Source organism: Enoplosus armatus, chromosome 12, assembly GCF_043641665.1.
Source record: "Enoplosus armatus isolate fEnoArm2 chromosome 12, fEnoArm2.hap1, whole genome shotgun sequence".
Lineage (NCBI taxonomy): Eukaryota > Metazoa > Chordata > Actinopteri > Centrarchiformes > Enoplosidae > Enoplosus > Enoplosus armatus.
Genome location: NC_092191.1, coordinates 5,520,746 through 5,664,924, shown reverse-complemented (window position 1 = coordinate 5,664,924; position 144,179 = coordinate 5,520,746). Strand labels below are relative to the sequence as shown.

The 144,179-nt window shown below is 40.9% G+C and overlaps 1 protein-coding gene across 16 annotated transcripts; it reads left to right on the top strand.

The window, feature by feature from the left end:
• Positions 1–25,938: 25,938 nt before the first annotated feature.
• On the top strand, positions 25,939–137,983 carry slc8a1b (solute carrier family 8 member 1b). 16 transcript variants are annotated; one of them, XM_070915484.1, is made up of 12 exons: positions 26,200–26,814; positions 28,260–28,412; positions 30,085–30,875; positions 105,418–105,509; positions 106,743–106,747; positions 107,187–107,219; positions 117,739–117,858; positions 120,637–120,736; positions 131,287–131,472; positions 131,805–131,894; positions 137,267–137,370; positions 137,639–137,983. In XM_070915484.1, exons 1-12 carry the CDS (start codon positions 26,215–26,217, stop codon positions 137,909–137,911), a joined length of 2,547 nt encoding a protein of 848 aa, XP_070771585.1. In that variant the 5' UTR covers positions 26,200–26,214; the 3' UTR covers positions 137,912–137,983. The 16 variants fall into 16 exon arrangements, with proteins under 16 accessions (XP_070771571.1, XP_070771572.1, XP_070771585.1 ...); XM_070915476.1 differs by lacking the exon at positions 107,187–107,219 and adding an exon at positions 106,332–106,350 and having other exon boundaries at positions 28,248–28,412; positions 105,418–105,524; positions 106,741–106,756; positions 117,724–117,858; XM_070915486.1 differs by lacking the exons at positions 105,418–105,509; positions 106,743–106,747; positions 107,187–107,219 and adding an exon at positions 105,862–105,971 and having other exon boundaries at positions 30,085–30,558; positions 30,589–30,875; positions 117,743–117,858.
• The last annotated feature ends 6,196 nt before the right edge of the window (positions 137,984–144,179 follow it).

Here is a 144,179-nt window from a genome sequence, read left to right as displayed (position 1 = left end):
CTATGGGGAGGCGTCTTGTCAGTCACAATACATTCAGTGAAATCTTATGAAGCTGTGGACATTAGCAGACATGCACAGCACTGCAGCCTGCAGCAGTGAACAGTTTGGTGGTGCCCTGGTGGCTCAGCAGGATGCTGTGTACGCATGATAAACAGTTGATATACAAACCCTATTATATGCAATGGACTGCATTTATATATCGCTTTTAGCGCTTTACAATTGGCTTCTCATTCACACACCGATGGCAGCAAGTTACATGCAAGGTGCTTGACCAATCAGGAGCAATTTGGGGTTCAGTATCTTACTCTGATACTTACTCTGACATGTAGACAGGAGGAGCCAGGGATCAAACCTCCCTGCGATACCAGTTCCACCTGCTGAGCCACAGCCGCCCTATTAAGATGGAAATTATGCCTTCAGCTTCGAGTTAGGATGCAGGGCTAATCCTTTTCCCATAGAAAAGCTCAGGGAAGCAGCTGTGAGCTGCTCTTTAACAGAGGTGGGGTGGGGTTAACCAGACATACATTTGCCAAACCAATCAGTTAGTCGTCATTCAAGTAAAAGTAAGAAAAATGTTTGAAAACACTTCTAATCTTTGTTGGGCTTGTCCGAGTCTGTTTTTGAGTGTTTGAAACTAGCTAAGTTGAAATTTATACTATACAGAAGTGTTTGCAAACAGTATTTTTCATTTTTACAAGACAAAAGTCATTAAGGATGAAGCCTAACTGGTTGGTTTGGCAAATATACTCTACGTCTGGTTTACTGTCTCCCACGCAAATGACGAGGCTGAACGATCCTGAACTCTGAACAGAGTGGTCTCCTTTCAGAGGATAATGTTAAAGCTGCACCTTTTGCACATTAAAAGAATACATAAATAAAAAAAGATATGTGATACATAATCGTCTATTTTTGTCTGTTCATGCAAATCCCCCAATTTTGCTGGTAATCAGCTTTTTAATTCATAATTTACTGTCTTTGACCACTAGTGGCTCTATGGAACAATGTTTTGATGAGCGAGTAGAAAGACGTCAGTAGGAGGTACAGATTGTGTTATCATTTATCTGAAATGCATAATCTTTAGCTTCCACTTAGCGTCAGTAAAGCACATAACAAAATTTTAAACTTTGTTTTATACCAAAAGGCACCTTTAGAGTAATTTCTCTACTTACGTATTTATGTGCACGGGCTTGTAACTTTTGCCTTTTTGTTTTTCAAAAAGATATTTTCTAAAGCAGATGCTCATGTTTTGTGCTGATGTTTCAACCAGCAGATACCCATCTAAGCATTTCAAGTGCTCCAACTGCACTTACCTGACATTGTCTATGCACAAAATGAAGTGACTTTGAGGACCGTGAACGACTCAAATGAACTCCTCCGACTTTTAACTTATTGAGCAGTGCATGCAAGCCTTCCTCTTCCACTGATTGACAGTTGGTGGCAGTAATACTCTGAGAATTGTTGCGATGCACCAGCCAAAGGCAGGGATATGGATTAAAAAAGGCAGGATTATATTCAAAAACTCGTCAATTTGTTTGAAAAGCTTCCTTATGATATGAGTGTGTGGCCAAGAAATGAGCTGACTTTCATGAGAAAATCTTTGTGCAGTGTTCAAGGTTACTTTGACAGCTATGACTCCATTCCCGTATGAGCAGCAGTAAGTTGTGCGCTGGACTGTGTGTGGGAAGAAGTCTTTGTCATGCATCCAAGTCAGACTTACAATGGGAGCAGAACATTTACAATATCTTCATTTCAAACATGTCCACAGTCACTCTGTAAATGGCACTTACTTAAAGTGCCATTTACAGAGAACATTGGATAAGTTGAGGACTTGGTTCTTCAATAAAGCTCAGTTCATGGTAGCCACTCCTTAAAAGGAAAAATTCAGTAATAAAGTATTTCTCATGTGCAGGTTTATCACACAGTGCTTACTGGGTAGAAAAACATAAATATAATGTAGACTGTGACTAATCCAGCTGCTCAGTGCGTGTGCAGGCCACCTTGTATGATCTGGCCCTTGTGTGACATTTTCAAGCAGTTTATTCTATAATTTAGAGCACTTTGCAATTCTGCTGTTGTGCTCAAACAAAAAAGTTGAAAGACCAGTTGAAACGGGGACAGCAGGGCAGACAAATAGCCTTCTGTGAGTTTTTCTGTTTTTTTCTGCTCCATCTAGAGTCTAATTCTCAGGTCCAAAAGAAGTGTGTCAGCTCAGTGCCAGAGAGGCGTTAAGGACAGCAGTGCCTCACAACTTATGGTGATGCTGGTGGGGATTATAAAACAGCCACTTCTGGTCCTTAGTTCTGATTGGCAGAGTCACATTTAAGACCATGTAGAAACCCAGTAAACACTTGAATGTGCATAATAACCTTTCACACTGTGCCCAACAACACCTCTGAGTGCTTCTATCGCTGTAAATGACAGCGTGTTATGGTTCATTGCTTCATGTTTAGATGGACATAATGTGTGGATGCAGATATTGTAAAAGGCCAGTGAAATGAACAGAGCCATATTAAAAAGAAATAAAGAATAAAGTGGGTATTCAAAGATAAACCTGTGCAGGATGATTCTTCGTTATAATTAGATGCAAATTTTATGCCTTTCTACATGCCAGTCCCCTCCTCTTCACATTACACCTCAGTGTCTCTTCCAAGATAAAAGGTTTATAAATGTATTTCTTATCAATACGGATGTCATTTAGGTAAAAAGACGTACTGAAATGATCAACTTCAAAATACAGGAAGCACTGCAGCTGTTACACAAGATGTGCAATTCATCATATCTCATTATTCTTCCTTTCACCTGGACTCTTGTTCCTTCTCTAATATGTAGCATTAGATGTATATGAGGGCATGAGGGCTTCTCTGCCACTCGCCTGGAAATAAATCCATTTGGAGAAACATGCAAGTACGTACTTGAGAGGCAAGGACCCATACAGGGGGCACCTCTTATTACGTAATGGTGCTCATCAGCAGCAAAATGCTGGTTATGACTCTTACTGTTGCTATGAGACTTTGTAGATCAGCACCTTCTTGCTAGAGATGAAATGTTTCCAAATGCTTTTTCCACTGTTCAGCAGTTTTCAGATTTTCATCACCCACTTAGTCGCTACCTGGAGATGATGAAAGTAGTCCACCATTTGTTTCAATACATTCCCAATTGTTCTAATGGGCCTGCTCAGTGGCCCGCAGTAGGAGGTTGTCCTCACCAGTGAGCAGGTGTGAATGAGCAGAACTGGGTGAACGTGATTCATTGGGGGTAAAGGCCTCTTGGTGTGCTCAGTTAAACCATCCATGGATACATTTTAATTTGTCTTTTTGTCCAGAGACAAAAAGTGGAACATGTGATATTTTGAACTGTGATGAACAAAACTAAACGAGTTGAAAATACCATTGGATTGCCGACTCCTCAAGCAAAACTAATCTTAAATTATTTCATCTGCTCTGAGACACTTAAATACCAAGTGTGGGCCCTGCCTCCCAGACCATTTTATGCTGTTTATCAAATTATTTCCATTGTGAGCAGTAATGGATTGAACAAAGAGGCCTCTGGATATAACAAAGGTGGAACAGGTGGAGAGAATTTGGAAGGGAGAGAAGAACTGAGATGAGTTAATATAAAAACTAATATTGAATGTCCGTTTGTAGACACTACATAAATTAATTTAGGAATTTAGACAAAAAACAATAGAGCAACTTCAACTGTGAACAAACATAACATGTTTTTTACCTGCTACTGGGTGAAGGTCTGCCAGTAGACCTTGGGTAAGGCAAACGCTTATGTTAAGATCCAGGTTCTGCATGTTAAAACTTTTGAGTGCAACGTTATTAAAGATAATTTCCCTTCCCTTCCTGGTGGAACAAAAGGTGTGGACGAGCTCTGCACCATATGTGATATTGAGTGTCGTATACTGCAGGTCTCCATAGTAACACCCCCCCCTACCTCAGCTTTTTAAATGTCAAGCTACTTCAGATTTCCATCTTATCCGGTCATAATGGCAAAATGTAGTTCTCACACTTTTCATGTCTTGAGTAGAGATTTCCATTTCATGATAAAGTGCACCCTTCATGACATTCTTAAACAACGGACTTTTCACAATTTCTCCTGCCAAATTGCTGAACAGAAATGATATGATGATCAATTAGCTGCCAGGAGATGGATGTGCGCTGCTATTTTCTAGACCAAATAATGTTTAAATGAGAGCATTAAGAGTTACGATCACTGGCAGGTTTAGCCTCACTGCACTTACACCATCGGGGAGACACTACTCTTTACTATTTCATGCACACATAGGAAATTTCTCTTCTAAAAAAAAAATATGCCAAGTCAGACTACTTAGGAGGTCTGTAATCAATGAATGTACATCACAGTGAGAGATGTGGGTCCTTTTTAATCGGACAACAGAGCGGTTGCTAAAGCGTAAGTGCCTGGCATGATCAATACCTGGAAAGACAAAAGATCAAAAGTAGAGATTATTCACTGAGCGAGAATGATTTTGAAGAGAATGTAAGCTTTACGCCTCCTCAGTCCTCAGTGTTATTATTCATTCATGACACTTAAATTCAACTTTTAAGAACAACAAATTCTAATACAAGACAATAATCCATGATGTGCCGCACAGTTCGGTCCGGCAGGTCTCAAGATGTAATTAACAACAAGGACACAATTACACAAGAACAGTTGAAAATGCAGGCTGTTGTGAACATTTTTTCAGTACCAATGAGAGCGCATGTTCTTATAGATCAGCTTACCTGAACATTTCCTATTTGATTATTGAATGGTCCTGTAAGGGCAGCATCCAAACACAGTGATCACAGCGCAGAGGCTCTAAATGATAACTAAATGTCAGTATTACTGGAGCAATGTCTACATCAGCAGCAGTGCAGGCTTATCTTTTGTGATAAGACAGAACATTTTAGCAGCCATATACAGTATATTCAGCACTGAAAAACTCTACTTTGTCTCTCACACAGAGACAGACACAACCAAAATAGGCCTAATATTAATTATTAATAGTAATATTCTTTACTCATCTACTCAGTCGACAGACGATGGTTCCATTAACTCCACACAACAAATCCACAGGATTTTGGGAATGTCTTGGTTCAATATAGATATTCAGATAGTTTACCTTTGTATTCCTTATATGAGGCTGTATGGCAGAAGTAATTGTAAAGAAATTTATGCTGTTAAAAGTCTTAGCTTCACTTTTCTTTGCACTTGTGTACACCAGGTGTTGTATTTTATATATATGTACAGTATATATATATATTTTCTTCAGCAGTACAGCTACTTTTCAAGACCCGGAAGACAGATTAAGGATGGGATTTCACTGCTACAATTACAGCTGTAAATAGCACACATACAATGACACATGTTTTTGTGTCAGAGCTTGATTGTACAGATCTAAATTACAGTACAGGGAGAGCTACAGGTATTATAAGGAACACTCTCTCTTAGCCATTGACCTCAGTGTGTGTGTGTTTTCAGATTGACCGGAAACATCACAGAGACATGTCCACTGTGATTAGTACTTGTGTAAATGTCAACCTTGTTTGCAGTGCAGGTAATGAACAAAGCTCTGGATCTTGAGAGAGAAAGACAGGAAATGGAGAGATGAAGCATGAAGCCAGGAGAGAAAATATAAAGTGGAGGAGGGAGAGGAGAGCGGAGAGGGGGGAAAGAATGAATGTTTGGTGAGATAAGAGAAGAGGAAAATATAGGAGAGGAGGAGGGGGGTGAGGAGAGGAAGCAAAAGGAAAGAAGGAAGGAGAAGAGAGGTTAAAATAATACGATGATGAAAGAGAGGAAAAGGTGGAGGCAGAAAGGAGGGGTGGGAGATAGGTGAGGCAATGAGATGAAAACAGATAATAGAGGAGGAGAGGAAAGGAGAAAATATAAAGGTGGAGAAGATGCAACGGTTCGATAAAGAGAAGAGAGAAAGAAGAGAGTGATGAATGAAAAGGAGGATGAAAAATGCAGGACCGGAGATTGATGCTCTTAAAATATGCTGCAACAGCGAACGTTGCCCAAATCTTATTTTGTATTTCTAAACTCATTCTGGGAAACATCTGTCATCGATGGAGACATGTTTGGTGTTTGTTCCAGGTGTCAGACAATTAAAACAGTCTTTGTTTTTACGTTTCAAATGTAGGGATTATAGATGTTGGTGTCAAACATCTATTCTTTGTCCCATTATTCGGCTTCCATCCTTCATTTCTGTCTTCCTTACTTCATACTTCCTTTCCTTGTTCCTTTGATCCTGTTTGTTTTTATTAATTTGTCATTTCGTCCTTCTTCCGTCCTACATCTCTTCCATCTCTTCTCCTACACCTGCCTCTTTTTTTCTCATCATTCATGTTCATACACCTTCATTACTTTCTGCCTCTCGTACAGTTCTTTTCTTTCTTCCTTTCTTTGTCTTTCTTTCTTTCTTTCTTTCAATGCACAATTCCCTCTATTTATCAACAGTAAATAAACCCAGTAAATCTGATCTCTCACCAGCTTTTCTTGTAGCTGAAGCTCGTTTCATTTCTTCCTGCCTGCCTGTATCGGCTCTATTGTTAACTGGGCTGCACTGCACCTGCACTGCATCAATCTTTTCCCTCCTTTCTACTCCGCTCTCCTCTCTTTCCTTCTGATCTTTTCTTTTCTGCTCTGCTCTGTTCATTTCGCATCATCACTCTGTGTGTGTTTTTTTTCCCACTGCATCTTTTTTGTGATTGTTTTTATTGGAATACACAGAAACGATCGGTTGGTTCTGATCTATAAGTTTGTTTTTCATTCGCACTGATTTGATTTTGGGAACACTGCAGGTGTCATTTGTCTGTGCTTGCAGTCTTGGCTTTAGGGCAAAATACAACTATTGCAACATTAAATTGTTTATGTCATGCACTGTGAGCCTTGTTTTTTCAAGCTATATGCACCAGCTTTTACAGTTCTTTTACATTTACACATGAACATTTGGATATATCAAAGTTTTCAGCAGTTTGACTTGTTGGTGCATAAAAGGGAAATTTAAAAATCCTTGACACAGGAAACTGTGCAGTCACCTTTTTTACTGACGAAACTGGATCAGATGCTTAGATTTTATTCCCATCATTGATTAACGCCATCATAAGTGATGTTCCTTTGGACATACTTTCACCTGCTCTGTGATTGCCTTTGTGATGCTGTCCTGCTTTAGCTGCTGAGTAGCAGCCTATTTGTTTTTGTCAATCGAGTAAAGTACTTCTTCACTTTCCGAATGGCTGCTCTTTTTCTTTAGTGTCACTTCAGAGAGGAGATTATGAAGGGTGCTTTTTGTGAAGTGACACCTTGATGGGAATTTGTAACACAGCACGAAGGAAGTTACACATATTTGCAAAATGTATCTATAAGATTTTTATTAGCCAAAGGGGAAACTACAACTATCTTAATAATATATATTGAATATTGTGTGGAGCTGTTTTGCACATCATCTTGATGGCCCATATTATCTTATTTACTGTTGCTTTGCTCTCTTATGCTCTTTTTGTGCTCATCTATTCATCTATACTATCATCTGTTGTATTGTAATGTCATTTATATTAGTACTAAAAACTGCTGAGCTTTATGTTGGTTTATTGTAATGCACTATATGTAATGCTCTGCTCTGTGTCATCCTACGCCACTGAGTACTATTTTATTTTGCACTGCTCTGTTTTTACTGAAGCCCAGGGCTACTGGAAAGGAGAAGAGAGGAGAAAGGAGGGAGGAGGAGAGGAAAAAGAGAGGAGCCCAGGGCTATTTTTTTTAGCTCAACCCCCCCAAAATAGTTCCCTTATTTTTGGCTGTCCCCAATAACAGAGGAGTGGCTGCAGGTGAGACAGAGACAGAAGGAGAGAGAGAGGGAGAGAGAGAGAGAGAGAGAGAGAGAGCTAGAGAAATTAATGATTGTTCTTCCCTGGCATCAGCACAGTCCAAATTCATGCGATACAAACATAAAAAACAAAGCTATAGAATGTATTTTATCCTGTGAATGCGCATACGTTTGTGGGAGTTCCCTATATAAAAATTATCACTATAATTACATTTGTTATGACACCTGTGTATGATTGCATGAACAAATATATGCACATTGGTAGCCGCTATCTCACGATGGAGGTCGATGGATGGTTAGTGCTAGTGTTTCTATAATTCAAGACCACATTTCCCATAAAACCGAGCGATATCTGATGCACAGTGGATACGTTTTTCTTCCTGTCACTATTAACAATGATAACCATGTTGAAAGTGATGAATTCATTGGCCTTACACACCCGTCACCATCTTCCTAACACCAAAACCAGTGAAAGCTTTAGCTCCGTTTGCTCTGTGAGGACGGACAATTTGTCCGGCTGATTTCCGATCCTCGTGTTATAATGCATTTTATTGGCCGACCACATTATTGGGTCGCATGTAACACACCCTCATCATTTGATGCACACACACAGACATGCATACACCTGAGTGGGGTAGTGACCTCTGTGTTGCTTCATCGATAATAAACCTCGACACTTCGTTGGTCGAACCTGTAATGGCAGCTCTAATAGACATCAAGGAAAGAGAAGGAGAATTAGCGTGTTTTTTGTTTGTATTGTGTAACAGTTGTCTTCTCCCTGCGGTCTACTATACCCATTAAAAGTTTAATCACCAAAAGGTCAAGGTTCATGTTGTCTGAAACAACACACACTGTGTTTAGATGCACTTAAATGACCTGGTTACTGCACCATCATCTTGGAGTCACATATCACTGATAAACTTTTATAGATGCAAGTCAAGTCTAAAATATATGGTTGAGTGTCTGCTGACTAATTGCATGTCTTGCAGGTTTTCTCAGTGTGTGTGTGTGAGTGTGTGTGTGAGTGTACATGCGTGGTCTCTGTCAGTATTTAAGGACACAGCAGACTGCAGGCTGGTCTCTGATACTCTCCCCTCTTTCATTTCACCTCTGTTACAGTTTTCCTCTCCTGACATTTCAAACTAATCCAGTTCGGCAGGCTGATCATCGGTGCCCTGCAGAAACCTCACCACTCAACAAGGACAACCTCTCAGCCAACCTGCTCATTTTTCTCATGAATTCCCATGGATTTCTTTTATTTTTCCAGTTTCCCTTTACTTCTTGTTATGTAACTGGATCTTGTCAAACTGGTACCATATTATAACATGTCAATCAATTGTGTGTAAAATAAATAAATAAAATAAAAACATGTGGCATCATCCTTCATCTAAACACATACATAGATATTTGACAGGCAATAGTCACAGATAAATGGTGAAACATCTTCAATCAAAACTCAGGTGAGGTATCTTTCTTTTCTTTTCTTTTTATTAAGGCTAAGCTTAGACAACATGACACCAGTGCCACAGTGTCAGTGACTGGGCATGTTTTGCACCTGTCCTGAACCAATCAACTCTCCTCAGAACAGGTGCACCAACCAGCACAGCCGGAGGGAACCACAATCATGCCTGCTCGTGTCACATAAGAAGAATGCATGGACCTCAGAGGAACACTGGTTATATTTTCAGCGACCTACCCAGCTGTCAACACTGATACCAGTCCTCCAAACTAAACGACAAGATATGAGATTTGTTGTTGTCTTCCAAAATTATGCATATGAGTGTTTTGTGATCTGACGCCTGATCTGATCGGCTGGAGGACATTGTTTGTCACTGCCTTTCAAAGTGTTACCAATGATTGACCGTTCTCTGCTCTGCTACAACTGTGGATAAGGTTTGGTTGCGTTAAGGCACTGAAGTTACTTGGTTAAGATGAGGGAAATATTGCAGGTATTGCATTAAAGGTTTCACCAAAAACAATGTTACACTGTGTTCTTCCACCTTTGTTCATGACAAGGGTAACCCCCTGTTCACATGTCCTTGGGCAAGACACTGAACCGTAAGTTGGAGCCTGCACCTTGTATGTCAGCTTGGTCACCATCCGAGTGTGAATGTGTGAGTAAATGAGAAAACTGTAAAGCACTTTAGGAACGGTTAAGGTAGCAAAACGCTATATAAGTGAAGTCCATTTACAGACATGTTCATATTTTGATCATAATTTGCATGTGTTCCTTGTCAAGTAAAAGGAAATATCTGTCATTTTATGAATTTGAACAAACAACAAATGCAGTTGTTTTTCTTGGACAGTCTCGTGGCTGGTGTTTGTCATAAAATTGGATAAACTGTGGGAACCCAGCAGCATACTGTTTGTAAAATGAAGCTTAGTAGGTCAAACTGTAAACTAGCTTGAAGGTGATGCTTAAATTGAACTCCTTTTGTGTGTTTTCCTCTTTTGTGTCCATTGTCACCTGACATGAGGTTCTGTGTATTTTGGGCATGAGAAGCACTCACAGACTGGTCAGCATTAGGCTCCATTAGGGCTGTGTTCACCTAAAAGGTACTGTGAGCAAAATCATTCAGAGTGAAGCTTTCTTCCAGTTTTGCACCAGTTTTATTGTTGTTAAAGTGAAAGTTGATTATGCAACCTAAGTCTGTCACAATACCTGAGGCGCAACCAAACTTCCTCAGTCACGACACATAGACATCATCATTAACAGGGTAAAATACTGGTGTCCTGCTAGTTGTTGACCCCATTTTCACCTGCACACTGCTTCTGTTAAGGGTTCGTATCATCACTTTTTACCGGGGCCATGCACAGACATTTTGGGAGGCAGTGGCTCAATTCAAAAATAGTGCTATGTCACTAAATGTTATTATTAAACTTTAACATTGATGCCACAAACTCGTCCGAGAGAAAAGAGGTGTAGAGAGGGTCAAAGCAGAGAGAGAGAGGGAGAGGGAGAGAGTATGTGAGAGAGATTTAAATGCTGCGTTGCGTTTGTAGATGTCTCCTTAGACGATATTACTCACCTCCACTCTGCTCCAGCCAACCTGTGTATATTTGTGTGTGTGTGTGTGTGTGTGTGTGTGTGTGTGTGTGTAAATGCGATTGCCAAGACAACATAAAGAACAACTCAGCAGCATGTAAAGAATCCCAAGGATGTGCATACAGTGCTTGGTTTGCTGGTATGGCCTTAGGATGTGTGAGTGTGTGAAACACTTGAGAATATATTGTCAATATTATGTCAATACAATCATTAAAGTTTGTCTATTTATTGGATATCGTAAAGACAAGGCACACAGGCAAACTCAATACAGTCAATAAAACAACCAGAAGAGAGCAATAGATGAGACAGACCAGGGTCTGAATGACTTTTGAATGATTTTTGAAGGCCAGTAACAATATTGATATTTTATGCAGAAGTTCACAACTCTGAAACAGCATTTATTACATAAATGGACAGTAAATGGCCAATATGTTGGGAAGTTCTGGTCCGACAGGTGAAATGGTGAAACTCCTTTTATGTGGTTGGTTGGAGTAGAGAGGGATCACTGCCCTCAATTTTTGTAACTTTACAAAGTCATGCTGACTTTCTACAGTAATTGGCCAGGTTGCTTAGGTGTTGAAATGGCTAGAGATCAAAGTACTTGGTCAATTTCCCTCTCTTTCTTCTATTTCTCACCTTCCCCCACTGTCGCTGTGTTCATCGCGGAACTGCAGCACCAATTATGAATTGGAACAAAATTTGTTACAAGCAATGGTCCCGGACAGATCAGCCGATCTGTGCAGCCTTGCTTGTGTGTATCACTCTTAAGTGAGCAACACATTAGTACATTAGCGTACGGTAGATTAGTAAGAATGAAATAAAGATGATGCAATCAATTAGTTTAGTTTGTTTAATTGTCACCCTTTGCACATGATTTAATAAAGCTCATTACTTTTGCTGTGGTGGCAATTCAACTGCAACTGTCCACTTATAAACACTTTATGTAACCTGTTATGTTGAAGTTGTCTGCTTTGAGAGTGCAGTTTGAGAAACAAGTCCATTAGTGGCTTTTTACCTCAGCTGTGGGTGTCCAGGAGAATCACAGAACTGAGGTTTAATCTGAACTGTAAGCTCCTCCTGGAGGACAATGTCTTAACACGGCAGAATATTTCCCTTCTGGCTTTTTATGCATCATTGTGCACCATTGTGATGTTAAAATGTTGTGTGTTCTTGTATGCACACAGGTGTGAGTGGGTGTGTGTTGTTACTGAGAGAACAAGACTTTATATAAGAATGTGGGCTTCCTCTATATTGTGCATGTGACTTTCCTACTCTTATTAATTTTCTTTGAGTGTATTTTCTTTGTGTGTGTGTGTGTAAGTGTGTGTAAGTGTATGTGTGTATATGCTCTCTTTGTAACTGCATGATAAATTGCCGTCTTTAGCAGAAGGTCTTTCCCATATTTTACACTACCGCACCCAAATTATACTAAAATGTAAATTATCCTATTTCAAAACAGCAGTCCACCATTATCATAATCATGGTGACAGTCTAATGAGATGCATCCCACAGAGATGCAGCATGCTTCTCAGCCTGTATTCATAAAGGAGTGAACGCTGATATCATCCAGTAATGGGGATATTCAGCCAGAAACACAGCGAAACTTGAAATGATATGTCTTATTCCAACCCACGATATCAACTATTACGAAAGTGTTCCTCTTAAAAAATGGCTTTGACTTTATGGTGTTTCTCTGCAAAACAGCTGCATAAACAGGACTTTTACTATAGAAGCAGTTGTTTTAATTAGTGTAATCAGTGAAATTATTTTACGTCTTTGAACATGACGCAACAAAATAGATTCAATAAATCAGTATTTACAATGTTTTAGAGTGGATTCTTCCTTTAATTTAAAGTCGTCTTACGTGGTGTTTGGCTTTCTGTATTCCAGTTGCATCACTCCCCTCAATTTCAATCACATACACATATATTTCTCTCCTGCCACCTGCATAGCTCTGTCTGAGCTTCTATAGTGTTAGCGGGATTGTTTGATTGACAGGTGTGAGAATGGCTGTGCTCTAAGAAGGCACCCCGGGGTGCAACTCCTCTGAATTATGAATGAATGGGCTGACGCTCTTACCTCCCTGTGTCAACTTCACATATGCATAGGGCTCTCTCTCTATTTCAATACAGTTTCATTGAAATATGCTTTATTATCAAGACACAACTGAAGCCAGTTCAATTAACGTATGAAAGCATAGTATTAACTAGGATAAAAATACCAGCTATAATGGATTCATTTTTTTAAATATATACAGAGCAAATCATTCCTGTGTCACCAGTCCAGCATGTTTCCATTGGTCCAAATTGTGTTTCTTATGAGCGGTACCTACAGTATGATTGTCTTGTGTGAACGCACGGTAACGCATGCGGGTGATGCAATATGCATTCCTGCCAATGGTTTCCCACCATTCTACTGATAGACAGGTGGCAGTAATGTGCCAATAAACGCTGCGATGGCCAGTAAAGGCCGTGAAGAAGACTGCAAGCGAGTACACATGGATGTAAACAATACAGGATTATTTTAAATACCAAAAACTAGGCTTTGTAAAAGGTTTATGAGGAAGGAAATGCATTCAACATGTCTTTTTAGACCTCAAGGATTCGCACACTGCATTTTGGTGAGTAACTGAATGTAGACATATTACCTTTTGGTTCACAAGACCTCCACAGTGCTGTGTCAGTTTAAATAACGTGGAGTTCATCAGTCAAACAATGTTTGTCTTTTATAATGACTCTTATATCAGTTGTTGCACTATCCAGAACTACATCCCATGTGTTTTAATGTCCCCTCAGGGGGAAGAGAGGATTGCAATCATTTAAAAGAAGTAATGCTGATGAATGTTGCAACAGTGTGTATGTAGATATAGTAATGGGTGAGTTGGAGATTGTTTCTTCTACCAAACTTATTATTTTTATGTAACTGTTTAGCCCCAGCAGCATTGTTGTACTTATACCATGGCTGCTTACTAAAATAAAAGAAGTAGACTGCGTAGTTAAACTTTGTTGTGGTGAGTTCAGTCTCATACAAGTCAAACTTCTTCCACTTTCCACCATTTTGAATAGCCAGTTGCTCTTCAAAGGAGTGCAAATCTTCCCTAAAGGTCAATGAGTCAATGGGCTCTTCAGTTATTAGTTAGTTTTATTCTGAAGCTTCATGCTGCTCTCTTTTTGTTCAAAGTGTTATTTAATATATTTTTTTTATTTCCAAATATTAGAGGCGGAGCTCAGAGTTGTCAGGTTGTTTAGTTGAACACCGATCAAACACTTATAGATAACCTGCTTTTTACAAGGTCTAACCTCATGATTCAGACTGGTGGTTTAGTCTGGAGGTATCCCAACTTAAGAGTTGAATGGACACTTGTCAGCCAATCAGAAACCAGCCCATAGAATAGGCTAAATAAACAAAATGCAATAAATAACAGTGAAGCGAGTATGTGAGTGGGGGGGGGGGGGGGGGGGGGGGGGCTGAGCGGGCGAGATAATGTGTGTGTGTGACAGTGTGAGAGTGACAAGCAAGATATATGTGTATAGACACACACAACGACAGAGAAGTGAGAGAGACGCACACACACACACACACACACACACACGCCGCACAGAGAGCGAGAGAAGGAGGAGGGCGAGCTGATCCTCAGTCAGTGTGTGAGGGAACTGACGAAGTAGAGACCTGCTCACACACACACACACACACACGCTCTCTCTCTCTCTCTCGCTCTCTCTCTCTCTCTCTCTCTCTCTCTCTCTCTCGCTCTCTCTCTCGCTCTCTCTCTCTCTTCTCTTGCGCTTGCACGGAGCGAGAGGGGGACTGGAAGGGAAGAATGAGGAAGAAGTCCACTGAGCTGCGCGCCTCGTCCCAACAAATGCGGGTTTGCTGATGAAGCGCCGCTCCGGTCACCCGATCATACAGGTCGTACACGTCGCGCTGCATGGAAACGAGGAGTAGGCAACAACAGAAAACAACAGCAACAAATAAAAAACTGCCAGTGCATGGGAATCCGGACTCCTCTCCCCTTGTTTTGTGCGTCTCTGTCGGTGGATACGCCGCCTCGGCTGGCGTATAAGAGCTCCCTGCGTCTCCATTACCATTCCCCACTACTGGCTTACCTCTACCACTCCTCCTCCTCCTCCTCCTCTTACTCCTTGCACTGCCACTATTATTAGTAGAGCTATAGTGCTGCTTTTACTACTGACTGTCTTCTCCGGATTGTGGACACTCTCTGGATAAAAAGGTAGGACATTCTGCAGTTTTCTGGGTGCGTTTTCAGCGGGGATAATGATGTTAATGATGATGAATGCTGGGGGTCTTTGCCTCTATTTCGCCGCATTGTCTGGGGAAAGCAAGTTTTTTTTGGAGGGAGGGAGGTGGAGTGAATGGGATGCAAAGGGGCACAGTGTCGTCTCATGGAGCCCCGATTGGAGACCTGAAGGCACCATGCGTCGGGAGGGTTTGGATGCGATGTGGAGACGATGTTTCCTCACCTCATCCTCCCGCACCACGCTTTCCACACTGCGCTTTTCCTCCTCTGTGATTCGGAGATTTATAGAGACAGGACCGCTGGTTTAGACATCACCGGGTGCGGTGGAAGGTGTTTGTAAATTGTTTTTTCATTAAAACGAGAAGCCGGTTTGGAATCCGGAGGCTCCTGCCTTTCGCCTCAGGGCTGTAGTTTTTTTTTCTTTTTTGCCCTCCACTCCAACCCTCCTTCCCTGCTCTCCTCTCCCTTTCTCCCATGTTTAAGTCCGACCGCCTGCCTCGCTTATTTCTAGAGGAATAATAATTACGGATGCAGAGCACGTTCAGATAACCACGCTCGCACCTTTTATAGGCTTTCAGTGTGGAAGTTGGGTGGCAAACAAGCGCAGTCCGGGCTACATTTCCCCTTAGAAATGGTAATCCTGGCAGAGGATGAATGATCCAGTCGCTTAAAAGCGCCACATTTGCGCAATTCTGCACGTCCCCCATCCTTTGCGCCAAACAGGCCAGTGCTGTTAGGGCTGATGGAGTGCCTTTGCACATCAGCCCAGAGCAGGTTGGGGCAGAAATCTGAGTCCGGACCTCCGGGCTTGAGTGTGAATGGGGTTATTTCTGAAATAGAACTGGATCAGTTGGATTTCTTTTTTGTCTTAAACGTGAAATCCGAGGAAAAGGCTTATTTTACTTTGCCTGCTGTGTTTGGAAAATGTTATAAAAGGGAAATGAAACAATAGCAGAGCTTCACACATCAGTTAACTGTTCCTGTAAACCTGGCACATATAATATCACAGGAGGCAGCAGACAGCGGCTTTTCATTCTCCTAATGTGACACTACAAACGCTTCTCTTGTGAGGAGTGCTTGGCACATCAGGCAGGTACCATCAAGGCTTTCCAGGCAATCTTTTCCAGCTGACTTCAGTCGGGGCTTTATGGGCATGACAGAGGAACTGAAGCTCATCCACTGTGGATGATATGAAATATTAATTTATGACAATGAAAAACTGAAAAGCACCCAGAGGTCTTTACTGCTTTATTTACCTTCCAGCAGTGGTGCAGTTGGTAATTGATGAAATATAAGATCTCGTGGTGATGCAGTGGTGGGGCTTCATGTCAGGTATCACAACAAACAGGTTCAGATTAGAACTAGTGATGCATTTTTTTTTCCAATAAAAACTGACCTTTTTAAATATCTGACGCCAGATTCAGGGCGTCTCTCAGTGGATCTGCATCATTCAGTGATTAGGCCTGTTCTTAACCTGGTTTAGGAGAGCATATACCACACACACACACACACACACACACACACACACACACACACACAGGCACACAACTTTCTCCAGACGTGTAGCTGCTACTGTAGCAACTGCTGGGTCACTATGCAGTAAATAAGTCAGTGGTAAATGGCTGAGAGGAGGCTGAGCTTCATCCTAGCTGGAGGAAGTAGGTTGAGCATACCTCACTGTGGTACATGTGGTATGTGATCGAGTGAGGTGTTATTTTATTGTAACATTACTGAAAATTTCTATTTCGATCATAACATCGAGATTGCTGCCAGGCCTTTTTATTTAAATCTTGGCTTCTTTTTTTCTTGCCCGGGTTGTTATGGGGCTGTAGGGTTATGTTAAAAATGTTTTAGGTTTAAATTGGGGTTAGGGTTTTACTGTTTGATATAAAAGTCTGACCTGGTTGAATCCATATCACTCACTAATTATTCATACATAGTGCTGAAAAAATGGCATTTATTTCTGCATACATAAGAGTAAGACCGAACAACACTACAATATTGCCAATATAAAGCAAAAACTTTACAAATATCCCCCAAAAACGTGTTTTGAATTTTACCTGGCTGTTGTTTTCAAGAACAAGATCAGTTTAAAAAGATTTTTCTCACAGATTTTATGTTCCCACACATCTATAAGTTGTTCTGCTTCTTTCTGCAAAAGGGACCCTGTCCACTATAGTTTACAGTAAACAGGGTCCTTTCATGGCAAGGAAAGGTCAGATAACGCTCCCGCTGATGTAAAGTGAAGTGAAAAATCGGGAGATAATGCACAAGAGCTGCAGATCAGCCAGTCCCTTGAAGTAAATGCCAATCCAGTTTTAACCGTGATTTTTGAATGATTGATTTTTTTTGTCCAAATAATTTTTTACCTGTTTCTTTTTAATCAAAAAGAATAAATACAAATACATTCCTCTAATTTCTAAAAGTAAAAACTAAAATTATTGTAATGAGCCCTAAGTTTATCGCACTGTACTGTGTGGGTAGTCAAGTCAGATATTGCTATGACCTCCATCATATAATTCAATAGCTAATAAGCTAATAGGTAGCCACCAGTGTCAAATGCTGAGGAAGAGTTCATCTATTAGAAATCAATATGCAAATTGATGGTTTCTCTGAAAACTTGCCATTCATCATAGGTCCATTGTAGTTACGCGTGTTGGTCGATATGTGCAACCCCACTGTCAATTGTAAGTCCTTTGGCTAATATGTGGGTGTACTGCTACGTCACAAGGCATGTCAACTGTCGCCAGGTTCAGTACAGATGGATTACAGATTATATGATAACATATACAAGATTCCCACAAACTGTATTGACTCGCCTGTAATGTTGCTGAAGAAACAACATGTGGAGCTGCTCTCAGGCACAGAATTGCAATATAAAATGTGCATATTGTACATCGTTAGCATGCACGTGTACAGTCAGATTGACACAGATGTCAGATGTGTTAAAGGTACGACTTATATCACAGTAACACAAATAAATCCGGTCATGTTAATCTTAGTAAAAGCATTGTAAACAACTGTGTCACTGTGAAGATTGGCAGCCTTTATTGGCCGGTACAGTGCATTTAATGCTGTGTCCTACTGAGTGGCAGAAATGTTAGACCCTTATAACACAAAAACACGGGGGTGCTTTTCAGCAAAGCAAAAACTTCAATCTGTAAATGTCATGTGTTTATCCCTGATTACCAGAGCCAGAGGTAACTTTACCTCCATGATAGAAAGGAACAGTGTTTACAGGAAATACGGGTCGATTCTGGAAAACAGCAGCAGTAGAGTAATTCTTCTGGGATGACACAAAGGCTACCAGCGGTCTCCACTATGTCTTGAAAACAATTATACATGTACCACCTTTAACAGGCAAATGAATAACTGGATATAAAGTGTTGCTGTCGTGATCTTGCAGTCAGTGGTTGATCATGTTGTACAGAATAGGCACAACCCCCCACAACTAATAAGCTCAGTGATAAAATATGTATGAATCCGAACAAGGTTGCATGTGTAGCAAAGAGTGATGTAGCATAGCATAACATAGTATGATGAAAAGCATGTATACAGAGTGTTCAAGTCAAATCACTTTATTTTATAGCATATATGTGTTTGTCTCAGAGCACTTTGCAGTCTGTACAACCTATAAAACTCCCCGTCTCTTTAAACTCTTGGTTTGGATAAGGAAACACTTGTTGTTTGCTGATAGATAAAAAGATTCAAGCTGTAAAGACAACATTGTTATAGTTGATATGGCAGATATGTTAGATCACCCGACAAATGTAAGTCCAGTATTCAGTCCTCTTACTCTGTTTTGGTCTCCACCAACTCCTGATGGAAATATCTGACTCTTAAGCTGCTAAATGCTTCACTTTGTTTACCGGCTAGTTGCTAACTTTGTGTGTCAACGCTAAAACGCTCCGTAGAGCCGAAGGAACCTGCCGGGTCGTCATCATCTGTGGGGTTGTCACAAAGAGGGACCCCCTTTCACATTACATTTTCTCATTTGACCCTTTGATAATAAAGAAGTATTGATTAGTGCAGCTCTCTTGGTCTCTCTTGGTTAAAATGACTAGGTGTTCAAATTATACTGTCCAGTGCAGTGGAGAGAAAACATGTTTCAGGCTTTCAGAAAGGTGACAGTGGAACAGGGACTTTGTCCAAAACCATCATCTCTCCCCATGTGCCATTAATGCTTTAACCCACCCCTAGAAGGAGGGTTTAAATGTGGTTAGCCTGAGGATGACCGCTTTTTAGTTCTTCTCCCATGAAGGAATGGAGCACTGGAGATAATGGGAGGGATTTATTAGACTTTCAGGTTTTTAAATTATTTTCATTTTGTCTATCTGCTCAATTCCTGTTCATTTCCCACAGCTCATCATCACATCTCCCAGCATGTTCATGTCCCTCGTCACATCCCTCACAGACAGACAGGCATATAATGTTGATGGATAGACAGATAAAGTGACAATTAGTTGGAGATAGTCCTGTATATCACAGTGCCAGTCTGATCATTTCCACCACTCGGAGTGTAATAGTATGACAAGCCATCTTGGCTGGAGGATCGGCCGCAAGGCAGATCCAGGCTAAAAGAGCTCAACATCACCCTAATGACGGTAAACGCAGACCATTAATCTTCAATTGTTTGCAGGGGCTAGTGTGTGTGTGTGTGTGTGTGTGTGTGTGTGCACAGTGGAATATCCCTTTGGTTTTACTTCACTAGGAGAGGTAAGAGTAAGTTAGGCGACCTCTCTCTTTCCTGTCTTGTACTCCCTTGTTCTTTCCGTCTGTCTCTGTCTTTATCATTCATTCTCTTTTCCTCTAGACGTTTTACTCTGTCTTATGTTACATCCCTCGCTCTCCCCTTTCTATTTACTTTTCCATATTACTTTGTCTCTCTTTCACTCCCTGTTTTAAATTTTTTTATCATCGCCTCTCTCGCTCCATAGCGAGGAAAACGCATCTCGGACAGGCTGCTCCTCGGAGAAGCAGGCGGAGGCATTTCTTTGCGTTCTCCTGCAACACACAGGTTTGTTTTAGTTGCCATGCTAATGATCAGCATCTGCTCGTCTTTAGATTATTTTACCACTACGTCACTTCTTATAATTCCCCTGCATGATTCAGTCTCTGATGAACATTCAGGGTTTTATGCAAAGTGGGGTCACGTCTTATGCCCTGCCCTGTCTTCCTCTGTCTCTTTTCTCTATTGGTCTAATCAGCTGCCTTCTTGGCACCTTTGGGCGCTGCCTTCAGAGACTCCCGAGGAATGACAGTATTGGGGCAGAGAGGGAACATCTTGCCTCAGTGCAGCACATGGTTTTGGTTTTCTTCACATTATGTATTGTGCTTTTGCTTTCGCCTCTGGGAAGGAGGATTCAGTGGTCCAGTTTATGTGTGTGTGTGTCTGAAGCTGGATTGGCTTGTCTTATGTTGTGTTCCTCTTGAAATGGATCCAAGTTTTTGAGGTCATAACACTTGGGAATATCATGGCGGGATATTCTGAAACCTGATATTTCAATTACAAAATCCAAAATAGCAGCCACTGTTCAGCAACTAAGCCTCTCTTGTGTTAACAGCAGACACATAAACACACACCCTTGAGTATAGTGCTGATACCAGCCAGGGCATCAATTTTTCCTTTATCAAATAGCAGGTAATGACTCTCATGCAGAGAGAGAACAACTGCAGTCAGTCATTCCCACAGGATGCATTTTGCAGTCATACAACAAAACGGAACTGTAAACCAAGCAGGTAATTACCTTAAGTCATCAGTGTGTAATCTCCCAATAAACTGTAAAGCAATCAGGACTGTGTAAGCAAGGTTTGTCAAGGATTTGTGTTCGTGAGGATACATTTTAAGCAAGTTGGTGAGAAGAAACAGAGCAAAGAACAGAAACTAGAGCACGGACTCTGAGTTAATAAATACATTGTGTTTTATATCAGGTACTGTGGTGATATATACAACACAGTGCTGTATTGTGGTGAGAACTCGGAGACGCAAATGTCTACAGGTAGGAAAGAACAAAGTCTTATAAGTGGTGGATTGCAGCCGGAAACTGCTGCTCAGGTGCCCTTTTGCAAGGCACTGCAATCTCCATTTGTTTTTGTGAGGACTGTGGCAGCTCCCATCACATTGTCATCTCAAATCATCCATTTGCCCATTCATTTTCTTTTCCCATTTATCCCGTTCAGGATCACAGGCCCATCAAAACGGCACCAATAAAATGAATCAACCTTTATTATCGTGATTAGATAATTAAAGAGGAAAAGATGGGGATAATGAGCAATGAAGGCTGTGAGCTGTGATCAAAATGCTTCTCCATGATGTGGTCTAAAACATGGTCTGATAAGCATCATTGCACCTCGTGAGAGGGAGTTTTATACCTGCACAGTACCCAGAGTTCAATGTCTTACACATTAAATATGAATCTACAATTTGTACTTTTTTTTGTACGACATATTTTAGTAGTCATGCAGCAATCATTCACTGTATGAAATACAGAAAAGAGGAAAAGAAGGTTTGTGGTGAAAAAAGTAATATTCCATTCAAACACCATGAATGGCTTTGAGAATGGCAAGAGCTGAAACCAATAACCAATGCAAAAATCAATGTCGGCCTTCATGTACTTTTTCATATTAGCTGCTGTTTGAAAGAGCTGACACACCAAAATAACTTGCATGAGGTATAATTGCCCATTTTTCCCACCTGTGGTGTATCTATTAAACTCAAACTGGTGCCATATCTCTCTTTAATGGCTGTCTCCTTTTAATGTGTTTGATATAAAGACATCCAGGTGTTGACATCATGAGCAGGGTGGGGTCCCAGCTGGGATGACAGTTAGTCATCTTTACATTTTATTACCTCTGACAGGATGAAGGACGCTATATTTTCACTCTCATTACTCTTTTAATGATACAATTCAAACAATGTTGGTACATTTTCATTCCTACACTTCTTGTTTAACTTGTTCTATACTTAAAATATTATATTTACTGCAGTTTCTATTTTCCAAGATTTGAAGAGAAGCAATAGAAAAGACCGACAGCTGGCATAGAGAGCAACCTCTTTAGCCATCAGCCTGTTAGAAAAATGACATCCTTAAGTGAAAACAACCAAATCCCAAGGCACACTGAATTATTGATCACTTGGAAATGCCACACAAAGCCTTGTGTGACATCACTAGAACGCCGTAGAAGAGCTGCTGGATCACATTAGCCAGGAGGAAAATGTTTGGTTATGAGTCCACTGAATTTTGTTTGGAATTGATTTTCTTAACATCTGAGCCAAACTCTCACACCACAGCTGAGCCCACTCAGTACACACCAACACAGTAGTCAAACTGAACACTTGTCACACTTATTTAACCCAAATATTTAAATGCACCATGGGTGCACTGACTATGCATTACACAGTAACTGATTTATGCACCAAGTAGCTGGCAACAGCATTAGGCAAGGCACACACACGTACTTTCTACAGTATGTGTAATATCTTGAATGAACATCCACACATTGATTACATCCCCTGTGGAAATGGATTCTGTGTTGTTCATTTAGTGTCGGGGCCCTACGGCTTCCGAGCCTCGCTGCATGTAATGTGAGAGAAAATGTGATTCATATTGTTCGGGGATTTACAGCTTCATCTATAATGAGTATTGTGGTAGGAAGAAAAGCAGCAAAGTACTGATGTAACTATTGATGTCAGGTATATTGTGCTGTGTCTGCATGTAAGAGTGAGAACAGTTAATTATCAGGAAATGGATGTTGTCGTGCATGAAGGTGGAAGAAGCTTGTTTGAGGAGAGTTCTTAGCTGATCTTTGTTTCGGGTCTTGGTTCTTGTTATCGATCCCTGATTAAAAGGATTACTACTTGTGTGTATGCAGCAGTGCTTTCCCTAAAGGTTCTACGCAGTGGTAAAGGTTTGCTCCTGGGTAACTGTCTATACAGATGTGAGGGTGAGTAAAGACATCATGTGGTTTGGCCAGACAGATACGGATGAAGTCACCCTGTATTGTTTGTCCAACTGGAATGTGAAACGTGGGTTTTTTTGTCGAGAAACAGGTAGGAAGACGTTTACAAGCATAAGCTGATTGCTGTTACTGTACTGTTCTCATATTGCTGTGCTTGCAACTTAGAAGTCTTCAGTCTTGTTAATTCACAAACTGCTGTCAACGAGTTTCTAAAGTCTCTGGTTTTTAAAATAAAGCATAAATCTGAGCTCCACTTTCATTGTCATTGACTGGCTGATATACAGTAGTTAAAATCAATATTGCAATATTAAAACAATATATTTTTGATAATGGCATGGCTCTAGGGATGGCAATGTCGGTCTGTCAGTCGATCGGTCCACCACTTTTGTCCAGATTGAAATATCTCAACAAATTCTCTACAGATATTCATGGTCCCCAGTGAAAAAATTGCATTGACTTTGGCGATACCCTGATTTGTCCTTGATTCCACTTAAAGTTGATAAATAATAGCATTGCCTACATTAGCCAGACAGATCTCAGATTTTCGGGTCAAATACTGAATCTAATAAAATCCATGAATGCACACATTTTTAGCAAAGGTTCCTTAAATTCCTTCAAACTACCAATATGTGCACAGACAGATGATATTGGCCCGCTTATATTCTTCATTAATGGATCATGTCAGCATTAATTAATGTGGTCCAAAAAGATTCACAGAACCATATATACTGTATACATAGTGTAGAAAACCTCAGTCAAACCTCCATTTTCATTGCTTGTAGGCATATCAGCTCCGTAGAAAATACATGGGGACACACATTCAAAGTCTGTCTGGGCGCTCTGTTGTTCTGTAAGTGTTGCAGCACTCAAAGGAGTTTTTGTATTTTTCTTTTTATCCCCTAAAACCTCAGGGGAGGATGTGTGCGCGCGAAAGTTGTACTTAAACATGGAATCACGCACATCCCTTTATTTATCCCCTATTTAATACCACCTATGGACATTTGCTCCCTGTGCATTTTGGAATTGATTTTAAATTCCTGCTGATAACTCTAAAGGCACAGTATTGCAGGGTCAGGCTCCCAACAATGTCGATCCCCTATGAACCACAACGCAGCCACTGGTTCTCAGAAAGTGGTCTCCAGGCTAGTACACAGTAAATCACCAGGCAACCCTGTATATCCTAGAAATTCAGTTTATATATTACTAACTTGTCCGGTTAACGTCCAGGTTTTCTGTCAACACGCTGAGGAAATAGACATGTCAGCTTTTTCTCCCTTTCCTGTGCTTAGAAAAGAGGTATTTAAAGTTTATCATTATGATTATTACTCTGCCTGAATACATGCTCTTCATACACGGAGGAAATAGTTTTAATTGCACAAAAATGTGAGTATTCTGCGCACGGTCTAGTCTTATAACCATATTACGTAGGGATGGATTTTTCTCTCCATGGAAATGACCCAACAATGTGCAATTAGCTTGTTATAAGCGGTAACTGCACTGTGTTGGGCTACAGGGACATGTTTACTTCACTGAAATTGATTCTTAACTAATCATGTTTTTCTAGATTTGCCTCTTTTTATGTTTGAAGCCATCGCATGGAAACTAATTTGAGGTCTCAGTGTTGGGATTTTGTGGTCTCTCAGATAGTGGCCTATTTAAGGCAAAATCCTCCTCACTGCACTTATTACTAGAAAATGTTGAGATGACACGAGTTGAAGCTGAATATACTCTACATCAGTGTGTGGACACAATAATAGCAACACTGATTCAACGTGATACAGCAGACCTGAAATGAAAACTCGTCAGGCTAATACTGTAACATTTTTCTCAAGACTCAAAACTGCGAGAGATTGATAAAAGTTTGTGGTAATTTTAAAGACCACTGTATCTGTATTCACTACTTTTGCACTCCTAAATTTTCCAGCAGCTTTCCTTATCTTACCAGCCAGTTTTAGAAATCCAATGCAATAGAAAATTACCTTCAAATGATGTCCAACTGGCTACACAGCCATCTGATTACAGTAAACTAATTTACAAGCCAGTGTTGTTGACAGAAACCAACTGGAGTGTTATCAGAGAAAGCCACTCCTGGCCACGTTACATGAGGAACAGCAGGGTGTTATTGCTGCAGGAATCTGGCCGGGAGATTTCCGAAGCTGCTCCTTGGAACTTTAAAGTGCTGATATTAGGAGCTGAAGTTTACCTTTGGTGTGGTTATTTGAATGTGCTGCCCCTACACAGCTTAGCAAAACGTCTTATCTGAAACATTTTTATCTATGTTTTAATTATGTTTAAGGTTCGTAAAGTAAAGTTCCAAGTGAACTGGGCTGTTCATTCTTTTTATTTTTGTAAAACATCGAGTGTTGTTTAGGGAGCAACCACGCTGATCAAAGATTTTAATATCATTTATTTTTGCTACAACAGAGATTCGTGTCGTCTGTTACATCTACATGTTTGAGATAAACGACAGATGAGATGAGAGTTGGCTACTTTCTGTAGAAGTGAGATCCTCACCATGGTGGATTTACCTTCCACCATGATGAGGTATTAAAATGACACTGCAAAACCCTTTATAGTCATATCTGCCATTAGACCTGCAGCAAGATAAAGCCAAATGCCTACAGTATAATCTGGCTAATTATGTATATCATCCTAAATCTTGAAATAATATATTGCAGTGGAACATCGCCTTTCATCCAATCATGTCACTATTTTGGACAAGATTCATTAGGTCTATGACGGTCTGAATTCTGAATTCTTTCCTCTTCTCCTCTCTTCTCTCTAAAGGTTCAGCATCCTCATTAATCGCCACTCCACAGTACTGGTCTGGGCGTCAACATGGGCTGCTGGGATCACTCCTTCCTCCTGTCCCCTGCTCTGAGGCTAGGAGTCGTCACAGTGATTCTCCTCCTCGAGCTCCATCCCTCATTGGCCGGCGCTCCCCCCGAGCAGAGCTTGGGTGGCTCTGTCTCGGCGGTGTCCACAAATAAAACTGAATGCAGCAAGGCCAAGCCGTGCGCAAAGGGGGTGCTCTTACCTATTTGGGAGCCCCAAAACCCGTCTTTTGGTGACAAGGTGGCCCGGGCAACAGTTTACTTTGTGGCTCTGGTCTACATGTTCCTGGGTGTGTCAATCATCGCAGACCGTTTCATGGCATCGATAGAGGTCATCACGTCACAGGAAAAGGAGATCACCATCAAGAAACCCAATGGGGAAACCACCACCACCACTGTTCGGATCTGGAATGAGACCGTCTCCAATCTCACCCTCATGGCTCTGGGCTCTTCGGCTCCCGAGATCCTGCTATCCGTCATAGAAGTCATAGGCCATGAGTTCAGTGCTGGCGCACTGGGCCCCTCCACCATCGTGGGCTCTGCGGCGTTCAACATGTTTGTCATCATCGGGCTTTGTGTGTACGTCGTGCCCGATGGCGAGACGAGGAAGGTCAAGCACCTCCGCGTCTTCTTCGTCACGGCCACCTGGAGTATCTTCGCCTACATTTGGCTCTACCTGATCCTGTCCGTGATCTCGCCTGGTGTTGTGCAGGTGTGGGAGGGACTGCTCACGTTCCTCTTCTTCCCCATCTGTGTGGTGTTCGCCTGGGTGGCCGACCGGCGCCTGCTGTTCTACAAGTATGTGTACAAGCGCTACCGCACTGGCAAGCAGCGTGGCATGATCATCGAGACCGAGGGAGACCGCCCACTTCCTTCCAAGGTATTCTCAGAGGAATTAACACTGCAACAATTAACACTTTGTATTAGTATTACCCCCACTGCTGCTGCAGCACAGCTTCACTCAGCTGCTGGATTAATTATCTAGACAATAATGAAAGCTTCCTACAGCACTGATAAACTTCAGGGACTGTTTTTACCTTTAAAGCTTTCTGGTTTATTATAACTTGGGTATTATGTTTGTGGTTTTGGCTATCAGTAATAACAACATTGTATTCACCAAGTCATTTGCTGAGATCTGGGACTGCAGTAACATCACTAAAAAGAAGTAAGACTTTACCAAGTAATTACCAAGCTGTTCAACAAGACGCACATGTTGATGGACAATCAGACCAGGTTAGCCAAGCTTATTTGAAAGAGAAAACAAAGTCATGATAAAACTGTTTCAAACTTCCATCACAGTTTACAGAACGTCTCCCTGATCCAACTTCGACTCATAGATAATCTAAAATTCTGCACTACTAAGCTTTTCAGAAGTTAAAATTCATTCCTTCATTAGTTCCTTCGCGTCATGCTGGGAGTTCAGTTAGAGAACAGCCAACCAATTGAAACAAATTAAGCTGTCCTCATCCAAACATGCGGTGGAAAAATAACAAAGGAGCTGATAAGGCGCTGCATGTAGGCGGAAGAGAGTTCATGAGTAATGTGTACCCAAAACAATTATCTCTGTTACTGAATGGAAGTCTGCCAAGGTAAACTCATGCCATTTAGCATATTACTGCAAACACATGCAAATACTTTTTAAGTATTGCCACCTTTTAATTTCCTGTTTTGACTACTATCTGATGCTTTGTGTGACGTCCTATGCAGTGCTTTGTCATATCTAATTACATTTTAAGTATTGTGGTGTGCGGTACATTTACTCACCACTCACTTAATTTAGAGTCTCTCAGTGTCTCTAACTTGTATTATTATTTCTCTCATTTCTTTGATGAGATTATTAAGAGTCAGTACTCCATTAGCACACGAAGAGCACTTTCATTTCAACTTCTGGCTAAAAGAAATCACTGAATCAAACCCAACAGTGTCCCTGAGGGGAAAGCCTAATAATTTAGATGTTTTAAATTGCCATTTTGCTTAAAGAGCTAGAAGACATTTTACCAATAATCTGTACTCAAAGGAAAACAGGTTTTTTAATGAACAACAGAACAGCCTCTTTACTCTGGATTGAGGGGTGCTAATGGGTGCTTTAACAAAACAAGGGAATGCACCTGTAACTTAGGATAAGATTTAAACCAACACCACAAAAACTCACATTTCTACCTTCGCTTGCATGGTTGCCATTCTTGGTACTCATCCAGTTCTCAGTGAACCTCCATGATACCAACAGAAATGGTTGCCTTGAGATTTGAGATACTGCTCCAAAGCCTCAAATCAATTGTACTGATTAAATTGCTATATTTGTTCTGTTTTCAGGTGGACATTGAGATGGATGGAAAGATGCTGAACTCTCATGGTGTTGACTTCCTGGATGGTCCTCTGGGTTTGGATATAGATGAGAAGGATCTGGATGAGGAGGAGACCAGGAGAGACATGGCAAAGATCCTGAAGGAGCTCAAACAGAAACACCCTGACAAGGAGGTGAGTAACGAAGCCCTCACACAGAGTGCAAGAAAACATACTGTCAGAAAAACATACTGTCACTGCTGCTCCTGTCTGTGTTGTTTTTCTCAGTGTTGTTTTCTTGTGTACGAAATGAAATGACAAAATAAGCAGCAGCAGATGACGCACTTTCTATTTGCTTTCATTATTACAGTGATTATGGTGATGAATGTAGCTAAGGTCTCATCACAACCTCTCAAATTAATTTGATAATGGTACATCTAAAAAAAGAAAATTGCAAAGGAAACTGAGCACCCATTAAATCAATATGTAAATAAAAAAATAAACACAGAGACTGTAATTCTGACATTGGCACTTCATATTCTATCTGTCTGGCTGGCTGGCTGCCTGTCCTGGCAAGATAAACATATAGGAATTCGTCTTTGTCATTGCTGCAGAGTCTTATTGTAAACACAGAGTGCCTACTTGTGTCTACATACAGTATACAGTACTGTGTAGTTATGAGATATATTACGTCAGTGTGCTCTGGTATTCTGTATATAATAAATACCACCGTGTCTATATTTGCAGACCTCTGTATGTGAAAAAAACAACACTATATTGTTGCCGTCAAATATGGCGTGACGAGGTTTGTTCTGCTCTGTGCTCCTCTTATGGTTTATTGTTTGGACAAGGTTTAAAACTAAAAAGCACAAAAGACGCCACAAGCATCAAGACAAGCTACTGAAATGGCTTCTTCTCCCATGTTATACTGTATGTTGGGCTACTCCAATATTGGTTGTTGTAAACCTGACCAGCAGCACATCTGAAGCTGATAGAAGTTGGTTCCCAAATCCCCAAAATTGCCCCACTACATCCTCATTTTTTGTGATCTAGAAATTGAAACTGGTGCCACCATTTTGCTGGCTGACCTAATCGTGAAGGAGATGAGAGAAACTGCTCCTGATGACTATGATAGTGATAGTGAAATATGCATAGTGTTACCCCTCAAGGAAGACTTATGTTGCGTTACTATATGTTACTTTCAATAAAACTTTGTCGCTCTAATAATTTGCTGATAGGAGAGGAATATTAGTGGTGTGGTGAATGGATAGAGAGGAGGAAAAGTGACAAAACCTTGGGATCGACCCAGGAATTCAGTTCATTTATCAGGGATCTCTGAGCAGGATGGATGCTTGCTGTCATGTGTGCTTGGACCTGGATCCTCTCGTTGAAGGACTTATCTACTTATGAAATGACGAAGCTGTTCATGTTTCATTTGGCACATCAAGTATAGCTGTGTAAGACCTCACAAAGACACTGTTTATAAAAATGTCACCGTTCTTTCTCTGTTGACATATTATAACAGCGTGACTCATTGTAAGATCACTGTTCTTTAACTGTTTCTAATGTTGGATTCATCCACATGACACACTATTAAATCTTATTCATCCAGACAAGCTAGATGCAACTCTGTAATTCAGCCTGACAAACTCAGTGTTCAACAATGTTCTCTTAATTAACCAGACAAGTTGACAGAGAAGACATTCTTTCCCACAATAGTAGATACTACACCAGCAGTCCGGGGACTCCACATTTCTGGTGGATTTTAGGCTGAGCAACATTTGAAAACTACTGCCATATTCACTGATCTTGCTGGAGAAAACATTTTTAAACTGTGTTTGTGTGCCTTCATGTTTTCTCTTACTAGGTAGAACAACTCATTGAGCTTGCCAACTACCAAGTCCTGAGCCAGCAGCAGAAGAGCCGTGCTTTCTATCGATGCCAGGCCACCCGGCTGATGACAGGTGCTGGCAACATCCTGAAGAAACATGCAGCCGATCAGGCACGAAAGGCCGTCAGCATGCACGAGGTTCGCTCTGATGCTGGTGATAATGACCCCATCTCTAAGATCTTTTTTGAGCCTGGGTCTTACCAGTGCCTTGAGAACTGTGGCACAGTGGCGGTGAACGTGATGCGACGTGGTGGCGATGTGGGCAAAACCATTTCTGTGGAGTACCGGACAGAAGACGGCACGGCCAACGCTGGCTCGGACTACGAGTTCACAGAGGGTGTGGTGGTCTTCAAGCCCGGCGAGACAATGAAGGAGATCCGTGTGGGTATCATTGACGACGACATCTTTGAAGAGGATGAAAACTTCCTGATTCACCTTTCCAATGTCAAGGTGTTGATGTCAGAAGGCGAGGAGCCAGAGGAAGGCGAGTCAGCTAATCACGTGGACTCAGTGGCGTGTCTCGGCTTGCCCTCCACAGCGACCGTTACCATCTTCGATGACGACCATGCCGGTATCTTTACGTTTGAGGAGCCTGTATGCCATGTGAGCGAGAGCGTTGGCACCATGGAGGTGAAGGTGCTGAGAACGTCCGGGGCTCGCGGCGTGGTCGTCCTGCCATACAAGACGGTGGAGGGAACAGCGCGAGGCAGCGGAGAGGACTTCGAAGACATTCACGGCATCCTGGAATTTCAGAACGACGAGATCTTGTGAGTAACTTTGATCAATCTACCTTTTAAATTTTAATCCTAATGGTTAACTGTTAGATATTTATGCAGATATGTATCAGCTTCACTGTCATTTTCTGCATGTTTTTCTAAATTATTTTTCACGCTTTGTGTCAGTGTGATGTTGCAAATGTTTTTCCGATGATGTGAGAAAGTGAGGGTGTGAGTGTGATGTGGTGGTCACGACGAGCGGCGAGGCGGACTGCTCATTGGCGACTTGACAAAATCAACAGTTCCCCACCGCTTGATACTTTTTTACCTTGACTCTGTTTTCTACTTTGACTCAATCATTCTCTTATCTTCATCAGTCTGTTCATTCCTCTTTGCTTCGGATTCTGTTGTGCTGCTGTTTTAGTCTTCTGTGGGTTTTATTGATTTCTACACTCTGTATTTCTGTACAGTCAGCACGATAGGTTAAGCTTGTGAGTGGCGTGAGCCAAAAAGTTGGGAAACTGGGTTATTTGTTGGATGGTTAATGGTTTGAATTTTAAGTAGACAGGATGTCAGGACATGGAAATTAAATGAGAAGTGTTGCAGTTCCCTTTAGCAAGGCATTTAATGGAAAACCAGGAGGAGCTGATTGCTGGAAACAGTACATGAATTCAATAAGCAGCAGGGAATCAGGGCAACGCTAAGAGGGAGCATCTATCTAGTGAACTTAATTTGGATACACAAAGGCCTTTTTAAAAAAAATGCCAGTTGCCCTTTTAGGTGGCTTTATACTGTGTGAGAACATCCCGGAGCAACTACTCACGCAGCCAGAGGCTTTTTTTTTGCTGTCTTTCCTGTGAAGAACTTGATACTCCATTTAAGGGTCCCTGTTGTGAAATGCCACAGTCACTGTTCAAAGCTCTTCTTAGCCAAACGCTGAGGCCGTATTATCAGATGGTGACTCATGGTGAGGTCCGTGATTGCTATTTGACCACGTTTCAGGAGGCCTTTTACCACAGCGGTGATTTTGCTCACAGCCAGCTGCTGTACTCTTCATCCCGACCCACTCGCAGTGTGGGGAATTAGCTCCAGCTATCAGCTAAATGTTTGTACATTGCTGACCACTTGAAACCAATCTAATTTCAAAGTCCTCTTTTTTTATTTAGATATTTTATTGTGGAAACTATTGCTGTAAATACATGTGTTTTTCATTACTGAACAGTAGCTGGTAATAGTAATGTTGACTCATATGTTGACAGTATTGTATAATTGATAGTAATTGGTTCTAAATAACAGTATCAGGTAAACGCTGATATTGTAATTAGTGTCTTAATTGTGTTAATGGTAAATTTAAGCTTTTAGACATCAAGCTCGGTATCATTATGTTATAATTGCATTTCTAAATGGATTAATTGTTGCAAATGTACTTTTCTTCAAGGTTCATGTTGTCAATGTCAATATATTATTGTGGTTCATAGCCATTTTGAGTATCAGTAGTTATACATAGTCTTTGATTTTGTTTGGGATGAAAGTTTCATATGGATTTGTTGTCCTCGTGGCTGCTCTTGATTTGAATCCTTCCAGTGGATGCCTGTGTTGAAGTGTTTGGTTGTGTGTTGTTACCATGAAACTCTTTTTGCATGAAGCTGAAACGTTTTTAACCTGTTTTGACATCGACACATGCACACACACATATGCACACATGTAAAACTGAATACACACACACACTCTCTGTATGGCGATGGTCTCATACTGAGAGGTGAAATTGTTGTTTTTCAACTGGTTTGTGTGCAAAATTATTGTTTTCTGAAAAACGCTCAATAAGGTGGGCTACTGGTCTCTTTCTGCAGCTCTTTTTCTCACACATGGCTAGGTGGGTGTGTTCATTCTGTCACCACAAATTACTGTTTGCAGTAAAGCCTTCTCATGGTGGCCTGTGGGCCTGTTGGGCTTGTAGCTTTAGTGAGAATACAATAAACTTCACAGCTTTCAGCAGTTGGCCTTTTTATTGTTTGGGCCATGTGCTAGTTTTTGGGAGTTGTCAGCAGGCTTGACTTGGTTTAGATGTGCAGTGGGAACGAGATGTAGAGCTCTGTCTGAGTTTTGCTGGCAGACATTAGTTGTTAGTTGTAGGAGATTCCCTTGGAAACCAAAAGTTTGCTTACAGTGCTTGTTTGAAAATGTTCAAATTGTTCGTGAGGAAGACGGGTTGTAATGACATGAAACAAAGTGTGCAATCGTGATGAATGAATGGGAGAGATGCTGTCGTAGTAACAGCAGTCTAAAGCCCTCTCCCTTTCTTCTGTTTTTGGTCAGATTTGAAGCAGATGTCTGCAGGGCTGGCTTTTTCAGCCTGTGGCAGATGACATAGTTTCCATAGCTTATAGCTCTTACAGCCAGGACTAAGTGGGTTTTAATAACACTTTGTCCAAATCAAATGATGGACTGTCCTTCCGGTTATCATGGTTACTGTGTGTGTATGTGTTCTTGTGTGTACATGTGTGTATTTCCTTGGGAAAAGACCCAGAGGTCGAGCAGAATGACTGTAAACTATGGTACTTGTGCAAGAAGTGAAAAGCATTTAGACTACATCTACATGTCGGGAGAGGCCATTTTGTAACCAGAAAATTGTACGTTTGAATCCCACACAATGTCCTTCAGCCACTTAATGTCTAATCTCTTTTATATGATCTATATATATGATCTATATTATATAATAAATAATAGCCTGATACCTGAAATGTAAGGACCATGGCAGTATTTTTACGTGTTTTAGCCTACAAATCACAGATACTGTAACATGACTGACGACAAATTTCTAAAGCTACTTAAAATTTTAAAGCTAGTCATTTTATTTTATATCTTTTACATTTTCTTTAAAACTCAGAAGACAACAAGCTAACACAATGATGAAGGTGATCAGACTGCTGATCAGATTCCCAAGTATCAGATGTTGAACTGTCCATGAAAGCATGAAGGGGAGATTTGTGGCTGTTTCCCTCATATTGACTTTTTATTTGTTTAATTTTTACTCTTTCAACATGTAAAATGATACACATTGGTTTCCAAGTGTTAGAGGCATACAGTAAGTACAAATAAGTAGGAAAAAGCTGGGCTGTGTTTTGTCTTCTGGGTGAAGTTTCACACCTTTAATGTGATGTGAGTTGAAAATAGCTACTGTGGACATACAGCCATTGTGTTGTTGACAGAAACTGCAGGCTCAGTAAACAAACATGTAACATTTAGGACAGATACACGGTCAAGAATATTCACCAAATAAAATATCACATGACGCATTTGTAGGTTTAATCAAATGTGCAGCGCTTCTCCCAAGATAGGCTTTTTTAGAAAATATGCATTCCCATAGAAATACACAGCGTATGTAATGAGCTGCTGGGGCCTTGAGCATGTCCCTACGGGGAAAAGCAGAGGACGTTTTTGCCACAGAAATAAGGAATCACAAAATAGCCGATCTAAATAGGACTGCCTCGAGGCCAATTCTACCCTCATTCTGTTTCTCTGATAGAGAGAGGGAGGGAGGGAGAGATGTAGGGAGGGTACAGTTATATAGATAAACGAGTGTGAATGGAGGCAGTGGTGGGAGGAGGGATGGCAGAGAGTGATGGAGTGGACAGAGGGAGGAGGGAGAAAGAGAAAAGTTTTAGACCTCTTGAAGTTTTTGGACTTTCTATTTTACTTCCTCTTACATCCCCTTACATTTCTCCTTGTGTCTGACCGTAAGAGGCCCTGTGCAATTTGTCTGGGGAATAGTTTGTGAGGGCTTGTCTGGTGTGTTCTTTGAAAGATGGGAGAGTGTGGGAGAGGGAGAGGGACATGGAGAGAGTGAGAGCGATAGGGAGAGAGAACTCTACAGCACTCAGCGGTGTCAAATTATCTGTGTTTCTGTCTTCAACGCAGTATTTCACAGAAAATACCAGCTCAGTCCTGCATGTTTGCGTGTGTGTGTGTGTGCATGCATTCTGCTGTCCACCTTGTGGGGTAATGCACCATCACAGATGGCAGATTTTGAAAGGCCCATCAAATTGTTTTTCTGTCTCATTTCAAGTATTTCTTAGTATCATTGCTACTACATGCCCAGAGAACAATGAGTCAAGTGAAAATTGTAGGCTGGTTTTGTGAGGTTAGAATCAATCATCTGCCTTTTTTTTTTTTATCTCTAGAAACAACTGAAACAAGGGAAACTGCATTGGAAACTAAATATAAATCATTTTACCCCACTGGCACTGAACTTTGTGTTCCTTTTGGAAAACATCAGTTTTTAAGGCTCAATATATACTCAATAAGGATGACATTTTTTGCACTACTAATGCTCATACGTATCTACTACTACAAACTAGCATCATCATACCTGTGACATGATGAGCAGTTTTATCCAGAGCACCTTCCAGCACCCTAAGTGGCTCTATTTTTATTATAGATGGTCCTGATGGAATTACCAGACCACTTAATATAAAATAGGTCAGCAATTCAACTTTTTTTTCCCATAACTTTTGCATTGAAACTGTATTTTTAGACAGATAAGAGGACAGCCAGGTTGAATGTGTTCAGTGTCATGTTGGTTTGTAAAATGTACAATGAGGCCACGATGTATGGCTCATTGGCTATCAATGAAGCAGTGTTTCCGGGGCAACAAGCCCTTGTTTGACACAAAGAGACACATTAAGGTCAAACAAGTTAAGACAACATAGCTTGCAGGTAGATGCACACAAATAGACACACATTTATACATACTGACACAGGTACTTGTACACTACATATACACACTGGTTGTGCACACACTCATGCAGAAACACAGCGCACTTGTCTTGTTAAAGCTTGGTTTTGACTTGTACTCAGTCATTTTTTGACCCCGTGAGGTAGTAAAAGCATGGATCACACACACACACACACACACACACACACACACAAACAAACACACACACAAATACATAACCAATTATGCAATTTCCATAAACAGACAGTCAGTGGAGAAACATGGTACAGTTGAGAATCAAATTAGGCTTCCTCCTACACACACACACACACACACACACACACAGAGCAGACTGGGACTTCACACTCCAATAACCAGCACAGATTGGCCTTTTGAGATGCATGCTTAGAAGCTATAGGAATGTGGGTTGTGTGTACGAGGTGAACATACTTTTGCATATGAGCGCGCATGTGTGTGCTTTTTCAAAATAAAGTAATTGTTCAGATAGAAGTGGATTTTGATTAGTTTGAACTCCCAGTGGAACAATAAGTAGAGGTCATGGTTACCTTTGTTGAGTTGTTGGGGAAATTATTCAAACTCCAATGGGTCCCTCTCAATGGGTCAGCTTGACCAATTTATAACAATGGGGAATGCGTCTAGTGAGCTTCAGCCCAAGGAAACTATCAAACTATGACTACATACATAACATCCCTGTACGTGTTGTTTGTCAGAGACAGACTTAACATCACGGATCATCTACTAACGTAGTAGTTACAGAATTGCCCCGGGTAGACTTCCTGTAGGTGTTTCACTTTTCTTTATGGCTGTCACTACTCATGTTAGCTGTCCACCTTTGCTCATTTTAAGCTGCTACAGCACAAAACTGAATTTGAGTGTTAAGAGCAGCCAGTATTTACATTATTCTGTGTTGACTGTCTTTATAAGATATTGTACAACATTGGCTTTGGTTTACTGACTGACCAGCTGTGACTTAAAGCCTCAAAACCAACTATTTTTTTGTAGGATGTGTCATCCAACCTTGGAAGGCAAAAGCGTTGATGGCTGTTTTGAATGCTCACACTCAAGAGTGGAGTGAAAAGTCGGCCATCTAGCGCACAGGAACTGCGAACATTTAAGACGAATGGAAGAAGAATGAAAAAAGGGAGCTTGATAGAGGAGTTCAAACCCGCACAGCTGACTAATCACGACGTGAAGTGGCTGTTATTGTCGGATTGAAAAATTGTCACACAATTCTGACAATTTTCAAGTCCGACATCATGAAGGTGTGGACAGAGTGGGTTTCAGACGCTGACCATCCGACAAGCACTTCAGTTGGGGTATACTTGTGCCTTAACTGAGACATTCAGTCAGTGAAGAGTGAGGCAAAGACCCACACAATGTTAAAACATCGTACAACTAACATCTGCAGACTGCAGTCGAAGTGTTTTTCAGACTCCAGTTTTAATAATCCACTATATTTGATATAATTATGTGGACTTCTAATATGAACAGGCCTATAAACAAACACACAGGAACAGAAAAATCACTTCAGCCAACACACTTGTGTACACACACACACATATACACTCGAATACTCCTTCACACACTCATATCAGTGAGGCATTAGATGGTAATGAGGCTTGATGAGGTTGTAGGTCACACGAGCGCACACACACACACACACACACACACACTCCATCCTTCTGTGACAGCAGTATCATTAGTAAAAAAACACTGAATTAATTAGCAGAGGAAGATAACAAGTGTTGTGGGAGAACCACATTTATAAAGGACAGATGATTAAAACTGTGTGAGTGGGTATGTGTTTTGCATTGATTTGCATTTTTTTTAATAAACTCTTCTGTGGCGCTGAACAACGAAGCAAACTGTAAAATAATATCTGCTTGAAGCTTTTCCCTCCTACATTTACACACACACACACACGGATGAGGTGTGAAGGTTGTGTTCTCATGTTACAGAGTACATGGTAATAACACCTCTCTTGGCAGGAGACCCACACCTGTTACCGTGTACTGCATGTCTGTGTGTGATCAAATAATATTTTTAGAGCAGTAATATTTGCTGCTAACAGCTTGACAAATGCTTAGATGTTCTTGCTGTGGTCAGAATTAACAAACGTATTGTTTTGGATGACATACATATTAATGAACTGATTAAACAGATCAAATGGATAATTAAAATAAGAGCTGTAGTCACGTGTAGGAGCAAGAGCTGAAGAGAAAGTGGAGTAAAAACTGGAGTTGCATGTGAGACTGACATCATGTCTTGGCATTTTCTCACCCAGCTTTTTCCTCTGACAGGCTGCCACAATTCTTCTCATGAAGGAAAGTGCAATCAGTGTTTTAAAATCCCTTATCAAGATCATTAAGTAGTTGTTTGTGTTTGGTTTTTTTGTTTTCACTATATAATACACTAAATTGGTGCTGGCCTATTGTTTGAATAGAACAGAAAATGTATTCAACCATTATATGAAATGGGCACTGAAAATGTGCCGTTTTTTTCAGTTGAGCCGCATGATTGTTCAGGACGCATAAGTGTGAAAATTAGCCTATTCAGTCTTTTTTACTTCGTTGAATAACAGAAAAATGAGGGAAAGAGAGAGAGAGGGAAAGAAGAGAAGAGAAGGGAGGGCAGGTCAGCAGCTTGACAAATGAGCCCTAACCAGCTGCCTCCACAAAACACCATCGCCTTGACAACTGCTGGGATGGAGAGAGAATGGGGGGGGGGACTCAGGAAGAAACAGATGGAGAAGGGACGCAGCGCAGAGAGAAGAGGAGAGGAGGAGAGAAACGTATAGACTGAGAGACCAGATGGAAAACTACATTTTCTCGTTATTTGCTCTTATTGCTGCCAGATGTGTCCTCTGATTATGTTTATTGTTCGTACTCACTGATTTTGATCTATGAGTGCGAACAACAGAGCGTGAGTCATTTTGCAATAATGAAAAACAACTACTTGATGCACTGTTAAAGAAATACTGCATGACATTTTTCTGTCAGTAAAGGTCTTTGGTAGTTATTATGAGTAAAATTCAAAGGAAAAGATGTCACCACCCACACTCTTTGATTTACAGGTGATTTCTGGGAAATGCAGAGCGACTTCCTTCTAACTTGTTCATCATACCTCTGGCCAAGACAACGCTCACTGATTTCACTGACCGTGTCACAGCGCCTGTTCTCGTCTGCGCCACCCACCCCATTCAGCTGCTTGAAGAAAGGGTTATCCCATTATACAGCCACACCCATTTTTCAGTGACAGCTCAGTTTACAATTCCTCTGCTCTGCCCCAGGAATTCAGCCCCTGAAACAAGTAAGGGCGGTTGAACCAGCCGAAGGGTGATTTTCTTTTTATTTCCGACATCTGACTTTGTAGCTGGGAGCTGTGGATCTTGCTCACTAAGGCTTACAGAGAGGAGGGTGGGACTGCCGAAAACAAAGCAGTGGGTATAAATCTCTGGCAGGTTTTCAAAGGGAGGACAAAAGGCTGATAGGTCTGCGTGTCGGTGCTGTTTTTTCAGTCAAGGCTTTTATTGTGAAAAGCCAAGAGATGAGGTTTTCTCTCATGTCAAAAGATGTTCGTCTTAAAGGATTATTCCCCAAAACAATGCAGCAAGTGGACTCTTGCTGTGAGGAGCAAACTTAAAGGATTGACTCTGCTTTGCTTCATGTTACGGGACCAGAATCAGTGATTTCTTGCCGTGGCGCAGTATTCAGTCCCGCATGGACTTTTTTTATTTACTTGTTAATTGTTGGGCTTTAATCACAACCTTCTAAATCTGATCATTAGACCAAACAACATCCACATTTAGGAATCTTTTATTGCTAAGTACTAAATCTTCTTACTAGGTCTTATGTTAGAAAGGAACCTTTCTTTTTTTTGTGTACTGTAACTCTCTTCTAATGTATCCATACAATTAACATAGTGAAACTCCTCCTTCACTTTCTGTACATTGTTGGTTAAGGGGGCAATTTGATAATGATGGTGATGATGATGAGGGAGACATGAGTCACATCCAAACCTGTGGCATCTCCCCATGTGTGGCGCAGCTCTTTGCTCTGTGCTTATCTACAAGGTAAACGCTTTAATATGAGCGCTGGTGTATTCCCCCGGTCTGTCTGCCTGTCTGCCCTAAGTAGTTTTAATGGATGACTATGAGCAGGCTAATACTATTATGCTGATGTTAATTTTTTGGCGAGCCAGGCCTGTTATATTGGAACTGAATCTCACCGGGTTATTTATCCTCCATGTTAGTCACAGAGACACTGCAGAGGCAGGAAGACAGCCAAATGTGTGTGTGTGTGTGTGTGTGTGTGTGTGTGTGTGTGTGTGTGTGAATATGAAATTGGCAGGTCAAATGAAACAGATGTATCATTGTTTATGCCCTGGATTATTTCAATTGAATGTGTTACATTTCTCATGTTAGAGCTCTGCTACCTGAAACCTGATACGTTCGCTCGGGGCTCAGGTCGTGTTCCGGTTTGGTTATTTTTGGGTTTTGATGTCGTTTATATCTATGTGTTTCAAGTAAGGAACAGAAGGAGTGTAGCTTATATGTTAGCTTGGCAAGCTAATGGTCAGTAATGGATATAAGGAAACAAAAACTTGCTAAAGGGGAGCTTCCCAAAAAGGCTTGACCTGTAAGACCATTTATAACTGGCCAATATTGGGAAAAAATAAAGTCGAGTTATTTTGTAAAGCAAAGGTATTATAAGATGTCGCAATGTCATGAGAAAAACTTTCTGTGTGCCCAGAGCTAGCACACATTGGGTCAGGTCGGGTCTCGGTTTTGGCAGTATGATGAAGTGGTCGGGTGGGGTGCTAAAGATGTTGATAAAGGCAGAGTTCGCGTCTCAGTTTTATGACTGCAGACTGTTAGTGTGTTTGTGTGTGTGTGTGTGTTTGGGGTTTAAGAGAATGAGGTAAACCACATTTTAGGAACATTTAGGAATATACATGAAAGTCAGGAAGACTGCTCGATCGTGTGTCTGTGTGTGTGTTTGTGCATGTTTTCAGTTTGCCCATTAACACCTGCTCCGCATGCAGAACATACCAGCTTTGCTTGTTCTTGTTTCTTCCTCTTTTTTTTCTCAGCATGCCGTTCTATTTGTGCAGTGTTGCTGCGGGTAACCGCGGCAATGGCTGGTGCAGTATGCGGTCAAACGCTGCCAGTTGTAGTAAAAGCTCAGACCATTTCATGCTCTGCTGGGCCTCTCTTTCTTTTTCTCTGCCGCTTATTGTACTGCACTGACAGATAGAGTGTAGAGGAGAGAGGGAAGGAGAGAGAAAGACAAATCAATGAACGTAAAGAAAAAGTGGGCTGATAAAGGAAATGCCGTGGAGCAATGACTGGTGGAGAGAGAGATGGAAACAAATGGAAGGAGAGCAGAGAGACTAACAAGGGACAGAGAGACAAAGATAAACCACAGAGGCCGAGAGAGAAACAGGCAGAAACAAATACACGCCAACTAAACCACAGAGCCAAAACATATTGTTCTGTATTTTATAAGCTCAAACCCCAGTCTCTTAACATAGTTCTCCTCATCCTCATTCTCTCCTCGCTATATCTCTCCATCTAAACTCCCCATTCATCTCTACATCTATTAAATCCATTCATCTTAAGCATCTGTAGCCACTATAACGTCTGCTTCAATATAATCCCACACAATAGATGGATTGGGTGTCTAAACTGGAATTCTGCTCAGTCTTTGTACACTTTCCTTCACTGTTTCTATGAAGATCATCAAGTCAGAAGGTATCTCGAAGTACTTCTCATCTGTCTCTGTGACAGTTTCTCTTTTTCTTTTCCTCCACCTCCCCCTTCATGCACCCTGTGTGAACATTTCATGTTTACAACATGTTAACATAGCCAACATAGTTTTGGTCAGTTAGCAACAAGGGAAACTTTTCCAAAAAAGGATGAGACTATGTTTGGCCGCATTTGACTAATGCTGGTACAGATGGTAGATGATGTAAGAACTCCAGTGTTTGGCTGCAGACCTGATACACAACTGTAGAGGGGGAAAGTAAAAGTACTGCACTGGCCACATGAAGGTCTACATGAATTCAAAATCCTTGTAAGGTGAGTGGAAAGAAAATTGCATCAACACATTTAAGAAAATTAATAAACATACAAAATTATCTCAACAACAGGCACTGTGGGAATGTGGGCATAAACAAGCTGTTTCCTGCGGATATTCTCCAAAATTCAATTCAAGACGTACAATTAGACACTTTCAGTTTTAATTAGTGTTCGAGTCAATTCTTTGTTGATTTTGTATTTTAACACTTTGAAGTGGCCACTCTTACTTTGAAAGTACGCCAATTCCTGCTACTCCCCTGTGGCCTGTGAGTAATACATTTTGCATGAGTTTGCATGCCTTATTTGTTTGTCCTGTTGGTTTGCTCTGGTAGATTTTCGTTTTTTTCTTCAATTTTCTCTGGTGTACATTGGACTCTGTGGCTTATTGGAGAATTGACTGTACGTTCCCACCCCTAAAGGCCTGTTCATCGTATGGTTGTTGGTTTGATTCCTGGGTTGAGTGAGAAAAAACCTGGGTGGGAAGGTAAATGATAACACTGTGCTGCCAGTGGCCTCAAGGTTTGAAGGAGTGGCTTTGCATTTGGAAGATTGCCAGGTCAAATCCTCAAATGAGCTGGGACAATATGGGCGGGTGAGTTGTCAACAACTATTGGTGAGGTGCCCTTTTAGTAATTAATCTCCCATGTGTCGAGCAGCAGAGGCCGGCAGTTGTCCTGGGCAGCTCCACATATTAATTTGCAAAAATGTAAATTAAGTAGTTGTTGGGGAAAAAAGCAGCCGCGTCCCTGAATACACAAAGATGAAGAAATATGTGAAGAGAATCATCTTGTACATTTACTTTATGTATATACATTTTTTTTTCCCTGTCTCAAACATGCATAATGAGTTCAGTACTGTACATTTCAGGGTTTCTCTCATTGCTCTCATTGAATCAAACCTCTTTGTCTCTGATTTCACTCAGGCTGCTGAGGGAATATTCTGTTAATGAGAGCAGCAGAGAAATACACAGCAGTGCTAATGAGCTACAGGCGTGTGGAAAGTGAGGAAAAAAAGTCTGCGAAACTAATAGACAACATCGTGTATGGACACATTAGTCATGCTAACAGTTTCAAACACTGTGACCTGGAACTTTCTTTTTCTAATGAATAATTCAGTTGAACCTCATTCTTTAGCTAAAGGAGATGACCTCTTGCTATTCTGCCCTACCTGAGAATCTGTATGTTGATTTTATTTCCAGTTTAGCTTTAATTTATGCTTCTGAATAATGAAGTGGTCATGTGGAGGAGGAATGCAGTAATCTGGCGTGTGACTATTTTCTGGATCAAACCTTTCGAAGATTTGGTTCATGAAAGTATAAGATACGAAGTGAGTTGTGTGGAGCTGTAAAGGTGAAGTTAGTTGGATTTTCTGCTGGATGAGGTATGTTGTATGCAAATTTCCATGCATGGGTTTCAGTGATAAATCTTGGTGTAGAGTTGCTGACATTTCACATGGTGATCCAGCATTACACCCAGTCAACATTACAATGATAAAAAAACAGAAACCTTTGTCACATATTTCTGTGGATACATGACTTGGAGGGTTTTAAATCCAGAAATATAAAGCGATTCGGGTGAACAAAGCAAAGGTAGCAGAGTGAAGTGGGATGTCTGTGAGGTGAGCTGAGAGCTGTGATAACCAAGCGGAAGTTAAACTGATTTGTGGTGCTTAGTGGCCCAAATCACTGCAATGGATTTGATGCAAGAGAGCGAGTCTTGCCTGGAGCTTTGCTGGGATATATACTGCATGTGATAGCAGTCACACTGGGGATAGTGACACACACACACACACACACACACAGTCACAGCTCTTCTGATTGCTGCATTGCTTGCTGCATGGAGAGAAAGGACACACAATAAGTGCCATGCTCCCTGGTTAACACACAGTGAGGAACACACACACACACACACACTCTTGCTGCAGCAGCTGCAGTGTAAGCTAATCTGTATGAGCTCCAATGTGCAGAATCCCTGGCTTACATAGATCTGATACCAATTCATCTGTCTCTTTTTCATCTCTTTCTCTCTCTGTAGCGTTCAAAGCCTGCAAATATATTACATCCACATGGTCTCTCAATGAAACAGGCTGATCAGGAGAATCCAGGCTCTGATCTTTGATTGATTTCACCTATTAAATCCACTTCAGTCGTGAGCGTGGATTTAGATGAAGGGGAGGGGGGCAGCTTAGAGATTTTTAAAGCTGCAGGGAACCAAAATTGGTGATTTCTTCCCAATTGTGTTGTTGTGTTACCTCTTCAGATTTAAATTGATGGACAGCACTATTTCCACCCCCTGTAGCAGGGTCTGCATGGCCCACATTTGAGTAAAAACCACCAGCACTTTTACAGTTTGACATGAAGGGTGCTGCACATCAATCGTAGGTTGCGGCTTTAAGAAGCAGGATGGTGGAAAAGCCTTGTCATGCCACTAGATAAATTTTCCATGTAATCTATGATGACTTGATGTCCCAGTTTGCTTAGTCACCGGCTCGGACGGTCCGTAGAGATATACAGATCAGTCACAGTGTCCTTCACATCTCTCCTGTGTCCTTTTTCAAAACTTTTACTGTCACCCATAAACATCTTCGCCTGTGTAGCTACAATAAGTTGATTTCGCGTTGATAAAGCAATAAAATTTCAACTTTTGATTAATTCAAATAAAAACTGTATTAGAGTATGTGGGCAGTCTTGTTCTTTAAACCTGTGGTTTATTTTCTTCTTCTACACATGTTTCAAAGGCATGTAGGTGTGCACAAGCTTTTTTTTTTCCAAATTACCAGCAGCCATGCGTGACTCAGATTCTGGTCTCTCTCCTTTCTCTCTCTCCCACTGCACACAACAACACAATCTGGCTGCTGCAGGCGCCAGGCTACATATGGCTTTATCCAAAAACATTAAAATGTCATGACGAACTGAAGAAATGCGTTTTTGATTATAATGCAGTTTCCAATCTAATAAACTTCTCCCATGAAAAGATCATAAAGTGTTCATTGTGTGATAAGAGGTGAGTGATGATGTATGTGTGTGTGTGTGTGTGTGTTTGAGGGTCGAAGCAGCCAAAGAAATCATTGCATTTGTGAGAAAATGTCTGGTGACCTCACTTACACTCTGACTTAACAGATGTGCTGTGATAAGCCCACCACTGGACGACTGCTTCCTTCCACTGCTGCTGCCTTCCAGTTTCTCTTGAAGCTTTTCATGACTTTGACAAAAACTTGAATTGCACATAGCCTGTAATTAACCATCACCCACATGCAAACATTTTGTCTCTTCCATAACCAGGTGAATTAAATCCCAAAATTGCTCATGGCAGTGAGATGAAACCTCACTAAAACCCCCATCTGAGGTTCTCAACCAGATAAAATATCTGGTTTCAACCATAAAGCCAGCTATTTGCTGTCTTGCTGAGAGGTGGATGAAAAGATTGAAACCAATCTCATGTCTGCGCGATAACTATGAAGCTACAGCCAACAGCGGGTTAGCTTAGCTTAGCTTAGCAGAAAGACTGGAAACAGTGGGGAAACATAAGCCTGGCTCTGTCCATGGTAACAAAATCCACCTATCAGAACCTTTAAAGCTCATCTAAAGGTCATTTCTCGTTTATTTAATATGTACAATAATCAAAGTGAAAAAACAACATCTTGTGGTTTTACTGGGGGTTATTTGCGGCACTATTTCTTGGCCAGGAGTGGTAACATGACGCTTTCATGTCTGTATTTATCAAACAGACAAGCGAACGGTATCGATTTTCTCATCTAACTCTCAGCAAGAAAGCGAAGTAGCGTATTTTACGAATTGTTGAACTGTTCCTTTAAGTTCATACTCCATCTCTCAAGAATAAAGAGAGCATACTAACACAGGGACATAAAAATGATTATACCCATTGTGGCACTTTAAGACCTCTTGGCCACAGCGTTGTGTGTCACATCTGTGTGTTATGATGTGGCACTGACAGCGTTTTTCTGTCATTGCTGTCACCCTCAAGCTGGTCTTCAAACCGCAAAGTGCACAAATTTTTTGTGCGTATATGAGTGTGTGTGTGTGTGTGTACAAAAAAAAGAGAGATACTGGCTGTAGCTATGTTTAGCTTTCTGTAACTAACCAGCTTCTATCTAAAGTTCACTGGAAGTAAACATCTCCACATATTTATCGTGCATCTTGCACAGAGAGTAAAAGTGGGAAACAGTTAAATCAAATTAACTTTACACTACCAGCTTTAACACAGACCTGACATGAAAGAGAAAGAGACTTAGCGTGATTGTGGATGTATGGTCTACAAACATGTAAGTATGTGTGTGTGTTTTTATGTGTGCGTACAGTGTGTGTATGTATGTATTGCAAGGTAATTTTACTTTACTGCATGTGTGCGTGCACTAATATTATGCGACAGATAAATTATACATAATTCTTAATGTCAGTTTGGGTCCTGTGGGATCCGACCCCACTGAGTTCTCCCGCGATCCCGGGAATAAGAGTATAATTCGAGAATTCCAGCTGGGAATTCCCTTACAGCTCTTCCGACCTGGAATGGGATGGTAGACATTCAGCAGAGGGATTTGGTGTGAGCTCAACCTCCATGTCCTCATATATCACTGAGCTGTCATAAGCTACCGTTGTGTGGTTGCCATAGGAATTGAACCCAGGTTTAAGGCTGACGGTTGATCATTTGTCCTCTGTGTTAGGCGTGTGGTCCTACATCTGGGTGTTCAACCCATGCACTGAGGCTGGGCGTTACAGTAGAGGAGTTTGATTCTGAATGTGGGGGCAGCATGGTAGCACACACTGATCCATGTTAACATTATATTATTATCTTAATAAGATAAGTATTTTAATTGAGTTCTTATTTTCTTACAACAAACAAAATGATCTGGCAGTGGGGAGAGGTAGCAATCCACCTAATTTCATATCATGATTTTTTTGTGAGCATATTGGAAAAACTAAATAAATCAAGCTTAATAAGAGACTTTTTCTACAAACAAGAGACTTTATCTCTTTTCCCTACATTTCAAGGAACATTTCATGCATCAGAAAACATGGATGTGGATGACCACTCTGAAGGCTGTATTTCCTTGATTGAACACTAAAGATGGCGACCATCGAGGAGAAAACCTGAGCTTTTCTGTCTAGAGTAAAAAAGAACTTTCTCTTGAGAGACAAGACACTGAGATGACTGAGACACTAGACTGATTCTCTAAAGCCTGTAATCCAACATTGTTTCTTTTACGAGTTAAGACTGTGAACCGTTAAAATGTTTCCTGACAAATGAATCACTCAAAACTTCTACTTGTGACACAATTGTCTACTAATTTTCTGCCCACAAGGTTTTCGCTCCAGACTAAAATGGAATAAACTGTTACATGACAATTTCTGCAGGAAATGTATAATTCTTTTTTTTAAATGGTGGAAATCGACCGTACTGTTTTCACATTGTTGATCCATTTGTGTATGTGTATTCATCATGTTTCCTTTCATCTCTTGTTTTCCTCCCCCTAAGCTTCCTGTATGGAGAGGAAAGTGGGGGTGTCTGTAAGTTTGTTAAGGCTAATTGCAGGTCTTTAATTAGATGAATGGTCGCTGATGCAGACCGGATGCTTAAAGGTTAAAGCTGGGGGCAGCTAACCTGATTAAGAGAAATTAGCTTCTTCTTTAAGGTTATAGTGAGGTTACTGATAATAAATAGATGAGAAGAGAAATGGAAGAGAAGCTGCTGACAATTGGTGTTTTGTTCCTCTATTCAAAATCATTTTAAAGGTCATCTTTTTCATCCGAAAACAAAAACTCTCTTTTCTTCTCGTCAGGGTGGAAAAACCCCGAAATGGCACTAAGATCATAACCAAAACTCTCCATGGAAATGCAGGCTAATGAAATTCTTTTAGCGTTAGCAGCTCTTAAGGCAGAAAAATCCACCACACCTATTATATAATCAAAGGAAACTCTGGGATAATTGGCTGCCTTTGGAGCAAAATTGGACATTAAAGATGAATAAACAAAATGTGACAACTATAACCTCTTTACACGCTTAACATGCCAGCCATGCAGAGTAATTAAAACAAGGCTAATATCAGTAATTTGATATGTCACCGTGATATAAAAAATTATACTAATATCAACCCCAATACAGAGACAAAAACAACCAGGCTGTCAGAAAAAGAGCAACAGACAAGCGAGGCAGCCGGCAAAACATGCTGAATGAGATGGAAAGAGCGAGTCCAGTGTAGAGAGAGAGAGAGAGAGAGTATTATAAATCCACTCTCCCATCTATCAGCAATGGCAAGTTGTCTATATGTTGGAGGACTGAGCTATCCCACAATGCCCTGGTGGCCCTGCTGCCTGTCTCCGTGGTGACAGGCATTTCCCTGGCGAGCCATGATTGGATGAACGGACTGTCAGGGAGGAAAGGCCCCCAGTTTGTGTGTAAATATCTATCACTTCCCATACTGACAGTAAAGAACGGCCTCACGCCTGCTTCATACTTTATGTGCTCACACACACACACACACACACACAGACAGACACACACACGTTTGTCACTTGTGAGGACCTTGTGTTGACTTACATTCATGTCCTGGCTTCCCCTACCCCTTAACTATAACTGGTACCTGCCCATATCCAACATCAAGTCTGAAATCACATTCACACAGTTTTTTTTAAATGTATTGTTAACGGTTATTAAAAGGAATAAAAGATGTATGTTGGGGAATCAGAAATGCTCCTTTCTGTCTCAGCCAGCTGCAGGGCGTGTTGGTGTCTGAATGACAGCGGCTGACAGGCTGCCAGAGCTGCCGGTGTTACACCGTAGGGAAAGAGACAAAGGGAGACAAAGTAAACAAACTTGTGCTGTAACCTACATGTCAGACAGCATGTTGTTAGCGGTATTGAAGAGTGAGGACCACACCAGCATCTAACTGGACCAAAGTGCACTTTCCCCCCCGCTAAATGTTTGTTTGGTTGCTCGTTCAACAAGCTAAGGTGCAGTACAAGACGTGCCTCTGATAGAGCAATGTCACAGAGTTATTAATACGCTTCATGCAAGATTTGATTTGCTGTGTGTGGTATTGAAGTCCCTTCTCATGGCGACCTGCCTTTACTCTTGACAGAAGAGCAGCACTGGAAACACAATCACCAGCAAACACACACAATGACACAATGACACCACTTTTCGGGGGGAAGGAAGTTGTGGATGTGACATTGTGCTCAGCAACATGAACTAAAATGTCGATTGAGTTAGTTTGAGGGCTACTTGGAGCTATTTGGTTAAAAGCCTTTGTAGTAGTAAGCTTGCATAATGCAGCATCCTTGTTCAATTCTCGTCTTATTTGGTATTCAATGGGGTTAAATGAACTGAGCAGATTTGATGGTACTCAAATAGTTCAACCTAAAAACCTAAATTGGATTGGTGGATTCTTCCCCCTCACTTTGGGATCCAAGCTCACAGAAACACAGTGAGGATGTTGGAGCATGTTGTTTTTCTTCATGTACAGTTAATTATCAGTTAGAAAGGGATTTTCTTTAAACCCTACCAGACACCAAGTGTTATATATATATATTTATTTATTATATATATAAAAGCTTCAATTATCTGGTTGTATGATTCCTCTGTTTTACCTCTTAATACTGTCTTCTCTTCTGTTGGGTTATTGCTTTAAGAAACGCAGGGCTGAGCAGTAGTATTGTAACATAGTCAGGCCAGCGGTGGATGTAGGCTATCAGCTGATCCTGTTTCTAATGTAGCACACTGACTCCCATGATGCTGCAGAGGACGAGAGAGTGGGAGAGAGAGAGAGAGAGAGAGAGAGAGAAAGGCCTCAGGCTCTCCTTCTTTCTCATTCGCTCTCTCTCTTTCTCTCTCATATGTCCTCCTCTATCACACTTTCACCCTCATTTTAACTTTCTCTCAGGGATACTTTAAGTCTTTCATCACTCTCAGCTCTTTTCATGTGATCTCTTTGAACTTTCTCTCACTGTTTCTCTGCTGTGCTTGCTTTCGCTCTGCACTGTAATACTCAATGAAAAGTATTACACCATGTCAGTTTTGAATATAGTTGGTTCTCTGACTGAATACATCAGATCTTTAGGAGGTTGCCCCCATGACTCAGTTAAATACTATATTTACATTTAAGCATATACAATATTGGTGCTCCAGGCTAACACTTAAAGGTACCCTGTGGAGTTTTTGACCACTAGTAGTGCTATAGAGCAATGTTTTCACACATACATGATTCACATCCTGCTGTTGGTTACACGCTATTCCTCTGATGAACTGTTGATAACAAGCAATAAGACTGGCTTTTTAGGAAGGAAATGTTGGTAGTCTATTTTAGTATTATCTCAACAAAGTGAATGTAGCCAGGTTTATTTTTGGAACTGTTTCAGATGAGCAACCACATGTGATTCTCAGCTGTGCCCAGGCTTCTATGACCTACCACTGTTTAAGCTACAATTTATCATTTTGTGACTCCAGAGATGATGCTAGCAGCCTCCTATCGTGTCCCATTTCAGGAGCCACCTTCTTCAAAGGACACAGCCTATGAAGGCGTAGTCTTTGGAGGACTGAGTCTGCACCTCTGCCTCAAGCAAACTGATTACAGACGAATCAGCATAGCCTCAACCCTAAATCCAAAATGAGACAAGTGACTTGTTTGTAATAGATTTCGTGATATTGAGCCATTTAGGGATTGAACAACCTTTTTGACACACTCTGAAATGGGGCCCAGCTGTAGTTTAACTGTTAACATTAAACTTGATTAACACGTGTATCTATCAGAGGAACATGGAAAGGGTCAGATATTACCATGGGCTTGTGGTAAAGATTAAAAAAGTCCTGTAAAGGCCTGTGAAATTAGAACTGAGTGGGCAAAAACGCCTTTTCAGCCCTTCAAGGCCGCATTTTATATATTTCATCCTTGGACATTTTATTTTTATCAAATATTCATGCGTCAGCTGGACTACTGTCCTCCATGGAGCAATGTTGGTGGTTCGTGGGTGTCTGTGATGTTTTTAATGTTCTAGGGCTGAGAAATTGTCTTCAATTTGATTCAAAAACAAGCCTGAAACAGTCCGAATTGTTGGCACCACTCTGCAAGCAAGTGGGAGTAAATGACAATCAATACAAACCACTGCATAAACAAAAGATAAAACAACAGACGTGGTATTCAAAAAAGTGAATAAAGGGGAGGAAGAATAAGTGGTTGACAAGAGAGAGTCTTCTGGAAGGCCTGCTGACAGTATCCAGCGACGGAAAATGGAAATGGAAAATAAATTGCCAATAATCTTAGTGGTTAACAGCAAAGCAAATGTATTTTAGTTTGTACTGCGGGTTTATATTCCTCAAACAGGGCAGAAAGAAATCTCATGAAAAAGAAAGTCTGCACATGGATGTCTGTGTTGTCATGGATGGTTTTGTTGTCAATTCTTTCATCACTTGTAATATGTGACCAATTGGCCACCATCACCTGCAACCCATTTTAAAAGCATCGCTCAATCTCTGTCTGCTTAGATATGCTTAGATATACTCACAAGCTGAGGTGACAGCCAGAGAGCAGGTAATTTAGGACTGTAAATGGTTTACACACACACACACACACACACACGCTGATTGGCCTACAGTTGCCCTTCTGTCTGTTGTATGTCACACAGAGAACAAACAGGGTCAGGCAGACACTAGCCGTGCCCTGCTGTTTGGACACAGATCTCTGTGTGTATGTGTGCTTTCTGATGGTGGAGGTGTGTTAAGTCTTTCTCTGTATCTAACACATTTACAGTAAAGACATTAAAGGCCTAAGTCTCTCTCTCTCTCTCTCTCTCGCTGTGTGTGTGTGTGTGTGTGTGTGTGTGTGTGTGTGTGTGTGTGCGTGCGTGTGTGTGTGTGTGTTTGTCGCTTTGTGTCACTTCCAAGCCTATAAAAAAAATCCTCCATTACACACTCTCTTCCTGCCTCCTCTGCTTCCAGTATACAGTAAAACCAAACTTTTCATGACCGGCCCACACACACCGCTCTGCCAGCCTCCTCTGCTTGTCTGTTTTCCAAAGATCTCGGGCTGCAGCACTTCAGATTCAGTCAAATATTGATGAAAAAACACTCTGTTGCCATAGATGAACGCATTCATTAGCCTGGCTCGTGGGAGAAAACATTTTTGAGATGTGTGTTTCTGAGAGTGTTTTTTCATCACCGGTGGAGCAAAAAATCTACCGTAAATATGATTTGTCTGATTTACTTTTCCTTGAATGGAGGCATCTACCCAAATATGACTGTGTGTTTTTGAGAATGCAAATGTCCCCACTAGCAGCTTGAGTCATCGTCCACTGGAGAGCGACTTGAAAAACAAGGAATTCCACTTCACTGATCAGATATGCAGCTGATTTACCGCAGGACTCCACGTGAACCTGGTCCGGATCTGATGGAAAAATAGCAAAAGATCAGATTCCATTTTTATTTTTGATTCATTCATGTTTGTCACTTTGAAAATATGTGACACTTATAGCTTCAGTATTGCAGGGTGAACATGGCCTTTGTGTTTCATATATCATCTCTGATCTGTGTACATACTGCAGAGGAGAGGTGTCATCTATAACTCAGAAATAAACAATTAATGCCCCAAATGATATATTAAGTATGCATTTAGTAAATCCATTCACTGAAAATATACAGTGGTAATCTACTCTGCATTAGCACTGAATGAAGTCCCCCACACTGCATCTGTGTGTGTGGTAAGGCTGCGATCAAGCTCTGCAGCATGTTAATAATTGAACTAGTTTTATCCTTAGAGGCTATGCACATTCATACACTTACACTTCTACACATTCTACAAAGCATATGAACACAGACAAATGAACTATATACTGTACACTTGCCCCCATTGTGCCATCTGTGGCCGCACTTGTCATTTCGATGCAGTTTTGTACACAGTTGCGTGCACATGCAAACAGACAAACACAAACTGGAGTTAGAGGAGGTGAACCAGGACGGAGGAAAGAGAGATATATAGAGAGAGAGAGGGAGAGGCAGAGAGAAAGGGAGTAAAAGAAAGAGAGAAAGGAAAAGAGGTGGTGAGCAAATGAAAAAGAAGTGGAAAGAAAGGCCGAGCAGAAAAATCCTGTTTCCATTGCTTCACACGGAGAGAGGGAGAGAGGAAGCCATAAGGAGGATGGCAAAGTGACAAACGTCTGGCCATAAACTGAAGCCAAGAAGAGACGGATCTAAAGGGAGGGAAGGAAGGAAGACAGAGAGAGGGAGAGAGGGGGGAGGAAAAGAGAGAGAGAGGGAGAGAGAGAGAGAGCAGAATATGTAATTAAAGCTGTGATTACCAGGGTCTGAAATCATTTCTCCCACTCTGCTGTGTTGGACTTGGCTTCTTGTGCATCTCTGGAAACTCTAAATGACTTCAGTCATTTCACTTTATATGTGTGTGTGTGTGTGTGTGGGGGGGGGGGGGTATTAACCTTTGCTGGGGTGGTTGTTTAGCTAAGGGCTAAAATTGTGTCGCACAATGTCTCTTGTGTGTTCGCCTAGCTGTGTTTTTGTGAAATACATACAGCATGCATGCATTTCTGCTGATGCGTCCTGGCTTCAGTGACAAAGTGTTTGAGCATGTGTGTGTTATTCACAGTTAAGGTTTCCTCAGTGTCCCTCGGCGTGTGACAATTTATGGTGGATCGATAGAGACCTCTGACCCTCTGGGAGAGAGCGAGGAAGAGAGAAAGGGGTCAGTGATAACTGCTGATGTGAGACGAGCGCTTGTTAGACACCTTACAGTTGACTGCACTGATCCAGGACCAGCCACTGGACAGCTACTGACCGGTCCCTGTGGGTCGTAATGTCTCCTTCACACAGTGTCTGTAAATTCAATTCAATTCAATTCAGGTCAGTTCAGTTGATATGTGCTTTATTGGAGTGACCGTCAATGTTCACTTTTTAGTAGAGACAGGTTTAGTATTTAATAATCATGAATTTCTAATAAAGCCTCAATGTTGAATTTGCTTCTGTGATTTTTACCGCTACAGGCCACTGAAATGTTAGCATTCTTTCCTCTTTTCGTTGCTCTCTCCCCCTGCTTCATCCTCTATCTCGCTCTCCTCCTCTTCCTCCCACCAACCTCTCATTTATCCATGCATTCAAAGATCCCCTTTGTGTTTCAGTAGCAGCTGTCGTAGATTTATGTCTCCCTAAAACTACACCTTTCACTCCGTTCAATGCCTTCACTGACAAAAGGTGCTCGTAAAACATGTACATGCAGTCACGCACACACGCAAACACATATATACAGACAACCACACACTGCAAGCTCACGCAGGTATTCAATTATTAAGACTTATGATTATTGCTTTAGCATGCCACAGAAAACACTAAAAGGCCTTATTGCTTTGCTGTTCATTTCCACTGGCTCTCTCTCTCTCTCTCTCTCTCTGTCTCTGTGTGTGTCTTGCACTGTTAGCATGCTAGTAGTTTCCAGACCAGCTCTATTTTAAGACTGGTGCTGACATGAAAAGGAAAAAAAAAGAAAAAAGAAATGAAATAATGACATTAAATGACAGGAGGGAAAGAAGAAGAAGGTGAGAAAAATGAGGTAAATTTGGATCTTAATAGAGCAAAGAAATTAGCTTGTGTTCACAATGTACTGCCAATTTCATTGCTTTAGTAGCAAAGTCAAGACTTATACTGTGTTAGACCCCTATAGACCTCCATCCCTCCCTCCCTCTCTTCCCACCCCCATTTCTGTCTCTCTCTGGGGACTCTCTCACAGGAATGTTTCCATTCCCAAGCATTCAAAAAAAGACAAAAGTTGCAGGGGTCAGTGTGTGTGCCTGTGTGCATACTCCTGTGTGTATGAGTGAATGTCAAAATGGAGAGCAACAGTGAAAAAGAGTTGTGTGTGTGTGTGTGTGTGTGTGTGTGTGTCTTTGTGTGTAGTTATTGATCAGCTCTCTCCTCCATCATTGGTTATTGGAGACGGCAGCAGGCCCAGCGCACAGCTCCACATTACTCACTGTCTGCACACACACACACATACGCACACTGGCTCTCGTTCTGTCCTTTTTCCCCCTCTAATAGCAGATAATGTATTCAAGTGAAACCCAAATGAAAGTGGGCTTTGTGAATCCGCATGATTACAAGTATTCAGATTGCATATTGAGCCATACAGCTTGTTTTAAACCATCCCATCCTCATCCATCATCCTCAAAAACTACCGTCCTCATCTCCATCCTGATCCCTTCCTGCTCACAGGGAGGGAAGTCACAGGACTGACGAAAGTAGCTTAAGTCTCGTCCTCCCAGGTCCTCCAAGCTAATCTATAATCGAAACAAGTTTTAACTTTATACCTAAACGTAATCTTGTCCAATCGACCACCACATTGCCATCTGTAACACAACTTCACAACACTTACTCTAAAGATGTATATGTTGTTTTTACCAGCATTGGTATAAGACAATCCCATAACATCTGAAGGACCAGACATCTTTCAGATGCTGAAGCAGCCCTAACATACTTTCACTGCCATGTGACAGAAGGTCATTTCAGCTATCTATCGTCACAGGATTCTGTCAGATTTATCCCGGTCCCGTCTTCCTGCTTGTTCCTGGTGTCAGTCACACTCCTCATTCACCTCTTCAACCCTCCTGGATGTATGAAGTGGATCCAAAGTGGAAATCAATGAAGGGCTACAGCTCTCTCCTGCACTCATCTCCACTGACTGTCAGATGGAGAGTGGCAACACACAGTGCGCTGTTGTTCACTCACCAGAGAATTAAATGGAACCCAACACAGAGGACAGTAAACCAAATGGAGTTGAATTATACTAGATACAACATAAAAGAATACAACATAACATGGTCGAACAAAGCAATTCTATAAACATACAAGGGATGGAGTAAAATAATACAAAAAAAAAGAGAATAAGGGTTGTAGAAATTGTCACACTTGGGATTGTACAACGCAATGTTTTGCATGTTATTCAGGTGTTTTGCATGCCCAACGTTCAATAGAGACTCTGGATACAACATGAGGTTCTACTATTCAATAAAGTCTATGGCAAAAGCAGTGGGTTCTAATGTTTTTGTGGTCTCTAAATAGAGTCTTATTGAGATAACGGGAAGTTCTAATGTTCAGTAGACTCTATGGAGATGGCACGAGGTTCTCATACCCAATAGCCTATATGGAGACAGTAAATGGTTCTAGTTCTCTATGGAGACAGGATGGGGTTCTAATGCTCAGTAGAATCCATGCAGACAACAGGAAGTCTAACGTGTAGCAGCATGTTCTTTGGTTCATTGGATTCTATGGAAACCGCAGGAGGTTCTAATATTTTAGTAGACTCTTTGGAGACAGCAGGAGTTTCTAAAGTTCAGTGTATTTTCTGGAGACAGCAGGTGGTTGTAACTTTCACTAGACTCAATGGAGACAGCAGCAGGAGGTTCTAATGTTTGGCAAACTCTCTTGAGACAGCAGTATGTCCTCGTCTCCAGACATAGCAGGAGGTTCTGCTTTTCAGTAGATTCTTTGGAGACAACACACGGTTCTAATGTTTAGAAGGCCTCTTAGAGACAACGGATAGTTCAAATGTGTCGTACAAGAGGAGGTTCTACTGTTCATTAGTCTCTGTAGAGGCTGTGTGAGGTTCTAATGTATAGTATCCACTGGGACAACAGAAGGTTTGACTCATTTTAATGAGTTCAGGTCCCAGGACATCAGGCCACACCACTCCTGTCTGCACTGACTTAAGAGTGAATGGACTATGAGTTTCACTTCATTATAAAGCAGAGTCAGAAGGTCCTGTCTGGTCTCTCCGGTGGTTACAAAATGAATTACACTCTGGCTCCTATTAAATACAATGGAGTTCATAGGGTAACATTAAATACACATAGTTATGTCTCTGACTCTGGCTTTGTCTCTCTCTGGTGTCCCCGGGGGTCTTTTTTAACTCATATCACATAAGTTAAATTTGTTCATAAAATGTGAACATAAGAGTTCAACACTCTCTGGCTTTGAACTTTTTTTTTTTGCTGTGGGTAATGCAACACTGCTGTGGGTAATAGCAATCTATTGAACATCCAAGTGCCTCAAATGAAATGCTTCTTTGACCGCTTCCAGGCTATAGTAATAAGATGTCAACAGTCCTGTTATTTTCCCTCTTCTAATATGTGACATTTGAACATGAAAATGAGTACAAGTTGTGCACACACTGAGTCTTTTGAGGTGGCCTTTAACATGCCTCATTCAATCAGAGGTCATGAACACAGCTCTCCGATTTGTATTTATTATTCTACTAGCAGTCCTCAGTGTTTTAGAAGTCTTGTATCAGAGGCTGAATGTCAAGAGGCCTTCCTAATGAACTTTAAGCCCGTCCTCTGCTGGGAAGCAGCATGGTACGACATCTGTCATAACACATACTGTCACACACACATTCATACGCACAGGGAGACAGAAAGAGCAGGGCAACAGGTGTGTTTTCTATTGCAGTTACTGAAGTCCATCCTTCCCCTCACTACATTCCTGACTCTCAAAATACCATCTTTTCTGCCTCCCTATTTTCAAACTATGCAACACTATTCTTTTGCATGTCGACTTTTCCATTTCTATCATTCTGTGTCAGTTTGATTCAATCTGTTTTATTTCCCCTCTTCCACATCTTTATCGTTGCCCTTTTTCATGCGTCTCTCTCTGTTCCTTTTTAGCGTGTGTCTAACTTTATTAGGAACATTTCCATCTATATTACATAGAAAAAACTGCTAACACTATCTGCACTCTGCAGTTGTTCCTCTATTACCTTTCACCTTCACCTGATCATTTGTATTTCTTGTTAGTAAAGCAGATTATTCACAGTCAATCATTGATTTATGACCTGAGGCTTATAACTGAATTGTCTCCCTGTATGAGACACTAAAGATCTAAGTGCCACATCAGTGACAAGTGGAAATGTACCTTGTCTGGTATGTCTAGGTCACAGATTTTCTCAGAGAGTGAGCGGTCTTCCCGTTCGTTATTCCCGCTGGTCATTCCTGCTGATATTCCCAGCAGTATTCTGGTTAAAACGGGGGCAGCGATCTGTTTCCCAGCGGATACCGGCCTGCTTCCGTTCCCCACTTCCACTGTCCTGGTTCAGCCACGTATTAATAGCCTCTACCTACGGCGATGTCTGAGTGTGTGTGTGTGTGTGTGTGTGTGTGTACATGGGTGTGGGTGTGTGTCTGGATCTGTGAGTGCAATTTGGATTAAGGTGGAGTGGGAGACAGGAAATGTGAGTTGGATATGGTCTTGTTTGTAAATTTCTCTTTTTAAAAGTTTAATATTTCATCCCATTGAAATACCACCTGTTCCTTATTCAACAGATTGTCAACTATGTTTCAATATTTGAATATTTGATTAGATATTCAACACCTATTTTCTCTATTATGTTGTTTGTTGTCATTAAAATGTAGTCACAATCCGGTTGGTTACAATTGCTTTAATCTTAAGACTTGGTTTGATAACTGCAAAACCAGCTGAGTAGCATTGCTAGCATTCCTCAGAGACACCAATGGTTACTGTTAGCCACAAGCTAACCACCTAATAACAGACTGAAGCACCATGTCGTCACTTTCAAACAACATTTTCCACAACAGCTGGTAGGAATTCCTCAGGGAAACAGTCTTTATGTCTGTGGTTCACAGTGCGCACGTGTGTGTGTGTGTGTGTGTGTGTGTGTGTGTGTATATGTGTGTGGGCATGAATGAATTTTGTATTTGCGTGCAGTACGTGTGTATGTCTGATGCAATGGGCGTATCATCAGCAAGGGAGCAAGCATCATGCTCTCTCACACACACACACACACACAGGCGCACACACGGACACACAGTTTCCTGCAGGCTTGAATCTTTCGAGCACAGTCAGTATCACAGGAGGGGTTAGAAAAGCAAGTACACACACAACCACTCACACACTCACACACCCTCCAGCCTCCTTAGTATATTATGGATTTGACCTCTAATATGCTAATTCTCAGGGCGCAGTGGGTGTTTATGCACAAACACACACACACACACTCTCACACACACACACACACGTTCATGTGCACAACTGCAAATTCATCCAAAAGCTCACATCTACAAAGCTACTAAAAGCAGATCTTAATGAGTAAAAGTAACAGTGCTCAGCACAAAGCTGCAGTTCAAACTGTGTGGTGTACTTGACAGGTCCCAGTGTACACACACATCCACACACACACACACACACACACACACACACACACACATATTAACTGCAGATTAATTTATTATTGCTCTGATAGAAATATCTGATCTCAGTTGGCCTACAGAATGTTTAATCTTTGTCTTTTTGATGTCTTTTGTCTGTGTGTTTATGTGTGTGTATGTGTGTGTGTGTGTGTGTGTGTGTGTGTGTGTGTGTGTGTGTCAGTTTTTTAATGTTCTTTTCTATGTTAAACATTTTTATGCATCTGTGTGTGCTGCACAATTAAATGCAATTAGCCTACTGAAACCACAGAGATCTGCAGTTACAGACGACACCATGTAGAGAAATCATGGGGCTACAGTCTTATGAATCTGTAAATGGAGTCATATGAAAAGTAAATAATATATATATAATTTTACATACAGACTGTAATGTGCCATTTCTAGGGTTTAGGCGACCAAGATTTTGCAGAACTGACTTCTGGTTAGGCTCCTCTCTCCTCTCTTTTCTATTGTGGCCCAGATCAGGATGTTGTCGAGCTGATTTGACTGGATTCAGCCCTGTTTATTGAGCTCCACTGCAGCAAATTGAGTTTTTCGTTACTGTCTGGATGCTTCCATCATTGTTTTGGCCTCAGTGGTACAAGATCCAAACCTTATTTCCTCTCACATATAGCTTTCTGTCAGTTGTTTTCCTCTCCTCTGGCTATTGCTTTCTCTCTCTGCACCAGTTTAACATTATCATTGCTAATCATCTCCCACCACCAGTTTATATAATGCACTACCTGCTGCAGTTGGGCCTCTTTTTAGGTAGAAGCTCATGGAGGAAGGAGGAAGAGCACTCCAGGAAGGACAGCAAACAAAAAGCTAAATTCTGACTCAGTCTGCTAGTTGTAGGAAAGTCTGATATATTTTCTGTGATGCTTAGCTCAGAACATCTGTGATAGCTATGAAAATGGGATCCAACCAGCATTGTGGTGTAAATGCTTCCCATAAAAAGATGTCCTACATAATTCCACCCTTTTACATGTTTCCAGTATACTCAGCACACGGATCGGATTATGTTTCACTAAAACAATGCACCAGAAACTGCAGACAAACTCATTTTAATCTGGGGTTTTTTTAAATCTGAAGTTCATTGACACTCTATTTCTTCAGCTGACGATACCTGCTCATGACAGCAGTAGCAGTAGCCATTTTGAATGAGTTCTGGCTTCTTCCTAACCCTCTTCTTTAATCACGCTAGAAAGAAAAATTACCTACTGTGCTAATGCTAATTTGTCACTACATCTGGTATGCATACTGTAAGTCAAAGGTACTAAGAATCAAGGAGCACTAAATACATGATGCACTTTAAAGCAATTTGAATGCTTTGACTGGTGACATCCGGCAAGGTCATGCAATTAAATTATCCCCATATCTGGTGTATACTCTTATACACCAGATAGGTGGACAAATTGGCCATATATCTGCTAATGCACTAGCAGGCCACTCAAATGGAACAGATAATTTCCAATCCGGAAAATTTATCTCATCTGCTGCAGAACGAATGGATAATATTTACTTACTGAGAGAGAGAGAGAGAGAGAGAGAGAGAAGATGTTGGGAGAGTGAAAGTAAGGATGACAAATCAGAAGAGCTCTTATGGGATACCATGACCTTTTCAATTTGTCTTCGCTTTAATTATTCATCATTTGCTAAAAAGGCATCTCTGCACTGGTTCCAGGACCGCAATGCAATATGGATTCGATTCTTTGAAATATTGTCTGAAAGAAGTTGCTTTACTATAGATGAGATTGTTTAAAGACTTGCAGTATAAGCACACCTATATATCTTAATGTTATTCTATTTTTTTTCTAATATACTGTATTAATAATTTAGCTTAGCTGCTAGCGATCCATTAAGAAGCAGCGGCCTGAATATAGGCAGGGAGGGGGAGTGTTACCGTATTTAAGCTGGCGTCCTGTTGGATCCTCACTCAGCCTTTACAAACTATAGATTATTTGAAAGCCTCACAATGCCGTCTGTGTAAAGATCCCAATATTCCCAACGAAAACATGTACTTATTCTGTGACAGGAGTGCATATAAAAAAGATCCGCTTTTCGTATCCAAAACTCCTAAATGAGTTGCCTTACAAAAGAGACCAGGATCATGACTGCAATCAAAAGGGTTCAAGTACAGTAACCACTTTATTTTGGGTATGTCACATTTTCCAATGCAGCAGGCACATAAAAAAGTAGTTTCCTCCCTCCATCTTTATCCTTCATGCACCTCTCTCTCATCACTCTCTTTAGTTCTGCCCTTTTCTCTCTCTTACGCCCTCCATTTCTGCAGCCCTGCACTCCTAAAACTCACTAACTTTATAGCTTTTTGATGAATCAGCACTAGCAGACCTCTCTACATGGTTCTACTAATCTCTCTGACATTTCTGCAAGTCTCTACCTCACCCTCTCTCATTCCCTCTTTCTTTATCTCTCTCCGTAAAACATTTTCTCTCTATCAAAGCGACGTTAGCGGAGAAACAGTGCAGGATCGTAACAACACTGCCAGCCCTATCACACACACACACACACACACACACACATATATATACATGAATATATACACACACAATATACATAATCAGAGATACACACATCTACTGACACATACACATTTCAAAACTGTGGCAGGTGAAGAAGAGCAGGGGGCTGTGTGTATATGTGTGTGTGTGTGTGTGTGTGTGTGTCTTACCCACTGTTAATCCCCACAACGATAGTGATTAGTGTTCTGTTTTTCCTCTTCCTGTTCTCCCCTCTGTCTGTCTCTACTCACATATCACAAGACATTCTCATCAGACTGTCAGGGGATAGGATGCAACAACTATTTGTGTGTGTGTGTGTGTGTGTGTGGCAGTGCAAAAGAGTTGTTATTCACCCATATGGTGACAAGAGCAGGAGATTTAATGACAATAAGTTAGCATTGGCTAGTTGTGTTGAGGAACCTAGCAGCAGTAAGCTATTAACAAGCTCCGTTCTGTGGTGAGTCGGTGAAATCCAGGCCAATAAATAAGCATTCGCCCTCTCTGGCTGATCCTCCTCGTTCCCGCAGAAAACCATGCCTTAACAAGGCTTAATGAGGACTGTTTAGCTGTATAGTGGAATCCAAGTTAAAGCGAGAGTAAGTACTGAAAACCCCCTTTTTGGCTTTGTTAAAGAACACTAAAGTAAAGTGTGATTAGATCTCTGTGGCCCTGTTGCAGAAATGAGGCTAAGATCCCTCCTGCTAAGCTGCAGTTGGTCTGATATTGACAATCAGGCTGATGAGTAAGCATTGTCTGGATCTATTTGTCCCTGCAGCGAGAACCAGGCTAAACTGAGGCCCACCGAGTGAAGAGTGATATCACCGCTGCTATTAAAGAAAACCACGTAGAACCATAATGTGGTCTGCTCAATTTGTCTGTATTCATATTGGCGTGTAACCGAGTATGTGTTAGGAGTGTGTAAGTGTGTATGAGTGTCTGTTATGTGAGGTCATGACTTCACACATGTCAGGCACCCCAGCTGTCTTTTGTGCCTGAGTGTGTGTGTGTGTGTGTGTGTGTGTGTGTGTGTGTGTGTGTACAGTGTTTGGCATGTTTGCAAACATATGTCATTTCCCTGTAGGAAAAGTTAACGGACCATAGCTGAAGCAAAGCAATTTGTGTAATTGAATAGCTTGAAAGACTACAGATCCCCACTATGTGTGTGTGTGTGTGTGTGTGTGTGTGTGTGTGTGTGTTGGACATAAATAACCGAGTCTGGACTAGAGAACATGTTTGTGTGGGCTGCAGTGCAAACTAAACCCACACACACAAATGCGGTAACTTAAGGGGCCCGTAGTTTCCATTCGGTATTCTCTGTGGCCCCTCACACACTCTTAAACTCCTCTGGAGCACAGAAATATATACTCACTCACTTTCTTTCTTTCTCTTAATCACTCTCCTTTTTCTGTCATCGCTTAAATCCATACAGCAATTAACTTAAACCTGCAATAACTGATTTTTTTGGCCACCTGGGGGCAGCGTAGCAAGTTGTGAACACAACATTGACAGCAGCTACAGAACAACAATTAGCGATTACTTGAAGTCGAGAATGTGTTGTTTCTGGCCATCTGATGAGTGTAAGTCCAATAGCTCCGGGATTCGGGTGATTATTCTCTGTATGTTCATCACTACGTGCGACCCCTTTTTATATTGTCATATTGTTTTTAAATGTCATTTGATATGTTGTTATTATGAAAATATTGATTACTGCCGCAATAAGGAATGGATTGTTTTTGTTACCAATACGAAGCATTGCCAAAGCAAAAATAAAACCCAAGTTGTAATAAAGTCGAGTTGTCTTTTAAATCTTCAAATGGGTGAATGAACAAGGGTTGGAGGCAGGTGATGTGATTGGTGGAAACAGCTTTCCTTGTGCAGCATAGCATTATGGGATCTGGAGCTCAGCAGTAAGAATCAGAGGCTGTGTGTGTTTTTATACATGCAGTTGTGTGTTTGTGTGTCTCTGCTATACCCGTTTTAAACCTCTCACTTCGAGAAGGGGCTGGCCCGTCACACTTGTTAGACACACACACACACATATACACAGCCTGTAGCACTGCTCCAGCTGTGCTTTAGCTGCCCTCACCATTAATTTGTCTGACTTTTCTCTCCTGTGACTGTTGCTTGTCATGGCCCTGTGCTCTAAAAAAGACCCCCTCTGCCTGTGTTTCTGCCTCCGCTGCCTGCTGAATCACATACATACATACATACATACATGCGGAGACGGGACGTAGTTCAAAGTAAAAAGCTTTACATTTTTATGCAAATGAGAGTCTCGATCATTGATTGATATAACATATAGTAATTCAGCCTATACTAAAGTTTCCCCTCAGACCATTTCGACTTGTCACAGCAGCAGAGACACAGGTGTAACTAATTACATTAAAGATGGCTCTGTTCCAGTAAGTAATGACACTGAGTCAGCATGTACTACGCAAGGGCTCTGGAACAGGCAAAACTAATTGAATGCAGCCATTGTTAATGTTATTAATTTCAAAAGCTGTGAAAAAGCTCTATTTTCTTCTTCTGATAATCCCATGCGGCGCAGGAAGTGATGTGTTTTACAGTATGTGTCTGATTTGTTTGGAATAATGACAGTTAGCACAAGCAGTGCTAGCCAACGTTCCTGAACATAAAAACCTATAGAAACGGAAAAGGGCACAGTTTCATCAACAAGTGAATACGCTGGAGTTCAATAATGTTTCTAATTTTGTCATATTTGCGCCTGTGTTTGTCAAAAAGGCATATCATCATAGCAGTGGTCTCTTTACAGTTTCAATAGCAGATTTACATCAGTTATCTGTAAATGTTTGGGTTAATTCTTTTATTGACGATACTTTCTGTATTCTATAAAATGTCACTTGCTCATTTATTCCTTGATATATTCAAAATGTAATGATTGAGGCGTGTACATGTTCCTTCATTTATCCTATATTAATTCCTGTAATTGGTCATTCATTTATCAAGTCATTTTTCTCCATTCTTGCGTTCATCCGATCATCATTCACTCGTTCATGCACTTGGTCTTTTTGTAAATGTACAATAATTTGCTCATTCATTCTATTTATTTGCATATTCATTCATTCATTTGTTTACTACTTTGTTAATTCATTGATTCTTTAATTTTTTCATTATCAATTTAGGAGTTCATACATTCATTCATGGATTAATTCAGTCATTTATCCATGCATTCAATCATTCATGTATTTTTTTCCTTTTTTTATTCATTTACTTACACAGTTTTGTTTTGTTTTTGTTATTTGTGTTTCCTGTGCTACTCATTCACTCTTCCTCTACCTATTCATGCTTCCACACATTAAGCCATTTATTCACTCAGATTAATTCATTTGTTCACTCAGCTATGAACACACAATTGTCTCTGCATAATAAACGACATTGGTACAATCATGAATGTGCTCCCTGAACCCACCGAAGGGCTGCTGTCTCACACACGTCAAGCCATTGTAAAGGTTTAGCAGTGGAGTACACAGTAAGTAAGAAAGGAGGTGCCCCCATTAGTATGTCAGCAGATAGAATACATTATTTAGTACGTGAAAAAGATGTCTACCTAAAGCACGGGGCATTACATTAAAAATAACCGTTGCCCTGCAGGTTTATTTTTGTTGGACTGATTTGAACTGGAAGCCCTGGAATGGATGTATTTAGGGTCAGAGTGTCCTGTGGTCGATCATTAAAACTCAGATCAGCCTGGAGCTTCTCTCTGAGGACCAGATGGGTCCATCAAGCTGAATCACACATACAGTACATAAAAACACTAAGACAGTCTGTCAACCTGATCCTCTCTCAGCATCCCCCTCAATTTTTGTTCATCTTTCCTCCTGTCACTCTGTTGGTTCCTCCATCTTCCCATCTTCCGCCTCTTTTTTTCTGTCTTATCGTCAACAATAGCTTCACTGATATGACTCTCATGTCAGAAGTAATATTAGCAAGTGTACATTTTAACCAGCTGTCGAGGAAGCTTAGACAAGCCTATAAAACAGCGCTGAATTATTTGGGTTATTTGTAATTAGCAGTAGTATTCGTTTACCTCATGTAATCTTTGCGTTATCTTTTTCCTTCCTTCACATTTCCCCTTTATCTCTCTCTGTCTGACAGATGTGAATTATCTTAATCTTCTCCTACATTCACAACCAGCCTGGGAATAAAGAATCTGTTGTTTTTGTCAACATGCTATGTTTGTCTGACGTAACAGAGTCAGTGAGGTTTATACGGTGCTGCGCGGGATTACGCTCTGATCTGACAATGCTGAGAACAATAATACTATAAGCTCAAGATCTGCTGTGTTACTCTTGACTCTGCTGAAATGCTGACCAGGTGATTCTGACAAAATGTCTGTTTTTCTGAAAGATGAATCCCCGGCAATCTTTGACAAACCCACAAGGTTGTTTAATACTTACCACAAGGTAACATTGCAATCCAAGACTCTTCTCTTCTTGCATGGTTATATTATTTTGTATTTAGTTTGTATCATTTGTATTGTACATGGTAACGTAACAAGAAATACTACGGTATATAACCCAAGTAAAACTACAATTTATCATTTGCCCACTTTGTATGTGTACAGGTTAAACAAACAAGATATAACAATTAATTAAAATAAATAATTAGTGGCTTCTGGCTCCAGATATGGTCTAATTCTTGCCAAGGACACGATTACATGTTTTTTCCAAAATGTCAAACTGTTCCTTTTAAAATTAAGACAAAAGAGACAAAAATTAATCAAACTGCTTTTCCACAGTGGTTAAAATTGATGAAACTGACTGTAGGCACGATAGCAGTGTTAGTCTTGCATTTGAGGAAAAAAAAAAAGTGTTGCTACAGCTAGCCTTCAGGCATTTTCAGATTCTTCTGATCAAATGGACGTGCAGCATACCTACCTGACAGCCAAGCAGACCAGAGCAGAGGGTTGCAGACTAAAGATAGACTGAGAGTCCTCGGAGGAAACCAGCCTGGCTGCGCTCTGACACTTCCCCATAAACACGGAGAGAAAGAGGAAATCCCGGCGAAGGTTTGATTTTAGTAACGTATGACAGTGCAGGTCCCTCCACACCGCCTCCGCTGTCATCTTTTATTCATCTGCCACTCAGCAAATTTATATTTCATATCCCCGGTGGTGTGTAAGTGTCTGTGTGTGTGTTGTTGTGGGGAGAGATTTGGGAGGCTAGAGGGTTTATACCTGTATGTTTGTGGCGTATAAGGAGTGTATGTTGAAATTAAAGAAAAGGTTTATCAGGGGGTATTTGTGAATATGTGTCTCCAGCATCAACTGTGCATCTGACTTGTCACACATGTCCCACAGCCGCAGTGCACTGTGGGTAAATATGCTGTTGTGTTGTGGTGTGTTCAGGGCCAGCAGATTCTTCGCACTGTGTCTTTATCTTGTATGCAGAGAAGTCGTTTCAGTCCCAGGAGGCGGACGTTTCAAGTTTAAAAAGAGTGATTAAGTGTTATTCCTTCTTGAGTCATCCTGGTAAAGTGATTTATTAAAGGAAACTTCTTAAATGAAAACCAAGAAGGTTGTTATACACCGTCATGGCAGTTTGTGTGTGTGTGTGTGTGTGTGTGTGACCATGTATTACTCATGTTGTGGGGACATACGTCTGTTTACACAGTCACATTGTGGGGAATCTCCTTCCTTTTAGGTTTATGCAAGTAGTAGTTATGGTTAGGGTAAGTCACTCTTACATTAATGTAAGTCAATGTAATGTCCTCTGAAGTGATGGAAACATGACTGTGCGTGTGTGTTAGTGAGCGTGACGAATGGCCACGCAGCTGTGCTAATCACTGGAAACTGGAGGGTTTAATTTAGTGACCAATCAGAGCAATTGATGGAGAACCAATTAGCCACAAACTAGCACACCAGTGTCTGGTATGTGTGTGTGTTCGAGTGTGTGTGTGTGTGTGTGAGAGAGAGAGAGAGAGGGAGGGAGAGCGTGTATGTGTGTGTGTGTGTGTGTGTGTGTGTGTGTTAAATGAGGTTAAAAGCTACTTTTGGAAAGCAGAGCACTTGGATAAATGGTTACAACTTCTTGATTGCCGGGTAATTTTTTAATAGATAAGTGTATGTGCATATGAGAGTCTGTGTGTGTGTGTGTGTGTGTGTGTGTGTGTGCGTGTGATGTTGTGTGTGTGTGTGTGTGTGTGTGTGTACATCCTGAGTCACACCATGTCCAATTAGGTCCATGATTGGTGTGTAAAAGCTTCTATTTTAAACCAGAAACCCGAGGAAGGCGTTCGATTAACCTTCTTCCAACTCGAAGCCCTAATGGGGGGGATTCATGTTTTCAAAAAGACGTGTGGGCAGAAAGATCATCAAAAAACCATCTTGTGACAACTTTTCTCTCTTTCTGCCTTTTACTTGGCCCTTCTTTTTGAATTCACATGTCTTTGTAAAAATGGAAAAACAGCACGTACCGTTTCAGATTTGCTGAAATTGACACATCCATCTTCAAAATGTGCCACTGGCTCCTGGCTTAAATGATGGATGGCCCAGACAGATCTGCAGGATCTGTAGTGGATGTAATGAATGTTTCAGAAGGTGTATATCTGAACTGATGTATACAGCATATATATGTGTGTGTGTGTGTGTGTGTGTGTGTGTGTGAGAGAGAGAGAGTATTTTCAAGGGTATGGAATCATCTTCACAAGTCCTTTATCACTACCTCCTTTCACTACTCTCATTTTCTCTGCCTCTTTCATCTCTAGAATATAGATTTATATAGAATATATATATTTAATCCCGCTCCTCTCCTCGTGAATAGTGCATGTGGTGTCTGGCCTCAGTCTCAAATACAGTCAGACCCCTCTGACAGTAATAACACACCAGGGGGAAATTAGCGTGCAAAACAGCTGCAGTTCTGTTTATTAGAGTGATTTATATTGCGTTGAACTGTCCTCTGTGTCAGAAGTACAGCTTTGTTCCCATCACATGCAGTGATGAAAGCTTTAAGAGGTGTTGCACATTCACAGTTGTTATTTTTACCCACAGTGACTTTGAGTATGTGTACTCATTAGAAGTAACAAGTGAAATGAAGTTGGAGTAGATGATGATGAGGTTTGCTGGCTCAGTTGGTCGGTGTTTATGTAGTCCACAGAGGAATATAGTTTAAGACATGGCTCACTTCACTAGCTTTTACATTTAGAAAATGTAAGCAGCAAGTTTGTTTGCGAGTGAAATCTGACGGGCGTGCAAGTGGAAGTCAGGCAGATAGAATGAGACAGATCTGATAACCAGCAGCTGTCATACTCAGAAAGATGACTGAAGTCTGACCTGATGCTCATATTCAGCCTGTCCTTCGTGTATTTTTGTAAACTGCAGATAGATATGAACGTAGTGCCTTTGATGTCACCCAAAGATTATTGAAGGCAGGTCCTGAAGCATGGAGTTTAGGTTTATGACTTGGTACCATTTTGGCAATGGAATTAGGACTTAATCATTCTATTTTTTTTCTATGTTGGATACTATAAATTTAAAAGGTTATTTTAATTAACGATTCATCTGCTGATTATTTTCACGATTAATAATATGAAATGTAAAAAATGTGGAAAAATGCTCATCATAATTTCCCAGTGACATCTTCAAACTGTTTTGTTTTTGTCCAACAGCCCAAAACTCAAAGACTCTTCATTTACTATCATAAACAACAAAGAAAAGCAGAAAATCCTCACACTGAAGATGCTGGATATAATGCTTTAATACTGCAAAGTCCCTAATGAATCTGCTATTGATTCAATAGGCCAAATCGATTGTTATGCAGTGAACCGTTCACTTTAGGGGGTCCTCGGGCAGTTTTCTGCTTTGCCCAGTTGGTAATCAAGCTTAGCTGAGGTGGAACAAGCAAGCGTCATCCACCATAAAGTGTAGCAGCTTGAAAGATTACCGTAACCCCCTTTCAGGCTCAGTATCTTTCTGATAGAGACATATATCCTAAGAAGTGAAATCAAGGGAATAGTTTAGTAGACATTTTGGGAATTGCACTTATTCGCTTAACACTCTCACATCTGTCCACGTATGTATATGTATTAAGTAAAACAAATGCAATAGTAATTTCTTCCAAAATCTTTTCTGTAAACATCTCAAATAACATATGAAGCAAATTACAGAGTCAAAAGAATCAGTTCAGATATTTAGTGAATAATACCAGAGTTCATTGCATGGCTACAGTATCTCTACAATGGGCTGAGGAGAAATGTGTGATCCCCCCACGGCAGTGTTTAAGATGGTATCTTCCACTGATGTACGTCTCAGTTTATATCCTCTCTGCATTCCTTCTTTTCTCTCCCTCAACTTAATCACTATTGATCTCCACATGCTTTGCTCTCCCTCCCTCCGCCTCGCCCTCCTTCACTCCCTCTCCTCATTCCTCCTCATCTTGGATATCTCAGGTCTTATCCCTTTCCCTCATCTTCTTTTTCCCCTTTTAATTTCCTGTATCCCACCTATTGCTCTCTCCCCCTTTTTCCTCAGGGCTTCAAATAATTTATCCACTCTCTTTTTCTCTTTTCCCTCTGTCTTTTCATTTTTCCCATCCTTGCATCGATCCTGCTTTTTTTTTTTGTTGTTGGCTTGGATGTCTTTCTCTTTCTTCTCCCTCCATCTGTCCCTTGGCGCCTCTGTTGGCTCTATTCAGTCCTACTTCTCTTTGTCTTTCTCTCTCTTGTCTTCCTTCGTTTCTTATGTCAGTCCCTTTATCCTTCAACCCTTGCCTTGTCTGCCTCTTGTTCTCTCTCATTCACTGGCTTCATCCTTTCTTTGTCTCATCCATTCTTCCTTACAGCCTCTAATAAATTATTTTTATTACTTTCTTTCTTCCATTGCTCATTGTTTCACTCCATTCTTAGCTTTTATTTCACAATCTCCCTTTCCTCTGTTCCTCTCATCTTCCCCCTCATTGCCATCTTACTCCCTCTCTCTTTTTTCCTTTCTTCCTGCATTCCTTCAGTTCCTCAAATAACTTGGTTAGATCTCGCTATCCCTTTCCCACCTTCTCTCTCTTTTTTGTTGTTCATTCCCATCAATCCCTCCTTCCTTTTTTTGTCTTGAATATTGAGGCTCGTCCCTCTCTCCCTCTCTCTCTTCCTCTCCTCACATCCTTCCCTCATATCCTTAGTGCCATGAGTAACTCAGTTTGCTTCCCTCCCTCCTTTTTTTCAAAGCCACAAATAAATGTTGATTCTGCTCTCTCTCCTTCTGCTCTCTCTCACCTCAACACCTCCTGTAGGTTTCTCCCTCTTCCCATCTTCCTCCTCTCTGTCTTGAATATCTTACCTTTATCCCCCTCCTCCATGCTGGGCAAAGATTAGATGAGCGAGGAATGGGAACAACTGTCAGACAAGGGCTCGCTATCTCTGTCCCTCTTTGAGAAGCTGAGGAATTTAAGAAGCATTTTATTGATTGTTCCTTCAAGGCAACATTTTTATGTGGGAAGGGAATGTGTGTGTGTGTGTGTGTGTGTGTGTGTGTGTCCATGCAATCGGTGCATTATGTCTATATGTGTCAAATCAGTATAAGATGCAGAAGCTTTTTCATTTGTCTGTCTGACTTATGTTACATTTATCCATCAAGGGTTGGCACACAATACTTAAACAATTCAATACAATAACAAAATTACCCAAAGGAGATGTAATACAATAGGCAGTTTTCAAGGCCAAATGAACATTTTTTCCACTACTATGAAAGCAAAATAATGATCTGTACTCCATCATTCAGAGGCTATAACAATGCTTTTTTGTTATGTTACCTATTATCACTCTTTTACAATTATTGATTGTCTCATATAGGACAGTTGATGTTGTTGGGAGAAATGAATATGCCATTATTTAGGAGAAAAAACAGCCCTTTTCTCTATGGAATTTGGCAGGGTTTTGGCTCTGAACAGACGGCGCATCATGGAATTCTCCAGAAGTAAAACTTGCCCAAACTTGGCCAAATTGGAGACACCAGTGACAGTATCTGTTCCTCTTGTGGGTGACAGTTCCAAGAAGTTGAGAGTATAATAGCTTTCAGACTACACCAAATCCAGTTGGACCTTTCACTAGATAAACATGTCTAATAAATAACAATAAGTACAGTTGCAGTTATTCTTGCACTCTTTGTCTGTTTGCACGTCTTTCATCCATGCAGCAAAGGCACAAGAGTCCAGCCTGTATACTCCTCTCTACTGCTCGCCTCTATTCATTTTTAATGCAGGAATCAAATCTTATTCTTGTGTCGTCTGCAGGTTTGTTCAAAGTGTTTCATTTCTTCTTTTCACCTCTCTTTTCATCTTCCCATCATTCCTGCCATCTCTATCTCCATGCCGTGAGTAGGCGGACGCTGTCGGAGGTGAGAAGTGAGCGCGAGAGTGTGTGCCGGCAACCATGGCAACCCTGTCCTAATTGGCCAATGGCCTGGCAGGATGATTGTCAGCTGTTGTCAGTGAGGGCTGTTCATGCAGACAGGCAGCAGGGTTGGACGACCCCAGATGGGTCCTTCAGATACGAGAAGAGGAACAAGAAGAATATATTCTCTCTATTTCCAGTTTAAACCTTGAAATCAGTTTCTTGAGAAACTGAAGCTCTTGTTGGAGTGGATGAGTAGTTTGCTGCTTGGTATGTGTGTCAAGTGTGTACTTGTGTGTTTGTGGCATCAGTCATTTAAGCAAATCCCCAAAATCAACACATTTTGACCGTCAAGTGAGCCCTTGAGCAGCCGTACGAATTATAACTCTTGTCTGTCAGGATATAAGCAGAAAATAGTTGTTTCGGAGCCATAGTCCACAGAAGGGAGGAGGTCGGGTGGCTGAATGGGACAACAAAATGTCAGATTTTAGGAAGGTGCCGCTGTTTGTTTCCTGTGACAGTCAACTTCTTTGTATTAAAACAAGAGTAATTTGTTTATTAAATAAAGTAAGTTACTAAAACTCAAACGAGCAATGTGTGTAAATCAGCAATGAAAGCAGTGTGTGTGGTATGTGCGCTGTGGCAGTGTTGAAGGTGCAAAAGCAAAGAAGGCCCAGGTGAGCTAAATCAGCTGACAACAGCCAGGACAGCCTCCAAGACAGGGGGCGGGGCGTCACCAAGTGGTTATTACTGGGACCATGACGACGAGGGTCCCCTAACCATAACAAAGTTGTAATTTTAACCCAAACCATGATCTTTCCATAACCCTAGTCAAGTTGTTTTCGTGCCTAGACCTAACCAAACCTTAACCATAGTGTTGTCCAATCAAAAAACTTTTTTATTTATAAATTGTGATTTGTCACAGTTTTGGAAAGTACAAACATCCTCCTGTCAGATCAGAAAACTCTTTTCTATTGACTTTATGTCTCGTTCTAGAGGACTCTTTGTGTGTCTGCGTGTTTATATAACTATTCATGAGAGTCGTGAGTGTTTATTTTTGTGTATCTACATCTGTGTGTATCCGTGCATGATGCATGCTGATTTTTGTATGGATGTTTCTGTACCTGTGTGTGTGTGTGTGTGTGTGTGGGGGTGGGTTTTTAGAGAGTTGATGGATGGCTCTGCTCGGCCTCCAACTGAGTCGGCATGCTTCATCATCTTCTCTCTCTTTTTCACTTGTTCTGTTACTCGTTCTCTCTTTAATTCATGATGGAATCAGTGTGGTTCGGCTCTCTCTTACTCTTATCAACTTACTGCAGGACATTATTTACCAGGAATTAGGAACCATCATGTAGAAGCAGGTGTTGCTTTTCAATATCAGACTGTTTGTTTCCGATTGGCCTTTGCATCATTGAGGGGACGCTTCTTTGCTGGTGCCTTTTTTTTTGTCGTGAACTCTTGTGTTGTTGTTGTTGTGACAGTTGCGTGTTTCAGCTGTAACCCACAATAACAGATGTTGCATAGTTCAACTAACGCTGACTCACTCGCATGGAAGTGTTGAAAATGACCTTTGCAGTGGTGAACCGCCAAGACGTTTGCTTTGCACGTGTGGAAATATTAAAACACGACTTGTGCTCTTTTCGTAGGCTTTCTGCTGACTAACACAGGCCACTCACACACACACACACACACACACACACACACACACACACACACACACACACACTCACAAACGGAAATATGATTTTCCAGCCAAGGAAGGGCAGACGGAGCCGATAAAAAGATGTTTTCCTCTTCATCACTCTCCTTTCTCCTTCTCTTCCTCTGACTCACAGTTTTTTTCATTCTCTTTCCTTTAGCACTTCATACATACACCTCTCACTCTTTCTCAATCTCCCTAACACACAAACACACACACACACACTCACTCACTCCCCATGTATGTCTCACTCACTTTCTGTCAGTTTCTCATTGTTTAGAGTAGCAGTGTAAACTAGCTGCATATTTTCCATGACTTCAGGCTCTCACTGCAGAACAACCTGCCTCACTAGTCTACACACATAACACACACACACACACACACTGATAAGTGTATGTGCACATACCCAAACAGAGAGTCACAGTAAATGGAGCAAATCATTAGAGTGAAATCACAGGCCTGGACCTGATGCGTACAATACACAGACACAGTGTCAGTGTAAGTGGAGCACATCGTTCTTGTGATGTAATATTACGGACTGGAGTTTTACTTGGTTCACAGCTTTTGGGAGAAACTCCACGTTTAGTTTCACAGATACTGAATGACGTCAAAAGGAATGAGAGAAGGTGGATTGCAACAGAGAGTTGTTTGTCAGTGAAACAATCTGGTTAGCAAAACAATTCATTTCAGCGTACATAGGTATTTATTATGACTAACACTCAAAATCATCTGCTCCATCAGAACTGTGTGGGTGTGGTTTGACAGCCTCATCAGATAGCAAGTGAACAGCAAATGGAAATTCCTGAAAGTTTCAGGATGTGTAATCACATAAGCAATAATACTTACACCAGAAAATAATGGACCAGGCTGATGTGGTATTTGCTCATTACCCTCTGAGTCCATTATTTTCTGTATCCGGACACCTCAGAGTACATTATAGTGTTTGCCACAGGCTGATTTAAGACAGAACACGGGGGGGCTGTGGTTTGGTTAGGTTAGTTCGGTGAGAGTTAACTGTTAACATACTGTGAAGCACAAGTATTGTTGCTATGGTAACCAATTAGAAACCACCAATTAAAACATTTCACAGTATGAAACGTTACATCAATTACAAACGATATAGCACAAATACCAAAATGAATGTTAGAATATTTGGTGCTCTTATCAGTTTATATGGGACTTACTGTAAATACAGTGTTACTCGGTAAGTCATATAAAGTTAAAAACACTTGTTCTGAACCACAGCGACATGCGCTGCCATTGTGGGCATAAATAATACACACACACGTGCGCACTCAGACGCACACAGCCCGTCCCTTCACTGTTTTGTTGTGCTGTTTAAGAAGCTTGTATCTGGCTGTTTCTCCATTCTGCTCAGCTTTGATGTGGAACTGGTGCAACACTCCATCAGGGAGCATTAATATTATATCACTGCACACACACACACACACACACACACACACACACACACACACACACACTAATACATGCCTGTGAGCAGATGCATTTACACACACACACACACACACACAGACTCAATTCCTTATCACACATGCGGCATACTATGCGGCATAGTTTCTCATGTCTTCTCTCTTTGTATACGCTTTATACACACTATACCTTTAAAATGAAGATCATTAATACGGTCATGCAATAATTAAATTAATGTTCTTATTATGAAAGTATTTTCCAATATATTTGTGTGTGTATATCTTACTAGCTTTGTATGTGTGTGTAATTTGGCTGCACCCCACTCACGGCCTGCTCTCTCATATCAACCACAAACCTGAGCTCTGTGTGTGTGTGTGTGTGTGTGTGTGTGTGTGTGTGTGTGTGTGTGTGTGTGTTACCTATTTGTTTACAGTGAAAGCCCCCTCTTTATGAATAATAGAAGAGGCTGATCTTGGTTTGAGGCATTTGGATTAAAAACCACTGAGTGAGAGAATGGATGGATGGATAGATGGATGGATGGATAGCACTCGTTTTACTCCTGAGTTAGATAACATTGGATGATTAGTTTTCCACTGCTGTCCCATTATAAAGTCAATTAATTCAAGTGAGGAGAGAGAGCGAGATGTGGTTAAATGGGGAATCCCTCACTTAATCAAATACAAATAAACCACATGTGAAACTTACCCGTCTTCCTCTCCCTCTTTCTGTGTGTGTGTGCAGGACAGTGCTTGTAACATGTTAAGTGCTTCCATATGATACACACACACACACGCGGGGGGGGGGGGGGGGGGGGGGGGAGTTTCCATGTTTAGACTAAGTGAGCTTTAACATGACAGATGTTGACTGTTACTGTAGAACTGTAGCCTACTGTGTTCCTGTGTACACACACACACACACAGAGTACTATTTTTAACCTTTTTTATGACTTGTGAACAGAAAGTGTAAAAGGAAACACACACACACACACACACACACACAGTCATTTATAGATGGAAAATGTGTAAGGACACACATTTACACACAGGATTTTGGTACATTTTCCAGTGGCACTGTTCTCAATCCAGTCCATCACTGTTCACCACTGTTTCTACCTTTTTTGTCCACAGTAAGTTGTGGAAGAGTCCATCTGTTGGTGATTTTAGTGTTTAAACTTCAGTTGACAGATTGCTTCCTTTGGTTTATGAAATAAAAAGCGGGTTAAAAAGCTAGTTTCTTGAAATTTGTGGAGTTGCCTGGCAATAGGAATATTGAATTGGACTGATTTGATTGGTTGCTGATGTTCAGTAGACAGTTTATTTAATTCAAATTTGTGCAAATGCATTTTGTGGTGGTACAAGTGCATTTTTTGTTTGCTGTAACTTTGAAGCAGTCCTTTTAGAGAATCAAAAGAATGAGCACCAAAACAGTTTTGGTAGTGTTCCTCTGTAGTTCTCCTTCTTCTATAATTTGATTGATTTTGCATTTGTTATCAGTTTTCTGCAAAAAGAAAATTCCATTGATGTTTGACACAAATATCACAGCAACTATATAAAGGATGTCTCTCATACAGTAAACATGCTGACAGGCATTAAAAGTAATAGATGGAAAATGGTGCCCAAAGCTTTCCGTTTTCAACATTATGTAAACACAGAGAATTATGTCAGATGTTGAGGAAGACATCAAACAGCTTGTAGTAAGCCTGGTGAAACTCTACTGCAGCTGTGTACAGAGCAAAGCTTTGCTGAGGCGGCTTCAGAAGCTGTTCTCGATGAAAAACCTGTGCTGGATCTGCAATGACAGATTGGGGTTAAAATTTTCCTTTAGGATGCTTGGAACAAAAACCGCTGAAACACAGCAAAAAATAGATGCGAGCAGGGTTTAATATGCGAGTGGAATCCAGCACGAACATCAACACACACGCTCATAAACAAGAATGTGCAAATATTTAAATGCACTCACTGGCAGAGCTCCTGTTAGCATAATCACAGTGACAATAAGCAGATAATATGGCTGAATATTCTCAAGGAGAGCTAATATGAGGATAAAATGTATCCCAACAAACACGCACAGACAAAACACACAGCAAGAAACGTTACGTTTTGGAGCCAAATCATCTCCACTGCCACAACAGCCAGAGGTGTTGTTTTATACTGTTGTTATTGTATTCCTGTTACCGCACTCTGTGTGGCTTGTGAATTAAAAAAACACTGTGGTTGAGTTAAAGTGCAGATTACACCCGGCAGCATCCACATGGAGCCCAAGCAAACAGATTTCCAACAGTGTGGAGAGCACTCATTGAAAACAGCTTTAGTGGGTATGTTTGGCAGAAACTTGTGAAGTGATTTTACGTTTACTCAAACTACTTTTTTGGCAAACATGACAAACAAAAGTCATACAAGTCGGATTATAATCTTTCTAATGCCAGGAAATAATCTAGACCAATCAAATGTAGAGCTACACAAAGCAAAACCTCTGACTGGAGTTTGTATGCGGGGGGAAAGAGGATCTCCACCTCTCACTCTCCACAGATTCTTTAATCTTCTTCTTCAGATTATACCTCTTTGTTTTTTCCGTCTCTAACCACTTGTTTTGTCTCTTAGCCTGTGCCTGTCTCTCTCTTACTAAATTATCTCTCTCTCCTCTCTCTGTTCCTTTCGCCCTATCTCATTTTCTCCGTTAGATTAGATCACAGACTTTGCTTTGCCTTGACCATCTGTCCCCCAAAACCCAGGCTTCTTAAGACTCCATTCAACTCTTCAACTTCAATCAGCAGGTCCCTGCACCTAAAGAGAAAATGAAATTGTATTGTGTAAGGCTTGTGGGATTTTCAGTACTTCTCTGTGAGTGTATAAGTTTTTGCAGGTCCTGAAAAAGACAAAAATATCCCAAATTGCATTATATAAACACACAGACCTTTTACAAATGCATTGAACGGGTAGATTAAACATTTGAATTCTCATAGTTAGTGTCAGCCATCTTTGAAAATGGGGTTTCTTTTCTCTCACTGGTGAGAAGAAAAACTAGGAAAGAAGAAAAGGATTGGAAAGATAAAGAAGATAACAAGACAGAGAAGAAGAGTGAAAAAATAGTCTGGCGCCAAAACAGACAGTGACAAACTGTTTCAGCTTCTCACTCTCATTTCTGTGCCTTCTCTTCATCCTCCTCCTCTTCTCACTGGCTGTGATGCAGTAAAATGTTCAGAGAGAAGAAATGAAAAAAATCTTGTGCATTTGGATACAAATATAATGAAATTACATTTATGTTACATTATTTGTTACAGGAACTGAACTCTAGTTTATTGTTATTGTCAAGAAATCCAATGAAAAGACCAAAACATCATTAAACATTAAATTGATCCTGCTAACACGTATTGCCTGTGTAGTCAAAGCAAGGCCTGATATATCTTACTCCTCTGTGCCATAGAGCTCCATTGTCACACTGGGTGACATGTTCCTTCATTAAGGTGAAAACAAACACTGCAGTTTAAGTTGAGTCTACGAACACCCACCTGCTGCTGTAAATACGCACTAGCGCACAAAACCTATATTAATCCACGGCTGAAAATAGTCCCCAACAAATGTCTATTTACTCTTGTTTGAGAAACGTTTCTTTACTGTTAAAAGATCTACATCTTCAGTAGGAACGAATGGGCTTGGGGCTGAGACAGTGTAGGGAAGTCGTAAAGTATTGTGAGACGGACTAATGTATATATGTCAGTCATTCAGGCTGTCACCAACCCAACCAGTTGGTGACTAGACTTCCAACCAAGCAGCCAGTCAGAGAATCAATAAACCAGAGAGTGATTTCATTTATCCATCCATCACAGTAACAGCGTATCTTTATCCCACTCGATGTGTCCTCCCTCTTTCTACATCTCCCTCCGTTCTCTCAATTTCTCTTTCACGCAGCCTGTCGTCTCTCTCTTCCCTCCATCTGTGTGTATGTAAGTGTGTTCGTGCAGGTGTGTAGGCGTGTGTTGTGATCCTGGAGGTGAGCCAGATGGATTAAAATGCTCAAAAAGAAATCTGCTTCTACTGGAATATATAGAACAGATCACATTTCTTCATTTTGACTAAATGATTAGAACTTATAATCCTCCTCCAACAGACACGTGAGGCCACAAAGCTCCCATTTAATCAGGTTTTGTCTGCTGCTGATTCACTATTTGAGTTGAATTGTCTACACACTGTATGGAGAAAGGTGATCATGCTGAGGCTCAACCAAAGTAAATTTATAGTGAAATAAAGGTTTGTCATTGAACTGGTGACACCATGGACCTCCCTCCAGTGCCCCCTGAGGGGACCCAAACTCCACTTTTACACTACACTGCCTTGATCAATACAGAGGCTCATTAAATATTTCACTTCTGTCATTGCAGCCAGAAATTCAAAGCAATTTGAAACCAATGCAGGGTCAAATTTGTCCCCTTGCCTCTCAAAAACTGTTCATGCTTCAAAGAGTAAATATGGATGTGTATTAATGAGCATCTGGACAGATCAAAAGTCCTGACAGATATTAGCAGAGTGGAATAATGATTAAAAGGGACAACCCTGTAAGCTGAAACAAACCTGTGGCAAATGAGTCCAGAAGTCCAGAGTGCCTGAAATTGGTCGTTGAGTTTGCATCCATTCATTCATTAATAGGTTGTTTGTCCTTGGTGTGTTTTCATTAAGGCTAATTACTAATTAGTACCTGGTATCTAGCTACGTTGACTGATTATAACAAGGCTGGGCACTATTTGGAAAAGCAATATCATACCAGCAAAGTATTGTAACAGCCTGCTGAAAACCTCAGCTGTGTGCTGTAACAGCTTTCTGTCCTTCTCCCTTGCCTAAGGCAACCAAAAACCCAGCTCTGTAAATGTCAGAGAAAGCAGAGGCTATCAGTCTTGCAGTGGTGTAAATACTGGCTGCTGTTTATCAAAGGTCACACCCAGCTGGGGTCACAGTGGAAAATGGTAGACCTCACTGTTTGTACAACACCTCTAGTTTATCCAAAACTCACTGCTCATACCTGACGAGGTCCAGACACAGAGTCAAGAGTTATATTGTGTATCATACATTTGTATACGTGTGTGTGTTAGATTATTATGAATCTTACAAGTGTAATAATAATTTACTTGAAAAAATGTCAGCAGCATGTTGAGTGAAGATAGCCGGAAAATCTCATTTTCAAATCAAACTCTTCAAGGATTCCTCTGATCTCTCCAAAATGTGCATGATGTACCCTATATTCACTAAGTATGCGTGTGTGTGTGTGTGTGTGTGTGTGTGTACATGCCGGCCTGAAATAGCCAGCTATTGCCCTGATCCTGAGGGAGAGTCAGGCGGCCATCTTGGCTCATAATGACAGTCGCTGCCAGAGACTGGAGAAATCCAATAGGCCCTTAGAAACAAAGACTTGTGCACGTATGTGTGTGTGTGTGTGTGTGTAAATCCCATAGGTCTTGTATGATCCAGTAAGTCCAGACTGGAGGTCATTGATCCTTCACCAATAAAGCCTCAGTAGCAAGGGTCACATAATATGGCATCGATTGGCGACAGATAATCTGTTTTTTAGCCTGCAGCTGGCCCGAGTTGACCACCAGTGTTCAGTCCTCCAGTTTATTCAGCAACCCACTTGACTATCATGATTATCTTGACTGATAGCTATATATGAGGTGTAATAGTGCTGTGTTGCATTAGAATATGGGCCTGCACAGGCATCCTGTATTAAAAACAGAGGTGCAGTGTAATGAAACACACTGACCCCACATATGGAGCACCTTTATTCACCTCTGAACAGTATTTTGTTTGGCTTATTGTTAAAATGACTAACTTCAGGTGCCACATGGTTTAATTTCATGCCAGAGTAGATGTCTTTGTTTTAAACGGTGTACATGTCATCTGTGTAGATTCAGAGCCACACAGGTCCATTACTCTGCTCCAAAAGCTCCTCAGGTTTCACCTCTGAAACCTCAGCAGTTCTATTCTGAGATGTTGGATGCCATCGGTGCCTTGCTGCCTGGAAAACAATGCCATTATAGTGTGTGCGTGTGTGTGTGTGTGTGTTCCCTAAATGTAATGCTACAGTCCCATCGCTTAATAATATGTTGTAAAATTATAGTTCCTGTATGTTTTCACCCCCAAAATAATAATAGCAAAGAAAGAGACGTCATTATTGATGGTTGTAATGTTTGTGGTGAATACATATTTATGTTTTAGTCTCTATAATTCTATGAAAGCATCACCTAAATGTTAAAATCTGTACTAACTGTAAATGTAGAAAGAGTGAGAACGTGTCTGTAATCACACATGCAGAAAGACACCCATACTATAAACAGCTCCACTTTCACACTCATGTACATAAAGTCTTCATACACTTGCATGTGTGCACCAACAGACCACATGCGTGCACTTTTCACACATCCACACGCCGTCTGCACAGCAGGTTTGACACATAGCTCCAAATGTAATTTTCCAGCCAATTAGCAGCATCATTGCATTGTTAATTTTCAACCCCCTCTCGGCGTCTGACTGGTCTGGGAATGGAGAGGGATGCTGCGCTTTCTTCCCACTGGGAATCCACCTGTTCATTTCAACCTACACACTATACGAAAGCAGTATGCTTGTCGGGTTTCCATCTTCTCAAATTAAATGGCAAATATGGCAAACATTTTAGCATGCTGAGATTTTTGAAAAATACCAATGGAAATACATCACTTGAATAATCCCTGACATGTCAACTATGAGCTCAGGTTGCGTTTTTAAATCTCCATCATGGTTTTATTACCAATAGAACATGGACATGTCCATATTTCATCTTCGGGTTAAATAATGAAAATAATGAGCTGAAAGACGCTAAAATGCTACATAGCGATAGGGGGGAAATGCAGGACTACAAGTGCTACAAGTCCAGCTTTTTTACATTAAACTTAGTCATTTTACCCATTGTTAATATTAAAAATATTATATTTGCAGCTTTAATGTACAAAATCATTGTGAACTTTCAGTCTCACCTAAGTCACATTATGTTTTTGCGAGATTTGCTCTCAAATTAGATGGAAAGTTGAGGTGGGGTTTAAAAAAAAAAGAAGATAAACAACAATAACCCCTAATGTTTAACACAAATTGAACCTCTGCAACTTCGTTTGTTCGCTGCTGGTTTTCTAATAAACACCAATTTACCTGCTACCCATAAGTCAGCAAGTCGTCCACAGACTAAAGAGGATAGATTCACTTTAATGAGGCCTCAGGCAGACAACTTAAGAGCATTAAGAGGAGGACGTTTTTTTTAGTACATTTATATCAACACGGTGACTGTTTGGGCAGCGGTTTAGTGTTAATTTGCATGTCACTGAGAAATCCTCCTCGCCGTGTTTAGGAATCTTTTTATTTAGCGAGTGGAACGAGAGGGAAAGTGGGAGAGAAGAGTTGAACTCCAGGAGCAGATGGGGTGATAATTATGGAGTCGCTAATGAAACAGACCAAAGAGGAAACAATTTCTCAGTTGGTTGCGCGAGCACACACTCACGTACACACACACACAGGCATACTACACACACATATACAGATATACAGTGCACACATGCATTTTCATACGTATGCAGTTCTGAATCTCTGATGCTGGTGAGACCTACATTATATGCACATACGCATTGACAGATTGGTTACTCCCACACACACACAAACACTCAAAACAGTGTTTGCAGCTGCACTTGTTTGGCTCCCAGTGCCTGCAGTCCAACAGTAAAAACTCAATAAAAGCACAGAGATACTTTTGACTCTCATTTCTTGATCTGCTCTGTTACTAATTGTTGAAAGAGGTCTGTGTGAAGTTTGAAATTTGTCAGTGTATGTAGTACATGTACATGTAGTTTCTACAAAGTCAATATTTAAAGGTAGTTTGGATTGTGAAGCCATGTTCACACACTAAATTAAACACATCTTTTCATCTTTTATCTTAGTTTTGGCCTTCCTAGACGGTGAAATGGTGCTTTTAAAAGCTCTACACCAGAGTAACTGTGGTCCTCATATAAAAACACATGAAGAGGTCAATTGCATGTTGCCTCTCTGTTTGTGATGTGTGTCATTTTAAATGCCAGTGTAGCCAATCACACAATGCAGCTGTTGTAATTATCAGAATTTATATTTTCGTGAAATTTACTGTTCACGTTGGTTAACAGGTAGATTTTATGAGCCCAATCAAGTGACAATATCTGTTTTGTGATCAAGAAAAACAAGAAATATATCAGCAAGGAGTGTGTTTGCACCGATATTAAATCAAATGATCATGTGGAGCAGGAGGTTAAAGCCAATGAGTGTGGACATGATCTATGTTCTGTCATCTCCCAACATGGGCGTTTTTTTTTCTAGGAAAAACAGGCAATAAACAAGAATGGCTGTGGGAGGTGTGTAATTGTGTGTGCATGTGTGTGTGTGTATCTTAGTTGGAGAAGAGAAGTTGCCAAGTCACGAGTTGTTTACCTTGCAGGCAAGCTCAAAGAACCTCTGAATCTCTATATCTGTGCTTCTGTCTCTGTCTTGCACTATAACACACACACACACACACATTACATAATTACAGTATACATACATCCTACACATAATCACAGAGCCTTGATTTCTCTTGCTGCTCTCATTATGAAGCATTATACATTTCAGTATTTCGATGTGATATTTGAACTTGGATAATAAATCTTAGAGACAAGCATGAGTTTTTGTGACGTTGTGTTGACTTGAAACACTCCAGTCAGTCTTATGTCGGATTTAATATCCCTCAGACCACCTACACTTATTTATATAACTTGCAGCTAAATAGAAAAGCTTCACATGGGAAACGAAGTCAGCAGAAATTAATTTTGAGTGTACCAGTAAATGCCTGAAGTGTTGAGTATCTTAATATTTGATGGTGTGGTTAGTTTCCTTCATCCACTACTTTATATTTCAGTTGACAGATTATCAAACTGTGAGCTTGGACGTGTATGAAATGTGCTGAGGTGCAAGTGTCAGCTCATATGTAATTAGCATGACACACTGTGTGTCACTCTTGCCTTCAGTAGCATGTTATAGTGCGAGACAGTGGGCCCCAGTAACTGGCAGTATGTGTTAGTTTGTCTGGTAGAGTGTGACCTCTTCGCCAGGTTGGTGTCGGGGTGTGATTGACAGGTGTCCTGTGACATCAGGGAGGACGCGAGCGCTTTGTCACAACATGCGCCTGTCACTGTCACGTAATGATGATGTAAGTTATTCTAAGAGTTATTCTAAGAGTGAGACATGCAAGTTTCCTCCTTGTTGTGGTGTGAAAATGACCCACAAAGTCAGAAGTCCAGTACAGCAGTCACTGAGAAACCCTGAGGAAACTCATGTTGAAGTTACACAGTGATGTGTGATATGACATAAGCATACAACAATATTCCTGATTAGGATTATAACCAAAAATGTGGAACGCAGTAGAAGATATTTATATCAGCGACACATTAAATTCTACCTACAGCAAGTAACCCCAGCTGGGTTCATTACATGAAGAAGTGTAAGAACCGAACGCTTCCTCTGAGGCAGGACCTAAAAAAGATAGAAAATCTTTTGGCCACGCTTCATTTTGGCACTTTAATTTGAACATTACACCTACTATCAAGTGGCTCTAGTTAGTGTACTGTACATAGCAAAAAGTATATAATCTCAGAGGTCCACTTACCAGATGTCTGAGCTTTTACTCAGCAAATAAACATTCATGCTCAAGTGGTTAGTGTCTATATTTGGGTTGATCATAAGGTTGGGATAAGGGTTCAATATATGATTAGACTAAGGCTTTATAGTGAAGTGCCCTTGAGCAAGGCACTGAATTCTAGCAAGCTTCAGATCTGCAGTTCAGCACTTCCACCTTTCCATTGAAATTATTGCTGAAGTTGCAACCAAAAGACAAATTTCTGTATTGGAGTCACTTATGGAAAGTCAAAACTTTAACAATAAATCAAGACTGACTGAATTCAATACTAAAGATTTTTTTTTTCAATGTAAATTGGAAGGTTGGTCTGAGCAGTGTAGCCCAGCCAGTCTAATCAATAGAATGAGATAGACTATTCCTGATCAATACAAGAGCTAATCTATTAGCAGCTGAAGGAATGACCTGTGTGTCAGGACTGACATTTAGTGAAGAGAATAAAGCCGGAGCCTCGAGGTGGAATTCACTTTTATATTTATTAACCTTTGTTGAGGTTCATGTGCTGAGCAGGCACTCTTAACTGACAGTGATACATGAGGATGAGGACACACACACACACACACACACACACACACACATTCAACAACCAGCTCATACGCACAGCACATGTACGAGTCAGACATCTGCACACACAAGTACACATTTATATCAATAATACACACTTAAAAGCATATATACATATAGGCCTATATTTGAATATATAATATCCCCCTCCACACACACACACACAGACACACACACACACACACACACACACACACACACACTGAACCTTGTCCTGTGATTAATGAGCAGGTGAGTCAAATATCAACAGTCAATCAAAATTTAATCACCGACCCCGGTGAACTTTGAACCCAATCTCACACCCTGGAGACGTGTTAATGCTGTGAGAGGCAGTAAAGGGCCGATCCACTGTAAACATGAATTCAGCTCCCGTTAACCTCATAAGCTCCATGTACATGTGTTTTCAACAATATTTCCAGTGCATGCATTGTTGCAGTGTTTTCAAAGCCTTCCATAGCTTTGACGGCAACAGTCACTGGCCTTCGAGACCCCTACGATATCTTGTATTTAGTTTATTAACTCATGCTCTTCAATCAATTTGTATTTACTTGTGGTGGCATTTGGCTTAGAATGGGTAATTCGCTCTGGACCAAATAGTCCTGTGCGTTTCAGTTTCTTCTGCGTGTTGAAGTGACTTTCTCCTGGACGCATAATGGCTGCATACTGTACAGCTGTGGTTCTAAGAATTACTGCTAATTAGCATAAAACATAATATGACCAACCAACTCTGGTTCCAGATGTTGTCTACCACACTACTACCACTGTTTATTGACAAACTACGCAGTAATATAGTAGCAGCAGGACAACACCACCAAATAGCTGATTTTTGACATGTCCCTCAAACTATTCTATTCTATTGGAATCTATTCTACTCTATTATTATGGGAATTGCTCGATGTTATTTTCTGAACCATCTGTGGCTCACTGACTGTAGAGGCCGTCTGCTGCCTCGGGCTGTGCAACGCTCAATCGTATCTCGAGGGAAACAACGGTAGGAGCAGAGTGGGGTCAACTATCTGTGTGTGTGTGTGTGTGTGTGTGTAGAGGGAGGCTTTGTGTAGGTTTAAGTCAGAGGACAAGCGATGCCAAACAGAATGCAAAACATTTGAGTTGGGTTGAATCAGTTGAAGAGTACTTTGTGTCTGTTTGTATTTAGAAAAAGAATAAAATCTGCTTTTTTAACCCCCAAAAATCTCCCTTCTGTCTCTGTCTTTCTGAGCTTGTATGGTTTATTGTATGAGGTTGCTATGACGATGGCATTCATTGTGGTGTTAGGTAGAGACCACAATTTTCTCTGCTGGACTTCTGGCTACTGCTAGAATACTGTGTGTCACTGTGTGCGCTGGCTGTTCGATAGCTTTGTTCATTCCTGCTTTGCAGAGATGTAAGGTGTGTGTGGGGAAGGGTTGTTTTTCTCTTAAATTCATATGTTTCTGTCAGATTAGAAAGAATGAAGCAATCTGAGAGGCAAGAGAAAGTAGGGGAAATGAGAGAGAGAGGGGAGGAAAACACTCGGAGCTCTCCTCTCTAATATCCATCCATCTGAAGTTAATGATAGGTCCGGTCGTCTCTCAGCCCTCACCACATTCAGCCGGAGGGAAAGTAGAGAATTAGATGAGGGGTGTGTTTTATCGAAAGGTGATTGTAATCTGCATTAGTGTTGCCGCTGTGATTGCTTTCCATTTCATTCTTTCTCTGTGTTACAGGTCAGTAAGAGCATCCAAACATTAAATTCACCCCGTGATTATCAGCATAATGAGGGTTCGGAGCTGATAGGTGGGCTGTTTCTACTCAGTGGGTCGAGTTGTGCGTTTGGCCTCAGACTGGTTTGATTTCAAACCAAGGCTCAGTTTACCGGTAATCACATTAAGACAATAGTTCAATTACAACATTACATAATGTATTATTGTCTGCAGGGCCTCAAAGACCTGCATCCAGCTTTTCCAGCACTTTTTCCTTTCATCAGGTGATGTTTCACTGTGAAAAAAAAGATCTATGTGCCCCAAGAAATAGACAGATTAAGCAAAAATCTACTTCATATTCTGCTCAGCAAAGTCATTCCTGTTGCCTCTGCCTCTTAAATGGCAAGCAGACCAACCGTGTTTGCCCATCTGAGGTGTAAATCTGGAAAAAGGTTGCGATCTGGGTGCAAGCTTAATGTATCTCACAACTCACAGCAGAATGACTTCGGCAGGAGGCGGCAAAAGATGTTAGATGGACACAACTTTGCACACGGTGGTGCCGACTGGAGCTAAAATGTTTCATTTGTGAAGGGAGGTTTTCACTTGACGTTGACAGACCTGCTGTCAAAGTGCTCAGCCCAAATAGAAGAGGGGATGATTACTTCAGACCCGGTAAATTGCTAAATGTCTCCTCTCATCTTCCTCCATCTCCCTCACTCGCTGATTCCTCCCTCCAGATCAGCAATAGATAAGGCTTTTGGTATTTTGCATGCCAGCTTTGGCAGAGCGTTAATCACATTCCAACATATTGATTCAGTCATGCAGGGCCCAACTTATTATGAATTCTCAATTAAGTTTTACCCCCGCTCTTCATCATGCAGAAGGATTACTGCCTCCTTTTGAGGTTTATTTGGCTATTTTCCCCAACCAGACACTTGAGGAGGCAAACATTTCTTCATATTTAAATAAGTTTACTTCCCGAATGATTTATTGCAAGTTGGAGGGTAAAAAAAGGGCTTTTCAGGTCTTTGACAGACCTTTGAACCGTATTTCTTTTATAGATCTGCAAAGATAGATTGTGGTTGCTTCCTAGAAAGCTGCTTCATGTGCTTTCCTGCAGATCAAACACAAAGTTGTTTATGCTCATGTCAAAATGCCTGCCTGTGATTGGCTGACCTCTCCCTGACCCCCAGCCAGTCAGGTGGCTCCCTCAGGGACCATTTTAGCATGCTGATCTCTGTTCACCTCAGTCACAACCCCTCTGTCTCCTCCTCTCTCTATCCCAGTCATCTTTATCATCCATTGTCTTTGTCACTTGATTGTTTTCTTTCTCTGCTTGTCAGAATATGTTTTATATTGTAGCTCTGATTTACAGCATGTATCTTTCTGAAGCTCACCAACTTATCTTACAATGCTTCTGTAATGCAGAGGAGCTATATATATATATATACTCATCTGTATTTTCCTGTATCATCTCATCTTTGTCAATCTCATCCTTGCTGTCATTCTCTGTTTACCTCTTTCCTCTCCTGTCAGCGTAGCTATACGATCCACAGTGACTTATAAAGGTGTATGTGTGCGCTGCAGAGTGCTAGACGTGCTTTTTAAAGAGTGTGTGTAGGTCAGTTTTCAGTTTTTTATGTCCGGAAAATGAAGTGTGCATTTATGACTGCCTGCTGCCAAGTGTCTGGCATACCTTTTGTGTCAGATTTCATTCCTGTTTTCCGGATAATAAAATATGTGTGTGTGTGTGTGTGTGTGTGTGTGTGTGTGCCCATGTGCTAATGAAAGAGTGGAAGAGACAGGCAGAGAAAGTGAGAGAGCAAAACACACACAGAGAGGTTCAAACCAGAACAGGAGCTTTTAACACGATTTCCAGACCCAAAAAAACGCATGCGAGGACTCACGCAATGTTCAGTGTGTGTCTGTGTTTGTTTTGTGTGTTCCTGTGGGCATTTGTTTGTGTGTGTGTGTGACAACTGTGGCCGGTCAGCTATGCTTCCCCAGCGGAAGAGATACATTTCACCTCGTCTGACAGCATCAGAGAGCCGAAAACATTCAGACAACATTTCTGTCACACTCGTAACAAATCCCTGACCTCAGAAATATCTGTCCCACGGACTAAGATTAGTCTGGGGTTGCTGGAACAAGAGGGCGAGATGGAGCGATGGATAACCAGAAGAAAGATGGACATACGTTCAAACCCAAAGGTTAAGATTAAAAAGCAGTTCTTGTCCTTCTATTATCTGTTGTTTTAGCAGCAGATGGCTCTGATGTGATTGTGGTTTTCTCTGTGACTGCAGCAGCCTCACATCAATCTGGACAACCTTTTAATATTTAACGATATTTCAGTTTTTCATTCAGTTGTTGTCTGATGTCTTCTTTACTTAAAGCATTTAAATTGAAGCATTTTGTGCATTTGTGTCATGTTACAGTTAATTTAAACTCGTGATATCCTTGACAGTATGTCACACTGGTTAGTAGTACCACTGTCTCCCAAAATCTGTTTGTCAGCCTGGTTCCAATGCAGGTTTCTTTAAGGCATGTGTACACTTTTGCATTCATAAATAGAGACTGTCTAATTAACTCCGGTGCATTTAGATGAATCAATATTGATTCTTTTAGGGAAATCAAGGCCACAAGAATTTCCTCTTGCTTCATTGTATTTATTGATTGATTAGCCTGAGCATCAGCCGTGAGCACAATACAACCGTGTGTGGCTGAAAAGACAAAGAGCAGAACAGAAGAAGATGGAGGAGGACGGAGAAAAAGAGAGATATGACTGTTTATCTTCCCCAACTGTCCACTGCCCTGAACTTCATGCTGACGGCTGTATACGTTCATCCTTGTATACACAACCTTATAAGGAGAGATGTCGGAAGGTCACTGTGTGAATGCATTGGCTATATATGGGCATTTGTAGCATGTGCTTTTACTGTACAGTATGTTGGGGATACAGATAAATGCATTCATTCTGCATCTGCATTAGTGTTAAATCATTAATGACAATGCTGATAGTCAATATCTGATATTGGCAATTTTAGGTGTTTTTAAATTAAAAAAATGTACATTTCCATGCCAGAAAATATTGAAATTGTCATTTGTAAAATTAAAATTCTCTAGAAATTAGAAAGAATAGTAAAACACATTCATCCATGCTTGTGTGGAATCAAAGAAAAATCTCATATTCAGTCAGGTTAAACAAACTCACATTACTGGCACTGGTGAGCCACTGTGATTTTTAATAAAATGCTAATATTAGCACTGATTTAACAGGAACCAGCCTGTTGGTCCAACCAAAACTCATAAAACTCTGTCAGTCGACTGGAAATGAATTTCTGAAATGAATCTGCTTTCTGACCAGACATGTCGGACTGGGTCGAAATCATAGATAGGGTCTAGCTAGATAGGGTCTTGTTTACCTGCCATGGGTCTCAGGTGTGTGTGCGTGTGTCAATATGTCTGATGTTGTCTGTTGTCTGATGATACCAGGGTGGGTCCAAATAGATCCGAGCACACTCAGTATCAGATGAGATACATCATAATCACTGCAGGGTACAATATTTATGCCCACTTCTTTTAAACCCCACACACACCAAGTTTCTAAAACAGGCTTCCTGTTAAAAAGGTCTCAAGCCCAAAGATATTTTCTCAGACTTTGGAGTCACAGAAGACATTATACAACTGTTTTCTCAGGCTAAGTCATGCGTGGTAAACTAAATTTCATTGGTGGCGTTCCCCTTTAATTTAACATGGTTACATGGATGGAAGTTGTACGCAGTGCTTCAAAGCTGTTAGAAGATATAAACTGTGGGATTTAAACCACTTGAGGATAGAAAAGAGAAGGAAGTTGGAGATTCAGGAAAGACTCTCTACCTCTCTCTATGTCTGTCTTTTCTAAAAATCCACTTGTCCTGCCTGCAGGCATCCGTAGGCTAAGCCTTTTAAGAGAGACTTGCAGCAGAACCATGGAACTGCCTTGGAAACGCCTTGGATACCGTGACACGCTGGCCACACGTTGCCGTGGCAACAGTCCGACCCCTTTCTCCTCTCATTCCCACTACAGTGCAAAGTGGGACTGTGAACTGGCAGCACTGTTACTAACTGAACTTATGTATTTTAATCAGTCGGCTTTCTCGTGTTCACCAAGACTTTCTCTTTTATTCTTTTTATTGAACCATCAGCAATTATTTCTCCGTAAACCTGGATGGATTCACATTTATGCGAGACAGAGAGAAGGTGGAAAGGAAAGACAGGCATGAGAGAAACAGAGGAGACCTCAAAAAAGATACTTAAAGACAAAGAAGGAGATGAAGAAAAACAAAAGGGAAAGATGGAGGGATGATTAAAGAAAGCACAAGGATAAAAGTGAAGGGAGAGATAGCACAAAAGAACAAGAGAAGATGTTTTCATCCTGACAATACATTTTAATTGACTTGGTTTATTGAGGTTTACACGCTCAGGTCAGACGCTATTAAAGCACTTGCAAGTGTTATGTTGTGCCAAAAAAAGCTACTTGAATTGAAAGAGAGAGGGAGACAAAGAAATGAGTGAGTGAGAGAGAGAGGGAGAGGAGAAAGTGAAAGAGTTATTGTCGTTGATTCATGCCAGTAAAGCTTTCTGAAGTGAACTCAAAACAGAAACACAGGGAGGTGGTGAAGAGGGAGGTGAATGGGCCTGTTCACTTCATGCCAATAAAATTCATTTGAAAATTGGAGGGGAAATGAAAGAGATTCTGGGTTTGTGTGTAAGTGGCGGAGAGAGAGAGAGAGAGGCTGGCATTGCCAACTGGAATAGTGTGCCACTGCTAAAGCTAATCAGCCAACAAGAGGAGGAAGAGGAGGACAAGGAAGAGGAGGAGGGAGAGTTTGAAAAGACGGGGTGAAGTGAGCCACTGAATCTGTAGATTGAGAGGAAATGTCAACGGGAGGAAAGAGAGAGAGCAAGAGGAGGATTTTCTCCCCCCCCCTCCCTTAGAAGTTTGTAAAGGAAAATGGCAAAGAGCAAGCAGCCGACAGAAAGACAGTGAGCTTTATTGTATGGTGTCCAGCCCTGTGAATAGCTCTGCCATTTGCTTTTCCGCACCGGCGATCAGTTCATACTGCCGTTTCCTGCTGCAGGTCGCACATGTTCACAGTAGCGTTTATAGAAAGACAGGAAAATGTTAATCAGCGGCATTGTTATCTAAATCATTGTGTCTCTGTGTTGACGATTGATTTAACACGCTCTCCTCCGTTGGATAGTTCTGATTTGTAAGTGAATTCATTCTTAGGTCTGTCATTGCAAAATAAGAATAAAATAAGATGGTTCTCACAGATTTAGAAGCATTATTTCTAAAGATCACAAAATACTTGACTACAAGTTAGATTAGTTAGTTATATTTCTTTGCTCCAGTGGTTTAACTTCTCACTTTGCTGCAGTGATGTACAGGTGATGTTGGGTTATTTACCCAGCTAAAATATGGTTATTCTGACCCACTGTTAGACACAACAAGCTCAAATTTGACCTTAAAACTGTTTAGTTTTAAATTGTTAGTTGTACGAAACCATGTGCATATGTCATTCAAAGGATACACACATTATTAACAATCAGTAATAGTGACCTGCCTGTTTAAAAAGAGCTACAGTAGATTATAACACATTGCAACCTCACCGTATTTTAGTTAATAGATAATAAAATAATACTGGGTCAAAACAACCGATTTCTTTAACCATGGTTACGGGGTAAAGTTAAGCCAGTATTGCATTGGTGCTTTATCAACCTATTTGCCTCAGAAGTCAGCAAATATATATCAATTTAAACTGACTGTTTTCCAGTTCCCAGAATGTAGTTAATGTTCTTGTCGTGGTCTATATCAAAGTAATCTGTTGGTTTCCAACCCTGGTTATAGTCTGCTGCCCTCTCCTACAGTATGTGCACTGACTCCCTGACACACACGAGGTGGCTGATTGAGCATGTAATCAAAGAAAGAGTGAGAGAAAATGGAAAGAAAGCACACACACAAAACATATAACCACTGGCGCATACATCAAACACACACACACACACACGGTGGTGAAATAGAGGGAAAATAATCAAAAGAAGATTGAAGAGTAAAATGGTTTCTTGCTGTTTACATGCAGTCTGTATCCTGAAAGGAGGAGAAGCATGATGAAAGCAATACGTGCGGGGGAGTTAGTGAAAGGAAGTGTAATAGACTAATCCCCCTCTACCTATTCAGCAAAGATGGAATTAGCTTCACCTTTTCATCACTAACAACCGTTAAGGTGACGAAGAGTTGGGTAGCACTGAAACACTTGTAAGGGCTGCATATGTCAAGTAAAAAATCTAACATTTTACTAAAGAAAAAAGTATTCTACTGTAATTAAAATATGCGTTCAATGCATTTTTCCTGGGAATGCTAAACCATCTTAACACCTGACATTTATATATATTTCATATGCAGATTATGTCTAGATTTGATTCGGCTGAATTAACTCCTGACATTTATATGCAGCGCCAGTGTTCGCATTAATAGATGATCCTGATTAGATCCCATGTGACGGCCTTATCAACACCGACTTCAGGTCCTTGTCTTTCTGGTGTGTGTGGGTTTTCTTCAGAGATGACGATCAGAATCTGTGCAGCTGTTTCTTTTTTTTCAAAATGGAGAAGAAGCGGTCTTTGAGAAGTGGAACGCCAAAGACAACAGTAAAAGAGAGAGTCAGGGTAGGAGGAGGGTTGGGGGTTAATAAGGGATCTAGAAGGATAATCATTTTGGTAGGAGGTCAATTTTGGAAGCTAGTACCTTGGGTAGATATAAAAAAGGAAAATGTCTCCTACAGGCAGCAGGAGGCCAAATCCCATGAAATTCTAGGTGAAATCCAATATGCTTAAAGAATCCTAACCTTAACCCTGTATTTTTGCACTAAATTTTACCTTTGTCTTTTACCTTTGCTCTTTTTTTGTTACCCTGTAAAGCACATTGAATTGCCCTGGTGAATGAAATGTGCTTTATACAAATAAAGTTTCCTTGCCTAAATCAATACATTAGGCTCAAATTGTTTAAATCCCATTCCTCCAGATTCTATCGAATAAATGATCAAACCATTATTATCACAAGCCCTCGTTTGAACTATGGTTAGGGTAATGTCGTGGCAATTTTGTAATCCCACTCTGACAACAAGGAACGAGACAAAAAGCTCTTACAGTATTGTCACACTTTTAATGCTCGGAGCATGGTGCACAAGACAAAGGTTAGTTTGTAATATGAATATGGGAAGCTGTTCTCTCTCTTTATGCTTTGGCTTGCCCCCCCCCCCCCCTCTGGTTGAGGTTGCCTCTTTCAGTTAGCACCGTGCATGTCTTAAAGTGCTCATAAACCAAAGGTTAGGATCTTCTAATGACATCCAGGTGGGCAGCAATGCCTTAGTTTAGGCAATCAGGCCATGCTTTTTATTAATATGCGTGTTATTATGACGTGTAAAAGGATTTTAGACACTCAGAACACCATTTAAGTTGAGGCAGATGTCTAAAAAATGTGACAGTATCAGTACTTTAAAATATAGCAAAGTATTCTCAATCGTAATCAAAAGGACAATCTTCTTGACTCACACACAGGTTTTGAAAAATCATGCTGAGTTTTTTTTTTTTGGTCTCTGGAGCAAGAAAGAAAAGAAAAATAGAGTCAGTCGAGGGGGGGGGCTGGGGGCGCAGATGGAGACACAAAGAGAAAGTCAGAGATGAACTTCAAGAAAATGCAGACCGAATCAGCGTCTGCATTCAATGTTTGAACAAAAGCATGAAATCATCTGTCCTACTTTTTTGACACCGATGTCTCGTTTGAGGAAATGGTTAAGGAATGAGAGCCCACACACACACAGGAGGGGGGGTTTATTTCAATTTATGATGGGCTGAAAGTGTTCACATCCGACACGCCAAACCTAACATAACATCAGACCTAAACTTAAATGTCTTTTGTGATTGAAACTCCCCTGAAAGTCCACGTAATGTCTTCAACATTTTGGGAGACGGGGAGAGAGGAAAGAAAAGACGCTTGACATGTGTGCAGAAGAAGCTTGTTATCCTTCTGGCTTTGGAAAAACAAGCATCAATAAATATCCAACGTAACTCTCTGTGCTTAAGTGTGAGATTCAACAGCCAAAGGCTTTTTAATCACCTGGGAATATTGTCATCCTTGTTTTTCCACCAAGCTTATTCCGATTTGACAGAGAAGACATCTTTCTTCTTTTTCAAGTTTCTTTTGACATCTGACAGTTGCAGTGTTTTCCTTCGTGCTTCAGTTCGCACTCATGCATCACAAAAATGCTCTTTAGCATTGTTTGATAAACAGTCTCTGCCGTAACTCCCCAAATGTAGGCAGCATGACAGCGTACGCTCAGTGCAGTGTAGCTGCAGTGGAGAAAGATGTTGAAAATGTTTTAGTGCTCTTTAGTGTCAGTCCCTCAGAATTAAAGAACAAGCTCTTCTTTCTAGAGCCAGCAAACAACAAGAAATTTGCCTGCATACAATCAACAGTCTTTGGAGTGATATTATGCCAGGTCATAGTAGATTTCTTGTATAAATGTATGTATTTTACTTTACTTTGTTACTTGTGTGTAAAATTACATCTCTAAAAGGCTTTTTTTCACATTGATCAGCCCAGAGTCTCTAGGAATTACCTTCACATTGGACAGTTTTGCCGTGTATGTTTTACAATGCCAACATAGAGAACCAATGCAAGAACTAATGTGCCATTAAAGTAGTGAGGCAGAAAGCAGGGGGGTGGGGTGGGGGTGGGGGGGGTACATGAGTTAATTTTTGACTTTCTTGCCAAATACAGGAGTTTGCTTTCCATCCCAGATGTACAATTAATGTCAGCTTATATACACCATACGACAGTTGCCGTGCACCGATAGATTAATGAACATAATTCTGTGTAATCTCTGAATGCTCTATGTAGCTGCAGGGTTATGGTAATTCATTCATGGTAATTAATTTATGGGAAATTACACACAAATTTGCATACTTAAGTCAGAGTAAACCAAAGTATAAAATGTACAAATAAACATGAACAGTGGTGTAAAAATGATCATATCCTTACAATCCCCCCCAAAAAACGAAATCTCTGCCGCAGAGAGCAGAACTATCTAACTTGGTTTGTTTGGTCTCATGAAGCCTTTATTTCTGAGTTTGGGGTATAGTCTAGAATATTTTCAGGGAACAGTTGGTACAAAGGTGGTGTTTTCACTTCCACGGTTGTGGCTTGTGGCTCCAGAGGCTCTTCAGTTCACTTGACTGTGCGTCACTCTCCATCAGCGCTGATCCCATCGTGCAGCTTAGAGCTCATAAATGGCCTTGAAATGATGAAGCGCTGCAGCTGGTTTGGCAGCAGCACCTGATTAGCATTCATATCTTCTCTTGCTCTTTTGCTGCTTCTCTCTCTCTCACACACACTCACACACTCTCTCTCTCTCTCTCTCCCATCTCATTATGTAGCGGTTCGTACGTATAGAGCATGATATATGCACTGTATTTAAATATCACTTTGTTCTGCAGCCTCGCCATTTGTCACTCCTTCTCCTCTTCTTCAGTAAGCTCTAACTATTTTCTTGTTCTAATTGCAATTATAAGTCGCTGTTGGCGTGTGTGTGTGTGCATATGTGTGACTCTGTTTGTCCAGTACTTGTAAATTGCTGAGATCAGCACTTAATCTCACTTAATCCTGACTGGAATAACTAAAAACGCCATTAATTAGTCTCTCTCTCTCTCTTTCTCTCGCTCTGAGCTGAGTATTACACTTGTATTACATGTGAATATGGAGAAAGGCCCGGTCACACCAGCATCTCAAGTGGCAAACTGGACTTCAGCTCTGGTGAACTTTGACCAGACTTCAACTTTGACCGCGCTAATTGGCCGTTGACCAGTAGCACGTCGCCTTTACAGTGCTGACTGTTAAGGAAACGGAAAGCCAGAGAGTCCAAAATGGAGGAAGTTGCTTATTAGCTGTTTTGCACAATCTACTTTGATGTATATTTAAGTATAAACCGTTCCACAAAGGAGGAAGGATTTGCTTACAGTTGTAAGACAGGAGTTGATAGAACAAATACATCTTTTGAATAAACTGTGTGACCTTAGTTTACGCATAAAAATCACTGTGTTTGTTGACATGGTAACTGACTGTTAGCCAGTTCGCTCTGAGAGCTCTTTCTCTCTTCAATAACCCTTTATTGAATTAAAGTGATGTAAAATCCTGAGAAACCTAGTACGGGAAGGGGGGGGGGGGCTAGCGCTAGCATGTTCCCAGTCTGCTAGCATTTTAGCTATTAGCTTAATAGCTACAGTAGTTAACAAACTATCCCCTCTAGCACTGCCTATCTTGTGCAGATGAATTTAGCTGTTTTGTAAGATGTACTGAACTTGATGCAGGACTTTCTTCTTCTTTCTCTACCTCACACACACACACACACACACACACACACACACTGTTATCCACTTTTGCCTAAAAGCAACAACGTTAAGGGACAGTCATGTCTGTGGATACGCATCTGCTTCAGTTTACATACTTGACCTTATGTGATTCTGCAATCCAGAATTCACTGCAACACTTTGATAAGTACCAACAAGTCCACAACCAGGTGTTTCACTTCTGTACCAAGACACATGAACACACACCCACTCACCCACTCTCTCTCTTTGTTTCACACACACACTCAAACAAAAAACAATGCTTCCCCAAGTGTTAAGCTACCAAAAAAGGTCACTTAGAAACCCAGACAGCTTCGTCAGTTCCTGGGAAGTTGGTGGAAGTTAATATGTTATATGGAACGCACACACACACACACATACTCATGTGTTTTCAATCGGATTTACAAGCTCCCCCGAGACATTTTCTGTATGAAGCTGTGTATGCAAGTGTGTGTGTGAGGGAGTCCCCAGGATTTTCCAAACTCCTTATTAGGTTAACAAGATAAACTGCAGATAGGAATGACGGGAGAGCGAGATAGCCCGACATACTGCAGAGTGAGAGAGAGAGGGAGTAGATAGGGAAACTCCCTGTGATGATAGAAAATAGTTTAAATGACACAGAGGAGGGTCTGACGCACACACACACACACACACACACACACACACTCTCAGGCACTCCCACACACACACACAAACACACACACCAGTTAGACAAAAATGGAGACTGGCTGCTGTTTATGGCTTCGGCAACTGTTTTGCATAGTGCTGTCCAATAAAAATGACCATTACCATAAACATTATTTTTACGGCCCTGCTCAGTATCAGACTGATAAAGTGACTCCAAGCTGAGAAAACAAGCGAAATGGCTGTCACTGCAGTTCCTCACCGACCCTCTGGCTGAGTTGAGAAAGCTGTAAAAGCTTCTCAAAGGAAACAGAAAACAGGTTAATGAGCTAAACTTTTTTCTAGAATGGATGCATCCAGGGAAAGTTACAGTACAATCTTCAGCAGCTGGCTACTGGAGGCTTCCCAGTCCAACCTGGATGTATTTTTCCCTCTGAGCATTTTAGAGTTTAACCATAACAATATTTTTCATTCATGCCGAATATTCTTAAAGCATACCACAGATTTAAGATTGATTTTCTTGCCCCCAGGCAGCCACCGGTTAGATACGTGATCAACAATAGTGAGAATTTTTGCTTTGCAACAGCCAACACTCAAATATAGAACTTCCAAAACTCAAAGAAGGTTTTTTAACCATCCCTATTGACAACTTCAATATCATACAATACTTCAGAGCTCTGCCTGAGGCGCTCGGTCTACTGTCTAAATTCTTGAATATCATCTTAATAAATTAAATGAAGTAGAGACCAGTAATATCTTTGTCTTGTCAGTTTTTCCCATGAAACAGCTACCAGGCAAAGAATGTGTTTGAGTAATCAAAGCTTTAGTGAACTAGATAAGTTGAATGTTAAATCAGAATCTCTATTACTATCAGCCAGCCCTAGAGTGGCAAAATAAACATTTAGTTTTCATATCAAAATATCACAGATTAATAACAAGAGGGACAGAGAGACACTCAGGGATAAATCGGGAACCCTGTAGTCGGCGTGGGACCGACAGCAGCCCTGCGGCAGGTGTGTGTGTGTAACCTTTTTTGTGTTTCCATTAGCCTCTATAAAGTCAGGATTATATGTATTAGTGAGCAGACTGGAGCTTATTAGAGGAGGCCTGGCGGAGCGCTGTCGGCCTATTGTTGTGGTTTCCCACCGCGGCCAACATCATTATCAGCTTTGTCTTATAAAACCACTGCATGTAAACAGCACACACCCACACACACACACACACACACACACACACACACACACACTTAGTCTAGTGCTCTCTGTGTTAAGCTGTGTCGCACATAAGCATTTACGCACTAATAAAACCGCTCTCTGTTTTCACTCATGTTCAAAATTAACATAAGTGCAGACACCAACTTAAAAACACACACTCTTGTTCACTGTTTAACAGGGACTCTTAATGTATAACTCTTAATGTTGTGACATAAACTGTTACACACACACACACACACACGAGAAAATGTGCACACACAAACAGGCACCCATGCTGGATCACACCACGTACACTCAAATACACACACCTCTTTTGTTTAGTCTGCGACTTCAGTCCACCCACCAGCAATCTGTTCTACACAAACAGACCAGTTCACAATCTGAAAGGCCAGTTCTACACACACACACACACACACACACACACACACACACAGATACATGCAAACATGCATGTGAACACATTCATTTTTAAAGACACTCATAATGTTAGGATTATAATCACAGCTGCACACACAAAGATAAACACACAGGTTTGTTCCATCACTGTCACATGAATTGGACCTGGTTGTCCACTATCACCCATCCACACACACACACACACACACACTCACATCAACCAGCAGAGCGTCTGCATTTTTTCCTCAAACCTAAAATAAAGCGGTTGTTCCCAAACTCAAATTTTCCGATCCAAATACGTCGCTAAGGCAGGTTGCTGAGGAGAGGGGAGTGACCGGCGCTGCTGCCTGTTGTGCTTTACAACTTCCTGTGTATTTATGTTTGTGAGCGAAGCAGGGGAAAGTGCTTTGTTAGAGTCAAATATGTGGCATGCAACAGGGAGGCCCTTTGGGTAACCACACACTGGCAACTTTGTTTTTCTCAGCTAGATACTAGATACAGTTTGTGCATAAAACTAGAAAGTACACATTTAAATAGCAAATGGAAAAGGAAAAAAAGAGAGTTGCAGAGGGAGCCACACAGTTGAGTCATATGAAACGCTGCAGTATGTTTGAGATGTAATTCTGTGCTTCTGACATTGTTTTATAAAAACCAGATACATGCACTTGTGATTTTCAGATATGTCTCATGTGAAATGTAAGATATCACATGTGAAAACATCAATTGCAAATTGCAAAATGGCATTTAGGCAGCTTTTTGTGGCATGTTTGGTATACATTTGCTCAATCTCTTGCACAAAACTGACAGACATTGCCACGTATCTTTCCCTGTCCTGTTTCAAGTTCTATTGTATAGTTAGTATAGTTAGTTCTATTGTATAGTTACTCCTTTTTAAAGGAGCTCCGACAGCCGCCACCTTCATGTCTCAAAGCATCATGGCAAATATTCAGGGTCCAAATTGCAGAGGCGTCAGAGCCAAAAACCTGCAAAATCATTTATTTTGTGAGGAGACGAGGATGGAAAAATCATGACAACAGAAAGCCAAACATGAAGAAACTTCAGCAAACTTCATCAGCAAAAAGGAAAACCAACGTCGACAGACACAGCGAAACTGTACTTCACATCACCTACTGGCAACGGTGTGCGTTTGTAGTTTATGAACCTGTCCGCTGCTTTAACGTGACTCGCTCAAGCTGCTTTTGAATAATCTATTGGCTGTTTGTCCCATTATCTCGTATTCTTCTGGCTACGTTTTTGAGAGTTTCAGTGAAATGTTTTATTAACCCTGACGGAGGCCAAGTGTTTAAAGTCATAAACAAGGAATCTTGTTTCTGAACAACAAAGGAGAGAAAGAGTGGATGAAACAGAGGGAGGAAATGAGGAGACGGAGTGTGATGGAGAAGTGATGGAGTGGAGATCCGTCACAGCTGCTCAGATGTTCCCTTGTTTTTTATGTTTTTTGCAAAGTCAGACGGAGGACATCTCTGTGGAAACACAGATGAACTCACATTGTGGTCCCTGGAGTGATGTGTGTGTGTGAGCATTTTTGAATTCCTCCAGCTGAAATTCCTTTCGTGTGTTCATGTGTGGGTGTCAGAGCATGCAAGTGTGATACTTTTGTGAATGCTGCCATGCAAGTGTGATACCACCTCTGTCTGTGTGAGTGTGTGTTATGGTGTTTCTATCCGTGTGAGGACCAGTTTGAGAGCGAGAGCATGTTTAGAAAGTGAGGACGTTTTGGCTGGGCCTCTGTCAAAGGGCTTTTTGAGAGTCAAGACTTGGTTTCAGGGTTAATGTTATGGGGAGGGTTTAGTTTAAGGTCACAGTAAGGGACTAGGGAGTTCACTATGTCAATGAGGGTCCTCACAAGTATAGAATTGCAAACATCCACGTGTGTAAAGAGTGTGAATTTCACATTCAGTGTGCCACTATCACGTGTTTTTCAGCACATTTCATAGTCCCTTATTCTTACTGAACCATCACATGGCACACACACACAAACAAACACACACACACATTTATACACCGACACACAGTGTAGTGTGTGTACAGCATGTGACCTCTTTCTCTCTCTCAAACACACTCACTTGTCAGTACACACTCACACACACACACACACACACACACACACACACTCATCATTGGTCTGGAAACAATCTTCTCCACCCCTGTTGGTTACCTAAACATTGCGTTGCCAAGGCAACAGGACAGTGTACTGTACAGCCAGCGTGTTTGTCATGTGGAGGGGAGTGCATTTATGTGTGCACGTTCACGCATTTGAGTGTGTGTTTATGTGTGAAAACAAGAAAGAGGGGAGCAGATGAAGACGATAGCATTGATGCTGTGTCTGGATATATTTGTTCGACTGTACAAGAATGTGAGATTATGTGTGTGTGTGTGTGTGTAAGCATGTGTGTGTTTTTCCAGCGAGTTGGTCATCTGTGAGGTTTGCCAGCTTCAACAGTGGAGTCACCATTCCCGAACCGGGGAAAAAAAAAAACCTCCACCAGTAATGTCTCTGCAAAAAACAGATTCATTGCCATTTTACACATAGATGGAGAATTAAATCACAATTTTTATTCTCTTTCCACTCCTCAGAGAGTCATTTAAGTTTCCTCCGATAGACATCACTGGTACATTTTCTTTATGAAGGCTTAGATGATTTAGGTTAATGATACAAAAACATTTGTTCGGCAACTGATTTGATAGAAATGTTTTGGGGTTTTTTAGGGAAATAAAAGCCCAAAATCCTATTCACATGGGAATAGTGTTGCTTTGGTTCCGTCTGTGATTTGTGTTAATTTCAGAGGTCATCTTGTGTTCTCAATCCTGTGCAAATCTGCCACGTCTGTAATTTGGAAAAGAATCATCTGAAAATATTGGTCTCATGAATCAGCAATTTGGTGCTTGCATGGTTTTACTCCACTGTTTGTCGGCTACAAAATGAAGGGGTGCATGAAGCTGCTCAGGAAGGACACCCACTCAGAGAAGGAGCCAACAAGTTGTTAAATCTGAGTGAAACACAGACTTTGTGTATCTCATACGCACAGAAACAGTACGAAACATAAATTTGAGCGGTAAAATCCAAAATTATAAAACTCCCCCGTGTACTCGTAGTCCACCAGTAATGGGCCTTGTATTAATCGAAGTAGAAGTAGCAGTGATTATATTCCCAGTGGGAACGTAAACATGGCTGTTCCCTGAGCACTTCCACTCTATCAGTTAGGAGGTTAAGTGCCTTGCTCAAGGGCTCCACCTTGAGGCAGGGGAGGGTTTTACTCCATCACTCCTCCAGCCGCTGTGTTAGTGTTAACTGACATCAAGGCCAGAAGGTGAAAACGGCTCTCCATCTGCTGCTATGGGACAGTGATAAATTGGATAATCCCTCCAGTGCAGTGAGTTAACCCCTGACATTTGACTGTGTGTTGGTGTTAGCGTATGATATTTTAATGGTTTACCCTCCTCTGTGTGTGTATGACGCATCTGATAAATAAACCTGTGATGCTCCTGTGTATAATTAAATGATTTAGTAATGATTAGTGAGTAGTTAGTCATGATTTAGTCATTCAGTAGGCTGCTTTATGTCTTCTGTCATCAAGGAGGCATGCTGTGGATGCCAAGGCTGTCAGTGGTAGGAAGTACAAATGTAGTTTTATTCATGTAGTGTACTTAAGTACACTTTTAGGTACTTGTACTTTACTTGAGTATTTCCAATTTATGCTACTGTATATTTCTACACCACTTAATTTCAGAGGGAAGTATTGTACTTCTACTTAACTTGACAACTGTTCCAGTGATATTGGAAATATAACCCTGAAATCCTTTTACTTTTTACCTTAAGCACATTTAGCTAATAGTACTTCTTCTTAAGTACAATTTTGATTGGTGGACTTTTCCTTGTAATATAGTACTTTTATAGTGTAGTGTTACTGCCTTTACTGAGACAAAACATCTGAATACTTCCACCAGTGCAGACTGTATGCTAGTGTGTGTGTGTGTGTGTGTGTGTGTGTGTGTGTGTGTGTGTACACGCCTGAAGTGGTTGACATTAGATGAACGGAGCCTTTTACTTGTTAAATGGCTGCTCAGTTGAGAGAGCGTGGATTCAAATGCTGCTAACACAATGCCGGCTGACAATTCAAAACAGGTTGCAGGCCTGTGATCACAGATAATGGCTTATATAAGCTTGCGTGTGTGTGTGTGTGTGTGTGTGTGTGTGTGTGTTCCCATTTCCCACCCTATAGGCCAGATTATGAGTATTCTCTCATATGTCTTTGTTATTGCCTGTAGTGGATTGGGATCAGAATATGGGTTTTGTTCCAGACTGGAAACACAGATAAACACACATTCACACATACGCACACGCCCGCAGGCACTCGCTGACACACACACACACACACACACACACACACACACACACACACACTGCATACACACTGTGACCTCAGATATTAGCTTCCCTGCCAAATACGACTGAGGCCAAGTGCCGCAATAAACACACACAGTCACACACACTCTGTCCATACTGAGTCTTACTGGAGCATTTGGTCGGTCAATAATCGGAGCTACACTTAGAGGTTTGAATATTGGTGAAAAACAGCGTCAGAGAAAGAAATCATTGGCTTGTCTTTGTTCATCGACAGGATGCTGTTACAGTTTACAGGCTGGTTTATTGCTGTTCTGTTAATCCGTTTAGAAGGAGAACGATAGCAGAACATAAATGTCTATACGTGTGAAAGATGAGACTTTTATACTTCAGCAGGTTGTTAAGCAAGACAGACATGCAGAGATGGTTATGTTGCTTATATGTGGTCTTTCAGTCGTGGCATATCAGCATGTTCATGACCAGATTCTCTTAAATCACAAGCCAGAAGTGGTTAGACTGGTGTCTTTACTGGTTCTTGTTGAGGGTGTTAATTGAAGGTGTTGAAGGTGTTAATGGCAGCAGCATCGCTCCATCTTCATTGTTATTTTCCTGCTCAGTCTCTCCTTTCATTGCATCTGGTGTTGGGTGATTTCTTATTCTTCTAATGTTTCAGACTTCTCTAAATGCTGATCTGTTCAACTTTAAAGACAGTGTCAGTTCACTTTGAATTCAGCCACCAATGTGATAACGACCCACAACTTATTCTCTAATAGGCTGGATGTCATAACCTCTAACTGCAACCTTTTAGATTTTGATTAAAATGTAATTCTTGGTTTGGCTGAATTTACAGTGAATTATCCTGGTTTCCCACAGGCACCAATAAAACACTTCTCTTTTGCTTTATAAATGTAAATGTTAAGAAATTATACCCATTCAGACAATTGTCACTGCAATGGATTATATTGTCAAATAGTCTTATAAAAGTGGAAAGCAATATGTACTAAAATACTAAAATGGCAAACCTGCTGCTGGATCGTTGAAGCCAAATTCATCACCGTGATGCACAATTGTTCACCTGCCAAAAAGTCTAATTGAGTTGGTAAACTCTCCAGCGCAATGTCAGACTTCATTTAGCTTTAAGCATCCAAGTGACAATTTATTTTTTTATTTTTTTATTTTTTTTACAAAAAGGCAGATATCAGGCCAGAGCGGAAGATTGAATTGAGCCTTGATCATAACCGCAGGCTGGCTGAGTTTATCCCGTCGATCTTGTCAGACTAATGTGAGCTTTTTCCGATAACATCAAAGATTAATCTGACATCAGATGATACGATTAGATGAGGTGGAAATTTTATCAGTCAAGGTAACACAGTCTGAAAAACAGCCTCTTACCGAGTAAAATCCTTTTTTTAAGCTTCCTGAAAACTAAAAGTCTCCATATTTTGAGCTTAAGGTGCTTGTGGGAAAACCAAACGCTGCTCTTTTCTGTTTCCTGTTGGTTTTCCAGTTTCCAGCCTGTCCTTTCCTTACTTTTCTGCCTTCTCTTCTTCCCTTCTCCTCTTTTCCTTCCTCCTCCTCCTCTTCCTCAGTAAAATCATCAAGGTGAAAGTAATCGACGACGAGGAGTACGAGAAGAACAAAACCTTCTACGTAGAGATCGGAGAGCCTCGCCTGGTGGAGAGCAACGACACCAAAGGTCAGGACGGGGGTGAGCCTCGTGACCCTGTGAACGTTGACCCCCTTGACCCCAGAGTGTCCGCCACAGAGGCTGCATGTTCTCAACACATGGAGGCACACGGGAGGACATGTGCCTCCTGATGTGTCCTTACTATGACAGTGAACATGCAGCAGGTTGTGGATCAAGTCATCTCACCACATCCACCACTCCACTTTGTATGTGTGTGTGTGTGTGTGTGTGTGTGTGTGTGTGTGTGTGTTTTTTTTTGTGTGTGTACATACCTTGCCGTGTTGTTTGTTTACCATGCATGCATTCACCACCTCCCTCTATGTGTGTACGTGTGTGTCCCATACAGGAAGACCATAACCGTTAGGATCTTAGACCGGGAGGAGTACAATAAGCAGTCCTCCTTCTATGTTCTGCTTGAAACCCCCCAATGGAGACGCAACGGGAAGGAACGGACAGGTGTGACAGCCAATCAGCACTGAGAATGCACTTAATGAGGTTTTAGAGAATCCTGAATCAACAGGCCAATCACAGAATTAAATCCCAGAACTTTTTATCACTTAACACAATATTAATTCACACTATAGTCTGTAACAGAAAAACCAGTTTGGCTGCACAGATTATAAGTATGTCCCAGTTCCATACTGCATACTAATTCTAAGCAGGTTTTGAGTATGTACTGTCTGTATGTATACTTGTTTATGGACACTATTCCACCACAATGAAAAGCCTGTCACAGCTAGAAAAATGAAAATTTATATATATATAGTGATAGTGGTGAAACCGATCCAGGACCACTTCAGAAAGCAAAAAAATAAGTATTACTTTATAACATTTTGCTTTCACTTAGTTAAGTTTAATTGTTGGTATTCCATAGATTCAGTTTGATTGACGTTACATAGTACGTATGTTATTTATCATTTCCTGTTCGTATAAAACAGTTAAGTGTGTTAATTTCTTGCATGCCTACCACAAAACACAACCACAAACACACTATAAGGATTAGTACGGTATATACTGTATACACTTAGTGTTTAGTATAGAATTGGGACACAGAGCACCGCCTACAGAAACCAAAACCAAAACAACAGAAAAATCCAAGGAGACAGGTAGTGCACGTACCGTTTGACTGACAGGTGACCTCTGGGAAGTGCAGCACAGAAATGCCACAAAAACCGGAGACAAGAAAAGAGACAAGTAGGACATTACTGGTTAGAGGAGATCACAGAGGAGGTGTGACATTCGTCTCAGTGGACTTTGTGTAATTTGAATTATGTATATTTTATGCAAAGCCTTATACGATAGCCCAGACAAGAGCACTTTAAAGTTGGCAAGAAAGGAAGCACTTTACTGCTGGCAACGCTACAATAAATAAAATCAAAGCATCAGTCGCACTTATGGCATATTTCTAAAGTGACAAAATGCAGAGCTGCTCACTAATCGCTTATGTTTTCACAAGCCTGTTGATTTGGGATTCAGGTTGAACACACTGGAGAGATTCTGCCGCTCCCTTCTGTACTGCTTAGTTTTTCCTTCCTTTTTTTTTTCTTTACTTTCTTCCTCTGTTTCTCCTCAGAGGTCTGCACAGAAAACTCAGTGGGAATCACACCTGTCCTCTCCTTTCTTCTCCTTTCCTTTTCCTCTTACCCAGCCAAGAGCTTTTCATGCTTTGAGATCAGTTCTCTGCTGGTGTTTGAAAATGTCACCGTTCACATTCAGCTGAATTGTGAATTTGTGGCTCAACAAAAGACATATAGAGATTATACCCCAGGGGGTGTTGACTGTGAGTGTGACTATGATGTGAATAGCATTCATGGGCAGCAAAGTTGCCTTAATCCCACCAAAGAATGCCCCCAAGTCAAAAGGGACGTAATAACCAACAACAACAGAGACATATCAAAAGGTTTTAGGCAAATAGCATAAGAAAAAACATTGTTATCATGACAAAAACTACTGCTATTACCAAGGGTGTTGTGGATATTATTATACTAACATCTGTCTGGACTATTAAAGTTAAATACCTGCAAAGAGAAAAGAGAGAATAAAACATTTAAAAGGTTCCACAATAGACACAGTTGAGATCCAAAAGACTGAAGCTAGCTGTCTTTCACAGGGTGAAAACTATCAGACTTCCTGAGCTAAATAAACCATTTAAAAACCCAGTGGATTATCTGACAAATGCATTGTCACAAAGCTGACAACAGGTTTGTTCTGAGCTTGTGAAGTGTTGCCGTTTTGGAGGTACATGGTCCTCACAGGACAGTGACGATTTGCAAACGAAGAGCAAGAAGAAGTCAGCAGAGATAAAGACAACTGAAAAAAAGAAACATAGCCTAAATAATAATATATCGAGAGATAAAGCATAACATGTCTTCAGTCTCATCTGAACCATATAACAAAGAACTTTTCCTCTTCAGGGAGACCTTTAAAGCTACCTGTTTCCACAGCTAATGGCTGATTATGTAACACATAATTGTCAAATAAATTGAACACATTGGTGTAATTTAGACAGTAATCAAGATGTTTTGGAAAGTAATCTAGAAGATTTGTCTTCTCATCTGGCCAGGTCTCCTTTCTTTACTGTATATTATATTATATATTGTTATATAATGTATTTTAAATGAATATCTCCGGAATAATTAGGTTACTGATTTACTGATTTTTATGTACTGATCATTTTGAAAGCCGCCACATTACATTTTCACTGGAGTGTTCACTGTATGGTCTCAGATGTGCATGTGTGTGTGAGTGGTTTCAGATATGAAGTGAGTGAATGAGTGTGTGTGTGTGTGTGTGTGTGTGTGTGTGTGTGTGTGTCCTCAGTCACAAGCCACATCTGTGCATCTGTTTTCCACTGTGTAACTCCATTATCTCATCCGAGCTTCTCATCTCCCTCCTTTTCTATTACGATCTGATGTAATATAGAGTTGTAAAAGATTTTCCACACACAAACACAAACAAATGTGCATTTTGCAATATTTTTGATATAGACTGAAACAAATAGCAGTTTAAGTTTAAAAATGACCCACAAACTAAATGCATGTTAATGTTAATGTGAGGTGGAAACAGTAAATCAGCCCACCAGTGTTCTCAGGTCGTTGTTTAAAGGGGCTTTTATGCCCTTAAACTCACTTTAACTCTACAGGGTACACTCATTAAAGGTAGCTCTATCTCTATCTCTGTTTCTCTCTCTCACACACACACACACACACACACACACAGAACAGTGCTATCAGTGTGTTAATGGCAGTGTGTGTTTACCAGGCATCAGCAGTGTTTATAGTGATGAGGGGATCAAAGACAAGGGCTGGATATCACATTATCACAGTCAGGAGATCAAACACACCTCCGGGATACACACACACACACACACACACACACATAAACACACACAGTTTAGGCGCTGTATTGGGTTTGTGTGTGTTTAATGAGCTGATGCGGTGGTTCTCTCTCTGCGCTAAATTAGCCTTGCACAGATCTTTATGACCCATGACTGTGTGTGTCTGTGTATTTATGCATGTTCTGCATGTGTGTGTTTGTGTGTGTGTGTACACATACTTATTTTTTATTTTTATGTGCAAGGGCGTAAAAAATGAGCATGCAAGAGGAATTGTGTAACTACATTTGAGCCGGATTGTGACACTCGTAATGATCAAAGCTGCTCGCTGCTCACCTTTACAATTTGACCTGGAAGTGAAGGGACCCTTCCTTCTACTTTCAAAATAAAAGCTGGGACAGTGGCATTTCACTAAATGACTAAAATCACTTTTAATTTGTTGGCAAATTATCTAGTATTTACATTACGGAAGAGTAAAAGTCAAGTCAGCATTTGCGGAACAGGCATGGCGCAATCCGGCATACCGCTATGAATAAACTAGGCGAACTTCAATCTACAGTGCAGATCTTCTTCTCCTGTTTCAGACTTTTTTAATCCCAGCTCATGCTGCCTGAAAGGATTCGAGATAGTAATGTCAAGTGTGCCAGATATCTGTAGATGTTTTGACATAGATAGAAAAACAATATTGTATTAACGTAGACACAAGAAGTTTAAACTCTTAATATTTAGAATTTGGCCAATAGTGGATGCACATGTGGATGTTAACAGTCATGTACTTAAATGTGAAAAATAAATGTGGTCCAGGTAGTAGGAGCCTCACAAACCAGTCGATTAATCAATACTAAAATCCCTATTTGTAATTAATCAGTTGTGGATGAAATTAATTTTGACACATTTTACAGCTTTTAATTTGTAAACACTGATGCTTGTACACATCAGAGTGTATTTATCATCGCTTTTGGAGGTTTGCAGTATCTTTACAGTTAATAGTTAAAAGTAAAAGTACTACTTAAGTGGTTGCATTAAAAACTGCTGCACAGGTTCCATGTTTTTATCTCATCACATTGCCAAGTAACACAAGCAAACAATGCCAGTCTACATTCGTATATTAGGTGTGTTAAGATTACATAGTTGTTACTTCTTACCATTTGGATAGACGTAGAATATTTGGTTTTTCATGTTTTCTATCCCTAGTTCTGCATTAGTGTTTACTAAAGCTGTGCTTTCAGTAAATTAACTCGTCTCACACAGAGAGCACATCAGAGAGACTCTGGAACGTGGAATTGATTTTCTCAATGCATTTTGGCACGATCCCACATATTTCAAATAGGCTTTTAAGCATCCTGCCCCAGAGACTGCAGCTGAAAACTGACCAAAAGAGGCACGTTCACTCTCTAATGTTGATTAATGTGTGAAATGTGCCTTCAGATATAAATTCCTTAAAGCAGCTTTAACATTCAGGGAGTGTACGAGTGAGAGAACAGAGTCAGCTTTTGTTATTGGACTACAGTAAGGTCCCGTTTCATCTAGTAAATCTGTGCTTCATGTATTAGTAAAGTGCCTCTGAGCCAGAGATAAAAGCCTGATATTTTCTTTTTCATTGCTTCATTTCGCTCTAAGCAATGATGGTTGACAGGATTAATGTACTGACTAAACAAGCATCGCATCTGACATTTGCTATACTGATATGAGGAGTTACACATCGTGCAGGTAGAGAGACCGGGAGGGAAACAGTGTAGTTCAGTGCTGCCTTTTGTAGCTGTTTGACTTTACGGAGAACGGGAGAGGAACAAAGCTTTTACTGGTAACAGTGCTGAATGGACAGCAGCTGCTGTTCTTGTAAAATTTACATTTCCATTATCCAGCGTGACTTTTACAGAGTAAGCAGGTAGAGGGTTCAGTGCCTTTTTGAAAAGTACTTTGACAACTATCAAAAGCTTAATTTTTTAAACAAATGTACCAAGTGTTTGTCATCTTACCTATAATTTGATTAACAGATACCAAAAGCAGCTTTGGGTATCCTAAGCAGTGGTTTGTTTTGGTTTTGGAATGGATACAGGGAAAGAAGTTCCTGCTAGTTCAGAGCCTTTATATCCTTTTTAAGTCATTTTTACAATTTTATCACCAAAATGTGCTTCCACACACATAATTCATGATAAAAATGTAGGTGCAGAGCTGCTACAGGTTCTCATTTGTTCAAGAGCAAATGAAAAGGCTTGTGATTTACTTTTCCATTAACCTATTTCATCCTCCTCTATTTCTGGCAGAGTTTTTCTTCAAGTCCTAGAGTGCCTTTCAACAACCTCCAGAGAGCAGGTGTGAACTTGTATCCAGCTTTGGTTTGTTTGTGCAGGCGGAGCTAGATATTTAATATCTGCAGGTGGAGACAGATATCCAGTTATCTAACCCTGTTGTTGAGGATATATAGGGTGGATTTTTTTTCTTCTTTAAAGACAGAAAATGCATCTTTGATTCCCTCTGAAGGTGTTTTGTGTGATTCATGATTTCTTTTTTTTCTGGAGGTAAAAGTTGGATTCACTGGAGGCTTTAGAAGTTTCCAGATGACCTTGTGATATTGCAGGTTTTTGATTTGGTCCTGGGGAGCCTCGGGACAGCGGGAGGCAGAGGAGAGTTCACTGCAGCTTGTGAACCTCCGTCACTCAGCCGGGTGGGAGAAAGTGCAGCGTGAGGAAGGAACAGTGCTGAGAGGGAAACCAGCTGAAAACACACGCACCCTGCAGAGGGTGATGACCCCATGTCCTAACACACACACAGTATCACAAATGCACACACAATGTACTCTTGTAGAGTAATACAGCCTACATGTTACCGCACAGATGCATATACACACACACACACGTATGTGCCTGTGTGGGAATATATGTCACAGATTTTGTCTGACAGCAGTGTCCTCTCGTGTCCTGATACCCTCTCTGTGTCCTCTGTGTGTGAGCATGTGGTGTGTTTATGAAAAAGTACATAAGCAATGTGCTCTCACTCCCACAGCGTCAAATACGGCAGCTTGGTCAGTGGCCTTACGAAGAGTGCGAATTAAACAGTGACAATCAGGGGGTCAACTCTTTCTCCAGGGCGTAAAGGGAACCCAGTACAGCGCAGGCGGATGCCTCAGTGAACTGTCTTACAATCCTTACAGCATCGTGCTTGTTGTACGAACGTATGTCTGCAGTCTGTAGATGATGACAAATCAAACTTAATTATGGGGTGAGACTCGCCCCTGGCATTAATTAAGACCATGCATGTGCCAAAACAACATAAATGAAAAGGAGACATGATACTCTGTTTATCATGCCAGCCCGTCTCTGCGTGTTTTCACCAAGGTCTCTCCATATTTTAATATGTTTAATCATTTGAGTATATACACGTCTCCGTACTGTACAAACTCATTGAAGCCTCTGTCATGATGTTTACAACAGTAAACAACATCAGTAATACATTTTAATGAGGTGTTGTGAAACAGGGTCATTAAGCCTGTCATCAATACAAATCACCAAACAATGTGAATTAATTTATTTGCATCTTTATTACAGTAATGCGCAGATATAAGTGAGTAACATTTACATTAGCAATGACTGATGATCATTGGAAATTTATGTCAGTGATTTGTTTATTTGATCAGTTTGATTTGTTTTGATTAATTATTGTTGTCCTGTAAGTGTAAATCTCATATTTGCTGCTGTTTCTCAGTCGTATATAAACATCATATCGAGGACTCCGTACCTCCACCACCTGGATAGACAAGTGTAGTTCAAAGTCTCACTTTTCTCCTCCTGCTCTTCTCATCTGCTCCTATTCTGTCGCCTCCTATGGGTCTCTCCCAAAAGTGTGACAGTGTAACAGCTCCTTCCTCCTCCTCCTCCTCCTCCTCGCCTTGTCCCTTTCTGTTCTGTGTAATCTTCTCTCCCCCTTGTCTTCTTTCTCCTTCCATCTGCTCATCTCCTCCGTGACACAGTGCAGAAGTTTCTCCCCTCTGCTCCTCCTCTTGTCTTTATATGTTGACAGTTTGCAAGGATACCTCCCCTCCCCTCTTACTCTTCCCTCCTCTTCCTCTGCCTCCTCTGATGGAACCTGAATCCATCAAACATGACAGGGTGTAAAAATCCTTTCTTCCCCTCTCCTCTCCTCTCCTCCTCTCCTCCTCTCCTCTCCTCTCCTCTACTCTCCTCTCCTCCTCTCCTCCTCTCCTCCCTTCCCCTCTCCTCTCCTCCCTTCTCCTCCTCTCCTCTCCTCTCCTCTCCTCCTCTCCTCCTCTCCTCCCTTCCCCTCTCCTCTCCTCTCCTCCCTTCTCCTCCTCTCCTCTCCTCTCCTCTCCTTTCATCTCCTCTCCTCTCTTCTCCTCCTCTCCTCTCATCTCCTCTCCTCTCCTCTCCTCTCTTCTCCTCCTCTCCTTTCATCTCCTCTCCTCTCCTCTCCTCTCTTCTCCTCCTCTCCTTTCATCTCCTCTCCTCTCTTCTCCTCCTCTCCTCTCATCTCCTCTCCTCTCTTCTCCTCCTCTCCTCTCCTCTCTTCTCCTCCTCTCCTCTCCTTTCATCTCCTCTCCTCTCCTTTCATCTCCTCTCCTCTCTTCTCCTCCTCTCCTCTCATCTCCTCTCCTCTCCTCTCCTTTCATCTCCTCTCCTCTCCTTTCATCTCCTCTCCTCTCCTCTCCTCTCCTCTCCTCTCCTCCCTTCTCCTCCTCTCCTCTCCTCTCCTCTCCTCTCCTCTCCTCTCTTCTCCTCCTCTCCTCTCCTCCCTTCTCCTCCTCTCATCTCCTCTCCTCTCCTCTCCTTTCATCTCCTCTCCTCTCCTCTCCTCTCCTCTCCTCTCTTCTCCTCCTCTCCTCTCCTTTCATCTCCTCTCCTCTCCTCTCCTCCCTTCTCCTCCTCTCCTTTCATCTCCTCTCCTCTCTTCTCATCCTCTCCTCTCATCTCCTCTCCTCTCATCTCCTCTCCTCTCTTCTCCTCCTCTCCTCTCCTTTCATCTCCTCTCCTCTCCTTTCCTCTCCTCCCTTCTCCTCCTCTCCTCTCTTCTCCTCCTCTCCTCCTCTCCTCTCCTCTCCTTTCCTCTCCTCTCTCCTCCTCCTCTCCTCCTCTCCTCCTCTCCTCTCCTTTCCTCTCCTCTCCTTTCCTCTCCTCTCCTCTCCTCTCCTCTCATCTCCTCTCCTCTCCTCTCTCCTCCTCCTCTCCTCCTCTCCTCCTCTCCTCTCCTCTTTTGTTCCTACCTCTTTACCCCTTTTCCTCCACCTATGAAGCCTCTCCCCCCGCCCTTCGTCCTCTCCCCTCCTCTCCCTGTTGTCTTCCATCACTTCTGTGGAACTAGAGACTCTGTCAAAGCATGACAAGGTGTGAAAGCCCACATACACACTACACACTACACACACTACACACACACACACACACACACACACACATGTGCTACCTCGTGTCAGCACATATCGACCCATGTCTCATCCAGACAAATACACAGACACACTTCCAAAACTAAAAAAAAAAAAAACTTAATATTTATCAAAACTGTATCACATTTCATTGTGTTCAGGTGCTAAATGCTGTAAAAATGAAAGAAAACTCATATTAATTAGGCTTAACCAAACGGCCATCTTTAAATATGAGGATAATGGCGTACATTTTCAGCGTCCCCTGGAAGGCATTCGTTGTGTTGTACAAAAATGCCAAAAATAGTTGAGGAAAGAATGGAAAAAGGGATTTCAAAGAGAAGCCCCCCAATTCTAATGTCGGACAGGTGTAAGGACAGGGAACATGAAGATATTCAACCATCTGACCAGCAGTTCTGATCGAGTGTACTGGCTCCTTAATCTCTGACTCTAATCTAATTGTTAGAGCGTTTGCTGTACTGCCAGCAGCCACTTTCAGACCAGAATATCTGTATGACACACACCCTGAAGATTTGTGCTTGTTGAGGAAGGAATGGACAAGAAAACTAATGACAAATAGTTAATAATCCTCTTAGAGGGGTATGATGGCAGACAAAGTAGATTATGAGCAGTGCTCTTAAATTTAAAAAGAGCTAATGACGCTATTAATGAAAAGATGCTACCAATTGTCTTCACATGGACTCATTTGTTCACAGTGAAAATGCCAAGGCAGCAGCATTCATTTGACAGCTATGTTGTCAAAGTTGTTTTCTCCGGCAGTTCGCCAAAGCTCATTTGAATTGAAACTATATCAGGAAAGAGGGAAAGAAGGAATTAGAGAGACTGGCAGAGAGAGAGAGGGATGAATGCAAATTGACGGTTTTAATACCGAGAAGCAGTGACAAAGATGAGATGACAGAAGGTAGATCAAAAGGAAAATGAAGATTAAGAAAGAAGGAGAAGGGGTTAGAAACTGTTATGTAACAAAGAGACAGGTATTTTGGGATGGAGGTAGATTATATCCTACTCAAATTTCTTGTCCGCCTGTTTAAAGATGCAGAATACGCAGTTATTATGATGATATTATGATTAAGTAGAAAAAAAGCACTCAATTTGGGAATAAATGTAATTATCCTTTAATGCTGAATTTCCCAGTGTAAAGCAATATTTCTGTGTATATGCTCTGGCTGTGAAGCACATTGAGTTATATTTAATTGAATTGAGCTGCAAAGGAGCAGAGAGAAGGACACCAGAGGGGGGAAAAAATCTAAATGATAAATGGTACAGACAGCAGCTTTGACAGGAAGTAGCATTGTACTCTGCAACATTCAACCTCTGTCAGGTCCATTTACACACACACACACACACACACACACACACACACACACACACACACACACCGAGGGAGTGCAGCTAACAAGGATACTGCCCGGTCATGTTCATACCACATGAGGCTTAATGTAGGCTGTTAATTTAGTTCATTAAATCACCATTACATCATGTGTAATGGTGTGTGTTTGTGCATGTGTGCGTGTAAGTAAAATCTCACCATGCTGTTTAAGTGAAAATGTCATCTTTTTAGTGATTTTTCAGAGCAAACCATTAAAAACGATTTAACACAACAATTTAACTCATTTGAAGAGCTTTAGACTTTTATAACTGCAATCTGTGTGTAATATGTAAAACAAACAACAAAATACAGGCTATTAAATAGCTCTTAATTGTCACTGTGGTTCTAACGTTGTCATTAATGTGATTAATTTCTGTCAAATCAAGTGGTCTCTTTAAATGCTCTATTGATCATGCTGTAACCTTTGCATCAATTCAGACCATCAACAACAAATAGTTATTTTAATCGATCATCATTTAACAAAAAGACCAATCAATAGCAACAGCGGCTCAGAACTAGACTGATCAGACTCTCAGAAGACATTAACCACACATTAAGCGATAGCCAAAAATATATGGACTATATATTTCTCTCTCTTTTGAGCACGGATATTTTCTCAAAGGATATCTGATTCACGGAGCAGATGTGTTTGTATGCGATAGCTGGAGAAAGAAAAACATGTAATATTAATTACATGGACTTAAATTAATTAATATGGACTTTAAGGACCTCTGTTTTGTTGGTGCCTGGGAGGCTGTGGTTGCTGCCGTCGTGCGTCATGCAGCCACAATGCCAAACTGTGCTTCTTGCTTATGATGGAGTAAAAGTTTGACGAAAATGCTCCTGGCAGAAATGTGCATGCATGTGTGTGTGTGTGTGTGTGTGTGTGAGTGAGCTATACGCTCCATGCTGTAACTCAACTGAGGGGAACAAATGACCAATGAGCTGATGGAGACCCACAATGCACTGCATTATAATGGAAGGCAATACCATGGATAACCGTTCCCCCATGGAAAATTTGATCATGGCCTTTCTCTCCCTCTCTCTCTCTCTTTGATCCCGGCAGTGAGTTCAAGCTCTACAGTGAATCTCAATTACTGACACACACCATAAAGAAAAGGGGAAAAGAAGACAAGGGAAAGGAGAGGGGGTGCGTGAGAAACAGAGAGACGGGGATAATGAGATGATAGAAGAACTGGAAGTATATTTTCATTCATAACTATTGAACAGTGTAAACCTAATTATATAAGTTGAAACATCTAGATATTAATTTAACACAAAAGTGGATGCTAGAGGTGGAAATTCAGTGGTTTGTTCAGTTTAATTCAAAGATTCACTGTCTTTAAACCAGAAAGTAGCGCAGTCAGTGAGGCGAGCTCCACTGTTAAAAGCTACCAATTCGACAATGATTCAGTTCAGTTTGAAGCTTCACTGTTGGTTGTTCTGATGGCAATGGTGTCAAAAAGACCAAAATTCACCCAGAACCTGATATCTTGGATGCTACTGTTTCTAATCCTTGTTTATTTCAGCACTGTACTCCAGAGTTTTATAGAATTACAGTGGCCAGATGGATGTTGTCATTACAGTCCATAACAACTGATGCAAATTGACAATTACTGTCCCAGAAGTGTCTACATCTTTATTACAAATGTCTCAATTGCCATTAGTCTGACTCTGTTGAAACTTGACGAGATGACACATATTTTTGTGAGTGTCACAAGACACTCACAAAAATATGTGCCCAAGATCTTTTGTTGGGCATTACATCATTTTTCGTCTATACTCTCACGACTTAATTTGTAATTTCACTTGCTGATTTACTTCTACTCAACTTTCTCTGCCTGGAAACAGTTTTGTTTGCTGCTCTGTCTGTCTCATTATTCCCCAATATCTCTAACATGACCAAAACCCGATTGGCCTGTTTTATATGTTTTTACCTGTGTTGTTATTTTAATGTTTATACTCAGGACTCCCTGGAAAGCAGTATTGACACAAATCAAATGGATTATCCCGGTGAAATAAAGTAAAAGTAAGTCTGCAAGGCCTGCTGCTGTCCTGTTCTGACACTGCAAGTGGTTGCTGTCTTGTGGTGTTTTCAGAGGAAGAGCAGAAGGAAGAGGAGGAGGAGGAAGAAGAACCCCTGGCAGGAAAAGATGAAGAGGAACGGCGCATTGCAGAGATGGGCCGTCCCATGCTGGGAGACCACGTCAAACTGGAGGTCATCATAGAGGAATCATACGAGTTCAAGGTAAGAGAGGGAGTGTGTTTGTGTGTGTGTGTGTAGTCAGATAAATGAACGTTACAGGGCTGATTATTAACGTACTACGTTTCCAAAAATCTGTATTTTAGTTGGTAAATTTCTTGCTCTCCAAAACACACGAGACAAAACAAAACCTGCCATATTAGCACTGGCCCCAGTTTCTTTATTAATGAAGACAATTGTTTCCCATTAACTTCCACCAAATCAAGTGACCTCACACTGACCAACTCACTTAGTTTGTTGTTATGACAACGTGCGCTCCGTCCTGTTTCTGTTTTAATAAGTAATCCAAAAAATGAGTACACAACCCAACAACACGACACACACGACCTTGAACAATGGGATGATTTCGTTACACAAAGGTGAGCCATTGAATCACATCAGCAAACACTATGAATCAAGGACAGTCCACTGTGACTAATAGCAGAATGGGTTTTAATTGCAGTGGTAATGACAATATTTACCACATGTATTACCGATGTATCAAAAGACACGGATGCACACATATGCACACACAACAGTCACCTCCCTCACAGGCTTACAAAGCTTTCCAATACATACAGGAAATGTGTAATCATTGTGTGTGCATCCTTTGCTTGCTCTCCCTCTCCCACGCACTCTTAAGACAAGCGTAGATGTAATTACCATCCATACCACCATGTTACACTGTGTGTGTGTTTGTGTGTGTGTGTGTGTGTGTGTCCACCTACACGCTCACTCTAGACAGACATTTAATAACACCCAGTAATAGCTCGCCACTTGACAGGATGCTATACTTTGTGAAGTAGTTTTGTACATTAAACTGTGTGTGTGTGTGTGTGTGTGTGTGTGTGTGTGTGTGTGTGTGTGGGCATGGAACTGGATCCTATAGTGATCTGAAGTAGGTGCCCATTGGCAGAATGCAGATAGTGGAGTACAACAGTGTGAGAGTGTCTGACATAACAGATTGAAGTATTAAAAGAAAGTTTACTTGGGAGTTGAAAGTTTCCAAATCTTAGTGAATTAAATTCAAACAATAAAACCACTAAATAAATGACAAATAGAGAAAACTGATGAGCATTGGGCAAGTTATTATTGTGCTTTAGTGACAGCTAGTTGTGCCAATAGATAAAACGTTAGAAGTCACACGTGATTCTCCACACAGATTTAAGGTGTGCTCAGACTGAACGCCTTAAAAATTGATTAACAGATTTTTATGCATTTCTGTGTACATATAACCACTGAAAAAGAAAAACAGAGAAAGAGTAGGTATGACGTTTTTGGAGGTTTAAGGGTAAGATGTTTTACAACCGTTATTATAGCCAGCACGAAACCCCAGATTACTGCCATTGTTATTCAATGAATGCATTTGAATTTGCTCTATTATATCTATTTGTTCAGAGCAAAAAGACTTAAAAATGTCAATAATATGACTGAGAAAGAGAAATAATGAGAGAAAAAAGAGATTTATCGTAGTGCCATGAATTATGGGTAAGCATCAAGTCGTTTGTGGCCCTCAGCTGGGTCATCATCCACCCGAAGAGCTTCTGCAGAGACACGTGCACACAGACACAAAAGCACATATGCATTTCACACCAGTCCAGGGAGGTAAAAATAACAGCGTCACACAGAATAAGAAAGGCGATACTACAAAAACCTATCCGAGTACTATTAAATAAACACTCTGCATACAATAGGCAGAGTAAAGCTAGTTGTGTGTGTGTGTGTGTGTGTGTGTGTGTGTGTGTGTGTGTGTGTGTGTGTGTGTGTGTGTGTGTGCATGTGTGTGTCCACAGCAGCAGCAAGGCACTATTTACACCCCTAAGCTCCATTCAACACAATTAGCATCCCAGTTTCTCTCTGAAGTGGAGAGAAAAGGAGAAAGCAATCACCACTGCTGCGCTAATTAGTGTTTGATGTGTGTGTGTGTGTGTGTGTGTGTGTGTGTGTGTGCATGCATGCATGAGTGTTTATTTGTTACCTCAATATGTCATAGTTTCTTCCTTTTGAAGAAAACAACAAAGACATATAAATATTAGGAATGAAGGAGACAAGGAAGGAAATAAAGTAAGATTTAAGTGATAGAGTGGAGGGAGGAGAAAGGGAGAGTGCAGAAGAAAAGAAATGTACAGTGGGCAAAATTGGTTTGCAAAATATATTTGTAAAGTCCTTTTAACTGTATAGATTTTTGTAAAGATGTGTGAAAAGTTAAAAGATTGGTAAATGAATGTGTTCTTCACCCCTAAACCTCAATGAGTCTGTCATTCAGGCTCATGCTGTGCAGCCAAACTATGTTCAAAACCCACAGAAATTTCAGTGTTTCTAAATCTACAAAATATGTCAGGTGGAATGAGTATAAAATGAGGCACATGACATCTGGAATATTTCCATTTGATTGAATGATGCAGCCATAAAAGAAATGGCAAAAAAAACACTGACAAGTTGAACCAGGCTGGTACAGAATATATGTGTGACACTGAGTGGAATAAGAAGATTTGTTTTCACCCTTAAAGTTACTTAAAGGAGAAAACTGTATGTGAGGGGGTTTATCAGTTTATCATTGTAAAAGGAATTGTAATACAACCACAGCAGCAGATAAACACACCCCTTTGTCTCTGTTGGGTTGTATAAGTAGCGCTAGTTTCTCTCAAAATCAAGACATAACCCCCATATTTTCCTGCCCACTGTGACCCCTTTGAAAGGAATTAACATGAAATGATATGACGTCTTGAACTCTCTGGCTGGTGTCTCCCATCTAACCCCTGTTTTTCCTCTGTCCTCTGGCAGAACACAGTGGACAAGCTGATAAAGAAGACCAACCTGGCTCTGCTGGTAGGAACCAACAGCTGGAGAGACCAGTTCATAGAAGCCATCACTGTGAGCGCAGGTAAGGCCACTGGAGAGATGTGTGTGTGTGCGTGTGTGTGTTTATCAGTTTAACAGTGGAGGCGTTGAACTTTTTAAAATGTTACTGTAGTCATCTGAGGTGGCTTGAAGAAGCAGATGTGTGTGTGTGTGTGTGTGTGTGTGTGTGTGTGTGTGTGTGTGTGTGTGTGTGTGTGTGTGTGTGAGAGAGAGAGTGTGTGGCATATAAATTCTTTTTAGTATGTAACAGCTGCAGTTTTATGCTCTGTTGACTTCTATGTGGTCCTCTGCTGTGTTGTGTTCTCACAATCAGTAAAACCAAAACTATCTGAAGTCTCATGTTGAATATGTGTAAAATGAAGTGGGGTGATCTCATGGTCCAGTGGAGTCAAGTGTGTGCATGTGTGTGTGTGTGTGTGTGTGTGTGTGTGTGTGGGTGTTTATGATTTTTAATGGTTACTGGAAAGTGGACTGGCCTGGTTTGATGGTTTGGACATACAAACACTGACCAGATGGGAGATTATGTTCAGAGTAATTGTGTGTGTTTCAGCCTCCACAATGACGGAAGAACAGGGATGTGTGTGTGTGTGTGTGTGTGTGTGTGTGTGTGTGTGTGTGTGTGAGAGAGACAGAGAGAGCATACATGTGAACAGTGAGAGAGAAGGAAACCTGGTGTGAGAGAGAGACCATATATTATGTAGAGATTGACGGAGAGAGAGAGAGAGAGAGAGAGTGCATGCAGTGGGAAAAAGCCATTGAGAAACATGAAACACGTGCAGCGGGAAAACATGAATGCATGCGCAGAGAGAAATATAATACATGGAATAAAAGAATGCAAGTAAGCTGCTTAAGGAGAGAAAACGTGTTGACGAAACAGAAAACAGAGAAAAGAAAAAGAGGCATTTTTTTTTTCTGTTTGACTGCAGAATCTTCATAGTTCATTGGTTAGTAGTGGTAACTTGCCCTCTGGAGGCAGGATGACATTACTGCAGCTCATCAATGGAAACAGGAGAGCGGCAAACAGAGAAAGCACTACTTTGAATAGGAGGAGGTTCTCACTGCTGTGGTTCAGTTCCTGCTTCACCTGTCAGTCTCAACAGTGATGAGCTGTATTTGTTGTCTCCTTCTGGATTTACGGTCTGAGTTTCTGTAGTCTGCGCTCTTTTTCTGTTCATACACACCATTTCCTCTGTTTTTATTGTGCGCTCAGAGCAGCAGGTGTAAAGCTTGTGTAACCTTTGTTGCTGGTTTGGCTTAATAACATAAAGGAATAGTTCAACATTTTGGAGAATACGCATTCGTATTTGCTTTCTTGCCAAAAGTTAGATAAGAAGATTGAATACCACTCTCATATCTGTGCGGTAGTAAGGCCAGCAGCCTGTTCATTTAGCTTAGCGTAAAGACTGAAAACAGGGGGAAACAGTTACCCTGGCTTTGTCTGACAGTTAAAATGGAGCTAAATGTTTATTTATTTGAGTGCAGATAATCGCTGTGAATGCATAGATGGACAAAACAAAATCACCCAATTTGCTGCTGCTCTCTTTGAAACTGTGTTTCTGTTAGAGCATTGTTTGTCTATAGCCTGCTCAATCACTTTAGTGCCTTCAAATAACTTTATCCTATGTGTGTGTGTGTGTGTGTGTGTGTGTGTGTGTGTGTGTGTGTGTGTGTGTGTGTTGTTTGTGCTTTAGTTAGCCAGCCTGTCAGCCAGCCTTTGTTGGCAAGCTGATGCCATTAATGAAAAGGCCTGTCTTCGCTCTCTTATCTGGGATTAGCTTGTCTAGGCTGACAGAGTGCTGTATGTGTGTGTGTGTGTGTGTGTGTGTGTGTACAATAGAGAGCTGTAAAAAGGCAGTAAGTGCAATTTCCACTAAAGAACAGGCTTTTGCTGTGAGATAGTCACACACACACACACATACACACACAGTTTGATTAAATTAAATTCACACAAAGATTGAATATTCCAGGGTTTCACCGTGATATGCCTGTAGACTGTAATGGGTCAACTACAGCACACATATCAGCACGCGCAAATACACACACACACACACACACACATTCACAGACTCATGAAGTTGACAAGCCAAATCAGATCCAAAACCACATCAAACTGGAGGCTGATTGGTTTTTCAGCGCCTTTAAACCTAAAGCTGATTGGATTCGGGGAATTCAAAGTGTTTGAGAGCTGATTGGATGCTTACAGATCAAACTGGCAGCTGATTGGGTAGACAGACATCCAGCTGCAAAACGACTGATTAGGGTAGAAACACATTGCTAGCTAGCAAGTTTATCTGCTCTATTTGTTTATTGAGGATGGGAACGAGAGCAGTGGAAGGAGTCGAGAGAGAACACAATAAGTTTAGAGATGAAAGAGATCAGATGCTTGCTGAGTGAGTTGGAAAACAAAGGTGGAGAGAGGTGTTGATACAGCCGAGTGCATTCATTTTCTTGTATACTATGAAAATGAGTACATAGCACATAGTGTGTAGTATGCAGGACTCAACAACAAAGACTACGTGTGGAGATAGAAGTTTGGTTCGAGGTGCGGGGAGCTGGGATCAATCTGAAATCAATTACATATGTGATCATTACCACCAGCTCCCATTGTGTGGATTTTACCACATTGAACCAAGACTCATTCACACCCAGCATGTTTGTTACATGTTTATTTGAACCCTGTTGCGTTTCCTCTTTTGGCTCAGTTAATTTGGTTAGTTAGCCAACTTGTGTGGCACCAAATAACCTCATTGCAACGCCTGGAAACATAATAATATTCATAAAATTCATAATTAAACACTGTTAGAACAAGTTACAGTATGTGAATGTTTGCTACTGTGTGTTGCTCATATTGAGATGCTTCTTCATGTCTTTTTTTACTGGTATTTACACTAAAGAAGGACTGAGATGACAGTCCAATTATGCTTAGCTTAAGTAGGGATTGTGGCAGACTAAGCCTTATTCAATGTACAGTGCAACACATTTAACTCTCCGTGACTTATGTCATCTTATCTCTGCTGATTAAACTGTAATCAGCAAAGATAAAGATTAAGCATTAAAGGTCCATTTACTGCACCACCTCTCTTTCCATTTCTCCCACACTCTCTCCATGCTCCCCCACTTAATTACCCTCCTGTGGAATACAAATGTGAGCCCATGATGGAGGCAGGAGGAGAAAATGAGGGGGTCTGGCAGTGACATAAGGCCAAGCCAGGGTCATGGATGGATGGATGGATGGATGGATGGATGGATGGGGCTGCTGGAGATAATAGAAGAATTGAAGAAGGTTGAAAGTAGAGGAGAAAAAGAGAGAAAGGGTTAGGTGAAGCTAAGATTTGAGACCAGAGAATCTTCAGGACTTCATTTTCTGGTCTGGTAACAAACCATCTCAAACAGTAACTTAACTTACTGAAAAAAAGAAAGAAAGAAAGGAAAAAGTATGGAAAGTTACTTAAAAAATACCCATTTGATGAATAGGAAAGGAAGGAAGAAAATAATTTAGAGGAAGGACAATTAATCCCTCAACAAAATAAAACGAAAAACAACTAATAATCTCAGACATCTGTTCGAGGAGATCTTGTGCTGTTGTTGTGGACACACCATGTGGACTTGACACACAAACTGAGCACACATATAGCCACACACACACACACACACACACACACACTCACACAATAAGCCCAAATGGAGACACGCTGTAACTTGCCGGCTCATCCCTTCAAACACTCACTGCTGGTTCAAGGGGTTGAACAAGTCCAGAGCGGCTGTCACTGATACGGTGGTGGATTTAATACACACTGATAAGATAGCTTTGTCCAATCTCATCTCTCTCTCTCTCTCTTTCTGGCGTCAGTCTTACTCTCCCTCCCTCTATCATCCTGCCTAACTCTCTCTTATCTCTTCTCAAACATATTTTAAAGTAAAGATTATCACTTTAAAGGAGCCTCAAATATTCCTTCTTCTTTCTCATTGTCTCTCCGTCTAAAATGTCAGATCAAGATCTCGATGTTTAGAAGCCCTCCAGAAATGTCTTTGGCCTCATATATGCTAAAAAAACGTGTTGTTTCTTATCAGTTTTTATCAGTTCAATTAGGGGAAGATTGCAGATTTGGAACAGCTTTTCTTCTAAAATGGCAGCCATGAAAAGGCATTTAAAATCTGCCAAGACCTTCTGGTCTCCACATCATAACACCAATTTGGCACTTACACTGACGTGCACATATGTACACACACATGCACACACACATGCACACAAAATGCTGCCGAGACCATGACATTCATCTCAAAGCAAAGAACCTGAATTTAGCCAGCCATTAAAGCCCTCTGAAATGTCAGTGTGCTGGTGTGTGTGTGTGTGTGTGTGTGTGTGTGTGTGTGTGTGTACACTGACATGTTTTCCCTTGTGTGTCTCTTTGTGTTTGTTGTGTGGCTAATGGAGAACTTTCCCCAGATAAGCTAACACAGAGAGACAGTGAGGGATTATGTGTGTGCTTGTCAATGTGCAGTTGTGCACATACAGTATGTGACAAGCCTGCCAAGCAGCTTGATAGTTTAGAATCCCTAACGCATTTGTTGTCATTTACATGCTATTCTTTTTATCGTATGCAGTGTTTCCTCTTATACTGTATGTACCTTAAAGCATAAGGCTAAATGTTGAAAGAATTACTGATTGCTCTAATCATCCCTCCTGTCCATACAGGTCAGGAAGCAATCCCTTCCTAAAGTGAATACACTTTAAGATACGCGGAGGAAACAGTCCTTGTTCTGCGCAAAAAAACACATTCTGAAGTTTAGCTGAAGCTAGTTAGAGTTAGCAGTTTGAGTTAATCCAAATCAAGTGGGTCGTGTGAATAGTGACTGTGACAGATGGAAGTGGCGTGACATTGTTACAGCACCACTAAAGATCTTTTACCAGGATCACAGTCATAAATTCAGCCAGGACTTGGCTGAGAGACATGGCGGACAACACGCTTGACCCCGACCAATCATAGATTGCTGTCTTTCATGACTTGACTGATGTACATAGGCGATTAAGAAGGAAGACTTCCCAGTATCACTCCACGGCACCAAATGACAACAAATGTTTACCATCATGGTTTTATGAATGAAATAATCAACATTTTTAAATATTATTATACAAATTATATCCAGCTACATAAAAGCCAGCAGTTAAAACGTAAGTACAGAGAGTTGTTGCTGTGATATACAATATATCGGGGGGGGGGGGGGGGGGGATCAATGAAAAGGACATCAAGGGAGAGAGAGAGGCAAGTGAAAAGTGAAAGAAAGAGAAAGAGATTGACTCCACAGTCCACTGATCTCTAATTAGCAAGTCCTCACCACGTTGTTCATCACCTGCTCCTCTGTGTGTTATTTATCAACGTATGTCTGTTTGTGTTGGTGTGTGTGTGTGTGTGTGTCCACGCCCGAGGGAAGAGTACGTAGGTAGCAGGTATTCAAGGAAAATCATTGATCAAAGAAAAATGGAGAGAAAGGACCTTGTAGCATGGAGGTTGCTGTAGCTTACTTTAGTCGTGTTTACAGGAGGATTTAATGCCCGTAAATATCACCTGAATATATGGAAGAGACAGAGAAGTGAAGAAATATGCAGTCCGAGCACATGTTGTGGTCATTTGTACTCTGTGTTTTGTGGAAAAGTGTCAGATTTCTTACTGCTAATTGCTAATTGAACTTGTGCCAAAGCTTCATTTAGCTTTTGCAATGGGCTTTTGTGTCTTTGATACTCACCAGAGAGACCAACAACCTCTTTTTGGCCAAATGTGAGTGTCCCTGCAGCAGCTGTGCTATTTCAGAAAAAAATACATCTTTTCAGTTACTCTCATTCCACTGCTGTTCGCGTCACCACGTGTCTGTCCTTGCTGTGCACAAACTGTAATTTGCATCCTTCAGACTGCGAATGACAATGAATGGTTGACTCAGTGACTGATTATTTAATTGATTTGTTGGCTGGCTGACTGATTGGCTTGTCAAAAGACTCACTGGCTCATTCACTGATGGACTGTGTGTGACAACGGTTCTGACGAAACGTCTGACGGAGCAAAGATAAAACAAGTTTCTGTCCTTGCTGGACAAAACAAGGACGCTGTTCCAGGCTGGCTCGTCTGCATTTCAAAGGTTTTAATGATAAAGTTATAGGAATGATTTTATTTTATGCTGTGGTGTGTGTGTGTGTGTGTGTGTGTGTGTGTGTGTGTGTGTGTCCGAGACAGACAGGATGACAGGACCAGTGGAACATGAATATAAACATGTCTGCACGAGTTCTTAGAGACTTCAGTCACACCGCTGTCCTGTGTCTTGTTACTTTGTTGTGGTATTTGTTTGGTCAAAGAATGGAGACGCGTCTTGAGAAACTGGTTCAGCTTCGGATTCACTGCACAGTGGAGAGAATATGTTTTCATACCGACACGACAGAAGAGGCTTTGAAGGTTGTGGACGTGTCTTCATAAGTGCAGGGGGTTTGTTAAAGGATCTGGTTTCTCAAAATGTGACTCTTATTTCTGTGACTCCAATCATCAGTGTCAAAAAACCATGTTATGTTTGAAGATGCATGGATGAATGACAAGCTGTATTTCTCTACCATGTGTGGGATATTTCCCATAGTGCACTGGGTGTGTGATGTTCTTGCCTCCATTTGGGATTCAGAGTCTGTGTATGTATCACAAATGTGTGTTTGTCTTTTTACAAGCCAAGACACTGTGCTCGTAGGGATACTGTTCCTGTTTTCAAGAGAGTGTGTCTTTTCTGTTGATTTCAGTGTGTGTTTGTGTGTGTGTGTTTTTGCACAAACCCGGTGGCTAGCCGTATGAAGCCTGACGTGAATTACCTCTCTCTCTTCTGTAATGGAAAGTGATTGAAGGGTCATTTTTTGCACAGGAGCGCGTTTGGCCATATCATATTCAAAGCCCAGTGTGTGTGTGTGTGTGTGTGTGTGTGTGTGTGTGTGTGTATGTTTGTGTAAACATGTATGAATGATTCTCACAAGTCCATATCACTTTAAGCACACAGTCCTACGCCCAGACACACTCATGTACACACACCTCGCTTGGCTAGCAGCATTTAAGAATGAGCTGCAGACCACATCTGCCCTTGCCTATGAGAACGCAGCTTCTGGGCACGCTCAGTGAGCAGCAAGAGATAACACACATCCAACACCTCTGGAGGGCAAGAGAGAGAGAGTATTGATTTGTGTGTGTGTGTGTGTGTGTCAGATTAGGTATTTCTTGATGTCAAGTTCATTAGCATGCTAGTGCCTCTCAATAGAAAAGCCTGAGTGAGCAGCTGCCAGATTAGCATGAGATTCTAACCAACTCATATAGATGTCATTTTGGTTTATCTATTGTTGCTTGGGACATTATTCCTTCCTTTTTTTCTACTATTTTTGACTGGGGCCAGAATAAATAACAAAGACCACTGATCTCCCACGCGCAAAATGAAGTGAGGAGACTGTCAACGGCATTTAAAGAGAAGGTTGTAGAGGGATGAGGGAGATTTAGTGGGATGAAGCGAGAGAGTGACAGAGAATATTCAATTATATAAAGGCTATATCAGCAAAATGTGACCAAGGATGAAAAGAGTGCGTAAGATGGAGAGGGAGTGAAAAAAGAAAGAATTACTTTCGGATAACCAGTTTATCAGTATAGCGCCTAACTGAGCGTGGAAATAGAGAGAGAAGAGAGTGTGCAAGTCAGGCATGGAAAGAAAAAACGGCAGATAAAGAAGGAGGGATGAGGGAATATCAGCCAAATAGGAGAGACAGAGAGAGAGTGTGAGAGAAACATTCATGAATGTATTTTTATATATGTTTACACATGCTCAGGTGCTGGATCAGTTTATTTAATCACGCTAACCACACTACCTTTTTCACCACATCTTCTTCACCAGGCATCAACTGGCTAGTGTAACTTATCAGCAAAAAAATGTTTCATTTGTTTTTCCCACAATATCCACAAAGCTACAAAAGCACGACAAAACTTTATGGTTCTGTTTTGGCTCTCAAAGCTCTTAAGGTTAAGGGAAAGATTGTGGTCTTGGCTAAATATTAAAAAACAGTGACTTGGAGAACCAAAACCATGATCTGTCGCTAAACTTAAGTGCTTTTGTTGCCTGACCACACATGTGACTGAGGATGCAAAGTGCTGCGCTTCGTCCCTATTAATAGTGATCAGTACATAAATGTGCCAAGCATCCATAATCCAGGCAGAAGTCATCGAAATGTAATTGGCGAAACAAATTAGTAGTATGTTAATGCAAGTTTACATACAGTTTGTAAGTTACTGAATAGCTACAGCTACATGTCAAATGGTCAGTTCACAAAGCGATGCATAATGAGGCATTTTGTGTCACAGTATGAGTCATAATCACTGGGTGGTCAAAACCGATAGGGGGACTGTCGGACGATACCACAAAAGTTGAATATAGGAGTGGACACAGTTAAAGCCATCGTCATTGGACGACGCTACTATTCTCCTAATGTGGTCCCCCCCACACTGTGATTTCCCCATGGGCGCTCGCGGGGTGTCCACGTAATGGACGCCCACACATGCGGGAAGAGAAAATGAAAAGAAAGAGAGCAAAGAGAAAGAGACCAAGACTGCAATAAAAGAGCGCATATAAACATTAGCAGACAGAGAGGGAAATGGCTCCATTCAGCCTTAACAGACTGTGTGGGAGGGAAGGAGAGCTGCTGAAAGTAAAAAGTGACATAACTCAGGTAGAGTCTTGTTTTATAATTCATTGCCAAGTGTGTGTGTGTGTGTGTGTGTGTGTGTTCCCAACCATAAAAGTGGATGAGGCCATTGCTCTCCGCACTGACCTTCTACTGTTCATTTATACTTGATGATTTGATTTGTTCGAAGTGCTCACCCTGAAAAAGGAAACATTTATTTTTAATTGCATTAAACAAGGTATGTGACCCGAGGACTACTGGCCCTATCAGAGTGCATTAATCTTTGTGTTAACCCGTGCTAATATTTAGTAATTGCACAAAACACAGCCTGGATCTGGCTTGTGACTTGTGCTTAATGACTTAAATATCAGGCTGTCTTGTAACGTTATACTTACAGCAGAAGGTCAGCACTCAAAGTGTCAACAGACGCACCAAATTTGTGGAAACTGCCTGTCTGAGAAACTGCCTTTTTGAGATCATCGTGGTTATAAGTCGAGCTAAGGACAATTCAAGTGTTACGTTTGCTGACGATTTACTGTTTTATTATCTGTTTTGACAGCTTTGCCAAGTATGATGCATTCATGCATTCAATCCCAAATTACATATTTCAAAAGAAGGTGATTTATCCATCACTGAAATAGAGGGGTGCATGTGAGAGATGGTGTCTCAGTTTTTCTTCTCTTGCCTTTCCAAAATAGACATTTCAAGCTAAATTCTCTTTAGGACCTACGTCCAATCAATTAGAATTGCTGCCTGCCATTTTAACAGGGAGTAATATTTAGATAACGATTGTTTCCGAATGTTTACTTTAAAAACAAATTCAAATTCAGTTCGACAACTCCGCTCAGTTTAGGGTGCAGACGTTTTCTTTGGTTGTTTTGAGCATCGAGTGCATCACCAGCTCTTTGAAGGTTAATAGTATGCAGTGAGTGAACGACGCGGGTGAAATCAATAAGAGATCATGGCTTTCCCTGGGATTTACCCAGTCAGCGTTTTTCATTGAAACAGCAGGTTGTCTCGTTTATTCATTCATTCGACTCATTTATAAATGGAGCAGAACAACAGCCAACTACACAGAGGAGTGTAGAGACTGCTAACGCGGTGTGTGTGTGTGTGTTAGTGTGTATCTCTTTCATAAAGTAAGAAAAGTGATTTATATTTCATGTTTCAACTATTTAGCAGAGTATAAACACACATGCACAACAAAGACTAACAGCATGTGTTTGGCTGTAGTCCACGTTCTGAGGCAACCATTAGACTTTGATACTGACATCACACACACACACACACACACACATACACACACACACACACACCTGCAAGTCATTGGGTCAATAATGATGTCAGTCAAATTGAGTCATCTTGTTTCAAATCTCTGTTATGTCGCTGTGTCTGTTAGCGTCTGAATTTCTGTCACTATAAAGTTTAGCTTATAATCTTTCTGTCTGCTGGAGTCCTTTAATCTTTTACACTTCAGATGTGTCTCGGGTCACTCATGGACAGATAATATCAGCTCTTCTTTTCCCAGCAGGGCTAAGTTGAGTTTGTCAAATCAACAATAAAGACTAAATGTGTCCAACACCAGCTTTTAGTATGATTTCCATTTAATGATTTATTTGATCAAGACAAAGTAATGCTGTATTCACATTATAGCGGAAATATTTGCTCAGTAGCAGAGAGCATTTGTCTTCACATTTGTTGTTCACCAGCCGAAACTTTAAGATGATCAGATGTGTCCAGATTCTGCAAGCTGCAAACAGCTTAACCTAAATAAGAACTTAGTGAGCTTATTTGATGCCTGTAAACAGTCACTATTTCGCTCAAGAACTCCATTGCAGGAGAGAACAGACCACCTTCCTCTTTAACCTCTCTTCCCTCTTTCTGCCCAGGTGAGGACGATGATGACGAGGAGTGCGGGGAGGAGAAGCTGCCGTCATGTTTCGACTACGTCATGCACTTCCTCACCGTCTTCTGGAAGGTTCTGTTCGCCTTCGTCCCGCCCACAGAGTACTGGAACGGCTGGGCCTGCTTCGTCGTCTCCATCTGTATGATCGGACTGCTCACCGCCGTCATTGGTATGATGACGGCTCACAAAGACCAATTTTAAATTCTAACATAAACGTAGTTAACACTTTTTAAACTCTATTTGGTCATTAAAAGTCCATAACAGGCAGATGATAACATGTTTTATGACTGGATTCTTTAGATTTTAGAGGTATTGAGTTAATAAATGTCTTTATTTATTTTACAGTAAAGTCTTAGAGTGACGGAAAATATGTTCAAATGTTTATATTTCTATAGTCATCAGGTCAGATTTGACTGGTATTTGTATGTAAAAGGTTTTTAGTGTATGCTTTGATATAAGTATTATTGTGGTGGTGATGATGTCCCTTTCATACTATTACAGGGGACCTGGCTTGTCATTTTGGCTGCACAGTCGGCCTGAAAGACTCAGTCACAGCAGTAGTGTTTGTTGCACTGGGAACCTCTGTACCAGGTGAGTGTGTGTATATACAGTATGTTATATACATGTACTGTATGTTTTCTCTGACGTTGATCCAACTCTGCCGCGGTTTTAATTAACTTAAATATCATGCTATTGGACTTTCTGCCATGCTTTAATCGAAGACCTTTTTCTTTCCACGTTTGGCATTTAGCTTCATAAGGCCTTTATGAGCATTAAACTTCAATTTAGGAATATATTTGTGTTAATCAGTGATCCCCTTCAGGAAATATTCCTTGACATTTGCAATTCCTTGCTTCAGTTTTTATTCCTCCCATGTCCTTTCAGGTGTTTATTCGAGTGAGTCTGCATTGATGAAGGTTTTATAAAAGCCTCATTAAAGTTAGTGCTCTATTAAACAACAATCAAGTAAAACAAATCAACGGTGCAGAAAAAATGGCAGAAATGCACTTAAGGTGTAGAATTTGATGTAAACCGCAATGAAAACAATAAATATCTGTGTGGGAAGATGATTTAACTCAATACAAACTTTCACAAAGAAGATAAATTTCAATATTTGTGTGTTACACCACAGAGGAGAAATAATAGTTAGCCAGCTAATCCAGACTCCTGGTTTTGGTTTATTTTTTAGATTTTATGGTCATTTAATAACAGGGAATGGGCCATCACGCATTACAAAGAAATGACTGTCACAAATTTGGCATCATGATAATATTCTTTCATAGAGGTTTTAGAGGTTTTCTACATGACAGCAATCAAAAATGATTGTGTTGTGACAATCATTCTTCAGTGTGTGCAGTGGTTAAACATCCAAAGACATGACAAAAGATAAGAATGTATGCAGAGCTACAGATGTTTGTCCCTGCTGTCATGCTAAGGGAGTCTTTACCATGAATGACACAGTAGATCCCAGTCTCTCCAGTGCATCTTTATGTGTGAGAGCCTGTTAGAGGAAGCAGTGCAGTCTGCAGACAGCAGCATGGATCATCCTCTAAATGTGAAGAATGGCCGACGACTGCAACGGCTGGCTAAATATGTTTTAACCTTGGCCTCAGTCTCCTGCTTCTGCACACACACACACGCACACACACACACACACACACACAAAGAGAGAACACACATGCAGACACACAGCACATGCTTGAACGCTAAATGTAAAACATACAGACACATAAACAGCTGCGCAACTGTAATTACTATGACAAACAGACTCACACACTCATATATTATACTAATATGTTATAGCTTGAAATAGATTTTGCACACTTGCACACACGCACACACACACACACTCACACACACACACACCTGCACTGTGACCACCATGTGTTATTAGCATAGGGCTATTTGTCATGTCAGGCTCAGGTGGTTTCTATCCTCCCATTAAGTGATCTCAGGGATAAAAGTGATGTATTACATGCTATTTTACACACACACGCACACACACACACACACACACACACAAATATACTGTTTATGTACACATACAGAAAATGTAATATTGAAATATGAAAACACACACAAACAAACAAACAAACAGAAATACACGCTAGCTAACAGTTGCATTTACAGACAAACACACACACACAGCTGCTTGAAACACAGAAATACACACACATGTACGCACAATGTGGAGAGCTGCAGAATGAAAATAAAGTGGTTCAGCCTTTCTGAGGCTCTCAGCCTTATTAACAGAACCTCCCGTGGCACACACACACACACACACACTCACAAAGAAACAGACCTCAAGTTCTGTGACTATTACAGTTAATAAAACCCATCCTGTGCTGTGGTTCCATGATGATTAACCTCGTTTATCACAGTTAGCCAGGCTAACACACACACACACACACACACACACACACACACACACACACACAGAAAGAGAGAGAGAAGGAGATAAGTAGAAAACAACCGGGGTGGGGCTGTTAAAAGAGAATTAGAAACTCAAGAAACTAAAATTTGTTGTTGGTTTGGGATTCTGGTAAAAACCTCTGATGTGTTTACGGTTTATTTAAAGTATATTGTGTATCAGAAAGTCAATAAACACATTTAAACTGAGAAAAATGCACCCTGGGACTCAATGGGATAAACAACAGTTACATAGGGAAGATATAAGTATTGCACAATAAATGTTATGTCCAGACAATATAGCATCTATAAAGGATTAATCGTTACAATGTTTTGTCAATATGATATTTCAGGTCAAATATTAAATCTTTTATATTGACTGACTTTGACAGAAGCAAACTGCAGCAGTGTAAATTATTATGAGGCAAAATTGCCCCTCAACCTCGGGGGCATTAAAGTCATTAAGTGGCATTCAAGTCTTAGGAAGACAAAATGGAGCTTGCTTGAGTTTGCAGACATCCTGGCACAAATCTGTCAGCTGATCCACAGATAATTGGAGAGGACAGCAAAGATGAGCAGGAGGATTCGGGATAAGGGCACATCAAACAAAAAAAATATTTTTGTGTAGCAGCATTACAGACTTTCTCAGACATAAGGAGACTTCAGATAGACTAAATTAGCCAACGGTCATACAAACTACAATTATACTGTCTACTTAAATTTATTAGGGAGTAAATGTAGCTAACTATGATTTAATTATTATGAAACGATTTGTTTGTTAATTTTATTGAGGAAAGAATGACAGTCAAACACAAAAAAGCTAACGGGAGATGACTACCTAGGTTTTGGGAAATTATTTTGGTTCTTTTTTTTTCATTCTATCGACTGATTGATCAGTAATCAAAATAATCATTAATTGCTGCCCCAAATCAAATCATTATTAGACTATTGGCCATTGGTTTTCTGTTTTTGGAAGACCATGTTCACTAATATTGATCAAACTCAGATTTCTCTTCACCAACTCAACACATAACCAAACCATAACATAACATAAGATCAGTCGTCCAACACTTTGGTCCAGAGTAAGATATGTTGAAAAGCTCAGCTCAGACTGCTCTGAGATTTGTTTTGAATATTCAATGTCCCAAGAAGATGATTTGTAACATTTTTTGTAATCCCCTGACCGATTGTGCAGCATCTCCATCTGCTCAAATGTCCCCCTAACCAACAGTTTGATCCATGACAAGGTATCACAAGAACTAAGAGCCAGATATCCTTGAAATGTCCTGTCAGTATTCATGGTCCCAAGAGGATGGATTCTAATGTTTTTGATGACCTCTGATCTTTCCTCTCTCGCCACCACTTGGCAAAAATGTCCACATGTAGAAAGATCACGCATATCACCGCCCCCCCGATGAATCCTTCTATTTTAAGAGGCAAGAAAAAAGGAGAGCAGAGAGGAAGGAGAGGATGTAGAGAGGATGGGTGAGGTAGAAAGAGGAGAGAGAGAGAGATGCTGGTTGATTGACAAGCAGAGGAAAAGGGCAGAACACTCTCCAGGGAGGCATACTCTCACAGAAGGAGCTGCAGAGTGGAACCTGTCTCACACACACACACACACACACACACACACACACACACAGCTACCAAACCCACGCACTCACCCACTCAATCAAGCACACAAGCACTTAAAGGACAACTGACGCACACACACATACACAGGCCTTTGCCAGCTGGTGGAGACATGGCATCAGATTGGACCCAAGTGGCATCATTCACTAACACACACACACACACACACACACTTAAGCCCAGCAGGCCTGTCCTTGAAACTCTAAGGTGTATGGGGAGATTTATCTTTGCTGGACTCTTTCTTTGGCACATTGCCTCTCCCACCCCCAACCTCTCCCCTCCTCAATCCTCTTCCAGCCCTCCCTTCATCCTCTTTTCCTCTGCCAGGTTGGCGGCCACTTCAAGAAAGCCCTTCCCTTCTCTTTTTTCTATACTTCAGTTTTTTTTATCTCCTCTCATTGTATCTGGTAAATAAAAGCAAGAGGACATGAATCACTAACGAAGAGAAGATGGCCAGAAAATTAGCGAGAGAAAAGAGCGCTAACTGGCCATTTGGCTTTTTGCTAAGTCTTTGTGCTCTCAGCGAAGAGCCTATTGTTGAGATTTGGCAAGGTCTCCACTGCTCCTGTCAGTGCCGCGAGGAAGAGCGTGCCTTTGGAGCTGCTGTAGTTTGGCAAGCATGAAACCAGGGGAAAAATTTGGGACTAAGCAGCACAACGCTGATTAGTTGTCAGGCCAAGATTTGTTTGCCCCTGCAAACTGAGATTCAGCCTTGTAAATTATTGATCTTGGACCAAATCCGGCCTGCGCTGGCTGCCAGCGACAGAACACTGTAACAGGATTAAAGATTTGGTTTCTAATTTAAGGTTCCCTGTCTAAATGTGGGGGGGGAAAGTATTTGCATCATGTTCTGTATTAATAATTAAGTGTTCTGCATTTATCAAGAGCGTCCTTTTCTGTCACTGTTCTTCTGTAACTCACAAGTGACTGCATGTCGAGGTCAAGTTCAACTCCAAGTGTTAATCTGGTTTTACTGTAGAATATTCAGTCTGTAACACTTCATTTACACCAAAGAGCACATTTTGTTATTTAGGGCAATGCACTGTGACGCTGCCAAGGCCTCATCTCGCTATGGCTTTTACTTCTCAGTCAACGCTATTAGTTAAATGACAGAACAGTTGTGTAACGGTAGCAATTAAGTTTGGTCTGATGGTTGTAGACGGGGAAAGGCTGGAATCAAGTTTTCTTCCACTGGTGAGGAGGACACAATTAATCCTGATGGTGGCACTAAAGGAAAGGTCATAGTTTCACTGAAGTCAATATATTTATGTCCCATTAGAAGCATTACTGTCCATACAGAATTGCATTCCAACCTGGCCATTCGTTTTGAAGTTATTCAAAATTGTTCCAACTTAATGCTCCAATCAAAGAGTGTGGTTTCTAACTTAAATTCTCTCCTTTGAAGAGCACAATGTATTTCTAATCTTGAGGACGTTATTGGTGAAAAAGATGCTGTAGGACTGTTGATCCTAAGGCAACTTTCTAATGTAAAAATCTGTTTTACATCACAAGAATCTTCAACCTTCACACCTTGATCATCCGTCCGCCAAAAAAAGCTTTTGACTCAATCTGTTATAACATCCTGTTCCTGATTGGAATGGTATAGGGGGTAAACATAAAATAATTAAAACCATGTATAAACATGAAATGTTCTGTGATGTGGAAACTGATTACTTCCCGAAAACAGAGGTGTAAAACATGGCTGCAGTATCAATCCAACCCTGTTTACTTTTCATGTTGAAGAACTGCCAGAATCACTGAAACAGTCCGTGTTGTCTCTCTGTTAGATATTGAAATGAAGATGTTTGCAGATGACCTAATCTAATCTCACCAGAGAAAGAGACTTTGGTGGCATATGTTGATCGAAGATCCAAAGCATGCCCAAATTTGATCCGTCTCCCTCCTTTTCTTTCTCTATCCAGATACCTTTGCCAGTAAGGTAGCTGCTATCCAGGACCAGTATGCGGACGCATCCATTGGTAATGTGACGGGCTCCAACGCTGTCAATGTTTTCCTGGGCATCGGGGTGAGTCCAACTCATTAAAGATCAATTAATTGATTCATGGCTGGTGTAAATGCAGTGGTGCTTATCATACTGCAGTATGTATTTTTAATAATTGATATGATATTTTATGAGTGGTATTCTTTAATACTGCATAGTGAAGAAGAGTGTGACGTACATCACAGCCATCTGTCACCTATAATAAAGTCAATTTTTGCTGTTGTTGCTTTTATTGTTATAAACAGTCACTACCTGACATGTTATTCAGTCTGATTCTGCTGATGCTTGACAGGTGGCGTGGTCCATCGCTGCCATCTACCACAACAGCAAGGGGGCCGAGTTCAAGGTGGATCCGGGCAGGCTGGCCTTCTCCGTCACGCTCTTCACCATCTTTGCCTTTATCTGCGTCGGCACGCTGATGTACCGACGGCGGCCAGATATCGGTGGAGAGCTGGGAGGGCCCCGGACTGCGAAGGTCCTGACCACCATGCTGTTCTTCAGCCTGTGGCTCCTCTACATCCTCTTCTCCTCACTGGAGGCCTACTGCCACATCCAGGGCTTCTAAGATAACAGGAGAAGATGAAGGGAAGGGTGGGACAGAAGGAGAACATGGAGGAAGAAACCAAGGGGAGGTGGATGAATGGATGGATTTGGAAATTAAGGCTGTCTCATTGATCTATCACTCCCTCCCTTTACGCAATAGATTGAATGACGAATGAATGGATGGATGTAAAGATGAAGAAATCAAGGACGCATTAAAGCATCTAAAAAGAGAAAGAAGGAAGTACAGATGCATGGAAGGACAACGACAAACAGGAAAATAGGAGCTAGAGAGATGGATGCTCAGAAGACGGGAAAATGGCAGAAAAAGGAATAAACTTAGGAATACATTTTTGTCTCGACCTATAAATCCAAACCAATCAAGTTGTCTTAAACCCGCCCCCCATTTTAAAATCATAAATCTCACCCCCAAAGACGCAAACACACATACACACAAGAAATAAACACACACAAACAAGAGGAGGAGTGAAATGTTAAAACACACCGACACACCATCACAGCTCCGAGGATGTGTGGCTTCAACAACAGTAATCCCATTAATGCCCCTCCAGGTGGAGCAGTGCTACTCCCGCGTCCCGCTACAGTAACAGGCACGAGACCGAAAAAGTATATCAGTATGTAGATGCATGGCCAGACGATACCGAAAACACAATCAGAAGAAAGCGGATATATTGCCACAACTGTTTAATGACAACAAACTGCGTGTGTGCCGGTGTGTGACCGTGTGTTTCTGTGCTTGTTGGTCAAGATGGTCAAGTACTGTGAAAAAAAAAACGCTTCTCGTTTTGTTGTCGCTGCGTGAGACGGAATATGCTTTCGTATTCGAGGTCTTTTTGACTCTCGCTCTCCCAGCCTGTAGAAAACCTGAGTAAGACTCTTTCGTGGGAGGGCACGTTCATTGAAGCGAAATGTTTTGAACATCACTGAGGTTAGAAATGTAAATACAAAGAGCTGAACGTACATTACAGCTCCACTATTTTCCTTCTGAATGTCTTGGTTACGCCATGCGCTCCTGATCGGGCCCGCTCTCTGTTGCTTTATACTGTAGATGTAAATGATTTAAGGTCTAATTTGAATCAAGAAGGGGTTAGTGTGCTTTTACCTTTAATAAGGCCATGTTTGAAAAGACGAAATGGCCACTCTACCGTTTAAAACTGTTAGAGAAACTATTATCATTGCATAAATATCTAGGTTAATCTTACGTGTGTTTGTTTTTGTGTTATTTTATTTTTTTTAACCGTGGAATTCTGTTACCTGGTTTTCCACCAATGAGATTGCCATGATCATGTGTCAATCGTAACATTGCAATAGACTTTGAAAAACATAGATACCGCCCTCTGTGAAACTTCATAGGCTGTCTGTTCCTTAACTGCCTCTGTCATCGTTTATCTCACTTTGATGCCGCTTTCCCATTGGTTCACTCAACAGCTTCGGTCATTATCCCTGTGTGTCTTAAGCACCTCCCCCTGGCTGGTCAGTGGACCAATCAAAATCCTCAAGGGCTTTGTAAGAAACAACCACTACTCCCTAACCCTGACCCTTGATTTATAGTTCTTCACATAGATTGGTCTTTAGGGGGCTATTTAACAGGGATTTGTATTCCTTAACTATATACACCATCTGCTCAGTTGTTAGGACTTTGCTTCAGTGTGGCTTTAGAAGAAAAAAGCAAGACTACATGAACAGTTACACAGCTCCATCGAGTACTGACATTGCCAGTCCAAGTATCCAGAGTTACCTAAATATTGGAAAAAGCGGCCAGATGATCCAAAGTGTTCAGTCGAGGCTTCAACCTTTCTTGGAGTCTTTCCCAGTTGATTATAGAGACTGTCTATACATTGCGGTCAGCCTCATTCCAAATTAAAACATCCATGCAATGTTCTTTCCCAGGCCACCTCCACTCATTACTATGCTTCTTAAATATACTACCCTTCAGGCATGTGGATCATGAAGGCCTTAACCCAAAGGAAGCAGTGAACATCTGACTTTACATTGTTTCTTTATTTAAGTATTTGCTGTTGAATGAAGAACCAAAATGTAATCATGCACAATTCACTGCTTCACGCCAGCCTTGGAAATCAACTTAACTTCAGCAGCCAGTTTTCAGTCTTAACATGGGAGCCATTAAATGAAGGAATAGTTCAGAAGTATTTGCTGCTGGTGCAGAAGTAGGTTTACTAACAGATATGGGTAAATACTGTTGTACTGCAGTAGCCCTGTAGGGATATCTAGCATAGGCTACATCTAATCAGACAGCCAGACTTTAACATGCTCACAGAGGGTTGGAGACAATTGTCAAAAAAATAAAAAATAGGATAATCCTGTAATAAAGCCAGAGTAGATGTTTCCTTTCTCTCTGATATAATAGTCATGGAAAGCAAAGTGATCAGCTGTGCGGCATAAGTTACCATGTTGACCTAGTCCAATCAAAAGTGAATTATTCCTGACACCAGAGAGCCTTGGTTAAGCTCAATGTGTAACTGACTCAACCACTAAGTTTATTATACAGACAAAAATAAGTTCTATAATCAAGTTATCTGTAGTGTAATTTTATTGGTTTGAAGTAAAACAACACACGTTGTCTCAGCCCTCTTCTAACAGAATTTAGAGCTTGAGCTTTTACCAAAAGTCTGTGTGCATGATAGGACAGATGTCTGGCTGGATTAGTTTCCATCTAAATAAAATGTGGCAATGGCTTAAAAGGCAACTGAGGCTTTTGAAAACACTAGGTGTGCTGTTTCAGGACACTAGCTACCAAACATGATCTCAAGCAACAGCCAAGCTTCTTTGAAAACGCTTGTCAAGTGCTGGGCTAGCTAGTAAACATGTATTAGGAGCATGAACACTATCAACACTAAACCTTTAATGAGCAGTCAAATGAGCCACATTAAACTGCAAAAGCAACAGACTGACAAAGTGAGACCATCAGACACTAACGGGGAATTTTCTTCAGTTCTTCTTCTTTATTCAGTCATAAACAGACAGGAAATATATCCTTAAAATGTTTCAGTGTGTATTTTTGGCCAAAAGAAACATAAAAGTGGCCCAAAAGCATGTCCTGAGATATGTGTAGAATATAAATCTTCAAGCTTATCTCGACTGTCGGAGAGGTTTACACTTCAGACTGTTAACTATTTTACTCGTCCAGCCAAAACCACAGAGATCTCAACGTTCACACAACTTACTGTATATGTAGGCAAGTCCATAGTTTGTTGAATGGCACTATACTATATGCATCTGAATTGGCCAGAATTTTCCTGCTGATGTTGTGTTTTTTTACTTGATGTATAATATAATAAGTAGTATTTTAAATGTCATCTGTAAAGTGCATAGTCTAGGCTAGATGTAATCCATTTAAAAACTTGGCAAAAATCTTGTCACAGACAGCTTTCAACCCCTGTGAGAGAGTAGAGCTGAGCAGAGCCCTGGATTGGATGAGTTTGGCAAATCCACAGTATCTTGAGGATAACCTATAAATAATGCTCTATGTTTTGTAATCAGACACATATTACTGATTCCCCAAATGATGCACGTGGAATAGAGAGCCTCTCCAGAATGAAAATTTCAGAGGGTGATGCTACACGGAGGTCCAGCAACATGGCTTACACACTGAAATCTGGCCAAATAAATGTCTGTAGCATGCAGTCTTTTGTCATTTGCAGCACCAATGTTGCACTTAAACAATAAAAAAAATGGTGTATAAACTAACATTAAATTACCCTTTGACAGCCAAAATGAAATATAAATGAGATTTTACCTCCTTATTACTTGTATTTGCCAAACTCTGCACAATGTGCATCTCTCCATTAGAGTAGCTGTTCTCTTCTGAAGGCCTTGGAGTGGCAGTTTACCCCTGTTTTGCCAAAGGGAAATCTTTCTATCAGAAACGTAATATTTACAGTTCAACCTGTAAAGGGTTTTCTAACCAATGGATCTTTCTTAAAACGCCAAATATTATTCACATTTCATTAACACTCTGAAAAGAGACAAAAAAAAGGCCTTGATGTTGTTTTAACCTACCCAGAATCTTTCTATTTAAATTTGTATGCATTTGTCTCTTCACTGGCATGGAGCTAAAGGTTTATACACTGTAAAAAGTTATTGCTAGCTTGTGCAAAAAAAAAAGAAATAACATTGTGGAAGCTGTTTGCATCACTTTTGAGTAATTTCAACAGGGTATAACTTATCTTTGAGATTGCTAAATCATGTTGGATTTACTTAAAATGTGCCTGCTGCCTAATTTGTCAGAGTGAACTTGTGCAGGAATGAAAAGCTTGCAGTAATGTAGGTGTTTGCATCAAATTAGTTTGCTACACAAATTTTCCAGAAGCTAACATATTTCATTGATGGGAAGTTAGTTCCTTTGCTACGCCGGTCTCTCTCAGTGTATCTACCTTGACTTAAAAGCTAGTCTGACGTGAAGCTAATGGCAGATTAATGACAGCTGTTCAAAGCCACACAGGGTTTGGACCAAGGTGGGAAGCTAAACATGGCTAACAAAATGTTAGCTGCGACTAGCAAGTTTGCCCATTTTATGTACCACGATTGTAAGTACCCAACCAAGTTCTTTCTCTTCTGAAGAATCCTATTAGCAGTTGAATTTAGCTTCCTGCGTTGGTTTGGACTTTTGAGGTTTGAAGGGTCAAAGGTTAGCCAGGCCACCGCTGTAAATATAACACTAAGAGCAAGCAAGGAGTAGAAAAATGAGCTGTAGACTACAGTAGATTTTTTTACTCTTCTGTGGTGAGGTTTGAAGAAGTGGGCAGGGTTTTAAATGAAGGAAAAGCATTGCACTGGTTCTTGTCGCTTACGTGAAATGGCTACTATGTTGTTTTGTTGAAAACATTAACAAAGTTGCTTCTGATGTAAACAACAACAACAACAGATTATGTTTTTTGACTCTGATGTACACAATAATAATGTTGTACCTGATGTAGAAAAAGAATACAACGGTGTTGAATCAGTTGTGAACCATTAACGATGTTGCTTCTGATGTAAAGATTGACGATGCGTTTTCGTTGCCTCGTTCACTTCTTAACTGACTGTCTGTCTGACAGACCGAGGAATGCATGAATGCAACACCAAACAGACTGACAAACAAACGAACGACAGGAAGGACAAACACCCCTGCTGGTACAAGCTGAGCGGCGTCATGCTGAGACGCTGCTACAGCGATTAATGTACTGTTGGAAAAGAAAAAAAAAAAACATTACCAGAGCTATTCTCTACCCTTAAAGTAATATTTAACAAGTATGATGTAATAGGATGATGATGATAAAGAGGGGAAGGAGGAGAGGGAAGACGAGGAGGAAGAAGATGAACATTAAAGAAAAAAAAAAACATGAAGTTACAGCCATACATTGATTTCTGGGTCAGTGAGACTGAAATGGACTTCTCCTGCCCAGCATGTGTATTGTTATGGTGTCTATCTGTCCCTCTGTGTCTCTTCCCCCTCTTCGACTGTCTTTCTTTCTCTGTCTCTCTGCTGCCAAAGCAACCAAGACGGGCAGCAATCCTTTTGTTCTGTCTTCTCTTCCCGAATTCCCTTCTTACCCTCCGTCTCCCTATGCCATGTTTTCCATATTTTGGAATGTCAATGTGCTACTTGTTGACACTGTGCATGAATGATAACATGTCTGTATATAGTTATAGAGAATCGTATCCCATTCCCCTGGTGTTGACAAAAAAAATGGTTTGAATGTTGTACAGATTCAGGTTTTCTGTTCATCTTTTAATCTGTTCAGTTACATTTTTATTAATGTATGTAGAGCTTAAAAACAGTATGTTTTTTTTAATTTAAACGAAGGCGACCACGTCTTATTTTGGAGTAACTTGCACATTACTGATTAATTACTTAAGGGTTTTTTGTTAAAAAGGCAATATCTGCTGTTATTGAATGAGAGATGAGATCTTAAAGGAGTTATGTATCTTAAATAAATAATCTATACGGAAGTTGCATGGGTTATTTGTACAAAAAAAAAGACACTGCTTGCTACTTCTAATACCGTGGCTGTATTCTCTGAGAGAGGGTGAGGAATACTGTATGTACATCTAAAGGTTATTTTGTCATTAAATAAATAATAATAATATTGTGTATATACTGTACAGTGTTATAAGTGAGGTGGACTATGTGGCCATCGCGCTAACCGTAGAGGATTAATTCTACATATTTATTTAAAGGAAACAAAAACACTCACTACACTCAAGAATGACATATATTGCCTTTTTGGAGAAGTTGTAGTTTGCTTAAAGCTTGTTTCTCTATCGCTGCC

Coding starts and splice junctions, on each gene's coding strand:
- slc8a1b (XM_070915471.1), top strand. CDS start 25,939: ATGGGCTGCTGGGATCACTCCTTCCTCCTGTCCCCTGCTCTGAGGCTA. Junction 120,737..131,286: donor AGCCATCACTGTGAGCGCAG/GTAAGGCCACTG, acceptor CTTTCTGCCCAG/GTGAGGACGATGATGACGAG. Junction 137,371..137,638: donor ATGTTTTCCTGGGCATCGGG/GTGAGTCCAACT, acceptor GATGCTTGACAG/GTGGCGTGGTCCATCGCTGC.